The sequence below is a fragment of the Cornus florida genome, unplaced genomic scaffold (genome assembly GCF_030987335.1).
Source record: "Cornus florida cultivar Cherokee Brave unplaced genomic scaffold, ASM3098733v1 CherokeeBrave_3.0.0_Hap2_Chr08, whole genome shotgun sequence".
Taxonomy (NCBI): domain Eukaryota; kingdom Viridiplantae; phylum Streptophyta; class Magnoliopsida; order Cornales; family Cornaceae; genus Cornus; species Cornus florida.
In genome coordinates, this window is record NW_026775578.1 from 42,864,300 (window position 1) to 42,980,086 (window position 115,787).

Below are 115,787 nucleotides of genomic sequence, written 5' to 3' on the forward strand. Positions count from 1 at the left end.
ATAATTCATCTGCACAAGGAATAATTTCATCATAAATTGTTCCTTGCTGAGGGAGACCACCTAGCATATATAGATCTCGAAGAGAAATTGATAGCTCACCAATAGAACAATGAAGTGTATTAGTGGCTGGGCACCAACATTCAAGGAATGCTTTGAATACATCTTCATGATGATCATAGGAAAATAGGGAGGCGAATAAAGCACCATATAGTTGTTGTTTTGATAGAAAGTCATGGAAACGCGCCAAGACATCTTCTAACCACTCCCAATATAGTTCGGTGTATAGCAATTCAGCAGGAAGTTTATAGGGAATACTCCATGATATTTCCTTCGCCTGAACATTAAGACCCAATAGTGAAAACTGGTTTTCTTCAACAACTCTCTCATGAAGTGAAGAATTTAGTATCAAGGCTTTAGAGACAATAGATTCTTCATTAATCTGATCAGGACCAAAGTCGGTGAGTTCACATGTGGCCGTGCATGTCCAATGAGATGAACAATGTTTATTATTAGAATCAGGCACTTGAATAGCATTGCGACCAAAAAGTGAGTCATATACACTTAATGTCGTTCCTTGGACTCGTTGACTATTTTCGCTCTCTAAGATAGTCAGCTTTTGCATTGCGAAACACTTGAACACCACTATGATGGATACCAAAGCTCGATCGATGTTGTTTAGAAAGAGGATTTCAATTTCTGTTATGGCTGACAAAACCAATTTGCTATACCTTCTCAAGTCCTTCAAAAAAAAAAAAAAAAAAAAAAAAAAAAATAGAAAAGAAAAAGAAGAAGTTAAAAAGCGTGAAAAAAATCTATAGTGAAAAAAAAAAAACAGAAGTTAGAAAGCGTAAAAAAAAAAAAAAAAGTTAGAAAGCGTGAAAAAAAATCCTATAGTGAAGTGTGAAAAAAAAAAAAAAAAAAAAGGGAAAGAAAAAAATATATAGCATGAAAAAGAAAAGGAGGGAAAAAAAAAGAAAAAATAAAAATAAAAAAAAAAACCGTGGGAAAAAAAAAGGAGGAAAGAAAAAAAAAAAAAAAAAAAGGAAAGGAAAGAAAAGGAAATTTAAAAAAAAAAAAAAATTGATTCCTCCAACAACAACAGGCAACGTGGAGGAGAGAAAAAAAAAAATTGCAAATCTCAATCCTCCAGGAAATGTGGAGGAGGAGGAGGAGGAAAAAAAAAAAAAAAAATTGCAAATCTCAATCCTCCAGGAAACGTGGAGGAGGAGAAAAAAAAAAAAGAAGAAGAAGAAGAAGAAGAAGAAGAACATTCATACCTATGTGTTCAAGCAGATGCCGCAATCCAACACAATCTTCAGAGGCCGCAATCTTACAAGTTCTTCAGAACTGATTGAAATTGATGTCAAACCCTATGACTTGGGTGGTATATATAGGCAAGGGATTTGTATAAATTGGAAAGTAAAAATCCAATAAAAAAAAGTTGGATACTTCAAGTCCCACTTGAAAAAGGAGACAAGTCCTGTTAAGCGTAGAACTCGAAGTGGGGGCAATTTGTAGACACTAAAATTTTAGTGGACTTTAATTTGGACAAATGGACCCATTAAATATGGGCCCAATGTTTAATTAAGTTATTTAATTGGCCCAAGTATGGTCCACTTAAATTATTTAATTAAGCCCAGTCTAGAGTCTAGATGGTCAAATAAAAAGAATAATCATTCCTAATAAAATATATTTGGAATAATTATTTTTAAGGATAATTATCATAATATATCCGGCCCGACCCAATTATAGTTTTTTCCTTATCAGGAGATGACACGTGTCATCATCCTATTAATCCAAGAAGCCTATAAATAGAGGCTTGGAGGAAGAAAAAGGATGATTCAGAATTCAGAAGTTTACAAATTCAGACACAAATTCAGAATTCAGAAGTCCAGAGACTCAGAAATCCAGAGACTCAGAATTCAGATACAAATTCAGAATTGAAACCCAAAAGCGAAGAACATCAAGCACATCCAACAACGTGCCGTTCTTCATCAAATTCTACAGTGATTCAAGAATAAGCTCGTGCAGCCCTTGGATCCAACCAACCAAAAACAAGGAGATCGAATCAGAGGACCATTCTTTTTTTTTTTGTAAAAGATATTACAAAGGACTATACTCCACATTCATAAATTAATAAAATTGTATTTGCTCCATATTTTGTTTCTATTGCAGACTTACAAAATTTGTGTATACAGAATGATAATAACCATTTTTAGTGTTTTGACCAATTTATAAATTTAAAATTGAATTCTTCAAAATATTCCTTAATAATAAATAAATTAAATTAACAAAATGATATTCTTTTATAATTTTTTCTTTTAAAAAAATGGGAGCAGTGGCAGTGGTGGAAAACAGTAGTTGTGTAGGCGATGATGTTGAAAAGCGGCGGCGGTAGTGACAGTAGAAGGTGGTGGCAGTGGTGGAAGTCGATGGTAATAGTGATGGTGAAAAACGGAAGTGGTTGTTGTGAAAGATAATGGTAGTTTTTGGACTTAAAATGTGAGAATTTTTTGAAAAGTTAAATTTTTAAAAAAATTTACTTAGAATAGAATGATCATTACATAGGTAGTAGAATCAATTTTCATTCTCATAAATAAATTTTAATTTTAATAAAATGACTATTCTCAATTTAAATTGCATACCAAATAAAAAAAAAATAATTAGAATAGACAATTCATTCCATTTATACACACCAAAACAACATTATATATTGCTTAAGTAACACACACCTCCTAACTAATTTTATCATAATTTTAACATATAAGACTAACATTCTCTCTAATTTTGATTTAAATAGCACTGACCTAATGTAAAATCTACCCTCTTGTCTTAATTTAATTCTCAAAATTTACTTAAAATCCAATAATACCCTTAAAAAGCTTAAAAATACTATTTTATTTATACGTTAAACTAATAAAAATACAACTGTTATAATAATCATTCCCCGCATTGAATAAAGATATCAGGAGGGGTCCGTGCTACTATGTAGACAATCCTGAAAATGTAATTACCCTTTAGTTTATAACTTTATATATATAATCCGTATATAATAGTTCACTGAACTAAAGGGCATAATGAGTAGTATATTGAAGGAAATAGGGAAAATAAAAAAAAAAAAAAAAAATTCCACCATCACGTGTAAATTAAATGACAATATTACCCCCATCTCTCATCCCATTTTACACAATCACATCCCTCCCTCCATCAACTCTCTCCAGCTCCAACCCTCTACGCAGAGGAGGAACCTCTACGAGAAATCTGTAAGCAAACAAATATCTCTCTCCAGCTTCATTTCTTCAAACTTTGAGAATCTTCGAAGCTCTAACCACCGGATTTTCGCGCGCAATCGCCTCCCGACCGTAGGTTTTGTAATCGAAGCTACAGTCGTGCCGATCCGTGTACCGATGCTCCGAGCAGAACAGCTCGCCGCACCGGCATCGAAACCCGGTCAACCCCACCTTCCTCCGACAACCAACACACCGATTCACCTCTCGCCTCTTCGGTCGATCCTCCTCCTCCACCGCCGCCAGCGGTGACGCACGCAGATCCGATTTATCCGGCGACCTCGCCGAACTCGATCTCGGAGCGACGGTGCGACGTTCCTTCGGATGCGTAGGGATCAGCTCGTCCGCAGGTGAATCCAAGCTGTCCGGCGGCGTGGCAGATCTGGACGTCGAGTCGTCGTTGCCGGATAGTTTGGGAGGCGTTGGGATCGGAGTGGTGCAGAGGGTTAAAGTTTCGGAGACCTTGAGCTCCGTCTCTTTGTTCTCTCTCTGCTGAGCCATGAGAGAGAGAGAGAGAGAGAGAGAGTATGAAATGGTAGAAGACTAGAGAGGGAGAGATTACAGAGAGAGAGAGAGAGAGAGAGAAAGTAGATAGACAGATGGAGAGAGAGGGGGTTGTTTTTTAAGGTGTTGAAAGGTCGGGTAATGGTGATGGAATATGGGGCCTCATAGGAACGCGCATCGGAGTTGGAAGTGTAATGACGATAATACCATCATGACTTTTTTGTTATTACCGTGGTGTGGTCGGATAATGGGGGTTTAGATCAGCCCTGACGTGTTCTCAGAATATGATAAATGCTTTTCGTTTGGGCGGACTTGGCTCAACTCAAATTACGCGGACGGCGGACCATAACATTGGACCAAATTTTGCATCGAACATCATTTTTGACCCTTTTAATATATATATATATATATATATATATATTTTGGTCCAATTATAGAAAACACTTTTATAATGCGTATCACACTTTTTATGTATAAAAAACATCCCTAAATAAGATCATGTGCAAAAAACACCTTAAAATTTTAATTTGATACAAATAATTTACTCATAACTCTTTTAAGTTATAATTTGACTAAATTACTCTTATATACACATTTTACATCTTATTTAAAAATGAATCATTTTATAAAATGGTGAAAATGGTCATTTAATATACGAGGGGTATGAAATGTACTATACGCATATTATAGGGGCTTTTAATGCTAAATAGTATGATGACGGCAAGAAGTGTTAGAAGTTAAATTAATAGATATATAGAATCGAAGTCTAATATTCCAAACTCTATCGAAAACACTAACCCACCGGGTTATATAAGCCTTTGCTACGTCAGGTGATTGAACACTCATTTGTTGTTGTTGTTTTTTTTTTAAAATATCTATTTGTGAAAATTTATTGCAAATTCTAAAGATTAAAAATTAAATTTATATTGTTTATATATAATGAATAAGTATTTTTAATTTAATTTTATAATTATATATTTAATGAAATTGATAATTATATTAAACTTTAATTAGGAATATTTTTTCTATTTTTTATTATTATGAAATGAACTGAAGTTTTCATTCCATATGATATATTGTACATTAATCTGACAATTATGACAACAATTTTTTTATTTTTTTGTGAAAAAGTGAAAGAAAATCCTTAAAAGTGGGTTAAATATAGTTAATGCGCACATAATACCCATATACTATGAGATTATTAACATATACACCACTTTGAACATTTTTAGAAGAGTAAATAGGCAAAACGGGTATTACAACATTGCTTTATGCCAGATTTCTGAATGAGGAGTGTTTTCACACAATTTTAAAAAAATAAAGGTATTTTTAGCACACTTTCTCAAATAGGGGTGAAAGTGCTTAACAAAATATACATTATGGATGTTTTCTGTACTTGACCCATATCTATGCTATTATTAAAAGGAGAAGGGGTTAGATAATTTCAAATCATTAATTTATAATTAACTTAATAAAATAATTTAAATAAAATATCAATAAGCAAAATTTCAACTAAAATAAAATACTAAAATACCAATAAACAAAGTCTAACAAAAAGTGTTTCTATAAATTCAAACACAAATGATCTAATTATTATGATTTTTTTTTAAATTAATATTATTTAAATATAATAAATAATAATGCAAAATTACACTTATGCACATTCTTTCGTTCACGGACGTATGTTTTACTAGTATATATATACATGTACGGGTAAATATTTTGATCATTTTTATGACTCAATCTATTTTATTTTTAATTTTTGATGGAGAAATTTTTGGTTGCGCCTATTGTACCGTGCAAACGGGTATAACCAAATTTTTCTTTTTGTCGCACCTTTTAGAGACTCTCACAATTCACTACCGAACTAATACAGTCCCCAATATTGTGTGACAATTATTCAAAAAAATTCTTAGAGGGTACGCGTTCTATTGTTCTGGTATGAAGTTGATGATATTATTGGCTTTGTATGATTGTTGTCTTTGCTCTTCTTTTCAAATTTAGTTATTTATTTATTTTATTTTATTTTTGGTATTTAACTCTTATCACATAATAGCTTAATTACTAATTTAAAAAGGACAATGCTTAGCTATTTACTAGTGAGTAGCTTCAACCTATTCGCCTCTTATGTATCCAATAACAATATAATACGTACTCATTAATAACAAAGTTAGCAAAATAATAAAAAAGAAAAAAAAATCGGATCGACCCGTTTTAATTGGGTAACTCTTTTCTCTCTCCTCTTTCATCGATTGGGCAACTCTTTTCTCTCTCAACTTTCAAAAAAAAAAAAAACTATTTTCTCTCTCCACCGTTCTTCTTTTTCATCGCCCTTTCTCTTTTATTTCTCTTTTTCATCCCTTCCAAAACCAACGTCCTCCTCTCTCGCCACTCTTCTTCTTTTTCTCACCTGTATGAGACATCATCAATCAATGAGCAAACATGTTTGATTCGTGTTTGGGTTATTATTTCTTTTTCCTCTCGTGCTCCATTGAACATCATCACTCAATAAGCAAGCAAGAATTGTGGGTTCTACTAAGTCTTGTAGTGTAGGTATGATTTAATTCTTTGTTTTGCACATTTATGATTTATTTTTTAGAAAGGGGCTTTCAATCATTATTCAATAAATATTCCTAAATTTTTCACTTTCTTCATTTTCTTTTTTTTTTTTTTTTTGGGTTTTTAATTTCTGTTCTTAATGCCCAGATTGAGTTTTGTAAGGCATGCCCTTGCGGCTTTCTGTACTATAATGTTCATATCAATATATTTAATTTCTACTTTACCTAAGGAAAAAAAAAAAAAAAGAATTTTCTTTGAATTCAAGTACGGACAATGCTAGTTGCCATTCATCTTATAAAACCACAAGAGCATTGTATTTTTATTGAGTCCTAAAATTTTTGTGAATATTGAGTACAACGTACATAGCAAAGGAGGGGTTTCTGAATATTGAGTCCTAAAATTTTTGTGATCTTATCAATGCTCTGACAAATTGGTTATATGGAAACTCCACCTCCTTTAGACATATGGTTCTGGGAATCATAGTATAATACAATTCAGAGGTACCCATTGTTAGAAAATTTAAATTTTTAAGTCACACTCGATTTAATAGTTTAGACTTGTACAGTAATAGAATATAACATGGACAATATCCAATTTATCAAAAAATAAGTAAAAACATGGTCAATATCCATTGTCCTTAGGAGAAAATGATACAGTGAGGTATACCGGTATGTTAAAAAAAATAATAAAAATGAGTAACCATCTTTAAGCTCAAACAAAATACCGGTGCCAATAATCTTTTTTCGGAGTGCTACTTTTAATTGAAAAAACAAAAATAACACATATCTTTACAAGGAAGAGGAATGTCTCGATTTCAAGAGTTTTGGAAGGGATGAAAAAGAGAAATAAAAGAAAAAGGGTGAAGAAGAAAAAGAACGGTGGAGAGAGAAAAGAGTTTTTTTTTTTTTTGGAAGTTTAGAGAGAAAAGAGTTACCCAATCGATGAAAGAGGAGAGAGAAAAGAGTTACCCAATTAAAACGGGTCGATCTTATTTTTTTTTCTTCTTTTTTTTATTATTTTGCTAATTTTGTTATTAAAGAGTACATGTTATATTGTTATTGGATGCATAAGAAGTGAGTAAGTTAAAACTACTCACCAATAAAACTACTCACCAATGAATAATTAAGTATTATCTATTTAAAAATTACATTTAGCTTTCTAAAATTAGTACTTTCACTGCTTTGTGAGAATTGATTATTTAAATAAAAGAATAATTCCATAAAATAGAATTTTTTGGGGTCAAAGGACAAAACTAGTCAAAATTAAATTTTCCAAAATAATAAAATTTTAACAAAGTCTGACAGAAAATAGAAAACTACAGTATATTATCTGATTTTTTTAAAAATGTCTTCCTATTGTTGTTGTGAAATTATGGTACTACCCCTCTCACGTGTGGAGAGTGAGAAAATTGAGCCAGGTCTCTATGCAAGAGCCATTGCTCTCTCTCCTCGAAGGGTCTTCTTCCCAAACGAAGCTTCAAAGAAAGAATCCGGCGATGCTGTAGGGCCCATTTGGACGCAACAGAAAGAGGAGAAAGCAACGAGGGAGTCGCCAGCGGGTTCTAAATTGCCCCATTTTTTTCTCTGTTATTATTCGCAACACTTTGCAGCTAGAGCTTAATTCACTGTAGCATCCCCTATTCTCTTCTGGAATTATCCCTTATATGAATATAACCCCTTTCTTGCTCTATCATACCATACCATACCATACTCTCTCCATCTCTCATGGCTTCTTCTACTATTGCTACTACTACCGAGGTCGCTGAGAATGGGTCATTCAAGGCCCCAGAATCTGATCAACGAATGGAGACAACTGACGCCGCCACTGTAACTGCCACGGCCACCGATTCCGAGCCAGTAGGAGATGATCATCCTCTGTCCGGATCAGCACCGGAAGAAACAATGCCCATTCCGGCAACAGCTTCAGCCGACGAAGGAGTAAAAAAGTGGCCGGGATGGCCCGGGGACTACGTGTTTCGCCTCATTGTCCCTGTCCTCAAGGTCAGTGGCATAATCGGCTGCAATGGTGAAGTCATCAAGGAAATGTCCGAGGAGACTGGCGCTCGCATACGCGTCCTTGATGCCCCCAATGGAACTTCTGATCGCATTGTGCTGAAAATTGAATTACTCACGTGCAAGGTTTAAAGTAACAAAACAGTCTATATTTAGAAGGAGAGTCCCATAATGTCAGAGTTTTTCTCCCTCTACCTATGAGAGAGGGGCAGAGGGCAATTTGGAAAAAAAAAAAATAATAATACACAGTAGATTTCCATGTCCACGTAAGAGTTTTATAAAATTTTATTAATTTGTAAAACTTGATTTTGACTTCATTATTTTGTCTTTAACCCACCAAATTCCATTTTTTTTTTTGAAATTATCCCTTAAATAAATGGTCAACAAAGTCAAATAATAGAGGGAATTAGATTCCAAAGTGTCATATTTGTCAATGCATTTCTAATTTAACTCTATTTTTCAACTAAAATGGATGGAAAAAGAAAGAAAAAACTAGAATGGTAGAATAACAATTGAGGGAAAAAATAAGAAGGTAATACCACTATTTAATATCATCTAATGAGAAGTAGATATTGATATAATTATGAAATGTAATGAGAATGTATAAAGAAAGAAAATAAAGCAATATTGATATAATTATGAAATATTTTCAAAAAGTGAGTTTAACTTTCTCCAATTTCTCTGTACTTTTTTTCTCTGCAAAAGTCATTAATCATTATCGGGTCTCATTTATAGAATATATGGATTAAGAAAATAATTTAGGAGAAAAAAATAAAAAACATATATAGAATTTTATGAGAGAAGAAAAAAATTCAAAGGAAGCACTTTTCATAATTTTATAAAAATATATGTTACGTATAGGCACGTGCCCCCGGGCTTAACTCCCTCCATCCTGACCATCATATATATATATATCTATATGTGTGTGTGTATAATTTTATTTATTTATGTATCATGACCATTAAGGAATAATATACACATATATGCTAGCAAGCAAAGTTTTGATTGTTTTAAGGTTAACCAACCATGTAGAGGATCATAACACAGGTGCAATTAGAGATATTATATTTATTAATAGTCAAACATATCAACACAACATGAGAAGAATCAAAAGAATCACACAGCCGACATCCTAAAAACACGCTAATCCAAACAAGTCAAGCCGTCTAGGACCTTCATGACTATCTATTTTTGTTCAAAGACATTCATGACTATTTATTTTTGTTGGTGGTTTTGAGTCTGACCTTCTAAGTCTTAGGTCAAAGTTTCAAAATGGGTAGACAGAAAATGAAAGAAATTATGTATATTAACATTCCAATAATACTATATATTTATATTGTAATGACTCGAGCTTTAAATTGTTCAAACTCGATTAATTAATTTAAAATCATGAAGGATTATTGAGTTGTAACTTGACTTGTTACAAAATTCAAAATTGACTCATTTAAGAAAAAGGAGTAGTTGAGCTCGGTTAGTTGGTCTTATGTTTTTGTTAAAATTTTTTTGATGCTCGATTTGAACTCATGTTCATAATGTTATTAAAAGAAAATTTTACTAGTTTACAATATATATTAGCCCTTAAGATAAGTCTTGAAAAATTACATTGCATAATTTATTAAAAAAACAAAGGAGCATATATATATTTTTGTTTATTAAATTTGGCCGCATAACCCAAATCTATTAAGATTGACTCATTTATTAAACAAATTTAAAAGTTAAAATTTTCACGGGTCAAGATCCAATACCAAGCCCATTGGTTGAGCCGGGCTATTCCAGCACGAGCCGGGCTCGAGCTTTTGGTGAGACCTCCCGGAGCCCAACCAATCCCCACCTGCAAGTGCCCAAAATCAGCACTTCAGCACCTATACACAAATTCGTCGGACCCCCCCCCCCCCCTCTCTCTCTCTCACACACACACACACACAGCGACCCATGTGCTATAGTCTAGCCAAGCCGGATAACAGCCCAAAACCAAAATGGTAGTATGCCTACCTATCCTGCTATCTGGTAGTACTAGCATATAAATCAACACCTCAAATACTCAAAGACTCAAAACTAACCTGTACTTGTTTTCTCAACTGAAAAAATATCAGACCGCAAAACCTTGTGTGCATAACAAAAACCAAGCAAAAAAAATCCAGTAGAGCTTTCCAGGGAATGGCATACACAGGACCAGTGCTGACTGCTATTGCAACACCACCATTGCATTCCAACAGAAACCCAAAATCAAAATCAAAGGTACGCATAGACACCACCTCTTATTGCTCTTTGGATTGCTCACAATCATCTTCATCTTCAAATTCTACAGCCACTGAAGAAGAAAGTAATAGTAGTAGTGCCACAAAGAAATTTAGCTATAGCAGAGCCTCTCCATCTGTGAGATGGCCCCACCTAAAAATACACACAGACACACACCACCACCACTCACCTCACTTTCAATTCAATGTTGCCTCACCTCCACTGACCCGTATGGGTTCTTCACAAAATACCCAAGATTCTGAGGGTAAAGAGGATACCATGGAGTCTTTGGATGTGAATGATGAAACCCTAGAAGTGTTGGGTAGGCCTAGTAGGACTAGGGTGAAGAAAATGAACAAATTGGCATTAAAGAGGGCTAAAGATTGGAGGGAGAGAGTTCAATTAGTGACGGATAAGATTTTGGGATTGAAATCGGAGGAGTTTGTGGCCGATGTCTTGGATGATCGAATGGTGCAGATGACACCAACGGATTTTTGTTTCGTGGTGAAATGGGTTGGACAATCGAGTTGGAACCGAGCCCTAGAGGTTTATGAGTGGTTGAATCTCCGGCATTGGTATTCTCCGAATGCCCGGATGCTTGCAACAATACTGTCTGTGCTAGGTAAGGCCAATCAAGAGACCTTGGCAGTGGAACTTTTTACTCGGGCAGAGCCGGGGGTTGGTAATACTGTTCAAGTGTACAATGCCATGATGGGTGTTTATGCTCGAAATGGTCGGTTCAGTAAGGTTCAAGAACTGCTTGATTTGATGAGGGCGCGAGGGTGTGAACCTGACCTTGTGAGTTTCAATACTTTGATAAATGCACGCTTGAGATCGGGGGCAATGGTCCCGGACTTGGTAATTGAACTTCTAAATGAGGTGAGGAGGTCAGGTCTTCGACCTGATGCTATAACTTACAATACACTTATAAGTGCTTGTTCACGCGAATCCAATTTGGAGGAGGCTGTAAAGGTCTATGATGATATGGAGGCACATAAATGCCAACCTGATCTATGGACTTATAATGCCATGATCTCTGTTTATGGGAGATGTGGACTGGCTACCAAGGCTGAGCATCTCTTTAAGGAATTGGAGTCAAGAGGGTTTTTCCCAGATGCAGTTACATATAATTCTCTGCTCTATGCATTTGCAAGAGAAGGGAATGTTGTGAGGGTAAAGGGAATTTGTGAGGAAATGGTGAAAATGGGGTTCGGGAAGGATGAGATGACTTATAACACCACCATCCACATGTATGGGAAGAAGGGTCAGCATGACCTGGCACTGCAACTTTATCGAGACATGAAATCATCTAATCTTAGTCCTGATGTAGTTACATATACTGTTCTTATTGATTCGCTTGGAAAATCAAATAGGATTACTGAGGCTGCTAATTTGATGTCAGAGATGCTAGAAATGGGTGTCAAACCCACTTTACGGACATACAGTGCTTTGATTTGTGGGTATGCAAAGGCTGGAAAGCAAGTGGAGGCTGAGGAGACATTTGATTGCATGCTGAGGTCTGGAATAAAACCAGATCATCTAGCTTACTCACTGATGGTGGATATCCATTTGAGGTCAAATGAAACCAAGAAGGCAATGCAATTGTATCATAGAATGGTTTATGATGGTTTCACACCGGATCAGGCCCTTTATGAAGATATGCTTCTAGTGCTCGGAAGGGAGAATAGAGAGGAAGATATCCAAAAAGTGGTTAAGCACATGGAAGAATTATGTGATTTGAACCCGCAAGTTATTTCATCAATCCTTGTCAAGGGCGGATGTTATAGTCATGCGGATAAAATGTTGAGACTGGCTATTATGCAGGGCTACAATTTGGACCATGATAACTTATTATCTATCTTGAGTTCGTATAGTTCGTCGGGAAGGCACTTAGAAGCACAGGAATTACTAGAATTTTTGAAAGAACATGGACCCATATCCCATATATCAATAAGTGAAGCTCTGGTTGTTATTCTTTGCAAGGCTCATCAATTAGATGATGCTTTGGATGAATACAGTAAATCTAGGGGAATGAGTTCATTTGGTGGGAGCTTCGCCATGTATGAGTCCCTTATTAAGTGCTGTGAGCAGAGTGAACTGTTTGCTGAAGCTTCTCAGGTATTTTCTGACATGAGATTCAATGGAGTGGAGCCTTCTCAGCATCTTTACCAGAGTATGGTGCTTATGTATTGTAGAATGGGCTTCCCAGAGACGGCTCATTATTTGATTGATCAGGCAGAATCAAAGGATATTCTATTTGATGATACTTGCATTTATGTTACTCTTATTGAGACTTATGGCAAGTTGAAGCTAGTGCAGAAAGCAGAAAGTTTGGTTGGGACTCTTAGACAGAGATGTACTGTAGTGGATCGGAAGGCTTGGAATGCTTTACTACAGGCTTATGCTGCAAGCGGTTTCTATGAGAAAGCAAGAGCTGCTTTCAATACAATGATGAGAGATGGTCCTTCCCCAACTGTCGAATCCATAAATTGTCTCATGCAAGCTTTGATTGTTGATGAACGACTAAATGAGCTGTATGTGGCGATTCAGGAATTGCAAGACATGGGCTTTGAGATTAGCAAGAGTACCATTCTTTTGATGCTTGAGGCATTCGCACGAGTTGGGAATATTTTTGAGGTGAAGAAAATTTACCATGGAATGAAGGCTTCTGGCTTTTTACCTACCGTGCATCTTTACAGAGTTATGATATGCTTGTTGTGCAGGGGAAAACGAGTAAGGGATGTCGAAGCCATGGTTTCTGAGATGGAGGAAGCAGGATTCAAACCTGATCTTTCAATATGGAATTCTATGCTTAAATTATACACAGAAATCGAAGATTTTAAGAGGACAATTCAAGTGTACCAGAAGATTCAAGCAGCTGGACTTAAACCAGACGAGGACACTTACAATACTTTAATAATAATGTATTGTAGAGATCGCAGACCTGAGGAAGGTTTGTTACTGTTGCATGAAATGAAAAAGATAGGTTTGGACCCTAAGTTGGACACTTGCAAAAGCTTAATTGCTGCATTTGGTAAGCAGCAGCAGCTGGAACAAGCTGAGGAACTTTTTGAAGGGCTACAGTCAGAAGGATATAAATTAGATCGCTCTTTTTATCATATACTGATGAAAACATATAGAAGCTCTGGAAACCATTCTAAAGCTGAAAAGCTACTGGTCTTGATGAAAAAAGCAGGAGTGGAACCTACCATTGCTACAATGCATTTACTCATGGTATCTTACGGCAGCTCAGGAAATCCAGCTGAAGCTGAAAAAGTGCTTAATAATTTGAAATTAACAGGTGCAAGTCTTAGTACACTACCATATAGTTCAGTTATTGATGCTTATCTCAAGAATGGAGATTATAATATTGGAATTCAGAAGATCCAGGAGATGAAGAGAGAAGGTCTTGAGCCAGACCACAAAATATGGACTTGTTTTGTTAGGGCTGCAAGTTTGTCCCAGACCACGAGTGAAGTCATAATTCTCTTAAGTGCCTTAAAAGATGCTGGTTTTGATCTTCCAATCAGGTACCTTTTGGTTGTTGATTTTTATTATCCATATTTCTTCATTCTGATTTTCTTCTTTATCTTTCATCCGTTAAAAAGTAAAAAAGAGAACTATTGTGACATTTATTTTTTCAGGCTACTGACAGAGAAATCTGAATCACTAGTTTTGGACGTAGACCAGTATCTTGAGAAACTAGAACCTATAGAAGATAATGCAGCATTTAATTTTGTCAATGCTTTGGAAGACCTTTTGTGGGCATTTGAATTCCGAGCCACGGCTTCATGGGTTTTCCAACTTGCAATCAAGAGAAACATTTATCGCCATGATGTGTTTAGGTAACTACTGGATTCAGTTCTACTAATTATGTGCTCTGTTTGTTTTTCAAGCTTAATAATGAATTTATAAGAAGAGTTTTTGATTATTCTTGCAATATCCATGTGAAAAATGTGAAGGAATCTAAATGAACACTGATAAAATGATAAGAACTTTGTAGCATCCACAAGATGTAATCTTCTCAAGAGCAGGTAAATTATTACATTAGAAAATTGGAATCTAGTGAGCGATTTTTTTTAATGCAAATTGTTGGGAAAAAACCATAGTTGAAAGGTCCTGTGGGATGGGTTAGAGGAACCTTAATAATGGAATAACAAATTTATGATATCATAGATGTAATCTTGTGGTGATCCGGTGGCTCTTTCACAGATATTTGGATTTCATCTTATCGCTATTGTAAAAACTATTTCCCGAGAAATTATGTCAATGATCATAGTGGAAAGATCTGAAGGAGGACGAGGGACGTAGTCACGTACAGCTTATACAAGTGGACTGTATAAAATTATTAATATGTCCCGTGGATGTCTTTTTAGTGTCTTTTTATGTCATAGTAGTTTCCACATTGTCAAATTCATTGATTTTCTCATAATTCTTCTTTTCTTTTATTTCAGGGTAGCTGACAAGGACTGGGGGGCTGATTTTAGAAAGTTGTCTCCTGGTGCAGCTCTTGTTGGTCTTACTTTATGGCTTGATCACATGCAGGCAAAGTTTCTTTCTATCTTTAAGCTCTTTTAGATTTTCAGCTAGTCGAGAGAGGTAATTATGACTGCCTATTTCTTAGTGCTAGATGTGCTAAAAGAGAAGAAAAGGCCAGTAGCTCTAAAAACCTCTATTTTTTCCTATTAGGCTAATACTGAATAAGCTGTCTTCTTCTTCTTCTTCTTCCTTCTCTCTCTCTCTCTCTCTTTCTTTTTTGTCCCTAGAGCATATTCAAATAGAACTGTTTTATTGCACGATATTTATGGCTTGGCCAATGATTAAATCGTGTCTACTGGCTTGGCCTTTTGATATGATTGGTCACAATTTAATCCAAATACTATTTATGAACATGATATGAGCATCGCCATATCTACATCTTGCTCTTGATGTTTCTAACTTTCTTTAGATTTGAATTGAACGAGGAGTTTGTTTGATGCAGAATGGATGTACATAGAACTTAATCATAATGCTACTACTATTTAAGCAATGGTTGTGCCTCAATGAAATTTTAAGAGCGTCCTTAGTACTATTATTCTCCTTTTGCCCATAGTTATTTGCTAAGTACTATTTTTCATGCATCTGACTAAATACTTAAATTGCGGCAGGACGCATCATTGGAAGGTTTTCCGGAGTCTCCAAAATCAGTTGTACTGATTACTGGGACATCTGGATACAACAACGTTTCTTTGAACAGCACATTGAAGGCATACCTTTGGGAAATGGGGTCCCCATTTCTGCCCTGTAAAACACGGAGTGGGCTCCTTGTGGCAAAAGCTCACTCTCTTAGGATGTGGTTGAAGGACTCTCCATTCTGCTCAGACCTTGAATTGAAAAACAACACTACCCTCCCCAAGGTAAACTCAATGCAGCTCATTGAAGGATGTTACATTCGACGTGGCCTTGTTCCTGCTTTTAAAGACATAACTGAGAGGCTCGGGCAAGTAAAGCCTAAGAAATTTGCAAGGCTGGCCTTGCTATCAGATGAGAGAAGAGACAAAGCGATTCAAGCTGATATAGAGGGGAGCAAAGAGAAGTTGTTAAAGATGGAACAGGTTGGCCTTGCGAGGGATAAAAAGACCACAAAGTTCGGGAATAGAAAATTCATTAGGAGACCTTTGCAGTCAACATAAAAGCGATGCAAGTCAGAATTAGAGCTTTGAAATATAACCATCTTCTGGTTTATGAATTTTGGGTGTTTCCATTCAAATAGGCCGCGAATGACTTATGTGTTGCACCGCGTGAAGGAGAACTTCTAATCAGCAATACAATTAGAAGATCAAACAATTTTAGAGAGTTCTTAAAGGGCTCCAAACTGTTGTTCATGCTCCAACCAATTAGTGTCAGCGGGAGAGCTCTCTTGTGACCTGATTGTTCGTCCTCGGAAGCTTATGAAGAGTTGTGGGCTGCAATTGACAGGCTGCCTTCCTTCCCTATCTGTACAGTACATGGGCGGCAACTGTCATTACTGACTCCCCAAGCTACTACCTCGAATCATCCCTTTTGCTTTTCTCTCATCGGCCTCACTGCCCGCATAATTATGGTGGTTTTGTGGTGCTAGGGATGCTGAGATTGAAGACTTTTGGTGATTGATGTTGTTGAACAAGCATGCCTATTACACCAGCATGTATACACACCAGCAGCAAAACTGAAGTTCTTGTGGTTTCTGCAGTCAGCCTCAAAATTTGACACAGAACCAGTGCTTGAAGAGGAAACAATTGAAAATAGAATTTTTGTACCACCCTAAGCTCTCTGAGCTTTTTTTTTTTTTTTTTTTTTTTTTTTATAAAAAATGACTTTGAAATTTTATCATGTATATACAGGAAAAGGTTATAAGTAGTTATTTCTTATTTGATCTTAAAAATTAAATTTTATAAAATGTTAAAGTTTCAAATTATTACATTTATAAGTTAGTGAACACAGTATGACCCTGTTTATTAAACAAATCAGACGAGAATACTGTGCTATCCATTTAATAAGATGGTTATTTAGGCACTCGGGATTAATTATAGCGGAACAAATATACCAACTATAAAGATGAAAAAAAGTTTATGATGCATTTTTTGTCGAAAAATTGATTTTATATCCAAGAAAAATTATTTTCAGACCAGACATTAGCCTAACCGACATGCACGGGCGTGCGGGACTTACACATCAGTGTTGTGAATTGTTTTATACCGTCGGTTCTAACTGATACACACACGAGTGTGTAGGGCCAGCACTGCCCACGTGTGTATCATTGGCCGGGTGTTTTAGATCGTTGGTCGTAACCGAGGTGTGTGGGGCCAGCATTGCCCATGTGTGTACCATCGGCTAAGGCCGACTTGGCCTTAGTAACGAGAGATTATTGAATACCCCGGGGGTATGGTACCCGGGGCAGTGAGGGTCATTGAATTATGGATGTGGTGGTGGACCCTACCACATCCAAGGGTTGGTATTCCTTAGGGGTATGTACTCTTGGGTATTCAATAATTTTCCCTTAGTAACACAGCTCTATAGCCTCTATATCTAAATATTTGGGTTGACGATTTAATAGGATCATGGTTTGCCATATACACGACCCCTTTTTAAGTCCGATACATAATCTGTATCGGTCAGTTTACACTGAACCATGAATAGGATACCTCAAACTTGGGCCAACAGTGAACATACCCGGTCTAACCCAGCTTTAGACTCCATGTCCAAACAACAAATAAATGAGCTTAGTTGGGTTGGATATATATAATGGATCAAGTCTGGCCCAACATGAGTGAAATCATAAACCGGCCCAAATTACAGACTAGGGTTTTTCATTGCGTCCTCGTTCTTTATAAACCTAATAACGCCCTATTCCAGAGAGGAGAGAGAGAAGAGAGGAGAGGTTCTTCGCCAAGTCTGCTCAGCTTCGTAGTAAGTTTATGATTTAGATCTGTGCATTTTCATATAGTTTATCGTCTCTATTAAGTACAGAGTATATGTTTCAGGCTTTATTGATTTTTGTGAATGTAGTTTATCTGCTATATGTGTGTGTTGTAGAGTTTTTTTTTTTTCTTTTGTCAAAACTGTTGTGTTTGTTTCCTGAGAAATTTGGTGTAGAAAAGTATTGAAAACACAGCTCTTCTATTTATTACGTAGCTCTTTGCAACTATTTCGATAAGCTGAGACGATATTATAATTTCAAAGCCTTAATAAATTGTAATGATTTTTTTCCCTTTCATTTTCGCGGAAATCAAACGGCGGGTTGAACGATTAGGGTTTTAGATCGGTTAACTTAATCACTTCTCTGTAGCTTCTATTGAGTAGTTCTATTTATTATGTTTCGATTATTTAGTGATTTATATATTAATGCTGAGAAATGTGACTTAAGTTTGTCTATTATCTACAATGTGCTGTTTCGATTTCTGTAAAAGAGGATTTAATTTTTTTAACGTTTTTGTATCAACCAAATGGCTAGCGGAGTGCTTGTTGAGTTTTTTTTGATAGATAAATACACTCAACGCTAAACTCTCTCACACACGCACTATTGTCTTGTGAGGACTTGAACTCTCAATTCGCTCGTGGGAGGATAGGGACTAGGGAGCCAAATTTCCGGTTGTGGGTGCACCTTGATTAGTCTGAATTTGTCTACTTGTAGTTTGTTTATGTAGGTTTAGTATTTCCAACTTAGGAAATATACTTACTATTATTTTAGATTTGGTTTTTTCAGTAAACTTATTTCTAATTGTTCCTGTTTTGTTCTAATTTGATTGGATTTGTTTTGGCAAGGCCTATGGACTGGGTCAATGCATGATTGTCTGCTTATCCCCACGAAACTGCATGATTTTGGTTGTTCTATCGATTTCCTAGTGATAAAATCATTTTGTAACTGTTTTGGTTTATGGATTTTTCTTAAGTAAAGTAAATGAATTATTAGATCGAATGATTTTCATCTTCATTGCAGTTATCTTGCAATAAATGTAAATATGTGGTAGTGACTATGAATTGTGTGAATATGGAATTATTAACCTCCCGCGGTTTGAAAGAGCATGCCATTGATTCTGTCTGTCAGGTGCAGAAGGAATTATTATGAATGAATTGGGTTGATTTCTAACCATGTGTTTATTATTGCACATGGGCTTTTGTGTCAAAGTTCTATCCTCAATGCATGGTATGGCCAACAAAGTGCTGCATTTGTTCTGCTCTATAATATTATTACTTTCATCCAAACTATTTTTGTGATTATAACATATTTCATTGATTTATTTGCAATGTCTAAGCGTTAGTCCTATACTTTTGTGATCCTCCTTTGAAATGTGTGGTGTAAAAGCTGTCAATGTTAGTAGTCTTTTAGCTTGCTCCTTGATTCTGGTTAAATTGTCTTCATTGTTGTAGCTATGTAACTCCTTATTTGACTTTGTAGGTAAATTATGGTTAAGCATAACAATGTTGTGCCCAATGGGCATTTCAAGAAGCACTGGCAGAACTATGTGAAGACCTGGTTTAATCAACCAGCCCGGAAAGCCAGAAGACGTACTGGTAAGTAGTTCCCCCACCCTACACACACACACAAAAACCACCATATCTGCCATTCTAGTCTGTTTAGTAATTGTTTTTCATATCCATATACAGCTAGACAAAAGAAGGCTGTAAAGATTTTCCCTAGACCTACAGCTGGAGCACTTCGTCCCGTTGTTCATGGACAGACGTTGAAGTACAACATGAAAGTCAGGGCTGGGAGGGGATTTTCTCTCGAGGAGCTCAAGGTCAGTGTTTTTATATGATTACCTTTTCTGTTTACATCTTGGGAAGAATCAGGTGAGGAAGTTAATTAATAAGATTCTCCAGGATCCCATCTTGAGCATCTCACTCCCTCATTCTAAGTAAGATCCAAATGGTCCCTAGTGTTTCTGGGTTCTCTGACATGTAATATACTAATACCTGTGTTTGGAATGTGGATTTTAAGGAGCTTGCAAATTTTGACTTAGCTGGTCTGTATATGCTTCATTTCAGAGTGCTTGTGCTACAAGCATTTGTTTTTTTTGAACTTTGAATGATTAGGACAATGCTTGGGTCCTGCCCTAGCAGGACAGACTTCATTCTGCTGGTTGATGTGTCTCGAATATATGATAACACCTGTCTCAAATAAATAATATATTAAAAAACTTAAGATACGGATCAAAACCATTTCTAAATGGGGTCAAGTTAAAATCCATTGAGATTTCCTCTCATCAAATCTCCATCTTCATCTCTCATAATCGACACAAATAAGTAACAGAACAAAACTTATCTCCATCTCCCATACATACATACATGTATATATGTATATATACACCAGCAAATCACCATCTCCCATATACATATATACACATTTAAATATATGTATACACACTCCTGATGTTTGGAGGGGAAATCCAAGTTGGGTCATTTCAGTCACGAATTCATGATCGAACCGCATAGTGAGAGTTTAAGATGAAGTTTGTTGATGATGTATCTTGGATTTACCCTTTGAGCATCAGGCGTGTGTAATATATATTTAAGTACGTATATGTGTATGGGAGATGGTGATTTGCTGGTGTATGTAGTTTTATATGTATATATGTATGGGAGATGGAGATGATATTTGTGTGTATATATGTATGAGATGAAGATTTGATGCGAGAGGAAATCTCAAATGAATTTAAACTTGTACCCGATTTAAAAATGGGTTTGATCCGTATCCCAAGTTTTTATGCATTTAAGACAGGTGTCATTATACATTTGGGACACATAAACCAGCTGGATGAAGTTTGTCCCGCTGGGTCTGGACCCAAGTATTGTCTGAATTGATAGTGGTTCAATAATGATTTTAAACAGTATAGGTAAGGCATATTCAAATATTGTGTGTAGTTACTGATTCTTAATAATTGCTCCTTGGCAATCAGAGTTTGTTATATTTTGTTACATGGATGCATGTTTAAGTTTTGTAGAATTGGAGAGAGTAATAATTTCGGAGGCATAATGGCTGCAAAAATATCAGACCACCCCCTCCTCCTCGTTCAAAAACCACTTCCAATTAGTAATAATATTGTGTTCATCAATGAAGCCTTTTTTGCAACTATTTAGGGTTGTCTACATGAATCATTTTGTGTGCCATTATTGTTCCTTTGAATCTAAATTGTCTTTGAATAACAATAACATACATTCTTTCATACAAACCAGGCAGCAGGTGTTCCAAAAAAACTTGCCCCAACCATCGGTATTGCTGTTGACCATCGCCGTAGGAACCGTTCCCTGGAAAGTCTCCAGGCTAATGTTCAGAGGCTGAAGACATACAAGGCCAAGTTGGTTGTCTTCCCAAGACGTGCTCGCAAGTTCAAGGTACTGTTTCATCGTTGACCTTTCTGAACTCCAGTCGGATACTAGCTCTTCGTTTATGTCCTTGACATATTGTTATCGCAATTATTTTCTGCAGGCTGGTGATTCTGCTCCTGAGGAACTGGCTACAGCAACTCAAGTCCAAGGTCCTTACATGCCCATTGTGCGTGAGAAGCCATCTGTGGAACTTGTTAAGATCACAAACGAGATGAAGTCATTCAAGGCCTATGACAAGCTGCGTATGGAGAGGATGAACGCACGTCACGTCGGAGTCAGGATGAAGAAGGCTGCAGAGGCTGAGAAGGAAGAGAAGAAATAGTGAGTATGCGAGAATGGCATTTGGTTTTTTTGGGCCCGAGTCTAGATACTGGTTTTGTTTTGAATCGATAGCTGTAGCCTTTATGAATTCTCTAATTCACAGTTTTGGATCATCATCTGTTTGGAGTTTGTGTTCCTCCTATTCCAGATCGGTTGTTTCTATTGAATTTCATCACTTTTGGTATTGGGGTTATGTTTTTTTACCTATGCCTTGGTATCATTACCAGGTGAGTTGTAGCCCATTGAAATGTGGGAATTTTAGGTACATGTTCAAGTTCCCATTATTTGGTTTCTCTCTCATGATGGTATGTTTCTTTAGCAATGCCTTGATCTTCACTTAACCATTGTTAACCATAGATTTAAGCACCATGGAATAGAAGGGAGAAAAGTATAGTAGATGGCCTTTGAAGTGCATGGACTTAATGAGCTGAGCCTGTGATCAACTTGCATGAGCTCTTTTAGTGCTGTATCATGTCTACCTAGCCTGTAAACTGAGCAGAGCCAGAGTGGTGGCTGTTTGACTCGGATTGGTGTGCAGCACGGTGTTTGAGCTTGGCTCAAGCTCGAGCTGAGCTCTCACCTCAGTGTTCAAGCTTTTAATAAATTCAATCTGGAGTAAAAAAAAACTATGTATATTTGATCGGTTGATGATGATGATAAAGCAAATCATATATATATATATATATGTGTGTGTGTGTGTGTATGTATATGTGATCGGTTGATGATGATGATAAAGCAAATCATATATATATTTGTGTATGTATATGTATATGCCATCTTTATATAACATAAATCTGCTTATACATGCTTACCTGATCGTAGAACACCATGAAGGTACAAAATCCATGGTTTGGGCACCATTCTATATTCCACTAAAATGGATCATAAAATTAATGATTGTCGACTTGTATCAGTAATATTATTCGTCTTACTTGTATCAATAATATTATTCGTCTTAGTATCTCTTGATTAATAGTAATGAATTTTCAATAACCAAGGTGTGGTCTATCTCCTCTACCTCTTGGTGAGAATTCGAGTTGGGTGTATAGATGTATGGTGAGAATTTGGGTGTTTAAATTTCAGTAAAAGTGAAATGGACATTCCTCTCATGACACATAAACACATAAACGAATGACATCCTTCAAAACTTTTCTCTTTCAAATTCAACACAAGCCAGCTAGTGGGAATTCGCCAAAGGTCCAATAATAAAAGTTTTTCAACTCTGACAGCTTCCACACAAGAAGCTTCAGAAATTAGGTATTTTGAATTTAACGTTCAGGTAGGAATTCTCTAAACTTACTCATTATTGACGACATGTTTTTCTAATATATGAAATTATGTATTTTTTCACGGACGAAACAAAAGAAGCTATAAACCAAGAGCAAGAGCAACCCCAATCACAATATGTAGCCCCGTTGTTACTTGTTTCCATCAAATCCAACAGACATTCAACAATCTTGACTTGGGTTTGATTTAATAAATATATATAATATATAACTTGACCTAGGTGATTGGTCCACGTGACTAACTGCAACCTCCTCCACGTCACGTCCTGCAATCTCTATCTTCCTCTATCGTTTCGTAGCGTGCAGATAACGCATTATATCTCACACCACTTTCTCTCTATGCTTTACCAGAGGAATAAAGTTCAGTTTAGTTCTTTATGAATTTTCCAGAGAAACACAACCCTCATCAGCGAACATGGGATCACTGAGACACACTTTTGCAGAGAGGAGTAAAGAAAGGTTACTATCTAGAAAGGATTACTCTGAATTAGGGTTTGGAGGACCATACGGTGGTGACGATGAAGGTGTCAGATTCCGGTGGTTCCGTTCCCTCGGCGACAAATTCACCTATTTCTGGACGAATTCGAGAGAGACTGCAATCAAGGCGTATGAAATGGGTCGGTCTGATCCTCGCAAAGTCATATTCGCTGCCAAAATGGGGCTCTCACTCGCACTCGTTTCGGTGCTCATTTTCTTCAAAGAACCACTAGCTAACATGGGTCAATACTCAATTTGGGCAATTCTTACTGTCGTTGTGGTATTCGAATTCAGCATAGGTACATACCCATTAATTATTAATGCTCAATTCACCAATTTAGTTTATTGAAGTGCAAATAATACTGATCATTTTTTTTGGCTAATGTGATTCAGCATAGTTACCTACATACCCAGATAAAATTAATGCTTAAATCACAATGTTTTAGGTCTTTGAAGTGTAGACAATAATTTTTTCTGCTGTAAATTAGCATATGTACATACCCAAATGGGATTAATGCTCAAATCGCCATGTTTTAGGTCACTGAAGTGTAAATGACACTCATTGACATTTTTTATTTTTTATTTTTTATTTTTTTATTTTTTTTTGTGATTCAGTTTGTTGGAGTAATCAATTTGTTAATCATTAATGGTCAAAGGTTGGAGATAATTTGAATTCTTTGTGTTTTAATTGCTCAGTTTAAATTGTTTAGGAGCAACTCTTAACAAAGGATTCAACCGTGCTCTGGGCACAGTGTCTGCCGGAGCACTTGCTTTGGGCATTGGAGAGCTGTCTGAGTTAGCTGGAGAATGGGATGAAGTTTTTATTGTGATCAACGTATTTATTGCAGGTCTAAATTTAAGAAATTGATATCCTTGAATACTATCATTTATAAATTTTCCCCATCTTTTTTTCTTTCTTTTGCTTGAGAAAATTTTATTTTATATTTCTCTTTTCTTTTCTTCTAGGCTTCTTTGCGAGCTATTTGAAACTGCACCCGGCGATGAAGCAATATGAATATGGGTTTCGGGTGTTCTTGTTGACATATTGTATCGTATTGGTGTCCGGGACCTCAAATTTTGTTGAAACAGCTCTATCTCGATTGTTGCTGATTGCGGTTGGGGCTGGTATTTGTTTGGGTGTAAATATTTGTATTTATCCCATTTGGTCTGGTGAAGATTTGCATAAATTGGTGGTGAAGAATTTCAAGGGTGTTGCTACTTCCTTGGAAGGTTAGATTAAATATCTTTTGTAGCTTCAATTCTCATTGTCTTGTTTACTGCACAATTCTTATGTTATGCTCGGTTTGTTTGTGTTTGTATAGGCTGTGTTAATGGGTACCTGCAATGTGTTGAATACAAGAGAATCCCTTCTAAGATTCTTACTTACCAGGCTTCTGATGACCCAACGTATAGTGGATATAGATCTGCTGTAGAGTCTACAAGCCAAGAGGAAACTTTGGTATGCCTAACCTTTTTATTTTTTTTTTTAATTTTTCAAATGGCGCTTTATGTTATATTTGACACGGTCCGGTAACTTTGGTTTCGACTTGCTCTTGTTTGTGCAGTTAGGCTTTGCTGTCTGGGAACCACCTCATGGCCGGTATAAAGGGTTGCGTTATCCCTGGAGTCAGTATGTCAAAGTGAGTGGTGCACTGAGGCATTGTGCATTCATGGTCATGGCAATGCATGGGTGTATACTTTCAGAAATACAGGTGAAATATACCTCTCTCTCTGTGGACATTCCATAATAGAGTTTCACACAGTAGCATTTTCCTTTCTAAAATAACCTCAAGCCCCTATCAAAGTGTTTCATATCGTCTCACCTATCATTGGACAAAAATGGCATTGCCTCAAAATTTTTACTGTCCATTTCAGATGAGTTACCTTTGTTTCATAATCTTTGTTGTGGTGACTGAAAGAATTGTACATATAGGCTGGAACTTACCGAGTCCTTGTTTTCTGATCATTTAATACAGTACTTGGTAGCTTAATGTTATTAACTGTTAGGATGCAAGTTTACAAGATGGTAAAGGGCAGAGCAGTTAAAAAATAAAGATTTACAAGTTCAGGCGTCTCAAGTGTGTGTGTAACAACAGAATTGGAAGATTTGTGCATCAGTATATTGGCCTCTTTTGTTAGAAAACAACAATTTGAATCATTTTCTCCCATAAGTAATAATATGTTAAAGCTGTTTGTCATTTTTTTCCTCTCATAGTTCCCCATGAAAACATATCCTTGTTTCTTTCTAAATTTTCTGGAAGCTTTTTATTATCTCTCAAGCATTCACTTCATGCTCACATAGGTAAAAAGATAGCAACATAATACCATCTCTTTCACCTGCAAGCTGATATAACAATTATACACTTGCATGCATTAATTTGTCTTTTTGTGAAATTGTTATCAAAACATATGGATGTGTTGAAAATTCAATCTTTCATCTTCATCCTGTTCAAGTTAATTAAAAGAAATAGAAGAAAATTTCTGAAATATCCATTACTTTGTTGAGTGAATGATGGAACTGTTAACTACAAGTGAGAAGTGAGACAGGATTTGATCACTTTGATGTTTGTTTTATCGAGGATAGTTCTGATCTTGGGGAATGAATTTGGATCACAAATCAGAATATCCCTTCACCATCTTACATTCTAGAAAGAAATTGAGTTGTAATGGCTTCATGAGTGTTGTTTACTTTTTCTTTCCCCTTTTTTGATTTTTTTTTTTGTGCATTTTATTTATCTGACTCTGTTAACAGCAAACTCTGTGTAGTTTTAAATTTTCAAATGTTAACCTGAGTAAGTTTTTTTTTTTTTTTTTCATCATTCAATTAATTGTTATGACTTTGGATCTATATCCTAACCACCCCACTTTTTTTTTTTTTCGTGATTCTTTAGAAAAATAAATTTATATCTTGTTTTGGACAATTAGTCAATATATTTTACAACTCCATATATAGAATTTTGTATGTTCTTAACCAGAAATGATTTGTATTCTATGTAGAATTGTTATTTCAAATTTCTACTTGTACAATTGTTATTGGTCTTCATCTAAATTAATATATAGATATAATAGCATGCTGAATGCTCCATTACTTGTCTGGAAGGGAAAGACAAAAACATTTAATGAATAATGCAACAAAGATCTTGACAAGAAATAGCTGTATGATTCAAGTACATGTTCTTGTTCCCTGTCTTCTCAGGACTAAGGTTGTCTTTGGATCCTTTTAATATTTTCATTTATACATGCAAGAACTGTTTATATTAATCACAATTCTTAATAGAATTTCATTTGGTAACCACCAAACAAAAATCAAAATTTCCATAGGAAGGTAAATCCTTCTTGGCATGTTAAACAAAAGTTTTCGTAGGTTGCTAGTAGTATAAAGATCCTTTAAGATGGGTTTTGTCCCTTTATTTATTCTTGTTTTAGAAAGTCTTTAACTTGTTTAAGAAGAAGAGGTGAAACTGTTTTTGTTTTTTAAAAAATAAAAAAATACTAGGGCAATAGATGCTGCTACCTTTAAACCAGTTTCTGTATTTTTATGAATAAATATTAAAAAAGAACTTTTTTTAATCATATCGAAACATATCGAAAATGAAAGATTTGCACAATTTAAACTTCTGAAGTTTTATGGTTTACTTTTGCATGAATTGTTAACTTATAATCTTAGGTTGGATTTTTTTCTTTCTTGTAGGCATCACCTGAACTAAGACGGCGCTTTCAGAGTGAGATTCAGAGGGTTGGCACTGCAGGAGCCAAAGTGTTACGTGATCTTGGACACAAAGTAGAAAAGATGGAGAAATTAAGCACTGGAGATATGCTCATTGAAGTGCATGAGGCTGCAGAAGAGTTGCAATTGATGGTAGACCAAAATCCAGATCTTTTGGTTCCAAATTGGGGAAGGGGAAGAATGCAAAAGGAATACGAAGATCCTGATAACTATCAAGTGAATGACAATGAATATAGAAAAACAGTGATAAAATCTATTAGTGAATTAGCTCTTGACACAAGATCAGTTCCCACAGCGAGAAACTGGGATCCTCATAATCCAAACGTGAGCATCAGTCCATCCATTTTACAGTCTGGTTCCTCAGAAGCTGTGCTGACGAAACAGATATCATGGCCTTCTCGTCTCACAGTTCAAAATGATACCATTCTCAATGAACGCGAAGTAAGAACGTATGAAAGCGCAACTGCATTGTCGTTAACAACATTTACTTCCTTATTGATTGAGTTTGTTGCGAGGCTTCAAAATCTCGTGGACTCATTTGAAGATCTCAGTGAGAAGGCAAATTTTATTGATCCCATGGACCCACCTGCAGCAAAAGAGGTGGCCGGTGTTTGGACCAGATTGCTCAAGTGGATTTGCTTCAGGAGTTGAGTTCCTGTTTTCCACTGGCTCGGTATCAATCATTAGGTTGACTTCGATTCATGTGCTGTTGCTAACATCCTGAGGTTTTAGTAGAGTTAGTTTCAGTTTTTATGACCCAATTGAAACTGTTGTTGTTAGGCTGCAGGGAAGAATCTCTTCCTAGAGGTGATGGAAAGTTAAACTGAAAATTTTATAGTACAATACTCGATACACACTATGAAGTTGTCAACTTCTTCAGGGCAAGCTGGACCAGGAATTTCTCACTTCTGGTGATTGCAGAGCATGCACGGCAAATTTTGGTGGGATCAGAAAAAGAAAACAAAAAACAGAAGAAAGATAGTAGGGAAGAAATGATATAGACAGGGACTAACCTATAACATTTCTTGAATATGTTTGTATATTTTTTCAGTTGTAGTAGCAGGATTAGGGATGGCAAAGTAGATCGCTCTGTTTAAAATGGTTTTGGTAGTCTGTTTAACCGTTTAATGTTTAATGATTTTGGACGGAGATGGTTTTTACACTGAAAACAAGTGTGGGTGCAGGGTGGAGTAGGGGAAGATCACCCCGCCCTGTTTATAACGAGGAAATACTATTTTGCTCTTATACCTTATGTAATATAAAAAATCACCCTTATTGTTAGAAAAATGTTAATGTTTATTTGGTTAATTTGGTACAATTGTGTAAATTTTGAATTTTGAATTCTGAATTTTGAATTTTTATTTTTATTTGGTTTATATTCCTTTAGAATGTGGATGATTTGAATTGGATACAGTGGTGAGGCATCATGATTTAAGGCATCATCTCAAGTTTCACATAACTGGGCGGATCCTCTATATTTAGCTTTAGCTGTAGTTCATACTACTGTATGCCATGGTTATAACTGTAGTTGATACTACAGTACTGTGTGCTGAAGAACATACAGATCTAAAAAAATAAAATCATATTTTGCATGATAACTGTTGATGCTCTTGGTGGTGATTGAAACTAATTCATTCGACATGTATTTGTGTGTATATATGTAATATCCCGTCCACATTGTCCTTTGGTGACTTTATTTGTGTCTTTTGTTCTTGGGTGATTTGACTTGAGTTTTTTAAAACTTTTTTACTGTACTTTGAAAGCTGTTTTTTGGTATTTTAAAAGGTGAGAAAATATATTGGGCTACAAATATGCACTTTGGGACCAATTTTTCACCCTCGAGTTCTGAGCTAACTTGCAGTTTTAGGGACACAATGTGGTGCTGCCATTGGACTGTCATACAGCCTTGTTCAACAATTTTAAACTTATGTTTTATCTCTCTCTCTCTCTAAATTGAAAGTGAACTAACTGCATTTGAACTTAGGGAAATATATTCACTTGATAAGGATCTGATAGAACCCATTAGGCATTTGTTTTTCTGGTCTTGATTAGGGGAAGTGGAAATTCATATTGAGATTTGTGATGTTGTAGGGCGACCTGTTAGAGGAAAATTGTTGACCCGCTTTTTTTTTTTTTTTTGTACCCTCTTGTAGCCCGATATATGAGCTTAGGGTCTAGAGTGGGATTCTGGAGAGAATCTGAAAATCGCAAAAAAGAGAGTGAGAGCGAAAGTTAGGGTTTGGGGGCTGAAACTTGTAAATATTTCATGCTAATTTTTTTGTGTGGTGTGTGTTTATTTTCTGTTGTGTTTCTGATTATTTCTTGTGTTCGCTGCGTTTGTCGTAACAAGATTGAATTTTGTTGTGCTTTGTTTTAAGGCAAATTCGGCCGAAATGAGTTCGAAACTGGCTAAGCTTGGGCTCACGGCTGTTCTTGCTTATGTGTTGTTTGACGGTATCACTTACACAACTTTCTTTGTACTTGCATTTCTTGGCTATGAGAAAAGTACTGGAAACAATCCTGCTGCCAATCTCCAAGCTCTGTTAGGGGTAAGAAACGCTTCACTTTGTCATGAATCTCAACTGTTTTAAAGAGTTGATTTGTGTATCTTAATTCGGAGTTGATGCTATGCTCAAATTCTACACAAAATGTTCAAATTAAATGCCTTTGATCCACATTTTAGTACTCTCTGTCTCTCTCTCTTACAGTACATATATAATCCCGGATTTGGTAGGATTATACGTATAATTGTGGGAAATTGGAAGATTGCAATGAATGGTGAGGTGAATTTGCATGTTTAAAGGGCTAGTCCAGTGTACGTGAATCCTGCCATTGTAGGGTCTGGGAGAGTCAGATGAATGCAACCTTACTTTTGCACGGAGAGACTGTTTTTGATTTTTTTACCCGTGATCTCCAGGTGAATTTGCATGTTTATCGGTCTCAAATGCATTTTATCCTGATATTGATCCATGGTTTGGATGGCTTCACCCCAATTGTGGAATGTGTTGTTTTTATTTATATTTATATTTATTTTTTTCTGTTTTTAACTTGGCACAAAATCTGTGTGTGCGTGTGTGTGGGTGTGGGTTGCAACTCAAGTGGCATAAGCCCTATCTTGGTTAATACTTTTGTTCTAATTTCTTTGTGCTTCGTCCCTCACAACAGAAATTAGAACAAGAGATGCATAGTGGCTGCATTGTGTTCTACAGTTGTTAGTCTCAATCGGAGACTCTCAGCATATTCTTTCTCCCAATGTTATTCATGTATGCTTCAATGTCATTGATGCTCCCTCCAGCTTATTTAATTGAATTATTCACTCATTTCTCTTAAGTTTTGGTCCAATAATGCATTATTAAAATAATTCCGTATTTTGGATTGAGGCAAAGAACCAGGATCCTGTCTTGTGTCATTTTCGTCCCATGTCTGTCTTGGGCCTAATACGATAACTTTATATTGTGAATGCAACAAGTTTAAATCAACAATACCATGATCACAAAAATGTGTTAAATTGTCGATTTAATGGTATTATAACGTTCCAACACGATGTAATATGTTGTATGAGTATTGTATCTTCAATACAATTAAATAAATGTGTTGCGCGTAACTTTTTAAAAGTTGTTGCATAGCTGTGGGATCCCCTAAACCGGAGGGGTTCCGGGTTCTTGCGGCAAATCTTCGAAGTGGAAGATGGTAATTCTGAAACCATGTAAGAAAATTAGTGCTGTAATTCCACCTTCCATGTAAAATATTAAAAGAAGCCCGAAACTGCATTTTCCAACAACCCAACATAATAAATTCTTCATTGCTCCAGATTTTCCTAATGAAGTAATCTGTTTCAATAAAAGCGTTGTCCTTTTGATGATTAAATAAATGAATAAAAAAAATGCACTTTCTCAAAAATTTGTTGTCTTCTTTTTTATGCTTTTAGATGAAAGGCACAGGGTAGGATTGTGAGAGTTGAGAGCACATATATTTTGATTAATCCATATTAACAAAAAAGAAAAAGAAAAAGGGGGGGGGGGGGGGGGGGGGGGGGGGGGGGGAAGTAAATATTTGATTTATTATTCATTCAAAAATTGTATATAAACCAATTAGTAAATATTATTTTCCCAAGTGGGAGAGTAATTTGGATAGATATGGAAGGAAAGTAAACATGTAATTAAACTAATTAGTGTGTATATATATATATATATATGTATGTATGTATTAATTTTTAAAATTAATAATGGATGTGAGATGGTGTAACAAGGGGGAGCATGTCCCACATCAGATCGGGTGTTAGCCCTATCTAACGGTCTAAGTTTTTGGGTTGCACGTGTCATGCCCAATACCTCACATATAAAATACACAACAATTTTACTCTTGTTGGAGAACTATATAACCTCACTACATTGATTTTCAGAGTTCGCATAATTAATAAATTAAGGACAAAATTATACAAACAGCAGCTTATTTAAATAGCTACATACAACAGGAGTACTCAGCCACCACGACTTTCTCTGTATACTCCGGCACAACTTTTCTGCTTTTTGAATTTGTCATCAGGACTACCATGCCCTTTGCAGCTTTCAAATTTCCTAGATTTGTCATCAATTCAGTATTCACGAACCCCATCTACTTCTCCCCACGATCCGCTGGTTTCAAGTTTGACGGGCATGCCAAGTCCTTCATAGCCCCCGAGATCTATGAGTTGCACACGCCCCAAGCTTCTTGCTGCGCCGGCTAAGTTATCTGGATCATCATGACCTGGGTTCAGTTTCCAAGTTTAAATGGCATGGCAAGTCATCCCAACCCGAACACTCCATTTCCACACATCCCATTCTCTCCTCTCCTGCTGGTTTGCCAATTTGATTTTGTTATCTGAGACGTCACGACTCTTGAACCCGTCTCCTCTTTCCACGTCTCTTTTTTGTAGGTTCAGCATCAATATAGCTTTCATCGCCTCCATTTACTTCCCTCACACAATCTATAGGTTTCAAGTTTGTGTGGAATGCCAAATCATCCAGACCTGCGTGGTCCAGAACTACTGCAAATCCGATGTTTTCTTGCTGCTTTGATGCTTCAATTTTGTTCTCTGGGCCATCCTGACCTTTTCTCTGCTGCTTCTTTCTAGGCTTCTTTTTTCTAGGTTCTCCATTAATGTAGTTTCCACTCTCTCCTTTTACTTTCCGCACATAATCTGTTGATTTTAGTTTGGCTGGGATGCCAAGTCATCCACACCTGCACGGTCCACGGGAACATCCATGCATTCTTGCTGCTTTGCTGCTTTGATTTCATTATCTGGTCCACCATCAATGTAGCTTTCACCACCTCCATTAACTTCTCTCACACAGTCTGTTGGTTCCAAGTTTGTGTGGCATGTCAAGTCATCCAGACCTGCTCGGTCCAGAACTACTGCAAATCCCATGTCTTCTTGCCGCTTTGATGCTTCGATTTTGTTCTCTGGGCCATCCTGGCCTTTTTTCCGTTTCTTCTTTATAGGCTTCTTTTTTCTAGGTTCTCCATTTATTTTGCTTTCACTATCTCCTTTTACTTCCCCCACATAATCTGTTGATTTTAAGTTTGACTGGCATGCCAACTTATCCACACCTGCACAGTCCACGACTTCCATGCATTCTTGCTGCCTTGTTGCTTTGATTTCATTATCTGGTCCATCATGGCCTCCACTCCATTTCCTCTTTTTGGGTGTTATTCTTCAACATTCCCCATAAATGTAATGTTCACTACCTCCATTTACTTCCTTCACACAATCTGTTCGTTTCAAGTTTGACTGGCATGCCAAGTCATCCACAACTATATGGTCCTCAATTTTCATATTCCCCATTCTTTCTTGTCGGTTTGGAATATAATACTTGGAGACAAGCTCGTGAGCCGCTCTTGCTAGACAAGGACCTGAGACAGACTTGCGGATTGGTCTGGAAATGGTTCACCAAGAATATAACACATGAGATCACACGGACTCACTTATATAAAATAAATCAAGTACCATAAACTTGTACCTAGCCAAACTTAAAGTCAAGCTACAATATTTTAGAATTCCTACGAGCTTCATTTCAGCCCAGGTCAGGCGAACATAATGCGATACTATTTCCCTCTTAGTTCTAGCTATGTTGTGACTTTCAAAATGATTTCAGGTATTGAACAAACATTGTCTCCCAAATATCCAGATGGTTCATACAAGGTTAATGGCTGATGAAGGGTTCGTTTGCTCAATTGGCTGGGGCGCTCATTTAATAAACTTGAGAGCATGTGTTCAATTCTCCAAGACAACTAATTTTTTCACTTATATATATAAAAAAATAAAAAATAAAAAATAAAATTGAAAAAAACTAGGGGCCGATAAGCCTGAGAATGGAGGTTATCTGAGGCTTGAAGGTATTGACAGGACTATCATTGGATATAAATACTTTTATTGATGATATAACCAATCTCCTCACACCCACCCCCAAAACAAAAAGAAGAGAAGCAAAAAGTTGGTTGGGAATTCTCACCTCTCAGTATATCTTCGTCCAAACAAAGCTGACTTCTCATGCCACAAAACGGGCGGAGGTAGGACAAACTGCTTGCTGATAGACTGATATAACAATAGTACAACATTTTGGTTAACCGAAATAAGTGAAAGAGATAAAGATTGGAAAAAAAAAAAAAAAAAAAAACAGCAATTCGGCAAATAATAGAATGGCCATAAGAATACAACATAGATGATTTCAACTCGATTCAACCTGCCAAGGCAAGGTGGCACAGCCCAACTCAAGGTTTAGCATGTGCAAAACCACCCAACTTCATTTTCCATCCCTTGACATCTATTGAAGTTGGAATGGTGGACCCACCACCACTCGGGATTAACCTTTACATACACTGCTAACAAATTACATATTTGATCAACAATATAACAAGATGAACTTTTAAAAACTTCTATATCTATTCATTATGATACTTACAGATTAGTGCAGCAAGAGAGACTTTGCAGATCTCGACTAATACAGGAGAAACTTTCTAGGTTTTCAAGCATTATAGTAAAATTCAGAAAAATATATGAAAGATATAACAAGCGCTTACCTTCCTCGGCATAATCATGCGTTCTGGTAGTTTTGGGATATGAGGATGAAATGAAGGGTATTTATAGAAGACAGATCTGCAAAAAAACGAAGACAGGAATTTTTAACATACAACACCAGACTGGTGATCTACCACTTGGTGCAATCCATATTTGAAGTGCACAATCATTCACAGAAAACATACAGGACTTCATTCTTTGTTATCGTATCCATATCACCAACTGATGAATAGATCTCCAGTGGACAGACCGGTTTATCAGATATGTAGATGTATCCATTCATTCCGCCACTGCATGACAGTAGCTTTCAGTTAGCACTAGACTAGTAAAAATCAAAGTGCAATCAGCCCCCATAATATAATTTCAATTAGAAGGCAAAATTCAATCAGCAAACCGAGGACATAGAAGACAAACAAGGAATCTGAATGCAATTTTTCTTTCCTTCATATTCTTTCTTTTTACGGTAAGAGAGCATAACAACTTAGGACACAAAGCAGTTATTCTTGAAACCATGAAGTTAGCAGATCAAGTTACCATATAGTACCAAGGGTTTGGAAATTTTCAATAAGTGATCAGATATAGATGCCAAAATAGATGTTCTGTAGTAAACCTACAATAAATCTTAGGTGGGCAGGAAAAGACAGTGTGTAAAACTTGAATTTACAAGTTGAACCCTCCCAACTTCTATCAACTTCATTATGTACTCCAATTCCTTGTCAAATCAAACAAAATTTAAAGAAAACCTTATCCACAAAAGGTTTAAGAACTGAAATGTCTTTATAGATGAGGAACTTGTGTCTCTAGTATATGCAAATATCGAAATTTCAACAAGACCTTTAGGACAATATATAAATTAACTAACTTAGAATGTAAGGAATAAAATCATCTGAAATCTGTAAAAACAATAACATAAAATCTTCTACTTGAAAAGTTCTTCTCCATGATGATCACACACCTGACCTCAGGGTTGATTTTCCGTTTCACTTTAGCCTTAGGCAACTTCGGATGACCACCTTTTCTGTTTGAAAAAGAAACGATCTTCATTGCTAAAGGATGTGAATTGCGAACAAATAGCATATCCAGGCCCCGACTGTTTCTTTCTCTTTCTTCATCCTAAATCAAGATGATGGCATTTAGAAAATATATTAAAAAAACAGAGGCATGAAGATATATCAATTATTACCGTCAACGTGTGTTCCACTTTTGCAATCTCTGAGAGAAGGCGGGATTCACTAATAAATGGTAATTTGCATATACCCTGCCAATCCGAGAAATTGAAATAAACAAAACCATCCAAGGCTAGAGAAAACTAAATTGAAACTTGAATCGTAAGGAACATCTTCAAACTTTGTCAAGCAAGAACCGATGAGCATCTAGAGTCATACTTGCACAACGGAATCATCAATGAAACATAATAAAACTATTATAAAGCAACAAAGATTGGAAGGGTTAAATGAAGTGAAACCAATACAATCGAAAACCCATGCAATATTGATAAGAGAGCTATATACAGGTATACAAATACCGATAAAGACTTACCAAAACAGACCTTTACCAGCTATATTTTAAGTTAATGATTCATATAGATCAGTGAGCAGGGACGATTATATATATATATATATATATATATATATATATATATATATATATATATATATATATATATATATTATATTTCAGGACACTTGATGAAAGGTAAGGAGCTCCAGTTTGGGTCATTGTTGAAGTTCCACATGCAAGTGGATGTGTTTTGGTTAATTAAGAGATCAATGGGGTCCATTGGTCAATAGTTTGACCTGATGCAAGAAATCAAGAAGTCGTATTATCTAATATTATAGTACATATTTAATTATATCAGTTTACAATAAATATTTAATTAGATTACTTTACTGATTGTAATTAATCTAAAAGAGATGATGGGTCAACCCAATCATAAACAATATGGGTTCAGATTAACACTTCATAACTCAAATATGAACCAGGCAGCTCTGTAAGTTAACCTGTTTTGCAGGATCATTGTAATTTCTTTTCCATTTATTTTTTCCTCAGCATATAAGTACACATATTCTGAATAAAACATAAGATGGCGTATGAACGGACCCATGTAGGCATATATCCTAGAACCAGACCAAGCCCTACAGATACAACTCAACTCAGTCACAAATTATGATAGAAAAAAGAATCTGGAGAACCCCCATAAATCGAAAAATGTGAAGTGCTCAGCATGACTTGTTCAACCTATGGACAGATAATGTGCATTCAGTGGCTATTTCACTTCCACTTCACACCCTGCCAAGCAAGACAGACCTGGTCACTGGTAACCTCCCATCCAGTGACCTATGAGGTCCCCCACCTTCGTCAGCATAATCCAGCATACTTCAATGTTTAAACAAGGAGATAACCATGGACAAACAACTTGTGCATAACCACAAATGGAGTACAAGATGATTAAGTAACTCCTCAGCCCTCTACACATGCAACGCAGAACACAAAAGAAAATATACTATAAAAAAGAGTGCTTTAGCCTCTCAAATACCTTTCTAATGGACCCAGTCCTAGAAAAGAAGAGCTATGAAGGGTCTCAAAGAGAGCATCCGTGGAATTTATCTCCAATCATTAAAAGCTTTGAAGAACCAGGTTCCGTGAATCTGAAAATTTCCCCATGAGGACATTTTCGCACCAAAATCACAGAAAATCTAAGTATATGGTCATTCCCCATCACAAATCCAACAAATTTGCAAATTCCCTCTTCCCTTCCTAATACACTTCCAAAATCCAAGCTCCCACTTAGCAAATTACCTCCACAGAAGTCCATCCTCTAGGATCTTTGCTAAACTCCACATGCAATCAGATATTGTCACTTATCTAAATCCATTTCCCCAATAACATGGTAGAACAATCTATCTAAAAGAACTATCATTGCCCCATACAGCCAAAGCCAGATTAAGAACAGTACTGAGAGCTTAGAATCAACCAATACCTGCCAAGCTTTACGTTTTCCATACATGTCAATCTCATAATCTGCCAGAAAAAATTCACGATTACATACCATAAAGAGTTCAATTTATAAACAATGTGTAGGAGACATTTAAATTGCTTGTATAGAGGATCCCTACCACTAGGATAAAAGTCAGAAATGGGTGATGACATATCAATCATCAAATTACTGTAAAATAAAGGGAGAGAATGTGCACTGTGTACACGTAATGGGTCAGATTCAGGTAATATGGACAAACAGGTCAAAGAAGAGAGAATATTCCATTAGAAACCTTGCGGCAGGCAATGCACCCATTAACTGATCAAATGGCTTGAAGGGTTTGCCTAGTGTGAAGCGAATGTCCAACTGATCAAGACCATAAAAGTCCAAAGCAAATGGAGCATGGTGATAAGGATAAAACCTGCAGGATTTTGTAATAATAACATGAATCAAGATGTTAGCTTCAAATGTTCCAACTTAAAATACACGAAGATAGGAAAAAAGTACTTCCTCAAAGATTCAACTAGCATGACACTCTCCTGAAAACTTAATGTCAACATTAATATAAGAGTCGACTTCATCAAATCCAAAATGACGGGAAGTTAGTCCCACTATATGAGATCATATACATAATTGTATTTCTGGCAGCTAATTTCCATCCCCTTTTTGCTTAATGTATTCCACCCAGGGGTGCAATTCAGGCGGGTTGTACAGGTTGAAATTTTTTCGCAGGTTGAGCTTTGGTTAGAAAAATGGGGCTGGCAATCAGTGGTTACTGCTACACAATAAAATTAAAAAAACTGAATGTAAACACATAAAAAAGTTATAAAGAAATTCTCAAGAAAATGGACAACAAACCAAGAAATTAAAAAAAAAAAAAACAAATTGAAAGAGAAAAGGTTGTGAGAAAGAAAAGGCCGGAAACTGTGCATTGGTGCTGCATGTGCAACAGAGATGGGGAGTCAGTTGATCACCTTCTTCTGCATTGTCCCGTGGCAAATGACCGTTGGAGTCTTATTTTTGGCTTGTTTGGTGTACAGTGGTTTATGCCTAGGTCTTCGAGAGGCTTTATTGATGTTTGGAGTGGATGTCTTGTGGGACCCCACCCCACGCTCGTGAATTTTGGAGGGAGGCACTCTTTTGTGTTTGGTGGTGCATTTGGAAGGAGCTGAATAGAAAAGAAATTGTAAATCTATTGAGGAGATAGTTGATTTTTTGGGTTCCTTAAGCTCTTAGGATCCTTTTGGCTTCAGCCATTCTGTTGATTTTGGGAAGCGTTCCCCTTTTGAACACTCTCTAATATATATCTACTTATCAAAAAAAAAAAAAAGAGAGAAGAGGTTGACCACGAATATAAGTATATGTAATATATTAAAAAGTATAAAAAGGCTATCCAAGTGCACGAAGCTCCCGCCACTGCAAGGTCTGGAGAGAGTTAGATGTAGGTGGGGTCTGGGCAGTGTTAGATGTACGCTAGGTTTGGAAAGAGTTAGAAGTACACAACCTTACCTCCACAGCCGAAGAGGTTGTTTCTTGGTTGCACTTTTATAAATATATAAAGTAAGGTTCAAGTACGGATTGAGATGTTTCAGTCCAAACCCAACCCTAATTGTAGATATGGTTGCCCAAGATCCTGAAAAATGGGGTTGGGTTATGATTGGCTCACCCACCCAATTCCACTTTGCGAATGAAAGGAACATGAAATGGTAAAACTTTACCATGTCTTTGCGCTTGTCTATATGCACACGTATTTAGAAGGAAACAAACCTCCTTCCACAAGACGAATGCAGGGTGTCACTATTTATAAGATCACTTACACAATGTTCTAGAATAAGATTCACATGATACTTTTTTCAAGCACTCATGAGGCTCCATGAGAACTCGACAAGACCGTAGAGAGAGAATGTTCATATAGCTTAATTTCTAAGATACACAAAAGAATTAATGATAGAGCATATAAAACATTTCTTGCAGAAAGATAGGAAACATTGTCCTAAATGGAAAGGCAGTTTTCCTTTATGTCACATCATTAGCTAATTCTATATTGGCTCCACCATTGTTGTCTTGTTCTGGACAAAAATTGACGACACATTTCAAAACGTCAATGCTGTAAGATAGAGTTACCAACCATCATTTTATGCCTTGTATTTTTCCAAAAAACTACTCTATAATATCAGTCTTCTTAAATCCCATAGTAGACTGCTATAACAAGTTTGTAACTCATCAAATCTCACAGTACGGATACTCTCAGCTGGTAATAAGATTAAGTGAATACTAAGAGTGGATTTTGTTCCTGAATGAAAACATTGTTATCTGATATTATGGTAGCCAAACCAGGATATACTACCACAACCAAGTGCTTTCCTCCTCAATTTATACAATCAACAAATAATTTTTGAACTCAATAGCAGCACACACTATTCTTTGTTAGCCAACTAAATGACACGATCTAACATAAGTTGGTAATTAAAGAATGTGAGTGAATTTATTTTTCACTTATATAAATAAAAAAAATAATAATAAAAAAAAAAAAAAACGAAGCTCAAATGGAACTTTGTGAAACAGGCATATCAATAGGGTTCAATACAAATACAAAGTTGCCTTCATACTGACTTCTAAAGGGCATCTTTCTAGTCACACTTTCCATGCTCAACTGTTTGGTTAAGGGCCATGGTGCTAAGGTCTCTTCTCTGGGGAAGGTAACACTGATCTCAATGTGGAGTTGCTCCCAAAGACAGCACCGACATACAGTCATTTGTTTTCTTTTTTTCTTTTTCCTTAGTAAAACATAAGGTCATTTCATCTTGCATGGCAATAAATTGTTTAAAAAAAAAAAAAAAAAAAAAAAGAATTACATTTGTGACAGTATAAAAAGAAAAGTCACCAAGTAATTGCACAACCACAAAGTGTACATAAAACCTGGCTACGTCTTCTGAAAATGGAACTCTCATGAGAACCCACAGCTTGTACAAAGTGCTCCAAGCGTTCCAAGTTTACCTGCAGATTGAACAAACAGAATAAAAGAGAGACAAGAAAGTATGTGACTTAAAAAGTAAAAATAGCTGAAAGATCTGAATCTGAAAAAGAAAACAAGACAATTTCAGAAGCACATATTTCCAGACTTCAGAGCAGAAAAGGCAGAGAGGTTATTATCTCGAGGATTCTATAAAGAATTTATGAACTGAAAAAGGTGTTTTATTGTCTGTATCTTTAAGTATGAAATTCAACAAAAGAGGGTGGGAATACTTGATGTACAATCTTAATTGAAGAAAAAATTATTGACTAACAATATAAAAGGTAAAAAGAGAGAAATATGGATGTTTAGAAGCAGTCAGAACCTCTAGTCCACCATCAAAGAGGGACAGGGCAAATCCTCTCATGCTTTCATACTTGGGGTAATTACTCAACTGATTCAACAGATAAAGATAACATATTCAAATTCGTAATTATCTAAAGCATCTCCAATGGTCTCTCAAATGGGCTCTCAAACTCAAAATATAGCAGGTGGATAAAAATAAGGCACTACAATGGTCTCTCAAAAGACCTTTCATATTTTGAGATTCTCAAATGTATTCTCAAATATAGCAGCTCTCAAATGGCCTATCAAACTCAAAATATAGCAAGTGGATGAAAATAGGCACTCCAATGGGTTCTCTCAAAAGACCTCTCATATTTTGAGATTGTCAAAAGTTGCTAAAATGAAAATAAGGCACTCCAATGGGCTCTCAAAATATGGAATGATTGTTGTGTCAAAAAATAGCATTTTGGATGAAATGCACCATAGAAACAGAATTGCAAAAATATAGCATTTTGACACTATAACTCCTCTCAAAATATAGATTTGGCATGGAAATATAGCATCTTGCATTGGAGATGCTACCCATTTTCAAAATCCCATTTGATCCTAGTTTCAAAATATCACCAGTAGAACCTAATAATACCTACAAGAAATCCTACTCTAACCTACTACTGGCTCCTAAAAACTTACTTCATTAGTTTCAATTTTTATATAACCAACAAAGGGGCCCTAAGTTGAGAACAGATTTTCAGTAAGTCTACAAAAGGATCGAGACATTCTGGAGAATTATCGTGGAGCTATTATTTGGTAAGTAATTGCTGCCACCCTAGTATGTGGATGTTTTGTTCATTATGCTTCTCTCAATGCAAACACCAGTATGCTCCCCCACCCCCACCCCCACCCTCTGTGTGAGTGTGTGTGTGTGTGTTGAGGGGTAAAAGACTGGATTCTGCTCATGTGCTGAGCCAAATTCGTAGTACGCTTATCAAGCTTGGCTTGGAAGTTGATATCTAAAAAGCCATTCTAGGACTGTGTCTTGCCTGAACAATTACAAATGAGCTTTTAACCGAATCAATGTAGAGTATCCTGGTTCATTTTGCCTAATTTAAGTGCCCATGGGCTGGCTAAGCCAATCTCAAGATTGAAACTTGATGAGCTCCACAAATAGACACGAGGATTGCTTGTATACTACAAGAGAACTTTGATAGTGGATTTTAAAAGTCTAAACCACAGGATTATAAACAAACCAACCCGAGTGCATAGTAGGCTGCTCAAGCTTGGCTTGAAAGCTAAAGATCGAATAATCCATTATAGGAGTCATTCATGAACAATCACAAATGAGATTTTAATCGAGAAAATTGGTTCAATTTGCACTATTTAGGTTCTTATGGCTGACCAAGCAAGGTTTAAGGACTTGACTATTATGGTGCGACTCGGCCAAGTCGTAACAGCCATGACAGCTAGCTATTCCAAGTAGCACTCGTATCTCAATGCTAATTTTTTCACAACAGAATAAGGCATTGGACAGCAAGTCAATGCCTGAAGTTTAAAAAACCCTATTTTAATCCTCTTTTCTAATTTTTTTTTTTCCTTCTTCTAAATCTAACCAATAAAAACTCCATCCAAACGTTATTATGAAGGTTAGACTAAAATGTTGTTTGATAAAACTGAAAAATAAGTGCAGGAAATTTTAATGAGCTGAATTTTAATTGTTGAAGTTGTAATATTTGATTTCTTTTTACGGGTAATTTTATTCATTGAAAAAAATTGAGCATATTTATTGATAATCCAAAAGAAAAAATCTGTTCAATTTTAAAAATATATATTTGAAACTCACACACCCACTTTACTCCTATGAGGGATTGAACCCTCGACCTACTTTAGAAGGTGAGAAAATACCATTAGGCTACGAGAGCCTACAACCATAAGTAGTTTCACTTAAAATTTTGACTTTCTTTAAAGTGGAACATTTTTTTTTTTTTTATTGACAATCAAATTGAGTTACCAAACGTATTTCATTGCAAAATTACTCAACATATTCAGTTTTAGATGCTGACTTGGTTTATCCAACAGCATCTTAACATCCAAACTCAAGATTCACAATATTTGAGCCTAAATCTTGGATCAAAACCTTTCAATACTTCAAATCATCAGTAAGATCTACAAAGTTTCTGAACTATTTTCTTTTTTCACTGGGTTATGAAATTTAAACAGTGTTTGATGTTATATCTGCAAGACTATGTGTTAGTTCAACTACTGGCATTTACTTCTATTTTGACAATGTATGAGAGACTTCAGCTATTTTGTTTTTGGATTTTGTTTCTTTTGTGGTTTGATTATCAATATTTCTAAGTTCTGTATCACTGTGAACCTAAATAAAGAGATCCGGCAAAGACTTGATTGGAGGTCTGTGTGCTTGCCAGTTTGGACATCATATAGACGACTGGAAAAATTATATGAACACAGGATTTAGAGATTCTAATGCAATAACATGAAATATACAGGATTTCAATTATATACCTCAAAAGAATTAGTAAGATAACCACCGATTTGAATAAATTCCTCCTTGTAGACTTTCATGAGTAGATTAATAGCACCCTGTGAGAAGCAATTAATAAGGAACAAAGAAAAATTACACAAAAGTCAACTAGATCCGGGTTGAGTATAAATATAAAAATAAGATGCAATATAAGATGTGGTAAATCTATTATCTTCAACACTAATCTAACTTAAACAAAAGTGAAATTTCAAAAATCATATTAAGCAAAAATTACTCTATAGAACAGATAAACTACTGGCTCAATAAACGTTTTAAACATTCCCACCTCAGATATCTCCAATGATGGCACGTGGGGTAGAAAGTCATTTCCAACAAAAAAAACACATGAAGACAAAATCATCAATCAAACGCTCCAAGTCTTTCATTGCTGGTATTCTCAAATCACACACTAAATAATCCCTGAGTACCCATATATTGAGAAACTGAAACAAAGAAATAAAAGGGAAAAAAAATGTTAAAGAAAGTATTATCATTACCATATTTCAGTAAGTCTACGATTATAATTTTAAACTGAAACTTTGATTAAAACAACAAAACTGCCTATAATTCGGATTGTTATGGTAAATGGAAAAGAAGCACGTGTCACATAATCTAAAGGGTAAATTACCCTGACCTCCCTTTTTAGGCTTATCATCATCAGATTAAGCTTTTGAAAAAATCACTATTACACCCTAGTCAAAGTTAAAAAGTCAAAGGGAAGTAAACGTTAACTGTTATTTTACAATTTTACCCCTAGATTATTATATTCATATATAAACAAATAGATGATGTCATTTGTAATTGATGAAAAGACAAAAATAACTCCATTGTATCGTCTGGTCATGTAAGACCAGATTTGTGTGTTTCATTTATGCAAAGATCTCTTCCTTTTTTGAGACACTAGATCAAACCATGTAAACCCTATCTCTCTTCACAGTATTTTACTCTGGAAAGCCTAGATCGACATCATCTCATCTGAAAATAATTTTAATACTATGAAGACCCTAGCTTTCAATAATCTGATTTTCATCTAAATTCTTTAGAAAACCCATTGCCGTCATTTAGAAATTGAAATCTATCTGTGTCTACTCTCAAGGCCTCTGTGTTAGTCCTTTTGTCCACATTCTAGTTAATCCTCTAACATGCTTGGACATGGTGGCCTGCGGAAGCAACTTTTTCATGAAGCATTGGAACCAAACAAAAAGTGAGGAAGACACCTTCCCTTCCCTAAGGATGCCTCATCCACTCTTCCCTCTCTCCCTTCCATCCATTTTTCCATCTCTCCAACCAAACGGGGCATTATTAATGCGTGGTTTACTTTTTTTTTTTTTTTTTGATAAGTAAAAATATATTAGAAAAACGTTTAAAAGGAGAACACATCCCTAATACAAGAGAAAAGATCTAAGGACCAATAGAATCCAAGAGATCAAAGAAATCATCAATCGAGGAGCATGTACTTCCTCTAACATAAAAGAATAAAGAACGAATAATATGAATTTTTAAATTAGCTAAGGACGATTCTTTTCCTTCAAAGGATCTGTTATTTCTCTCACGCCACAAACACCACCAGACACAATGAGGAACAATCTTCCAATAAGCACGAGCTTGTTTCTTAACAAGACAGCTTTTCCAAGCGTTAATCAACTGAGAGGAGTGCTTAGGCATTACCCAATAAATGCCGAAAATGCTGAAAATAAAGCTCCAACAACCAAACGCCACAGGACAATGCAAAAGAATATGATCCACGGATTCACTATCGTCTTTGCATAAACAACACCAATTAACAATGATGTTACCTCTCTTTCTCAAATTGTCCAAAGTAAAAATCTTCCCCAATGTAGCTGTCCAAACGAAGAACGCGATTCGAAGAGGGGCTTTAGAGCACCACACGGACTTCCAAGGAAACTCGGAACCAACGAAATTGGATAAATGAATAAACATAGAGCGGACATCATACCGACCATGAGCCAAAGGAACCCACAAAATATCATCACACCCTCTGCCAATATCCTTCTGCCTATACAAAATATCCAAAAAAGCATAAACTTCCTCCATTTCCCAATCCTGAAAAGACCGCCTAAACCGCACATCCCACGTAACTCCATTGTTATCAAGATGATAACAATCAATCACGAAAACATGCTTATTAGTTGCAATGCTATAAAGCCTAGGAAATGAGTGTGAAAGCAACTGGTCGCCACACCAAAGATCCTCCCAAAAACGAACATGCCTGCCATTACGAACTTTGAATCTAATAAGAGTAGAGAAAACATCCCACCCCTTCCGAATAAATTTCCACAAACCAACGCCTCCCGTAATAGTAACTGGAAGAGATGACCAACCCCCACTCCCCTCACCAAAACGACACGAGACAACTCTTCTCCACTGACGATGTCGTTCCCTTCCAAATCGCCATAACCACTTTCCTAAGAGAGCACGATTAAAAGGAACAATTTTTCGAATGCCTAACCCTCCGAATCTCAATGGTTGGCAAACTTGATCCCAATTAACAAGATGATACTTAAACTCCTCTCCCCTTCCACCCCACAGAAAATCCCTCTGAATTTTTTCAATTCTATCAGCAACAGAACATGGAATTTGAAACAAAGACAAAAAATAGGTAGGAAGGGATGAAAGAGTACTCTTTATAAGTGTGACTTTCCCACCCTTAGATAGATACTGCTTTTTCCATCCTGCTAATCTTTTCTCATATCTATTAATCACTGAGTCCCAATTCCCAACCAGAGTAGAAGAAACTCCCAAAGGGAATCCTAAATAAGGAAGAGGAAAAGAACCAACTCCGCACCCTAAAACAGCAGCTAAAGAAGAAATATCTGGAACATCCCCCACTGGAACAAGCACACTTTTTCCAACATTAATCTTAAGCCCAGAAACTGCTTGGAAGCAAGCGAGAGTGCACCTCAGATATCTGAGTTGAGAAATATCAGCATCACAAAATACCAAAGTATCATCAGCAAATAAAAGATGGGAAATCTGGATCTGATGATCAACATCTCTGCCAACTCTGAACCCCCTAATGTAACCCAAATCTTCCGCTTTTCTCATTAATCTAGTCAGACCTTCCATAACGATGAGAAAAAGAAAAGAAGATAATGGATCACCTTGTCGCAGACCACGTGAGCTAGCAAAAAAACCCGCAGGAGAGCCATTCACAAGAACAGAAAACATAACTGATGAGATACAAGTGTCAATCCATTTTATCCATCTATCACCAAATCCCATCCTCCGAAGAAGATACAAAACAAACTTCCAATTAACATGATCATAAGCTTTCTCGATATCAAGCTTACACAAAACGCCAGGAACCCCGCTTCTTAATCTAGAGTCAACACATTCCCCAGCAATAAGAACAGAATCCAAAATCTGCCTTCCACCAACAAAAGCGTTCTGCGATTCTGAGATAAGACCATCCAACACTTTACTCATCCTGGAAACAAGAACCTTGGCAATAAGCTTATACATACATCCGATTAAGCTAATTGGCCGAAAATCCTTGATATCAGATGCACCGCCTGTGATACCCCCGAATTTCCGAATGCGGGTTGGCCAGGCCCACGCCCGAATACTCGAGGATATCAAAACAAATTGATAATAAACGAACACAGAGTACAAAAGAATAAAGAAGAATAAATAAAATGCTGACAAAAAACTAATATGATAATCTAATAATAAACCTCATAATATATTTCCATTAATTAATAAACTCTTCTGATACAACTGATCCTCCAAAAAACAACTCGGGAATCCATACTGTGTGGACCCCTAGAAAATCCAAACTAAACAAATGACAGTAATCTAAAACAGGAAACTGAATCATAAAGGAACTCCTATGTAGCATCGGAAGAATGAAGTAGACTGATCCCCGCTCAGCACGAACAACCTCTACTCGTGACGAACACCTGAAAAATAATGGTGGGTCAGGCCCACAAACAAGTTCTACTCTACTACAGTCCAAGCAGAGATCCGATATACGTATACATCCTAGTCAATCCAACAGTAACTAATAGTCCGTATATATATATATACACACTAAAGGAACCTCACTAGACTATAGGGTTGTCTCAACCTGAATAGTAGGCAACATGCAAAACGCACATATAGTGGGCATGAGTACCTAGACCTACCAGGGTACACAACTACACTATATCTAGCTACACATCCCTAGCGATATACGCGCCCTAACCATTGATCCTGAGACTCAAGCTCATATCATGGCACCATATTTATATATATATAATCTAGTAACCATCCTATCCAGCATAAATTAATCCTCCATAAGTCATTCAACTTGTTCAGCTGACCTGACTTGAATATAAGTAGGACTTAACATTTTAGTTAATCCATTCCCTTATATAATAAATTAATCCTCCATAAGTCATTCAACTTGTTCAGCTGACCTGACTTAAATATAAGTAGGACTTAACATTTTAGTTAATCCATTCCCTTATATAAAATAGGTAGGACTTAACTGATAAGTTAATCCGTCCCTAGAATGCCACCGTCCCATACCGGTGCATTAAACCACACAATCCAACAATTGATGTAATAATTAAAGAAATACATCAAACATTCCAGAAATAACTATGATAATATGATATCAAGTTATCACAGAATATGAATGACTTATTATTTATTTAAGCTCATATATCATATGTCCTACACAAACTGAATCTTATACATGATGATATTTTATTATATCGTCAAATAAGCATTCTCCATATCCAATTCATCCTACACATTTATTCTCAATTGCTAAAGCATTTTAAAAGATTAAATCCATTCGTTTGTGTAAACATTTAAATAGCAAGCATCGTTATGATTGAGTGTATTTAAATTTATTTAAACCCAAACCTAGTCCCTATTTAATGTTCAGGAATCCTAGACATGTTTCTACGTTCCATCATTCCACATATATGAAAAATACATAATTCAAACATATAAAAATTCACACCAGAAATCAAATCAAAATCATGCATTTCTTAATTTATAACACAAGAACAGATATGACCCAATTTCACAAAAACCTATACTTTAATCCAATTAAACATGCATAATTATTTAATTTTATGTGTTTAGTAAATCCTGGAATTTCCTAGGCATGTACAGAAACACGAATCAAAGGGAAAGAGATAGAAGAAGAACTTGCCTTAAACTTTCGGATTGAAAGTTAAACTTCTTCTTCCTTGATCTTCTCTCTAAAGGGTTTTCTCCTCCTTCCTCCCTCTTTCTCCTTCTCTCTCTAACTCTCTCTCTAGAATATATTACGTGATATATTTTCACTCCTTTTTCAACCTATAGTTGTGTATTTATAGGCTAAATAATAACCCTATTCCTTTTCCCAATCCAAGTCAACTTAATAAAAATAAAATAAAAATGAAAATATTAAAAAGGTAACTTAAAATATGTTACGTATATAATCTATGTATATCCTTATTAATTAAATAAAATATATACATTAGATTATTTAGTAATACTAAAGTTACCATAATATTAAAAGGTAACTTAAAACATGTTAAGTATATAATCTATCTGTATTCTCATTAAATAAATAAAATATATACATCAGATTATTTATTTATACTAAAGTTACCATAATATTAAAAAGGTAACTTAAAACATGTTACGTATAAAATATATGTATATCCTTATTATATAAATATATAAAATATATACATCAGATTATTTATTAATACTAAAGTTACTATAATATTAATAAATTACTTTCCTTTTTATATATATGTATATACATATATATCTATATATATACATATACAACTATCCATGGATAATTATCCATACCCATCCAACCTCCTATCCAAGCAGTCCATGGGATCCAATTGGTTGGCCAATTACCACTAACCATAACCATAAAAGAAAAATAAAATAAAATAATAAAAGAAATGAAAACATTTAATTTACAATTAATTAACATTAATCAAATACATCATTTAAGCACACAATCTAATTAAACAAATAATACAAATAACACCTAGACAAAATACAAATAACACATAGATAAGTAACCAATTAATCAAGTAACACTTAATTCAATTAAACACATAAACAATTAGTCAAATAATCAATTAAACAATTAAAAAAAATATAATAAAAATAAATAAATAAATACCGAGACTATCCTTTTAAAATTAGGGGTATTACATTCTTCCCCCCTAATAAAAGGAATTCCGTCCTCGGAATTCGCCCTTACTTTCTTCTATTATGCTTGGAAACTGTGAGCGAAAAACATCATCATATTCCCAAATAGACGCAACCTCACTATAAGGGCTCCACTTAACTCTAATATACCCAGTGGTATACAGAGTTCCTATATTTTAAGAAACACAATAATCATACAATGTGTAGGTCGTATCAAATAACAACGTAATCCTCCTATGTCGACAAGGGAATGATCTACATACCTCCAAGTGCCATAGAATATACGCACAAACTCCTATGCACCCAGCGCTAATAATTTGGTAACGCTAATTCAGAGGTGACTGCCTCAATTGCGAAACACAATCGTGTAAAAGTCAATGTAATAAGTAAAATTGACATTTCTCCAAAAATCGTCTTTCTTCCTACATAGAAAACAGAACGAGCAAACTACTCCCTGATAGAAAAACTCTAATATACGAGTTCAACTATTTACAACATCCTACTGTTGCTTCCCAACCGCGCGCAGTTCAATATAAAGGGAAGTATCTATTTCCGACATATTTTTAAATGAAGTCAAGGTCTAATTGTACAACCCTTACTTCCATTTCCAACCAACAAATGAGAGGTATGCATTATGAAAGATACAAAACCTCCAAAGTTGTCACACTAACCTCCTTGTGCCAACAATATCACAGACAAAATTCCGACAAGTGAAGTAAATTCTTCCAACAGTCCATGAAAATCTAGGATATACGCCTCAAACATATCCTTTATGGTCTAATTTAATCTCTCGATTAATTCCCCCGTTTATAGTTATGAAGTAGAGCTGCTACTCTAAAATCTTCATAAAGCTCCTTCGAAATAGCACTTTGCATCCACTAATATGGACATCCACATGCTATAACACCACTATCACTGAACTATAAAACTACTATGAAGTTCTAAAATAAGCATCACTCAAATTGATGTCATCGAGGGTTAGCTCCGATATTCAAAGTTGACCTCCTAAATTATCTTGGTAATAACAAGTGTTATTATTACACATGTTATAAATTCAACTGATAACTCATCAACTAACCGAAAGATTTAAATATCTTATCGGTTGTTGAGAGCATCCACTTCCATAATTGTTTCTACTAGACGGAACTTTATATAAAGTGTGAATTACCACTTCTATCTATCTAAACCATCTCGTGATCCATTCTATTCGTATGAACTAAAGTCCTACCAATTCGAAATAGACAAGAACTAAGCTGACCTAACTTATCAGTCAACCAATATCCCATCCAGAATCATGACCCTTGTGCGAAGTCAGCAATCCCTCAACTAAATCCGTGGAAAATGCTATCTCATTTCCACTTCAATATAGGGAATAGCTGTAAATGATCTAGTGATCTCTAATGGTTCATCTCGACTATCTAATAAAAATTACAATGGGAGACAAAATCACTATGTCCCCCCTCCTGCCTGTCCTCCAAACGTCTGCTTCATACCGTGAAGTATCATATTTCCACTAGGATAAATAAAGAACTAAGAGTTGTGAAACTTAGTCTTTGCATCCTCCATCCAATCTGTCTGTAGAAAGTACTGTTAATCCGGTACCACCAGTTTTCGTCTGTACCCATTGTTTAAATTGGAGCATCTTCAAAAGCGAATTCTGCAACTAAATCTATCCACTACTAATCTGTGATAAACTTACCGATATTGAAAGTCAATCGGTAATTCCATTTATCAATAGTCAACTATGATTTTAACTCAACAAAAGTCAACAAATTATGACATTTCCATACATACCATGCACCTCATCTTTATATAGGTGTTTGGTCTTACCATCTTATCTTTGACACACCCTGCTTCTTTAAGACAAGTTAGTGTCAATCCAACTTCTTTGTTTAACTTCAAAAGAATATGAAATCTTTCCATCCTCCACATAAGTCATCAATTTCCTTGCAACAACTATTTGTTGCAAATTGTGACTAAAAAAATAATTCTATATTATTTATGGAAATAAAAATACTTAGCTTCCTCTTCCATGTGCAACACCGGTAAATTCCTCCTAATGACACACCCTCTTGAATAAATTCTTGATTAAGAATTTAGTGCTGAATATTTATTCAGTCTCCTATCCTCACTCAGTGTCATTCCAATAAGTACTTAATCCAGTACTAAATCCTCCTTCCGACTTGGTAACAACTTCTAAAATTTTCAAGAAGATGTTCAGCAAATCCAGCACCTCTGATATATCATCATGGCGTTTTAGTGATCTTTATTTACCACTACCTCACGCATACCGAAACATTAACAATCACCAATATCATGGCGTTGTAATATGATACGAATCCACACCTAACGTAAAGTATATCAAATTAATCGTTCTAGATTGTTTGACTCGTAGTGATGGTTTAATTATCCCATCCCAAAACGCACCATAATGACACATGTCCAGGTCCAATAGATTGGTTAGATTTATGTGTATCTACCAAATCCTATGACCGTATGCTCACAAATTTAGCGTAAATAGCGCTATGACTCCATGTTATTAAAACAATAATTGATTGATCACACACTTATGTCCCCAACTAAACCACATACCAAATCCTGAGTAATTAACAAAAAAAATAAAAAAAATAAATTAAAAAATAAATTAAAAAAAAAAAAAATAACATAAAGCACGTATGATAAACACAACAGAACAAAATATACTCCTACTTAGGACATCGTTCTTTCTAGAAAAGAAAGTCTCCTTTGAAATCAACCTTACTAGATTGTTTCAAAATTTCCTTTTATAGTTTTGTAAATAATCATTCAACCTCGAAACATATCCTTTAAAACATAGCTTAAAAGCAACATTTGTTAGTCTAAGCAAATACTAAGGGCTTAACCCTCATCCTCCCTATACACGGAATGTAAACTATCTAACTTGGCTTTATAAAGTGAATTAGAACGTCACAACATAATCCATATGCCTTTTTGTATGTGATTTAAAAATTATGTATTTCGTTCTGATAAGAAAACATCCGATCCCCAAACTCCTGAACAATACTTCTTATATACCTCTTTTAGAGATGATAAGAAAGCTTAATTATTTGTAGATTGATCAACCCTAATTCTACTAATAACATTCGCTATACTATTAGTAATTCAGATCACCTCGTGCGATCATCCATCTTCAAGATTTAGTACCCTCTCTACTGAATGCACATAAATCTCCTCCATTAGGATCCTCTTCGGCTCCTACTCTTCGCTTGTCTCCTTTTTGAGATCAACTGAAGTCGTGTTGGTTCCGATATGCGGTGACCTATCACGTACACCTAAATCATTCCTTGGCTTATACTTTTAAAGTAACGCCAAACGAACCTAAACCGTCAATCCTTAACTCTGCTTTCGGGCAATGAAATCGATAACTTACTCTTTTACTTCTTTGGGTTTTTATTGCTTTCGCCTTGAACCCAATCCTCCTCCTAATGCCAACCATTCTGTAACTACAGAATCTAATTGACATCAGCTCCTCCTAACGAACCGTAAATAGAGTACAACGAATCCTAATATGAGCTCTAAGTTTTAAGAGACGCAACGCGGAAGTCACATAACGAAAGACACTCCTAAGGACACTTGAACCTGGAGTGCTCTGATACCAACTGTGATACCCCCGAATTTCCGAATGCGGGTTGGCCAGGCCCACGCCCGAATACCCGAGGATATCAAAACAAATTTATAATAAACGAACACAGAGTACAAAAGAATAAAGAAGAATAAATAAAATGCTGACAAAAAACTAATATGATAATCTAATAATAAACCTCATAATATATTTCCATTAATTAATAAACTCTTCTGATACAACTGATCCTCCAAAAAACAACTCGGGAATCCATACTGTGTGGACCCCTAGAAAATCCAAACTAAACAAATGACAGTAATCTAAAACAGGAAACTGAATCATAAAGGAACTCCTATGTAGCATCGGAAGAATGAAGTAGACTGATCCCCGCTCAGCACGAACAACCTCTACTCGTGACGAACACCTGAAAAATAATGGTGGGTCAGGCCCACAAACAAGTTCTACTCTACTACAGTCCAAGCAGAGATCCGATATACGTATACATCCTAGTCAATCCAACAGTAACTAATAGTCCGTATATATATATATACACACTAAAGGAACCTCACTAGACTATAGGGTTGTCTCAACCTGAATAGTAGGCAACATGCAAAACGCACATATAGTGGGCATGAGTACCTAGACCTACCAGGGTACACAACTACACTATATCTAGCTACACATCCCTGGCGATATACGCGCCCTAACCATTGATCCTGAGACTCAAGCTCATATCATGGCACCATATTTACATATATAAAATCTAGTAACCATCCTATCTAGCATAAATTAATCCTCCATAAGTCATTCAACTTGTTCAGCTGACCTAACTTGAATATAAGTAGGACTTAACATTTTAGTTAATCCATTCCCTTATATAATAAATTAATCCTCCATAAGTCATTCAACTTGTTCAGCTGACCTGACTTAAATATAAGTAGGACTTAACATTTTAGTTAATCCATTCCCTTATATAAAATAGGTAGGACTTAACTGATAAGTTAATCCGTCCCTAGAATGCCACCGTCCCATACCGGTGCATTAAACCACACAATCCAACAATTGATGTAATAATTAAAGAAATACATCAAACATTCCAGAAATAACTATGATAATATGATATCAAGTTATCACAGAATATGAATGACTTATTATTTATTTAAGCTCATATATCATATGTCCTACACAAACTGAATCTTATACATGATGATATTTTATTATATCGTCAAATAAGCATTCTCCATATCCAATTCATCCTACACATTTATTCTCAATTGCTAAAGCATTTTAAAAGATTAAATCCATTTGTTTGTGTAAACATTTAAATAGCAAGCATCGTTATGATTGAGTGTATTTAAATTTATTTAAACCCAAACCTAGTCCCTATTTAATGTTCAGGAATCCTAGACATGTTTCTACGTTCCATCATTCCACATATATGAAAAATACATAATTCAAACATATAAAAATTCACACCAGAAATCAAATCAAAATCATGCATTTCTTAATTTATAACACAAGAACAGATATGACCCAATTTCACAAAAACCTATACTTTAATCCAATTAAACATGCATAATTATTTAATTTTATGTGTTTAGTAAATCCTGGAATTTCCTAGGCATGTACAGAAACACGAATCAAAGGGAAAGAGATAGAAGAAGAACTTGCCTTAAACTTTCGGATTGAAAGTTAAACTTCTTCTTCCTTGATCTTCTCTCTAAAGGGTTTTCTCCTCCTTCCTCCCTTTTTCTCCTTCTCTCTCTAACTCTCTCTCTAGAATATATTACGTGATATATTTTCACTCCTTTTTCAACCTATAGTTGTGTATTTATAGGCTAAATAATAACCCTATTCCTTTTCCCAATCCAAGTCAACTTAATAAAAATAAAATAAAAATGAAAATATTAAAAAGGTAACTTAAAATATGTTACGTATATAATCTATGTATATCCTTATTAATTAAATAAAATATATACATTAGATTATTTAGTAATACTAAAGTTACCATAATATTAAAAGGTAACTTAAAACATGTTAAGTATATGATCTATCTGTATTCTCATTAAATAAATAAAATATATACATCAGATTATTTATTTATACTAAAGTTACCATAATATTAAAAAGGTAACTTAAAACATGTTACGTATAAAATATATGTATATCCTTATTATATAAATATATAAAATATATACATCAGATTATTTATTAATACTAAAGTTACTATAATATTAATAAATTACTTTCCTTTTTATATATATGTATATACATATATATCTATATATATACATATACAACTATCCATGGATAATTATCCATACCCATCCAACCTCCTATCCAAGCAGTCTATGGGATCCAATTGGTTGGCCAATTACCACTAACCATAACCATAAAAGAAAAATAAAATAAAATAATAAAAGAAATGAAAACATTTAATTTACAATTAATTAACATTAATCAAATACATCATTTAAGCACACAATCTAATTAAACAAATAATACAAATAACACCTAGACAAAATACAAATAACACATAGATAAGTAACCAATTAATCAAGTAACACTTAATTCAATTAAACACATAAACAATTAGTCAAATAATCAATTAAACAATTAAAAAAAATATAATAAAAATAAATAAATAAATACCGAGACTATCCTTTTAAAATTAGGGGTATTACACCGCCCTTTTTAGGGATGAGAGCAATAAAAGATGCATTCAAAGATTTTTCAAATGTGCCATGAGAATAAAAATCCTGAAAAGTACTCATCACCTCCTCTCGCACCACCTCCCAACTCTCCTTAAAAAAGCGCATAGTAAATCCGTCTGGCCCTGGTGCTTTGTCCCCGTTGCAACTAGAAGGTGCCTTAAGCACTTTCTCTTCCGTGAATGGAATCTCAATACTATCCCTATCCATCGCAGAAATAGTATTAAATGGAAGACCATCTAGAGTAGGTCTTCGATCCAAAGTTTCAGTGTAAAGCTGCTGGTAAAAAGAAGCAATTCCTCCGCGCACATCTTCTTCTCTCCACAAATCAAAACCATTAACCCGAATACTTCCGATATGATTACACCTTCTGTGAGCATTGGCCAGTCTATGAAAGAATTTTGTATTCCGATCACCATCTTTTAACCACAAAGCCCGAGACTTTTGACGCCACGAAATCTCCTCCATATGAGCAATCTCAGCAATAAATAAATGTTTATGTACACGTCACTATGTGCGATTTCACCCCACTAGGGGCGATTTGTGAGGCGATCTGTGTTTTGGTTGTTTGGAATGAAATCTTTTCTGGACATCGCAAGGTTACCAAGAATTTCGCTTGGGGGAGATGTGAAGTCGGCGGTTCCTCATCGCGGTCCGTCGTTGTATATCGACGGGGAATCCGTCAGAGGAAGGATATCTGTTCTCTCCTCTTGTTTGGTAGGAACATTTATAATTAGTAAGAAATAAAATAAAAGTGATCCCAGAAATAAACTGAATTATTATCTGTTACCTACCTACTTAAAGAAATGTTTCATAAGAAATGGTTTATCAACAATAAAGAACGAAGACAACAAAAATATACCATAGTAAAGCAATATACTGGGCAAGATAATCTATTTTATACACAACTCCAACTCATAATTTCAGTAAATCATACTTAAAAAATGAATTGGGTAATTTCAACATTAATAAGTATAAATATTATATGAAAAAAAGTTTAAATCATTTGTTAAACACAACATATGCTCTGATATCCAGACGCTATATAGTCTCTGGTGTTCAAGCTGCATGAGTTGTAAGTTCTTGCTCACTCCACTTCCTCATCATCTTAGGTTGAGTTCGTCATCCTTAAATTAAATGACATCATATTTTTGCATAGAAGTACCAATTAATTTAAGTTTAACGTAGAATTTAAGAATAACAACCTGGAATTTCTTCCTCAAAATAGAATCTTCCACATTCATGCCATGCACTGCACCTTGCCCTGACTCCCTCCTTACTTCCTGCCTATTCATAGGTAAAGAAACCTTCCCATGTTTTGATGTTCTATCACACACATTCCGGGTACCCTACATAACAAACCAAAATAAGTTTCAGTTTGTAGCTGCATTCAGATGAGTGCAATTAACTTAAAACAATCAATAATAAAATCACAACAAGAAAATTTCAATAAAGATCCCCAATATACAGACCTCCCTTAAATTTGAGAAATGGATTTCATGGGTAGACAATGCCAGCATTATTAAGTCTGCATCCTAAAACAGCACGAAAGATACAAATTCAGATTATAAACAGAGTATAGGCAGTGTATGACTTGTTTATAAGGAAAGGCAAAGTAATTTACCAATCCATACAAACAATGTCTTGTGTTTGGATTGAATCCTGGCAGATTCCTTTGCAAGCGGATGTAAGACATTATCTTATGCTCCCCCTCACCAGGTACACTAGCATCAGAAAGAATTAACTAAAAAGGTATCCAAAGAATTTGCATGAGAAAGAGAGAGAAACCATTTCTTGTATCAACTTAACAGGAGGAATATTAGGCATTGTGCAAAAGAAGATTTAAAATTTTACCTTGATTCCCTGCCACCCTGGATCCACATTCATCCTCAAGTGTACATAATATCGAAGAGCTGACAATAATATTGCCATGAATTCAGTTCCTGGTGTAATTACATTTGAGTCTAGCTTTTTAGTTTGCTCCAAAAGAGTCAGCTCTTCCTCTTCCAATTCATAGACGCCCTTTGGCTTCTCCATCCCAGAGGCCTAATGGTTATAAAAAATAAAAAATCAATTTTTTTTTTTCCAGATATAGGGGGTATTAGTAAATAGAGTCCTAACATTACAAAAACTAATAACATTACTTAATTTTGCAACCTAAATTTATCGAGGTTTTGAAGCCATATAAACTCACCTCAACAGAGGCATCTTTAGCAGCTCTGAAACGTCTTGCACGTTGTTGATTCATCTTAGCACGTGGTGCAACACCATCTAGCCACAATATGCTAACAAATTAGAATGAACTGTAAGTCCCATAATAACTATAAGGAAATAATTTTTCCAATAATAACCAAGGGCGCCAACCAATATGGCATTTCATGCTTTTGTTTAGAGAAAATGTTGGTTCCTAAATTACTTATCAAAAAGATATATATATATATATATATATTATTTTGTTGGTTCCTAAATTAGTATTCAAGTTTCGGGAACTAGTCTGCGAACGGTTTGATCCTGAAGGGTCCTGCAAGAGAATTAAGAAAAAAGAAAAAAAAAAAAAAAAAAAAGAAAGAAAAAAACCTAAGTCTCAATTCTCAAATTTTAAAGCTTTAGGACCCGACAAACCAAAAGGCTAATTAGAAAGAAATTTACTTAGCTAATGGTTGAATTTTCAATTGTTTCCCTTGGTTTGATTATCAACCGGTTGGGGGGGGGGGGGGGTGTGGGTGGTGGTTAAGTAAAACCTATAATTTGTCAATAAGCTATGATACCCATATGATATTTGGTTATGTTTGAGTCTTCCAGAAGATGAGTTCATTTCCTCATTATTCCTGTCAGCCACCCGAATAGAGTGTTAGATTTATAACACTCCAGCAGACTCACCAACTGTAGAATGTCTAAAATTCTGATACAGAGGAATCCAATAGACCCTTTTCCAATACCTTTCTTGCGCAAGAATGCTACTCCCAGCTCATGAAAGACTATGATCTTTGTTTGCTCTTATAAAGTCTGAGAAAGGAAAGTGATATCCTTTAAAAACCTCATAAAATAACCCCTGCTTAATAACCTGCAATCTCCATCCCAATTTGGATAAAAGGGCTAAATTAAATGCATCCATGTCTCTAAATTCAAACCCATCAAATGATCAAACTTCCTAGGAGAGACCAATTTTCTGTTTTTCATTGCAACCAGCCCACCAAAACTGAGCCATATGTTTCTTCAATATGTTGCAAAGTTTAGATGACAATTTAAAACGTGACATTGAATAAGATGGAATTGTTAAAAAAATTAGACACAAAAGAATGTCAATAAGGTCTTCTAATAACTCTATTTTTTGTTGTTCCTGCTCCGGTAAAAATCACGACTTACAATCACAATGGCACTTCAAAAATTCAAGAAGTACTTCCACATTTCACATCCAAAATATAATACAGATACAAACAATGTTAAGGGTCATTGAAAATTGCTTCAAGGCAAAAATTAAAGCATGTTCAAGGACTACACAGTTTAAGAGACTACAAGGTGAATTTAGCTGATATAGCATAACTAAGAATTTCGCTACACCAATGCTGCAGCTAGATTTTTTTCAGTCAGTCAGTATTATAAACAACCAAGAGCGATTACATAATCCAAGGGGCATTATAGTGACTCAAGCATCTAGCTTCTATAAGTCAGGAAGGCAAAAGGCTCCATACTCATGTAAATCGGAATATTACCGGAGAACTGCAGCAGGCTACTGTACACAATCAAACTCACTTGATCGAGGCAATTCATTTGAAGAGGGATTGTGGTAAATTCCATTCTTGTTTCAACCATGTTAGATTTTTTTGCCTCCGTAGCATCACATCTGCAACTGTTTAAATATAAAACTGATGCCCCATAAACCTAAATCAGATTGTATTATACCAAAAACCATCACCAGGTTCAAGATAAGTCCTACATAAATGGTCATTGAATTTAGTACAATTTAAGGATCACAACTGTTATAAACCTTAATGACAATAACAGAACTTACTTTCATTTTTTAATAGAAGTAGAAGGAATACATTGACCAGGGCATACCCTGGGAACAAAGTCCAACCCACTGAAAGGCTTACAGAGGAAAGCCATATCTTGAATCGGACTCCAAAAGAAACAAAAAAAACATACAGGTATACATATAAAAGTTACAGTTAAACTAAGAGGAATTCAGCAGCAAACTGAAACCCTTCCACGCACTAAAACTACCAATAAGGCCATGGACATCAAGGATAAAGCCACAGAAAAGCTGAATCAAAACCAGAATGCAATGAAATATCAGCAGCCCAATATGCTAAAAGTAATGATTTGAATATCTGTGAATAACTGTACAAACCTAACAATCCTTGCTGCTTAGAAAAACAGAAAGGGCTTAGTGTCCCTATACATATTAACAGCCTAATACAATCAAGCAGTGAGCTTCCATTACCAAACAGAGGAAACCTGAGGCATCATAGCAGATCAAAATACCAAAGAAAAAGTCATATTGACAACAAGTGCTTGGTGTCCCTATATGGTTTATTTAGAGGATCAAGTGATGAACTCTGAAGTGATGATCATCACATGCTGCGTTTCTTGTTTCACTTGGAACAAATATGATTCTTAATTCCTTAACATCCTTAGTACTGTCCATAGCTGAAACAAAGGGATGGCCTAAGAGCATGTCTGCAGACCATCGTGCATCGGATCATCTACTAAACACTTCTTCAAAAAATCTTTTGCCTCTGCAGACACCCAACTTGGAATCTTCGGCAGTGTTTTTCTGGAACCAATACGATATAAAAGAGCACAAGCCTCGGCAGGTGGTTCGCAATGCCATGGCATTGTCCCCATAATCAACTCTAATACAGGGCACCCAAGTGCCCAAATATCCGAATAAGGCCGGTATTCTTGATGACGAACCGACTCCGATGCCAAATACATAGGTGTGCCAATCAACTTGGGGCTTCTTTTATTTGAAATCTTCATAGCAAGCCCAAAATCTGCAATCTTTGCAATTTCTTCAACCCTTTTCAACCTTGGAATAATCAAACTTGAAGAGTCCTCCTCACTGGCAAGTAGGATATTATGGGGCTTTATGTTGCAGTGAACGTAGCCTTGCTTGTGAATGTAACTGAGACCCATTGGCACATTCTTTGTGTATTGCCTAACTTCATACTCTGGTAATCCTTTACCGAAACTCCTAACACGGTCAGCCAAACTTCCTCCAAATGCATACTCCAACATGATATTGTAGAGTTCAACACCATTTTTCAGTCGAAACTTCATCCCCGAAACAGCGAAGAACATAGGGACAACCTTCAAGTTCCCAAAGAAGCTCTCTTTCTTCGCGAAGTGAATCAGAGAGAGATACTTGTGCAGTTTTCACAGCCATCAACAATGGAGGATTGCAACAACCTTCATCGTATGCCTCTGCTAATGAAACGACACCAAAGCTGCCCATTCCCAATCTTCTTCCTCGCTTCCACCATCTCTTTGTTCTCTACTTTGCATTTTTCTTAATTTCGTGATGAATTAATGGTAAGTTCTCAGATTGCGCTACTTACTTTCCTTTTTTCATTCTCGGATTGCCCTAGTTCTCAGTAATCTCTCTGTGTTTGCCACCAGTAATTAATCGTATGCAACATGATAACTGTACTCCGCTATAACAACTAGAAGTTGGATGGAAATAAGGAAATTGCCCTAGTTTCCTAATTAGCGTTTTTCTTGAATCCCAAGTAATTATAAAACGAGTAATAGCTTAATCGCTAAGTCGGTGGCTTGTTAACTTGCTCACAACGGCTAGTTTTTCAAAAAATCATATTTTAAATTCTTCAATTAGTTGCAAGTTTATTAATTCAGTCATTCAAACAACAACATATTATTTTTTTTTTTGATAAGTAATAATGAAATAAACAGGCGTTCAAAAAGGGAACATGTCCCTTAAACAATAGTGGAACCGAGGGCTAAGGCCCCAAAGGATCCTATAAAGTAATTAAATCATTAGAAGAGGAGCAAGAACTCCTCTTCACATACTTGAAGAGAGAACGAATAATAAAAAGTTTCAGCGTCGCCGTAGACGACTCCTTCCCTTCGAACATTCTACTATTTCTCTCCTTCGAGATGCACCACCAAACACAATGTGGGACAATTCTCCAGTAATCGCCTACACCCGTACTCACACAACATCCTCTCCAAGCATGAATCAAATCCTTAGAAGAACGTAGCATTACCCAACGCATGCCAAACAACCCAAGAATAAGATTCCAACAATCATGCGCTACGAAGCAATGCATTAAGAGATGATCAACTGACTCCCCATCTTGGTTGCATAGGCAACACCAATTAACAAAACAATTTCCCCTCTTCCTCAAATTATCAATCGTCAGTATCTTACCCCAAACAATGGTCCATACAAAAAATGCCACCCTAGTTGGAGCCATAGAACGCCAAATGGTCTTCCACGGGAAGTCAAGGCTATCAAAATTAGACACATATAAGAACAAAGATCTTACTTCAAAACGACCGTGAGAAGAGGGAATCCAAGTCAAATTGTCATAACCCCTGTCAACTCCCTCCTGTCGATACAATTGATTCAGAAAAACAGTTACCTCGTCCAATTCCCAATCCTGAAATGAACGCTAAAAATGCACGTCCCACTAATCCCACTATTATCAAGCTGATAACAATCAATTGCATAGGCATGTTTATCAACTGCAATACTGGATAATCTGGGAAATGTAAGAAATAATGGTTGATCACCACACCAAAAAACTTCCCAAAAACAAACGCATTTGCCGTCACGAACTTTGAATCTGATATGAGAAGAAAAGGCATTCCATCCCTTTCGAATGGATTTTCACACCCCAACTCCTCCCACAAGAGAAACCGGACGGGTAGACCAGCCGCCAAAGTCTTCCCCATACCGACATGAGACTAACCTTCGCCAAAGACGATGTCTTTCCTTCCTTTATCTCCACAACCATTTGCCCAGGAGGACTTGATTAAAAGGAACCAATCGTCTAATACCAAGACCACCCAACTTCATGGGCTTGCAAACTTGCTTCCATTTGACAAGGTGATACTTGAACTCTTCTTCTCTTCCGCCCCAAAGGAAATCCCTTTGAATTTTTTCAATCCTATTAGCAACACAGCATGGAATTTGGAACATAGATAGAAAATATGTGGGGAGGCTCGATAAAGTGCTTTTAATAAGAGTAACTTTACACCCTTTAGACAAGTATTACTTCTTCCATCCTGCCAATCTCTTCGCATACCTGTCAATCACACAATCCTAATTCCCCACTCTCCTGGAAGAGACCCCTAGGGGCAAACCCAAGTAAGGAATAGAAAAGGAACTCACCCTACACCCAAGGACTGCAGCTAAAGAAGAAATATCCTGAACATTCCTTACCGGGACAAGCACACTCTTAGCCACATATTATGAAAACCCATATTCTTAATTCAACATAAATTAAAGAAATTAATTATAATAGACAACATTTTGTTGCATAATGGTGTGTTTGTGTTGATTTTGGGCTTTTTGGTATTCCCGTGTATGATCCCGATTTCTTTTAACTATTCTTTGTATGCTGACTCAAGGGAGCCCAAAGCCAATGCTTTAGGCATCTCCTATTAAGCTATTGAGCTCACCCCTTATTCAATATTTTCAGGATACGGCAAAAAAGTTGTAGACGACGCGCCCCCGCAAGCTTAGAAGTAGAGAAACGACTTTTGACATCTTTTGTAATAGATTAGCACAGACAATGATCTTGTAATGCAACTATATTCTTTTGTAAGCTTCAAGTGAAGCCCCTATATTTATGGCCATGGAGGCCTCATCATTTTTGTAAACCTATTCTTTTGCTCATATATGAATGATTTGGATTAGTTTTGATTCATAAATGATGTATGAAATATGTTATTTTGATGATTCAATGACATGTTTAGAGGTTTGTGATGTCCATGGAGCTTAAAATTTGTTGTTTAGGCACTTCGGGTTAAAGAAGTGATCTACCTGATCGCTTCACCTTTGGGCATCATCTAACCAGTTAGATAGGGATATCTACCCGGTTAAATGAATTAGATAGTATGTGGGTTTGATGGGTTTCTCCCATCTAACCGGTTAGATAGGATTTGGGTATTCATCTACCCAGGTAGAAGATCCCGTTTACCCGGTTAGATGAATAGGGCAGAGAGGGGGGTTAGATGGTTCCCTTCATCTAACTTGTTAGATAGAGTTATCTAACCGGTTAGATGGCCTTCTAACCGTTTAGATACCTCCATCTACCCGGTTAGATGTGATCTGCAAATTTACAAGTCTACTGGACCATTCTTCTACCCGGTTAGAAGAAATCGTCTACCCCGTTTGATGAACTAATAATTGTATATTGACTCCATATTTCAATGTAATTACCCAATGACCCCGAAACTTCAACTAAAGCATAGAATGGCCATAGAAAATGACAGTTTTACCCCTAACGAGTTGTGAAGCCATAATAAATGTACCAAATGACCAGTTTAAACCCTTTTCCTTTCTCTCTCTAAGATTGAAACCCTTTTGCTTCCCAAATCATTGTTCAGAGTTAGCTGGTTTAGATTCAGAAGAAGATGACACTGAAAGCACCCAATACAGGGTTAGGCATAGCTTCATTGCAGGTCCCATCTTCTAACAGGCTCAGGACACCACCTCTCAAAGCTTCTTTCTTTGGTCATCCATGGAGGTACTCAAAGAATAGTATTTTCTATGTGGATATATATACAGATATGATACACCATTTGTAATTCTTACAATATTTTTTTGTTGGGTTTTTGAAAGAGTAGTGATACTCACACCGAACACTTACAGTGAATTGACTAACCGAATAATTTTTAATTGGCTATTTATACGGCTCCACTTCCTTATTTGTTGCATAATTGACCAATTAAAAGAGTAGGTCTAGCAATTCACTGCAACTATTCGGTGCAAGAATCATTTCCCCTTTTGAAATCACATAATTTGAACTTTTTATTCTTTAATCAGTTGTTAAGAATATGGGTTTTCATAATATGTTGTTGTTTGAATGACTGAATGAATAAACTTGCAACTAATTGAAGAATTTAAAATATGATTTTTTGAAAAACTAGCCTTTGTGAGCAGGTTAACAAGCCACCGACTTAGCGATTAAGTTCTTTCTCGTATTATAATTACTTGGGATTCAAGAAAAACGCTAATTAGGAAACTAGGGCAATTTCCCTATTTCCATCCAACTTCTAGTTGTTATAACGAAGTACAATTTTCATGTTGCATACGATAAATTACTAGAGGCAAAAACAGAGAGATTACTGAGAACTAGGGCAATCCGAGAATGAAAAAAATAGGAAAGTAAGTAGCGCAATCTGAGAACTTACCATTAATTCATCACGAAATTAAGAAAAATACAAAGTAGAGAACAGAGAGATGGAAAGGGAGATATGGTGGAAGTGAGTAAAAAGATTGGGAATGGGCAGCTTTGGTGTTGTTTCATTAGCAGAGGCATATGATGAAGGTTTTTGCAATCCTCCATTGTTAATGGCTGTGAAAACTGGCACAAGTGTCTCTCTTCAATTCACTTTGCGAAGAAAGAGAGCTTCTTCGAGAACTTGAAGGTTGTCCCTATGTTCTTCGTTCTTTTAAGAATGAAGTTTCGATTAAAAATGGTGTTGAACTATACAATATCATGTTAGAGTATGTATCTGGAGGAAGTTTGGCTGACCGTGTTAGGAGCTTCGGTAAAGGATTACCAGAGTATGAAGTTAGGCAATACACAAAGAATGTGCTTATGGGTCTCAGTTACATTCACAAGCAAGGCTAAGTTCATTGCGACATAAAGCCCCATAATATCCTACTTGCCAGCGAGGAGGACTCTTCAAGTTTGCTTATTCTGAGGTTGAAAAGGGTTGAAGAAATTGCAAAGATTGCAGATTTTGGGCTTGCTATGAAGATTTCAAATAAAAGAAACCCTAAGTTGATTGGCACACCTATGTATTTGGCTCCGGAGTCAGTTTGTCATCAAGAATACCGACCTTATTCGGATATTTGGGCACTTGGGTGCACTGTATTAGAGTTGATTACGGGGGCAATGCCATGGCATTGCGAACCACCTGCCGAGGCTTGTGCTCTTTTATATCGTATTGGTTCTAGAAAAAAACTACTAGAGATTCCAAGTTGGGTCTGCAGAGGCAAAAGATTTCTTGAAGAAGTGTTTGGTAGGAGATATGATGTCACGATGGTCTGCAAACATGCTCTTAGGCCATCCCTTTGTTTCAGCTATGGACAATACTAAGGATGTTAAGGAATTAAGAAGTATATTTGTTCCAAGTGAAACAAGAAACGCAGCATGTGATGATTATCACTTCAGAGTTCATCACTTGATCTTCTAAATAAACCATATAGGGACACCAAACACTTGTTGTCAATATGACTTTTTGTTTGGTATTTTGATCTGCTATGATGCCTCGGGTTTCCTCTGTTGGGTAATGGAAGCTCACTCCTTGATTGTATTAAGCATATTAGGTTGTTAATATGTATAGGGACACCAAGCCCTTTCTGTTTTTCTAAACCCTAAGGGTTGTTAGGTTTGTACAGTTATTCACATATATTCAAATCATTACTTTTAGCATATTAGGCCGCTGATATTTCATTGCATTCTGGTTTTGATTCAGCTTTTCTGTGGCTTTATCCTTGATTTCCATGGCCTTATTGGTAGTTTTAGTGCGTGGAAGGGTTTCAGTTTGCTGCTGAATTCCTCTTAGTTTAACTGTAACTTTTATATGTATACCTGTGTGTTTTTGTTGTTTCTTTTGGAGTCCGATTCAAGATATGGCTTTCCTCTGTAAGCCTTTCTGTGGGTTGGACTTTGTTCACAGGGTATGGCCTGGTCAATGTATTCCTTCTACTTCTATTAAAAAATGAAAGTAAGTTTTGTTATTGTCATTAAGGTTTATAACAGTTGTGATCCTTAAATTATACTAAATTCAATGACCATTTATGTAGGACTTATCTTGAACCTGGTGATGGTTGTTGGTATAATACAATCTGATTTAGGTTTATGGGGCATAGGTTTTATATTTAAACAGTTCCAGATATGATGCCGCGGAGGCAAAAAAATCTAACATGGCTGAAACCAGAATGGAATTTACCACAATCCCTCTTCAAATGAATTGCCCCGATCAAGTGAGTTTGATTATGTATAGTAGCCTGCTGCAGTTCTTTGGCGATACTCTGAGTTACATGAGTACGGAGCCTTTTGCCTTCCTGACTTATAAAAGCTAGATGCTTGAGTCGCTATAAAGCCTAATAATGCTCCTTGGATTATGTAATCCCTCTTGGTTGTCCCACATTGTGTATGGTGGTGCATTTGGAATGAGAAAAATAGTAGAATGTTCAAAGGGCAAGAGTCGTCTACGGCAATGGTGAAACTTCACATTCTTCGTTATCTTTTCAATTAGGTGAAGAGGAGCTCTTGTTCCTCTTCTGATGATTTAATTATTTTTTTGGATTCTTTGGGGCCTTAGCCCTGGTTCCACTTCTGTATAGGGGACGCGTTCCCCTTTTGAACGCCTTTTTATGTTATTATTACTTATCAAAAAAAAAAAAAAATTTACTGACTGACTGAAAAAAAATCTAGCTGCAGCATTGGTGAAGCGAAATTCTTAGTTATGCTATATCAGCTAAATTCACCTTGTAGTCTCTAAAACTGTGTAGCCCTTGAACATGCTTTAATTTTTGCCTTGAAGCAATTTTCAATGACCCTTAACATTGTTTGTAACTCTATTACATTTTGGATGTGAAATGTGGAAGTACTTCTTGAATTTTTGAAGTGCCACTGTGATTGTAAGTCGTGGTTTTTACCAGACCAGGAACAACGAAGAATAGAGTTAGAAGACCTTATTGACATTCTTTTGTGTCTAATTTTTTAGCAATTCCATCTTATTCAATGTCATGTTTTAAATTGTCATCTAAACTTTGCAACATATTGAAGAAACATATGGCTCAGTTTTGGTGGGCTGGTTGTAATTTGGTCTCTCCTAGGGAGTGTGACGGGTTGGGATTTAGAGACATGGATGCATTTAATTTAGCCCTTTTATCCAAATTGGGATGGAGATTGCAGGTTATTAAGAAGGGGTTATTTAATGAGGTTTTTAAAGGATATCACTTTCCTTTCTCAGACTTTATGAGAGCAAACAAAGATCATAGACTTTCATGAGCTCGGAGTAGTATTCTTGGGCAAGAAAGGTATTGGAAAAGGGTCTATTGGATTCCTCTGTATCAGAATTTTAGACATTCTACAATTGGTGAGTCTGCTGGAATGTTATAAATCTAACACTCTATTTGGGTGGATGACAGGAATAATGAGGAAATGAACTCATCTTCTGGAAGACTCAAACATAACCAAATGGGAAACAATTTTCCTAAACATTGTCAGTGCAAGTGCAACCACTTCAAATCTTCAGAAACATTAGTGATAAACTGATAATGATAAGCTCAACATACCAAAGGCCATCTATTTCATTCAGCTGCATAAATCCTTTTCTACATTCATCTTCTTATAGAGCCATATGCATTAGTCAAAATGGAAATATGTTTACCTCTTTGTGATATTTGAAATGGATGTCCCTAAAATTTTCAAGGCCATTTTTTCCAACGAAGTATGTTCTCTTTTTGCATTTTGTCACAATGTAAATCACTTCTTTTGTATTATAGTTATTATATAAACATATACTTATCAAAAAAAAAATAGTTATTATATATATATATATTTGGGTGAGGCAGTAGGGAACGAAAGAAAGGAAAAGAAGAAGGCATTATATGACAATGGCTTTAGCCTTCAATTAATAGTGATGCTACTTCTTCTACTGTCTACAAGGGATACAAGTGATTGAATCAACTCCCACCCAATTTTTTTATTTTTAAAGGAAAATCAGTGCTTCATTTTCATTTTTTCGGACAAAATTTAAATGAAAAGCTTTGAGGCATAGCATTTCCTTTAACAAAACTATATTCTCAACAAAGACAATACAATTAACCTGTTTGGATTAATTTGATAAAATCCTTCATTTATCATTTATAACCACTAAAAAAATGAAAAATAAAAAATACTCCTATGAAATAAAAGATTCAAGATATCATTTCCTTTTTCATCTTAACCTCCTTGGCAACCAAATGGACTGTTAGAGCAACATCAAACAAACACAACAACAGTTTTACAATAATGTCTTATCAAAACATGCTTGGAAACAAAAATCAATTGCTCCAAAGATAGCTCACAACTAACCAATTGCCAAAAAAAGAAGCTTCCGAGGTCTAACCATCGAGAAAATCCAATCAATGTATTTGTAGATTGCCTTGAACATCTCATCATAAGTCTTCGGCCCAGGCTGTACACAATTCATACAAAGCAAATAACCAGAACAATTACATCCATATTACATACATATATATATAATCAAAAGGTCAAGCAAACATGCACACAGCCACAGTATTGTCCCTAGCTGTACTCAAACACTCAATCTCCCCTTTGGGAAGTGAGATCATACCATCTGGACTAATGCCCCCATTGGTTACATAACCTACATTTCTATGATTCCATGTAAATATATGAGTAAAGAACCTACATTTCTATGATTAAAGTATGCATATGATGAGTAAAGAAACTACATTTATTTGATTACATATGTATGGGTAAATAACCTACATTTCTATGATTACAAGTATGTATATGAGGAAAAAAAACTACATTTCTATTACTACATACATATATATATATAATATATATGGGTAAATAAACTACATTTCTATGATTATATATATATATATAATCGTGTAAATATAATGGCGTGTGTATGCGTGTATTAGTGTATACCAGGCCTTCGGGATGAAAACATGGATGAATGATTCCGTTCATGTCAAGATAGAGATTGTCGAATTCGATTCCGTTGGGGTTGGGGCGGCTCGAATCGACTGGGACCGAAACGCCATTGACGACGGTCACCGGAGATTCTTCGATAACTTTGACAACTGCGCGTGGGTATCGCTCGACAAGCCAATAGTAGAATGATGGTATTCCCATTTCGGGTTTGTGTTTGTTTTTGTGTCTCCGTTGCTCATCGCATAGTAGACAGTGAACTGCAGGACATTGAGATCGTGTTGCTAACTTGCTTATTTAGGGTTTTAGCGCATATATATATATATACATACACACACTATATAGAGAGGACCGAACGACTGAGTGCGCGGCGGTGGGAATGGGTAATATTAGTACGTTTGTTTCAATGTAAAATGTTTTTTTTGAAAAACGAATTTTTAATTTAAGATGTTAGGCAAAAGTCTAATTTAAAATTGAGCTTGAGTCTAAAGTGACACAATTTTTTAACGGGCGTCACACTCACCCGAGTACATTTTTATTCTAACACTTGGCGTGCTTTTTTTCTATTACTATTATTTGTGAATTAATTTTGCCGCTCTCTTTCATGCTTTATATGACTTAAGTTGAGTCAATCGATAAATATGTAAATTAACTTGTTGAATATTTGATGAGTAATTTATTTTTATTAAGTTTTAATATTTTTTTTATTAAATATTTTACAACAATTAAATATTAAAATATGAAAAATTATTTTACTTCCAAACAAAGAAGCTCAAGTGAAAAAAAAAAACTCCAGTCTTCCATTTTATATGAATCTTTAGAATCAAAAGAATTTGAATTTGGAAATGTAAAAGGAAAATAAATGAGATTGCAACAACAACCAACCAAAAAAAAAAAAAATTTAAAGCATAAATACGGTTATTAAGTTTTAAAAAGTATGGAATTAAATTAAATAAAAATTTTAAAAATGGAAGAAAAAATATACTGCGATGATTATGGATCAAAAACAGACCCTTCAGTCTGAAGATCTTCAAATTACATTATTTGAGATGAGAGAAATCAAAATAAATAACATAGAAATCAGAAGAGAGAGAGACTATTATTATTATTATATTAATATAGTCTTGAATATATTTTCAAATTTTTGTATAACTATTTATTTTTTCGCAAAAATGTAGGGGCTAACCATCCCTCCATCCTGATACCGATGTGAAATGACACAATCAATGCAGATAGATATTGTCCACTTTGCACCCATTTCATACACAATGTTCAAAACACATCCAGAGTGTAAGTAACTTTTCTCTAACAAAGTGAGACATCACGCACATGTTTTTTTTTTTTTTTATCACAAATATTCTGAGGAGTTATTTTTGCAAACAAACCTCCAGAAAATAACAAAGACTTCAATGCATTTATTTTTCTTCTAAATTGCAACCTTGATCAACTATACAGAAATCAACCTCGAAAAAATCTCTTCAATGAACACTTGTTTATGAATAAATCTCAAAACTACGAGTAAATTTTGAGAAGCCATTTTGCACAAATAAATATTTTTAAAAAAATTATTCTCTATATATAAAATTAAAATAAAAAGGTTGATAGATTCATCTCCACATATAAAACCTATAAGAGCCTCCATGAAACTATCCTCAAAAACATTTCTTGAAATTTGGAAATGAGCTTAAAACTTTTAGGGTTTGTATTTGACCAAAAACATAAATCGAGTCATATCAAAACTCGGTAAGTTTTGGATAAGTAATTAATAATTAATTTTATAAATTTTTAGTTCTTTAAAACTGTTTTAAAAAATAAACTAAATAAATTCAAAATTATTATTATTATTTTATTTTTATTTATTTAAGGTAAAGCGACTCTTTATTTGTTTTCCAGTACGAGAATCGTTTTACAATTTCATTAAAAAAAATAAAAAATTGGAGAACCGTGCCTAGGAACAATGTTTGTTCGATTTCACTAACCATTAACATGGAGCATATTCAAACTCTAGCAACTTGTAAGAAAAAAATGTGGTGACGTTTACCTAAACTTACAAATGCTCTACTACTGCTTAATTTATTAAAGATAAATTCTTTTCGAGTTGACCAGACAAAAGTAAAAGATGATACACATTCAACAATATAACTGAATTCTCTCCCTAAGTCACGCAATTTTTTTTAACAAGTGTCTCTCTTATATTTTGACTGCGCTTTCATTTTCATACTTTGCGTGTGTTTTGATTCAAATTTTTACTAATTATGATTTAATTTTATCACTCACTCTCGAATTGACTCACTCCTGCTTTCACTTCTGTTTTATATGATTTAGTTCTCTCCACTGTATGTTCCACGCTACTTTAGTGTAAAAATTTAATAGTGCACAAACACATTAGGTCACGCATCTATCAAATTCACGTTATTTTGTACTTCATTGATGAGTTTACATTGATGGACATTTCACTGTACATGGTCCCTTATATATTGAAAATTTTGTTCATTGATTTTTATTTTTAAATTTTTTACAAAAGACGTATCTCCACACTTTACGGATAAGGGTGTCAAAATTAGACACGACCCGTCAACACGATACAACTAATCCATTTAGTTAATTGTGTCGTATCTGAGTTAAGAGATTCAACCCATATAATCCGTTTATACACATTAATTATATGTGTCATAAATAAATTTATATTTAAGTTCCAAAATTACTATATACTTGTGTCTTATAATTTTATTTTTTTTTATAAATTAGAGACTATTTAGTAATGTGGTTGATTAAAATTTATATGTTTTTAGTATTTATTCTTTTACTGAGTATTATTAATCATTTAAATGTTGAGAGTTGTTAAACAGGTCATATTCGAGTTGAACTATTTAGCCAAAAACTCTTAGGTTGACATGACATCAACTCCTATTTACGAGTGAGATTTATTCACTTCAAAATACACGTAACACCTTCACAAGTCACATGAACATAGTAAGATCTGACAGAAATTTTCTCATTATAAAGGGTGAAATTAACCACTAAAAATGACAGAACTTTCAAAGTAAAATGTAAAAGTAAGTGCGGTAAAGATGATTTTGACCGGTCCACAGCAAAAACTCACTTTCGCAAGATGAAAAGAAAGTTTTCAATAAAACCAAAGTTAATAAAAAAAGATGACATGTGGCAGTGTACAGTTTTGACACTTTATATTAATATAAGGGTTAATTACACTCACACCCCCTGAGGTTTGCCTTATTGACAACCAGATGAAAGTTAGCCCATTTTTGAACAATGAGACCCTCTGTCAGATATTGCATTCAAACAAAGCCTTAAATTTTTGAAATGTCTAATTTACCTTTAATATCTTATTAAATTTTAATATAAAATATCAAAAATAGTAAATGACCGAAATGTCCTAAATGAGAAAATGCAATATTAATACTCAATTTTTATTTTTTACTTTTTCTTATCTCTTTTAAGTCTTTCCTAAGAACGATCTGAATGTCTTCTTCCACATCTTGCTATCGGGAAAGCTCTGATGAAGATTCCGATGGCATAGATCTGACAAGAAGGCTCTGGTGACAACCAAATTGACACGACTGGTTTCTAACAGTGGTTGTTGGTGACAATGCAGTAGTGAAGACACAACAACGGTTGATGATGATGAAAGCTTGGGAATATTCGGGCGACGGTTGTGGCAGATTCCGACAAGATCGTTGGCAATTAGAGTTGTTGCTTGGGTTCAAATCGTGCGGTTATGGTTGGGTATGGTGAGAGTGGATTTGTCGGTTGTGAGACCAAACTCTCTGTTACCTCTTCTCAAACCCTAACCCTATCAGTTCAAACCCTAACCCTTTGCAAATTTTACTGGTAACTCTTCTCTAACCCTATTTTTATGTTATTCTATTAATTTTGGGGAATGCCAAGCAACAACAATGGAATCAGTTTAATTGGTGTGTGTAAACATTGTATTTGTACTTTATATTCAGGTTGTTTTTGAAGAATCAATTTGTTATTTTGGTTCTTTTCTTAACTTTTGTGGGCTTTGCAATTAATTTTTGGCTTGGTTCATTGCTTGAAGCTTTAGGGATGATTTGGAAATGAAGTATTGAATTTATATATATACACACACGGACATCTGGAGTCTTTAGAGAGAGACATCTCCATTGACATCTAGATATAGAAGGAGAGAGTCATTAGAGAGAAACATCTACATTGATGCTCTTATATATTGGATCTCCATTGATGCTGAAATTATATATATATATATATATATATATATATATATATATATACATGCGCATGATATATATAATTATTTTGTGGTGAACTGTGAATATAGTGAGGGGATTAAAATTACTTAAAAAGGGCATTTAAGTCATTTCATAATTTAAATGTGGTTATTGACAAGTCAAAGGACATTTAGATTATTTTATCATGTGCCAGATGTCAGAGATGATGATTGGGAGTCTTTGTTAACTTTATCAAACTTGAAGGGGTGCCATTGTTCAAAAAAATATTAACTTTCATTTGGCTGTTAATAAAGCTAAAGCAAACCTCAAGGGGTGTGAATGTAATTAACCTTTAATATAAACAAGATTTGAAACATGCAAGCTAACTAAGGTTCCCATAAACATTCAAAGTATAATTAGAAGTCAGACACCTTTATTTTCCAATATCATTCATTTTGCTTAACTTTTGAATATATATATATATACATATTTATATACATAAAGATATATATGTAAATATAATATATTAAAGTTTAAAGACCCTTACAGAGAGAAAATAATAGTTTTGATGTGTATTGTATTGATGATATAAACAGAATATACATGATGCCTGTATATAGATAGACACAACTTTGAGCCCAATACTGTACAGTAAGGATTGGGAATGGGCATCAAATACATATACAATGGTAAGCTAAGAGTCTAAGACTATGAGTTATTTTGCAGGAGGCTACTAAGGTACGATATGAAATAGTGTAGCTAATGTGCACGAGGTTTCATGTATATGTTCCAATATTTCTAATAGTCTCTAGGTTGCAGATGAGCTGAGCCGAGCCAAGCTTGGAGTTGTTCGTGCTCGACTCGCCAAAATCAAAGGTTTGCTCGGGCTTGGACGAGCTTGGCTAGGGTGTGCTTAGGCTCGGCTCAAGCTCGTTTATATATATATCTATATATATAGGTATGGACCCAACATAGGACTAGGGGGGCGGATGCTCCCACTGAATTTTTTTTATTTTCATTTTATACCTCAATTTTTTTAGAATTTATGAAAATTTCCCAATTAAAATTACAATTCTCCCTACAAAATTCTTTTCTTTTTTTGGCCTTTTATGCTTTAAATTGTTGAGAATTTATGCAGATGCCCCTACTAAAATTTTAATTCGCCCCACTGAGTTAATTTTTTTGCATTTTACACATTAATTTTTTAAAAAATTATAAAGAAAACCCATTAAAATTATAAAAATGGACACACTATATAAGTTTGCCCCCACAAATTAAAAGACCAACCCCCTCACAAATTTTTATGGGTCCGTCATTGTGTGTGTGTGTGCGTGTGTGTATATATATATATATATATATATATATATATATATATATATATATATATTATGTATACAACCATGTGCGTATACACAAAAACATCTCAAGATTTGTTTATATATGTACACACATACTTAGAATTAAGATGAAAGTCCTATGGCCGTCGATCTCCGTCAACGCCCGATTCTTAACCATTTTCTATGTTCTGGGTTGGTGATGTTGTATGGCACTTGTTGGTCTTCCTCAAGGTTGAGACCAGGAAGAAAGAGAAAGAGCGAGAAGATAGAGAGATGTTTGAGAGAAAGATGAAAGAGAAAGAGTGAGAAGATGGAGAGATATTTGAGAAAAGTAATCCATAACCAGCATAAGAGGAGGCGAAGTGTGGATGCGACAATTAGGGTTCAAGTGAAAGTGAAGTGAATTGAGTATATGTTGTCCAAAAGTTTGTTTAGGGCCGTTAGATTTTAATATAATCTAATGGCTCACATGGTATTAGTTTTATGGCCTTTAACAAGTAGGCTTAAAACACAAGGAACTTTGGGCCGCACTTCTAAAATATATAGGCTAGTACCTTTATTTTAAAAATAAGAATATAATAGGCTTCTTAAATGAGCCTGTTCACGAGCCGAGCTCAATATTGCTTAAGCTCGACTTGTTTATTAAACGAGCCTAAAAAATGTGTTTAAGTTCGGCTCGTTTACTTCACGAACGAGCCCGAACCGAACTTTTAACCAGCTAAGCCCAAGCTGTTCATGAACGGCTCAGTTCATTTGCAGCCTTAATAGTCCCCTTCTAATTCAAGTTGGGTTATATGAAACTTACTAGAATTTGGAGACAAGATCACGAAATCGGCTTGGAGGATGAGAGTTGGTGAAAATGTCGACCAACTAATTTAGAGGCAATAGATCGCAACTGTAAGGTGTTGGTCCAACTTTTGAATTAGAGTTTACCCTTCTAATATCAAAATACTGTCACAAGCCCATTTCAGTGAACCTTAAGTGATTCTGGAGTGCTTAGTGTATTACAGTGACTTACATTGGTAATATAATCCTTTTACACTCTTGAGATATCAATTCATATTGCTTGAGGAAGGTACATTGTACTGTAAGTTCATTTTACAAGCCTTCTAAGGTTTCAGTCTCAGGTTCAGAAGGTGTAATTGGGCTTCAAAGGTTCACAGGGGTAATTAGGTCATTTTAATCATGTATCATATCATTTTACACTTGTTTGAGATGATGCATTGTATTGCATTGCTCATAATTACAGTTTGATCAATTATTCACAGCTGCAACTACAGAAATCTGTATATATCGATAAGTATCCCTTACAAGGGTATTTTAGTCTTTACTAATGATGAATAAATGTGTGACATGTGTCATATGGTCCTAGTGTGAGAAAATGAGGCTTGTTATGCATTGCTTAATGGTTAAGCTTGATATATATTACTGTTATATACATATATACAAGTTGTCAGTTAAGCTTGATATATATTACTGGTATATACATATATACAAGTTGTCAAATAGCATACTCATTAGTAGACAAAATAGTGAGTTGTACCAGGGGCATTATGGTCATTTCACTAAGGGAATGTCAGAATATTCTTGAGCCAATGATTGGTTGATGGTGGGTAAGAGTACAAACCAATGTCACCTATATATATACTGTAATAGCATTAAGCATCTTATGCCTTGCAAGTGAGGACCCTTGAGCTATACTGTGACAAGCACTCGAGACACTAAAAACAATAAACTTTTACTAAGTTGTGAGACTAATTTGTGAGCTAAAGTATCTCAGTAATCTATATAGTGTAAGTGTGTATTTGAAGATTATGGATAAGGCTTTGTGTTGCTGTTTTTCTAGTGGAAAGAGCTAGTTCAGAGGTTCATTCCATGCTGGTGTTTCTTTAGCATATTCCTTTCTTTTTTATTCCCTCAAGCTCTACTACTTTAAGTCAGTCTAATCTTATCTATATTGGTGATTTCCTTTCCAGAAGACATTTTAATACGTCTTTTATTGATAATCTACTTGTCTATGATGTTTCATTTTCTTTTGTTGTTCCTCATCCTATTATTCACATTTACACTCACATGAATAAAGCAAATTATTCTACAGGTACATCTCTTTCATCTCTCCTGGCAGACTTTCAATTAGTTTATGATAATGTGGACCATGCCCCTCTCGCTATCCTCAGTGCATTCATAAGTTTCTCGATTGTTTTGATTTTTCTAATTCTTGTTATTATACTACTTTCTATTATTTTGGGCACATATTCATTCTCTTTTTGAGCCCACCTCTTATAAGGATATTGTTCTTAATCCTCTTTGGCAACATGCAACGGATCATTAGATCTTTGCATTGCATAAGACTAGCACATGAGACTTGGTGTTGTTACCCTATGATAAATGTATAATTGGATATAGGTGGGTCTATAAAATCAAGACAAAGTCTGATGTCTCTGTTGAACGCTATAAAGCACGTTTGGTTGTAAGAGGTTCTACACAAGAATATGGTATTGACTATGATAAGTAAAATGATATAACAATTCACACATTGAATGTTATTGTTGTTATTCACCAGTGGAATTTGTCACAGATGGATGTTAAAAATGCCTTTTCGAATAAGGACTTAAATGAAGAAGTTTATATAACTCCTCGTGGTCTTTCTTATAGTCTTGGTGAGGTGTGCAGACTTAAAAAGATATTTTGGGTTTTTGTTCTAATGATAATGATTTTGCTCTTTTTCATCGCTTCACTTGCACTGGACATATTCTTCTTCTTTTATGTGTTGATGACATGATTTTGATTGGTGATGACATAATTGGTAGGCATTGCTCTCTTGAAGTCTCAATTACAACAGTATTTTGAGATGAAGGATCTTGGTCTTCTACGTTATTTTCTGGACATTGAAGTAGCTCATTCTCCCAATTGTTGTCTTCTTTCTCAATCTAAGTATATAGCAAATGTTATTCATATAGCTCATCTTACTGATACTTGGACAGTTAAGACTCTTATTGAGCTTAATATTCGCTATACTTCTATAGATGGTATCCCTTTTGGCTGATCCTAGCTTATATCCAACTATAGTTAGATCAGATCGAGTGACAGTGAACCACAGACAACAACCACAGAAAACATGACTGATTTTTGTGAAGACCTTACCACTAACACTTCGCATCCAAGCTGCACACTCCTGGACATCAAACATCTTGAGGAGAAAAAAAAACTCGTTCTTACCTATGTTGTTCATACTAGCCATTTTGTATCGTTTCCTACTATTGTTCACTGGGCTGCAGTTCTTCGTATCTTGCATTAGTTTCGAGGGACTTTGCACCAAAGTTCGTTGTTTTCTTCTACATCATCCTTGGATCTTCGTGCTTTTTCTGATGTCGATTGGGCTAGAGATCCAACAGATCATAAGTCTACCACTGGTTTTTGTTTTTTTCTTGATGATTCTATAATTTCCTAGAAAATTAAGTAAGAAGCAAATAGTTGTTGCTCATTTTTCTACTAAAGCTGAGTATCGTGCCATAGTTGCAACTATAATGGAAATAGTTTGGCTATGGTGGTTGCTTGTAGATTTGGGTGTTTCTTTGGTTGCTCCAACTTCTACATACTATGATAATAGTAATGCCACTACAAGAAAAGTGAGTTTTTACGACACAATATTTACGGGGTTTCTTTGTTTTGCCTTGTGGTTACTGCTTTTTGCTAGGTTTATAGAAGGATCCTTATAATTGTTACATAAAGGGTCATGTTTTCACGGGAAATATTAGGATCCTCATAGAAAAACATTTTTACGGTTGAAGTCCTCGTGAATATTTATATATGTCAATGACGTATTTTTGCAACTTTAACGGGATAAATTTCCTTCGTTGATAAAATGATTAAATTACATATTTAAGGCATATTTTTTGTCCCGTGAAAAAGCAATAAAATTTCCCTAAAAATCTTTCCCTGTTTATGCCAAACGAATTAGGCATATTTTTTTCCAGTGAAAAAGCAATAAAATTTGCCCCCAAAATTTTCACTTTGGCACCAAACTGATTTAGGTACTATTAAAGTCACACTTTAAAAATATTTATAGAGAAAAAAGTATAATAATTCCAAGCGATAAATATATTTTTCTGATACGAAGTAGTAAAGGCAGACGAAGAGCAGTGACCAAGTTCAGAAATTAAAGTTGAGTTCTACTAGGAGCGAGCATGGTCGAGGGTACATTCATCATTTCTCTGTGATTTTTATATTTTTATCTAACCCTTTCTCTATTATTATCATCATGGATATGCCCTAATCTCTAGCCTGTCTTCGGGTCAAAAGGTGGCCTTCAGAAGAGAAAGCGAGGTTTTTGAGTAGGTGGTGTGTTCAGGCCAGCATAGCTTGCTGACCTTCCTTCCAATCTTCAAGCACGAAGAATATCTTATCTAACAACACCAATAGATCGAATACAGGCTTGTTAGTTGTCATTTCACTCCTTTCCCTTATAATTGTACTAGCCGGGGGGCTGAGCCCCTCCCATGTAGGGGTCTTCGTTCTACATCTCTTTTAAAGGAGCGACATTCGATATCTTCAAATTTAAACAATATGCTGGTCTTCATAAACATATTACACTCGGTATCCACTTCCATCGCAACCAAGTACTGACTTTTTGAAAAACAAATACGTGGATACGGTACTTGGTCCAGCCAATCCACCAATTAGAAACTCTTCCTCTTCAACAGCACCTCGCCTTGGATAATCCATGTTGAATTTAAAACCCTAGGTCTAACATTCTAAAATTTTGTCAAGTTTTTCCCTATATCTATATATTTTTTATGCATATATGTTTATATATGTGTGTGTGTGTGTGTTTTGTGTATCAATATGAATTGATTCATAATTTGTTTCATTTGATGAATACAGGACTGATCTGATACGATTTTGAGGTTAGAGGTTGGCCAGAGTAGATAAAAAACAGGTTAGGGTTTTCAATTTTCCTGATATATTTATAAAATTTTAGTTAGTATGATTTGATATGATCTGGCTTTGTAAGGGATTTGTGATGGTACACATTTTTCCATTAAATGATATTCACTTTACATGAAAAATGTGCCACTTATCTCTTGTGACTTGCTACTTACTTGCTGGGTTTTCTTGCTTTTGTGTCTGAGGAATCTACTGGACTATTTTCTAAATTAACACTTATAATAGCTCAATAGAAGCTGCATATCTGTAGGGGAAAGGGTTTGTTGGTGATATAAAGATAAACCTGCTTATCATTGGATGTTTAGTAACCAATTTTGAAAAAAAAAAATATATATTCTTTGAAGATGTTTCAAATACTTGTAACTTAAAAGTCTTAATTTGTTATTCAACACTAAAAAAGACAAGCAATAAATAGCTTCTTAGGCAGTCATATATTCTGCACATAGTAAATTTAGCAAAGATTTGGCTTTTAATTTTTATCATATGTAATATTATGAAAGTTTTTCTGCTTTCTTTTTTTTCTTTTCTTTTTTTATCGCTTTTTCTTTTTTATAAATCTATGTGCGTGTTCGTGTTTTGATTTAGAAACCATGCATTTAAATATGATAAAAGGTATAGGGTCAAATGGTCATTCAGGTTGATCAAGTCGCTCAGGTAGATGAAGAATTGATGTAGACAACATATGCATTTGTCCACCAGAACCTGAATCACGTTGATTCTTAGAGTTGTAAATAACATTGGGCCAACACTGCTAGAATAGGGCTCATGCTTCACTGATTGACATTGTAAACATGAATTAGAAATACAATAAATGACACTTAAATTTACTAAAAAAAGCCTTCATCCCAACTAATTGCACAACCTCATCATTCATTTAATTTAAGATCCTATGAATTTGACAGAAGTAATTCACCAGACCTAAGCTAATCATGAAGTAATGATCCTTTAGTCAAGAACATATATATATATATAGAGAAAGAGGGGAGAGAAAAAAAACCTACGCAAATGCTGGGATCTTGCCTCAAAATCCACTTTGTCTCTTTCAATAAGCAATCTCATTCACTTAAGGAATAAAAACATCTGTCCTTGTGCTTTGGTGCTTAACAAGCAAAGAACAATATAGCCTCATTATAAATTGAATATTTGTGTATAGAGAGAGAAAGTGGAATTTGATAGATCCATAGTCAAATGGTACGAAGAAGTACTTAAAAATGAGGAACTGCTACCATTCAAATAGAGAATGATGCTATATAAATATGGTGTCATTGAGAAAAAAGATAAGATACACATAAAGATGAATCAAATTTCTAGATCATATAAAAAATTTCATAATGTAAATTGTAGAATTGCTGGTACTCTAGAAACTGCCAATAATGTGACTCATCTAATCAATAAATTTTGATCCGGATTTAAAATAATAATAATAAAAAAACATAGAACAAGATCAAATTGAAGTGAAATATAAATAGAACTTAAACATTAAGAACCGAAGGGACTAGCAAAGAAAAATATAAATGAAGGTTTCAAGATAACTTTGTGGTGTCGCTCAAATTGAGTTGCCAAAAGTATGTTAAAGTGTGGCCAAGTTTAAATTTATAGAATGCCACTACCACTACTGACTATTAATGTAGGTAGAGTAAGTAGGAATCGTTCCAGAGGAAATGAACGGTACTTTGAAATCAATGTTGGATTAGTAGGTCGAATGATCAAAAGAGAGTTTGTTGGTTGAATTACACTACAATTTAAACTAAAGAAATGCGATGTAAAACAACTAAAACAAATGAGGTGTAGAGAATATGAGAGAGGGGTCTTGGGACATAGAGTTCACCACTAAACATTACCTTCCTAGACATTCAACATTTGATGGATTAGAGGGATTATGTGTCGTAAACAAGGGAAGTGCAATTGATTGGAATGATAAACTTGGATAGCCAAGTAAGTATACACTGTCTAAACAATCAAGTGAACAGCACAACATATCAAATTAAGCCATTAATCCTTCCATAAGCCCACAACAAATGCACACTCAACAAATTAGAGAAATATACCACTTGTACTCGTAAGCACGGAACATCAAACAATAAGAATAGATTGTCCACCTATCTAAGAAAGTAAAGTAATTACACTACAACTAAGCTAGTGATATGAAAATTAAACTAATTAAATTAAGGAGGTGGCACAATCTATCAAGAAATAAGTATGAACTATAAAATAAACCACAAAAATAATCCATTCAAGCACCATGCCTTGACCATCACTAGATTTATAATATCAATACACATAGACATACATCAATGTCACAAAATCTAGAGATAAGCACATGAACATCTATTCTAGCATACATAGACATATGGATAGAATTAAATGATCAATTGGAAGTATTAAACTACACAAATCATGTGGAAACAAGATGTATATATATATATTTATATATATGATGTCAAAACAAGAATTACAACACAAATCGCCATTAATTACAATCATCAAAGTCTAGGAAGCATGTTTAAGGCTATCTCTAGCCCTAAGAGAATAGTCTAGCCACTCATGGTTGGTGTCATCCAACCCTCAAGGGCTTCCTCCATGGTTGAATTTATCCTCCTCCTTGGTTGTTCTTGGTAGAAAACCCTAGAAGAATGAAAATTTCTCCCCAAAATACAATGTTTCTATCTAATCTCTAGCCAAGTCCCTCTCTAACTAACCAACCTCTTTGCTAAAATTAGCCAAATTCCTTATATAGGTAGCTCAAATGTCACACCCAATGGTCAGACCTCGTGCACTAGGACCTTCAAATGATTACACTACGAGCACACTTTCAATTCTGCTTGAAATCTATTTTGCACGTAATTTGAGGCAGTTCGATCGATCACATAGTTGTTCTAATCGATCGAAGTAAGGTGGCTCATTTATTTGGATAAGGACAAAGGCTGAGATATTTATGGAAAAAGGACAAAAGTGATAGGTGAGGATAAGATCAAAAGGTTCGATCGATCGAAGGAAATATCGGATCGATCAAATAAGATATTTTCCTAAGGATATTGACAAAGGGCTCGATCCATCATGGTAGGGTTGAAACGATCACAGTGCGATCCATCATAGCTCGGTCCGATCGATCAGAGAGGACTTTTTCACCACTTTGCTTCCACTTTGCTCATTTCTTTTACTAGGCTTGAGATTGCTTCTTTTAATGCTCTAATTCAGCTGAATTAACTTATTTTGGGGATAAGTGCCTGAAAAAGGAAATAATATGAAATTAGACTAAAACGGAAAAATAGGATAGATAAAAGTCCTAAAACATTCAAGATTAAGGGGTTTAAATGCGCATTTTTCAGCGCTTATCACATCCCCAAACTTAAATATTGCTAGTCCCTAGTAATGAACTACAAAAAAAAAAAAAATAAGAAACCAACAACTATACAAAATTAAACTAGAAAGCAATAAATGGATAACGTCACTTTTGTAGAGAACACAATTGCATTTAGCATATGCAATGAGCCTTTTAAACCCCTATGTTTCCCCTAGTGGACGAGTGAAGTCTCGTGAGGGTTTCCAGAAATGATACCCACAAACATTAAACTCTTTCTCATTAAAGAGGCACTAATATTCTAAACAAGCGTTGGGAGAAAACTACCTCAAGTATGCAATTTTTCAACCAATTTCAAGCAATCTCCCAAAATTTCAACATGAAGCAAGCAAGTATGGTCCTCTCATATCAAGACAATGATCATGCAAATTAAAACAACTATAGAATCTTTTTTAAGTGAACTGGTATCAAATATGTTGCTACCTAAGCCAACTAAAGAAACGAACACATCCAGTCTCAAACTCTCACACAAATCTAGTACCGATCATCAAGACAAAGAATGAACCTTTTATTAAAACTTTATTCAACTAGGTGCGCTTATTTTTTTCACTCGATTTTTTTTTTTTTTTTTTTTTTTTTTTTTTTTTTTTTTTCTACTAACCCTAATGATCAAAGATGGAAGCATAGTGCAATGTATTGATCTATTAACCTTTCTAGCGATCCATGAGGTCGAGCTTTAGGTCAATGACTGCCAAACTTGATGGCTTTAGGATATTATGTGTTTAATACTTACAAGCTTAAATCAACTACGTTATAGATCAAAACAACCTCCATCTAATCATTTCCCACTTCTCACCTTTTGGAAGAAGTCCTCACGTTTTTATTTGTTTTTGCAACAACTTTTTTTTTTTTTTTTTAACCTAGAGTTTGGGCCCTCCACCTTTCGGTGCGAGAAATTCAGTGCTCAATAAGGCTAGAATCCTGGCTACTTAGTGAAAAGGGTTTGTTATCCACCTTTGTCAAGAATGAAAGCTTTCAATGCACTACTAGCTCAATTGGGATATAACCAAATCAATAATCAACAAAGCATGTAACCCACAAATGAATGATAGTGTGCGGCTGTGCTAGTGTAAAATCCTAGAGTGAATCTCAAAACAATCACAAAATCAAGATGATGTGGACCACAAGTGCAAATAAGATATCAATCTTTCAAAAAGTTTACTCCTAACTAGCATTCACAAAGCATACAAGGAGTGTTGGACTCTCAAGTCAAGCAGTTTTTAAATTCTAAGCAATATAAGCCTCAAAAGATCAAAATCATAGCTAATCATGGACCAATCATAGAAAATCCCTTAAGTACACAAATCATGTTAAAATTTTGAATTGAATGTAAAGAACACACATTATACATTACCCCCAAACTTAAACGGCACAATATCCTCAATGTGCAAAGAGAACAAAGGAAAGAGGAAAGAGTATATTAGTCCAACTATGGCGATGAATGGGCCGGACACAAGTATCCAAAGTGGGTGGTATAATCCCCTTAAACTTGGGATTAACTGTGGTCCTGAAAAAGATGGCATTGAAATAAAACCTCATCAAATAACAAATGGAATAATAATGGTGCACAGTGGGCATGCAAGTGCAAGTGGGATAGTGGGATAGTAAATGAAAGAGAGATAAAGATAAGGGCGGTCCTGAAAATGTAGGCGGTCCTGATAATGGAGTCAATCATCAACAGATATATCGATATAAGATCAAAACATCCATAATATCTAAGAATAAAAATAGTATAATGTACATTATAATAATCAGGCCAACAGACTAGCCGCAAAAATGGAATAATAGTATCAATGTATTAGTCTGAAAATCACGAGTATAAATGAGATAAAGAGAGAGAGAGAGGTCAGGCAGAGGAAGACGGTCTAGCGGGGTGTGAACCCCGGATATGTCTAAAAATGTCCTGTAGCGCTGTCATGACATCCGTGTAGAGAGTGGTCATATCTACTTTGAGGGAGATGACTGCATCCTCTAATGTCCGGATACGCTCCCCTAAGTTGTTTGGCTGAGCCTGAGTGTCAGGAATGACTGGGTCATCTTGATGATGCAATCTCGAGCCACCAGTAGACTGATGCTCTTCCTGGCTCTGGGAATGATGGTTCTGCTCCTGGGAAGGATGTAGTGACCCCAGTGGAGGCTCATGTTCCAAGTCAATATCCATGTTAGCTCTCTCTACCGCCGGTGCTGCTTTTGCTGCCTCCTCAGCCTCAAGATCTTCCGCTGCCTGGGCGGCCTCCTCTGCTAGGCTCTTGCAAAGAGCATTGTAGCTCTTTGACCAGTCGGTCCATCAAAAATAGCAAGCTCCAGACTCAACGATCTCCTGTGGATCGAATGGGTAGTGCTGATCCTGGAGGAACTGTGTAACCAAATATGCATATAGGAGGAACTTGGCCCGCTGCGGGTCACTTTTGCTGATATACTCATCATATAACTTCATCATGACACTCTAGATGAGTGTAGGAACTGAAAACCAATGCCCTGTATCAATGACATATGAAGCCGCAAGAAAGTTTCCTCGCCGCTAGGTCTTGTGCCCAGACATATAAACATTTCGGTATAAAACCAAATTAAAGAACCACATTCGATCTACAATGTAAGTCCGGATGACATAAGTATCGCGGGTAGTGGCAGTGCCATGAAGAGCTGTAGCCATCTCTGCATATAATGGCCTGTGCAGAGTTGGGTTATTAATCCCCGGAGGATATGTATGGGGGCACTGAGAAACTATCGCTAATGTCTCGACAGTAATACGGATGGGATGCCCATCAATGGTAATCTGAAGCTCTGCTAGGTTATTCGGAGCTGGCCTGAAATTCTCGTAGAACAACCGAACAAGCCTCGGGTATACTGGGTTGGTCATGGGGCCAAAATGGGAGAAAGGCGCCGATGGTAGATCTCGTCATACGACCACTTGGTCGTGGCAGCCTCTGCAAAAGCCTCCTCATCAAATATGGACTCATAAGAAACTGAGAGTAGCTCAAACTTCTCAGTGACCTCCTCCCGGTCAATAGCAAGCTGGGCCGGTGGTGGCACGGGTACAGGTGCTGGAGGTGGCTCGAGCTCACTCTCCGCAGAAGAAAAAGAATAGTGCTCCGGCTGAGAAGAAGCTGGCTCCTAAGTCTGGGGCCTCACTCTGTGGTCATAAGTCCTTTTCACCGTGGTCTTGAACCTAGTTATGGCCTACAAAAAGAAACACACTTGCAATTGTAGTCAGTAACAAGGAATGATATATATAAGATGCAGAATTGAAAACACAAAAGATAGAAACATGTTTGTCTGAGTAAGATAGAAAACACGATGCTTAAAATGAAGTAATTATCACAGTAAATAATCATATGATCTATCTATGCAAGTGGTAATACAGCCAAGTGTACATAGTGAATGATCAAATCATGTGAAACATGCTAGAAATGATGAGCAATGAATGCAACCAATGTGGAAAACACAGGCATTGGGCATAGATATTATAACATGAAACACACGAGAGAGTATAGGAGAATCAATATACAAAACAGTGATGTTCGAACGATCATAGAAAAATGTGATCGATTTATATTGGATCGATCATGACATAAATTGGATCGATCGTGATCTTGATCCATCAGGGCACTAGTGTGATCGATCGAACTTGCTGAGAAATGAAAAGCCACCTGTTCGTGACGTAGAAGGCATAAGGCGAATCCCAATGGTCATTTCAGGGCTCGTGATCCCCTATACACCTCAACAATGCAAATACGGTCACTTAAAATGACACGTGACTCCATATTCAAATTCAGAAATAAAATATAAATATACGAATATGTAGACATGCTTGCAAACCCAAAAATGGAAACAAAATCATCATGGAACATTCGAATCAAACATGGCAAGAAAGATCCACATGAAAACAACATAAAAATGAAAAAGAAAACTGAAAAACATACCAAGGATGAAGAGAAAAGAACAGAGAGGAAGAGGAAGAGGTGAGATCGAGGTCTAGAAGATTGGAGATCATCGGAAGCTCACCGGAGGTGGGGAAGATGGCCGGAACAGTGAGGAGGAGAGAGAGGGCTTGGAACGTTCGATGTGAACGATCCAAGTGACTCTTTGGGTCTATTTTTAAAAACTCTGTCTGATATGTACGATTGATCATAAGGTCCAATGGATCGATCGAAGTTCAATCGTTCATGAAGTGTCTCAGATCAATCGAACCCACAAAACGACAAAATATTTTTAAAAATTTTGAATTTTTAAAAATTTAAAATTGAATTTTTTTTTTCACAGAAAATTTGAATTTTGAAAAGTCAAAGTCAACGGTAAAGAACAAGGAACCCTAAACGATCGAATCATGATCGATCGATCCAAAGTTCGAACAATGCACAGAAAGTTGAAAACCTGTAGAAAACTCCGCACGATGGACAGAGAGTTTGAAATTTGTAGAAGCCCAAAATTTTTCTAAGTGTGGAATTACGATCGTTCACAAGAACATTGGATCGATCGGAGGTTGTTGTGAACGATCGAACAGAATGTTCGCACGATGGACAGAGAATTGAAAACCTGCAGAGAATGGATGCAGAGAGGTTCGATCGATCGAATATGTTCTTGTGATCGATCGAACATGCACTAAATGCCTAATTTGAAGATGAAAGTGCATGCATTCCCTATCAAACCCCAAACAACATCAATGATCCTAGATTGTATCTAGACGACGTAAGAAAAGAAAATAAAAGAGAAATGGGGGAGGAATAGGGTTGGAAAACCCTATAAAGCATTAGTCTTTAACGTCTCTAGCAAGACGTTGGGCTCTTTTAGCTCGATCAAAGATCTTGGTATGCATCCCCTCCTTAGTGGGGTGAATGGAACCTAAAATCCCACCCAACAAACTATTCCCTAAGGAATTGGTTGGATTTGACTCAAATGAAGTTGATGGCCCTTTATCAACAAAACCTTTGGGCTTCCATGCCCTTTCAACACTAGATTTTGAAACAACATTTTTTGAAATCATTTTGGAAAATAGATCATTTGAAATTTCATTACCAAGCAAAGACTCATATTTTTTATCTTCAAAACATTTTTCAATAACACATACATTTTCATGCTTGTCTATGGAATTCGGGTTGGATTAAAAATGTTCAACTTCACTTTCATGTGACTAAATGAAATCTTCATTATCCCCGTCCTACAATTAATGTTGGCATTTGCGGTAGCCAAGAAAAGACGGCCAATGATAAAGGAAATTTGGCTCTTAGGATTTGGAACCGATTTCATGTCAATGACAGCGAAATCAATCAGAAAAAAGAACTTGTCAATTTTAATCAAAACGTCCTCAATAATACCCCGGGGCTTCTTAATCGATCGGTCTGCTAGTTGCAAAGCTACCGATGTTGGTTTCAAATCACCTAAGCCCAACTGAACATAAACCGAATAAAGGAGAAGATTTACACTCGCTCCTAAATCCAAAAGAGCCCGATTAATAACATGGTCACCAATAGTGCAAGAAGTGGTTGGTGAATTGGGGTCTTTAAATTTTGGGAGGGTGTTGTATTGCAAGATTGAGCTTACTTGCTCGGTTAAGACAATTTTTCTTGGTGCTTGGCTTTTGTTCTTCCTCTTAAGTGTGCAAAGATCTTTTAAAAATTTGGCATAGGCCGGAATTTGTCGAATTGCATCCAAGAGAAAAAGAATGATTTTCACTTGCCTAAACATATCAATTATTTCATTTGCCTTGCTTTGTTGCTTTTCAAGAAAGGTGGATGCTTTTAAGGCATCCGGAAATGAAGCTTTAAGCTCAAAAGCTTTTTCAAATTCATTTTTTTCAATATTAGATTCTTTCACATGCAATGAAGGAGGAATAGGATGCGAGACGGGACGGGTGTTAACTTTGGGTTGCACCGATTCACTCTCTTCATTGGAAACACCTATTTGGTTGTCAAAAACTCTACCACTTCTCAAAGTGGTCACCGCATTCACATGTTCAAGTATATATGACCTTCCGAAGAGGAATTGGTCTCCACAACAAATTGTTAATTAGGTGGTGGATTTAAAGGCATTTTTCCTTTTTCCCTAGCATTCAATGTACTAGCTATTTGTCCGACTTGGGTTTCTAGTTTTGTAATCGATTGGGAATGAAAATGAAGCAATTGGGTATTTGCCTCCAAGGTACCAAAAGCGGTTAGAACTTTTTCTTCAAATACGAGACTTCTTGAATTTCCTTGAGAATATGACGATTGGTTTAGAAAATGATAGTTTGAAAATTGGTTTCCATTTGGTGCTTAGTAAGAGGAATGATAACTTTGGGGACCTTGGCCTTGCAAAGGGGGCGGAACATACTTGTTTTGGAAACCACTTTGGGGAGGGTTTGAACCTTCCCCTTGGCTTTTCCAAGAGAAGTTTGGATGGTTCCTCTACCCGGGATTGTAGTGAGTGCCATAGGGATTATTCCCTCGGTTAACAAAAGCGGCATTCACTTGTTCATGGTGTTCACTTTACGCATGTCCATGAGGACAATTGGAAGTAGGATGTAAAATATTAGAACAAGTCATGCATGATTCATTGGAAGGATGATGAGTATGCTTAGAGGAAGAAGACACTTGGTTCACCGAATTTTGGTTGATCAAACCTTTGGGATAAAGACTTCACTTTGGCGACTATATCATTGGAATGGTCAACTTGATATAAGCCGACATTCTTCCTTCCACTTACATTTCTACCATTTTTAGATGATAAAGATCGATGCATTGAATTCTCACTCATGTTCTCATATAAGCACTACACATCATCTTCATGCCTATCAAGATAAGAACCACCTATAGAAGCATCAACCATTCCTTTATAATTATCCAACAAACTTTCAAAGAAGAATTGAATTAATTGCCATTTAGGAATGTCATGGTATGGACACTTCCTAAGCAAATCATTTAATCGCTCCCATGCCTCATGAAACAATTCCCCCTCCCCTTGAGAAAATTCTCGAATTGAAGTTCTCATTGAATTGGTCTTTGATACAGGATAATACTTTTTCAAGAACTCTTGTTGCATCTCTACCCAAGAAGTTATCGAAAAATGTCTCAAATTATTAAACTAGTATTTTGCTTTATCTTTAAGAGTGAAAGAGAAGAGTTTCAGCCTCAAAACCTCTTCCGGCTGTCCGTGTATTTCACGATGGAATACATTTTAAGAAACTCATTCAAATGCTTGTAAGGTTCTTCACTTGGTAGTCCATGGTAATTGGGAAGTATTTGAATTATTTGTGGTTTAATCTCATAATGGTGTACTCTAAATGGAGACAATTGAATGCATGTTGGTGCATTATACTCACCCATGGTAATTGAGAAGTATTTGAATTGTTTGCGGTTTAATCTCATTATGGTGTGCTTTAAATGGAGGCAATTGAATGAATGTTGGTGCATTATACTCATTTGGCACATAATGGTCTTTTAAAGCAAGAGAAGGATTCACAATTAGTGGCTCGACACAAGCACCATGATTTACTTGAACAACGGGAGGTGGAGGTGGAACAAAAATTGGCCGAGGCATTCCCATTGGAACTTGGCCTTGTTGTTATGGAATAAAAGGTCTTGGCATGCCTAATGGTACTTGAATGTTATCATGATGTTGATGCATATTAGGGTGAAGAATGCCTTATTTGTCGATGTGACCTAGGTCCTCTACATGGTCCTCATCATGTTCCTTCATTAATGAAATCAAGTCACTAGAATTACCCCTTCCTCTAGGATTACGAATAATTGATTCAAGATTCAAATTTAATTGGACAAGAGTAGGATTCAACGACCTATAACTATGCATGCACAAAACAAACAACAACTAGCAAGTAACAAATAGTAATCACTTCGCCTCCACAACAATTCAATCAACAAACCTCAACATATATTGATCCCATACTTCCATGCTTTCAGCAATATGCAAGAAAAATAAATTGCCTCCACACGGGCCTACGATTTATCTAAGAAATTAAAACTTGCCTCCACGCGGGCTCACGATTTAACTAAGTAAGAGAGTTTGAAAAGCTCACAAAGGGTCCTTAAGCAATTTCAAATTATTTTCAATTTTTGCCTTGCTTTGCTTTGTAATTTTTTTTTTTTAACTTTAGCTTTTTATGTTTTTGCTTAGCTTAGCTTGCTTGCTTTAGAATCATTTGCTTACTTCCCTTGGCTTAATGTACCTAGTCAATCAAGAACAAACACAATAAGTAACAAAAGTAAAATAAAATAAAGATAAGATCAAAAGAGTACTAATTAATTCCAAAATACGGCGTTGCCAAATCCTTGGCAACGGCACTAAAAACTTGGAGTCGCTCAAACCGAGTTGCCAAAAATGTGGTAAAGTGTGGCCAAGTTTAAATTTATAGAATGCCACTACCACTACTAACTATTAATATAGGTAGAGTAAGTAGGGATCGTCCCAAGGGAAATGAACAGTACTTTGGAATCAATGTTGGATTGAATGATCAAAAGAGAGTTTGTTGGTTGAATTATAATATAATTCAAACTAAAGAAATGTGATGTAAAACAACTAAAACAAATGAGGTGTAGAGATTTTTTTAGAGAGGGGTCTTGGGACATAGAATTCACCACTAAGCATTACCTTACTAGACATTCAACATTTGATGGATTAGGGGGATTATGTGTCGTAAATAAGAGAAGTGCAATTGATTGGAATGATAAACTTGGATGGCCAAGTAAGCATACATTGTCTAAACAATCAAGTGAATAACATAATGTAATACCCATAATTTTCAAAAGGTTAATTTGGGAATTTTGATTGAGGATTTTATTATATTTTTATTTAATTATCTGAATTGTGTGCTTGATTTCTTAATTGATTAAGTGAGTATTTATTTAAGTTGTATTTGTTTATTTATTTTAAAATTAATTGTTTAATTGGTATTTAGTGAATTTGTTTTAAATAAATTGTTAGATTGTTATTTGATTTAATTATTTGATTAATTGGTGATTTAAATGACATGTTTTATTTTACAACTTGTATGGATTATTTGTATTAAGTTTTGTGCACTTAGGTGGACTTGATTGTTTTAAATTATTATGTGTGCCATATAGTTTAGGTTTAGGATTTTGATTAATGAGGTTGGAGTAGCCGATTTACATTGGGTTTAATTAAAGCTTATAGAGGTATGGTTACAATCAGACTTAAGATTGGGAAGCCTATATATATTCTTATACGTTGTTAGGGTTGGGAAAAAACCCTATTCACGTAGTTGTGTCTTGAGAGGAGAAAAACAGAGAGAGGCTGGAGAAATAAACAAAGAGGGTCTAGAGAGTTTGGTTAAGGGTGTTGCTCGTGGGTTGAGTCAAGAAGCAACAGAGGAAGAAGAACAGTGAACAGATGAGGAAGGAACGATCTTAGGATTCACCAGAATTTAGAGATGATGTGAAAGGTTTCAAGCCGAAACCTTAAAGGCAAGTTTCAGTCTATCTCTTTCCTATAAACTTGTGTTCTGTGCATTCTTTATAGACTCCAGGGTTTAATTCAACTCTTAAAACGGATGGTTGATGCAAGTTTCACCGGACTGTAACTTGTGTTATATTTATTTAAACTGAAAACGGTTTCTTGCTTAAACTGGTCTGTGTTTGTTTTAAACTTCTGTAAATCAATTAAAAATTAAAATTGAGGTGTTCTAGGACTGTTGGGACTTATCTTGAACCTTAATAACTTTAAAGAAACTTTGGAACAGAGGTTAGAACTTTACCGGAATCAAGGAAGTCGAACAAAGGCAACATAAACTGTTTTTGGTTTTGGTTTAGATTTTTGTTGATTAATTCATACTGGAAGGAGAGGAGTTTCTAGGACAATAAGAACTTAAATTGAACCCTAGGTATGTTAAAAATATTTTGGACAGGGATGTTGAACTTCGCCGGAAGCACAGAAGATCACCGGATGAAGCAGAGACGAAGCAGAGGGGGTTCTCAGGGGGAGAGCCGGCTCCCTAAGTGTGGGAGCCGGCTCCCATGAAGAGAGAGCCGGCTCTCCATGGGGGAGAGCCGGCTCTGGAAGTCTTAAAGCTGGCTCCCATGGTGGGGGAGCCGGTTCCCTTGAATAAAACCCCTACGGGGTGTTTTCGGGTAAGTTTCTGAGTTAAGGGGCTTAAATGGAATTTTTGAAAATTGTTGTGGGGTTTTAAATATTTAAAAGTAACTTGATAAAACCCTAAAATAGTTGGTTTATGCTAGGGTGCTAATCCTAAGGGGCGTCATGAAACCTAATCATATAATGCGCATGCTGTCCGAGAGGAAGGAGGATTGAGTTGCTTTTTGTTTTAGCAAATTAACTGAATTGATATAAAAGGGATTTTTAGGATTTTATATCAATGATATCTAAGACATACTTAAGTCTCAGGAATGTTGGTTAGGTTGTGGTTATGGGCAGCATGAAATCTATACACGAATTGGCATATTGTCAGGGATTTAGGAGGATTTAATTGCTAGTCTTGTTGTATTAATTCAAGTGAACTAGTATGGAAGGATTGGTTGGAATTTCTAGTATAATGTTGCTCAGTTTATAATTCTGATAATCATTATATCATGCTATGAATGGTAATTGCTGAACTATTATAAATTATTGTTCTGTCAATTATATGGAGATGGATGGATTAAATTGTTTATTGTTTTAACAATTTTAAAAGGAGTTTTCATTATAAATATAGTCATATACTGGATGCATAATAGGATCTTGTCTATAATTGATTTATATTATGTTTGGTTTTGGATGGATTGGATGTTTGAATGATTCTGCATTGTGCAGGAATCATATGCATTATATGTACCAGTATGGGACGGTAATATATCAGGGATGGATTAGATCAAAATGCTAAGTCCCACCCCTTCATATATAAGGAATGGATTAACTAAAACAGTTAAATCCTACATGGATGCATGTCCTGTCAACTAAAACAGTTGAACAACATAATAGATATTTGTTTTATCTTTCTGCACTAGGAAGGAATTTATATATATATATTTATGGTACCGTAATACGAGCTTGAGTCTCCTGATCACGGTTAGGGTGCGTATATCGCAAAGGTTGAGTAGCTGGATATAGCTAATGTTCCCTGGTAGGTCTAGGTACTTGGCCGCTGGAAAGCGTGTTTTATATGTCACCTTCTACCCAGGCTGAACTATGTTATAGGTTAGTGAGCATCCTATAGTGTGTATTTATATATCTATGGACTATTATAGATATTACCGAGCTATCTAGGATGTATCTGCGTATCGGGTTTATGTACGGATTGTAGTAGGATGGAACTTGCATGTGGGCCTGACCCACCTTTATTTTTCAGGTGTTCGTGAGTACCAGGCTTAGGATTTGATCGTGATGATACAGATACAGTCACTCACTCTTCCGACTACATAGGATTTTCTTTCTTATTTTGGTTTTGGATTTTAATTCTGTAAATGTTTTACCAGTTGGAATTATTAGGGGTCCACTAGATGGATTCCCAAGTTGTACATATTTGAAGGATTTAAATGTTATTAATTTATTATTTTAAGTTGAGGATTTTTATTTTAGAATTTTTTCAGCGTTTTGTTATTTTATTCTTAATTCAAATTTTATTCCTGCTTGTTTACATATTAATTGTTTGGTATCCCTCAGATCTGTGCTCGGAATTGATCACCCGTGGCTCTAGAAACGAGGGGTATCACAGTTGGTATCAGAACACTCCAGGTTCTAGTGTCCTTAGGAGTGTCTTTTGTTAGAAGTCTTCCGCGTTGCGTCTCTTAAAAACTTAGAGCCATATTAGGATTCGTTGTACTCTTTTACAGTTCATTAGGTGGAGCTCCTGATGTCAATTATATTCCATAATTATGGAATGGTTGACACTAGAATGAGGATGGGGTCTGCGGCGACAGCAAATCAGACCGAAGGAGTAGAGGAGTACGTTATCGAGTTCTCTATCAGAAGCAGAACTTGGGATTTAAGGTTTAGTTCCGGTTGGCACTACTTTTAGAAGTATAAGCCAATGAGGGATATAGGAGTGTGTTTTAGGTCCCTGTATAAAGGGATTAACACGATTTTAGTTATTCTCATAAAGGAGACAACCGAGGAATAGGAGTCCAAAGAGGATTCTAGTGGAGGAGATTTCAACAAACCCAAGAAAGAGGGTATTAAATGTTGAAAATCAAGGATCACGTGAAAGTGATCTTGTTCGCTAATAGTATAGTGAACGATACTCATAGAGTTGAGGTGGATAGTTAACCTTGTGTATTACCTTTAAATGAGGTAGATAAAAAGAACTCTTCAGGGGTTTGGGAATCGGATGAAGTTCTTCTCAGAACGAAGCAAAGATTATATAGCACGTTCCGGGGACTATGGGGATTAGGTTTTGACGAGCTAAGTTGCTTTATACAACTACATTAGACGGTTTGTATCCTATGTATAAGGAGGATGGAGGTTAAGCCTTCGGCATTTGCTAAGGTAAATGGAGTTGGTTTTGAGCTATGTTTCGAGGTTGGGTGATTACCTCCGAAACTGTAGAAAGGAGATTGTGAACCAATCGGGTAAAGTTGATTTCTAAAAGAGATTTTCTTTGCTAGGAGGAACGCTATTTTACGTAGGAGTTTATTGTGTTTTATTGTGTGTGCTTTATGTGTTTCTTTTTCGTCAAGTATCAGTTAATTACCGTTTTGGAGGAATAGCGTTAATTACGCTAGGATTTTAGGCATGTGATCATAGGATTTGGTTAGTATATCTAACTTTAGTCAATCAAATGAACCTAGACATGCGTGGTTGTAGTATGTGTTCAGGATGGGATAAGAAAAACCAGCAGTTTTGAGTCAAATGATATAGATTCATTGGATAAGCTGTAACGTCAAGCTGGTTTATCGAAGGAACTGGCTTGGCTGAATATCTTCTAGGAAAATTTTAAACAGGTGTTCCTAAGTCAGTAAGAGGATTTTGGTACTGGTTTAAGTACTTGTTGGAATGACACCGACTGAGGATAGTAGATGAATTTACTAGTCATCAGTCAATTCTTAATCAAGAATTTTATTTTCATCAGGGAGTGTCATTAAGAGGAGGTGCTGGCGATGCATATCAAGGAGGAGGCAAAGTCACTCATTTGCACAAATAATATGGAAATTTTTTTTAGGTTACCGTTCGCAATAAGTAGTTGTTGCTCGAAAATTTTAGACTATTTGGAGGATGAAAAGATTTCCATATGCGGTTGCAGTTAAACGGGATGTCTAATAGACACTTACTTGTGTTAGAAAAGTAAGATGTCAAAGACTTGAAGATAAGACCGAACATCTAATATCTGTCTCAAAGTCTGATGTTTGGTAAATAATCTAGATGGACCGTCAGAGATCATTAGATCCTTGCGGCCACTTCTCATGCTAGAGCGGGACTGACAGAGTAGTTTCCACGGATTTAGATGAGAGATTACTGATTCTACACAAGGGTCAGGATTCTGGTTGAGAGATCGTTGACTGATAAAATTAAATCAGTTTCATTTTGTCTATTTTGGGAACTAGTAAGATATCAGTTCCTACGAATAGCGCAGATCACGAGACGGCTTAGATGGATAGATGTGGCGATTCACACTTTGCGTTAAGCTTCGTCTGGTGGAAGTAATAGGGAAGAGGATGATCTTATCAACTGGTATGGTAATTGAACCTTCGGTGGTTGTTGCACAATCCGTTGTGGTTTAACATATGGAAATTATAACACCTGTCTGTTACCAGGGAAATGGAAGTGGTTAACTTGGAATATTTGAGCTGACCCCACAGGAGGTAGTACCTTACTCAGATGAGTTTAAGGTACTGAAGGAAGATTGGTAGTTATCTTTCTGCTTCTAGGAAGGTCGGAGTGACTGAGCTGTAAAATTCATAAATTTTACGGTGCAGTCAACTGGTTATGGTTTGCATCCCGACATACAATGTTAATTTTGGTGTGGTACGGATAGGGACATGTACATAACTGTCTCCAAGAGTATCATCTGTTAGTAAGGTGGAAAATTGATACTTGGATATCACTGGAGGTTTTAGTCCTTCCTTATATCGAAATGGGAGTAGGACTAATCAGGAGGGGATGGTTGGTAGAAATTACTGACATTTGTTGGAATTTTAATTCCATATGGTTTAAGAGTAGTGGATAGAGCAAGTTCGCTTGTGGACTACACTTTAGTGGAGTTTACTTTGGCATTTCTTATCAGTTGTACATTGCGCTGATAACGGAGTTATAGCATGTGGTTATTCAATATCGAAGATAACCGGTGCTATGTCAAAGGAGCAACCTGAAGGTGTTGGAGCAACAACTATGCTTCGCATCTCTAGACGAGAAATGGGATCGTGATATTCTATTTAATCATGGCAAATATGCTTAGGATATATATCTTAGGTTGGCATGGGTAATTGAAAGCGTTACTTACCGTTTCAGATATTATCTGTGCTATTGTTGGCACAAGGAGGTTCGTGCGACTATGTTTGGGATTTTAGATAGTCGGGTTGTGTCGATCTCTTACTGGTTGGTCCGACATGGAAGCGAGGTTATCTAATAAGACCTTGACTTTATGTAAGGATACATTGGAGAACCATGCTCTCTTTTGGTAATGAGTGCTCACGGTTTGGAGGCGACAGTCGGATTTGGTAGCTAGTTGAACTCGTACATGGGAGTTTTCTATCAGGGAAGGGTTGTTTGAGCGGTTTTCCGCATCGGAAGTAATGTGTTTTGGAGGAAAGTCAGTTTTATGTATCGCACTGACTCTTCACAGGTTTTGGTTATTGGTTTCGGCAGTAGCCTATTGTTTAATGTTACCAACTTGTTAAGCGTTGGATGCATAGGACTTTTATGTGTTAGTTCTATGGAACTGGAAGGACGAGGGATGGTTACCCTTCATTAAATATTGGGTAAGATTGGATCATTGCTAGATACAATCTAAGAGTTGCACATTTATGCTATTTCTTAAACATAGGAATCTTGTATATGGTTGGATGTGTTGGAATTTGGGTGGCGCTCATCTAAAGGGGCTGTGCCACACGAAAACGAAAATGAATTTTGCAAAGATATTAATTCAGATTTTTGTGAATTCTAAGGATGGAATTCCTTTTGTTAGGGGGGAAGAATGTAATACCCCTAGTTTTCAAAAGGCTAATTTGGGAATTTTGATTGAGGATTTTATTGTATTTTTATTTAATTATCTGAATTGTGTGCTTGATTTCTTAATTGATTAAGTGAGTATTTATTTAAGTTGTTTTTGTTTATTTATTTTAAAATTAATTGTTTAATTGGTATTTAGTGAATTTGTTTTAAATAAATTGTTAGATTGTTATTTGATTTAATTATTTGATTAATTGGTGATTTAAATGACATGTTTTATTTTACAGCTTGTATGGATTATTTATATTAAGTTTTGTGTACTTAGGTGGACTTAATTGTTTTAAATTATTATGTGTGCCATATAGTTTAGGTTTAGGATTTTGATTAATGAGGTTGGAGTAGCCGATTGACATTGGGTTTAATTAAAGCTTATAGAGGTATGGTTACAATCAGACTTAAGATTGGGAAGCCTATATATATTCTTATACGTTGTTAGGGTTGGGAAAAACCCCTATTCACGTACTTGTGTCTTGAGAGGAGAAAAACAGAGAGAGGCTGGAGAAATAAACAGAGAGGGTCTAGAGAGTTTGGTTTAGGGTGTTGCTCGTGGGTTGAGTCAAGAAGCAACAGAGGAAGAAGAACAGTGAATAGAGGAGGAAGGAACGATCTTAGGATTCGCCAGAATTTAGAGACGATGTGAAAGGTTTCAAGCCGAAACCTTAAAGGCAAGTTTCAGTCTATCTATTTCCTATAAACTTGTGTTATGTGCATTCTTTATAGACTCCAGGGTTTAATTCAACTCTTAAAACGGATGGTTGATGCATGTTTCACCGGACTGTAACTTATGTTATATTTATTTAAACTGAAAACGGTTTCATGCTTAAACTGGTCTGTGTTTGTTTTAAACTTCTGTAAATCAATTAAAAATTAAAATTGAGGTGTTCTAGGACTGTTGGGACTTATCTTGAACCTTAATAACCTTAAGGAAACTTTAGAACAGAGGTTAGAACTTTACCGGAATCAAGGAAGACGAACAGAAGCAACATAAACTGTTTTTGGTTTTGGTTTAAATTTTTGTTGATTAATTCATACTGGAAGGAAAGGAGTTTCTAGGACAATAAGAACTTAAATTGAACCCTAGGTATGTTAAAAATATTTTGGACAGGGATGTTGAACTTCGCCGAAAGCACAGAAGATCACCGGACGAAGCAGAGGGGGTTCTCAGGGGGAGAGCCGGCTCCCTAAGTGTGGGAGTTGGCTCCCATGAAGAGAGAGCTGGCTCTCCATGGGGGAGAGCCGGCTCTGGAAGTCTTAGAGCCGGCTCCCATGGTGGGGGAGCCGGCTCCCTTGAATAAAACCCCTACGGGGTGTTTTCGGGTAAGTTTCTGAGTTAAGGGGCTTAAATGGAATTTTTGAAAATTGTTGTGGGGTTTTAAATATTTAAAATTAACTTGATAAAACCCTAAAATAGTTGGTTTATGCTAGGGTGCTAATCCTAAGGGGCGTCATGAAACCTAATCATATAATGCGCATGCTGTCCGAGAGGAAGGAGGATTGAGTTGCTTTTTGTTTTAGCAAATTAAATGAATTGATATAAAAGGGATTTTTAAGATTTTATATCAATGATATCTAAGACATACTTAAGTCTCAGGAATGTTGGTTAGGTTGTGGTTATGGGCAGCATGAAATCTATACACGAATTGGCATGTTGTCAGGGATTTAGGAGGATTTAATTGCTAGTCTTGTTGTATTAATTCAAGTGAACTAGTATGGAAGGATTGGTTGGAATTTCTAGTATAATGTTGCTCAGTTTATAATTCTGATAATCATTATATCATGCTATGAATGGTAATTGCTAAACTATTATAAATTCTTGTTCTGTTAATTATATGGAGATGGATGGATTAAATTGTTTATTGTTTTAACAATTTTAAAAGGAGTTTTCATTATAAATATAGTCATATACTGGATGCATAATATGATCTTGTCTATAATTGATTTCTATTATGTTTGGTTTTGGATGGATTGGATGTTTGAGTGATTCTGCATTGTGCAGGAATCATATGCATTATATGTACCGGTATGGGACGGTGACATATCAGGGATGGATTAGATCAAAATGCTAAGTCCTACCCCATCATACATAAGGAATAGATTAACTAAAACAGTTAAATCTTACATGGATGCATGTCCTGTCAACTAAAACAGTTGAACGACATAATAGATATTTGTTTTATCTTTCTGCACTAGGAAGGAATTTATATATATATATTTATGGTACCGTGATACGAGCTTGAGTCTCCTGATCACGGTTAGGGTCCGTATATCGCAAAGGTTGAGTAGCTGGATATAGTTAATGTTCCCTGGTAGGTCTAGGTACTTGGCCGCTGGAAAGCGTGTTTTATATGTCACCTTCTACCCAGGCTGAACTATGTTATAGGCTAGTGAGCATCCTATAGTGTGTATTTATATATCTATGGACTATTGTAGATATTGCCGAGCTATCTAGGATGTATCTGCGTATCGGGTTTATGTACGGATTGTAGTAGGATGGAACTTGCATGTGGGCCTGATGGATTCCCGAGTTGTACAGATTTGAAAAATTTAAATGTTATTAATTTATTATTTTAAGTTGAGAATTTTTATTTTAGAATTCTTTCAGCGTTTTGTTATTTTATTCTTAATTCAAATTTTATTTCTGTTTGTTTACATATTAATTGTCTGATATCCCTCGGATCTGTGCTCAGACTTGATCACCCATGGCTCTAGAATCGAGGGGTATCACACATAACATATCAAATTAGGCTATTAATCCTTCTATAAGCCCACAACCAATGCACACTCAACAAATTAGAGAAATATACCACTTGTACTCATAAGCATGGAACATCAAACAATAAGAATAGATTGTCCACCTATCTAAGAAAGTAAAGTAATTACACTACAACTAAGCTAGTGACATGAAAATTAAACTAATTAAACTAATGAGGTGGCACAATCCATCAAGAAATAAGTATGAACCATCAAATAAACCACAAGAGCAATCTATTCAAGCACCATGCCTTGAACATCACTAGTTTATAATATCAACACACATAGACAAGCATCAATGTCACAAAATCTAGAGATAAACACATGAACATCCATTCTAGCATACATAGATATATGGATAGAATTAAATGATCAATTGGAAGTATTAAATTACACAAATCATGTGGAAACAAGATTTATATATATATATAAGATGTCAAGACAAGAATTACAACATAAATCCCCATTAATTACAATCATCAAAGTCTAGGAAGCATGTTTAGTGTTATCTCTAACCCCAAGAGAATAGTCTAGCCACCTATGGTTGGTGTCATCCAACCCTCAAGGGCTTCCTCCATGGTTGAATTCATCCTCCTCCTTGGTTGTTCTTGGTAGAAAACCCTAGAAGAATGAAGAACTCTCCCCAAAATACAATGTTTCTCTCTAATCTCTAGCCAAGTCCCTCTCTAACTAACCAACTTCTTTGCTAAAATTAGCCAAATTCCTTATATACGTAGCTCAAATGTCACACCCAATGGTCAGACCTCGTGCACTAGGACCTCCAAATGATTGCACCACGAGCACACATTCAATTCAGCTTGAAATCTATTTTGCACGTAATTTGAGGTAGTTCGATCGATCACATGGTTGCTCTGATCGATTGAAGTAAGGCGGCACATTTATTTGGATAAGGACAAAGGCTGAGATATTTATGGAAAAAGAATAAAAGTGGTAGGTGAGAATAAGATCAAAAAGTTTGATTTATCGAAGGAAAGTTTGGATCGATCGAATATGATATTTTCCTGATGATATTGACAAAGGGATCGATCCATCATGGCAGGGTTGGAACGATCACAGTGCAATCGATTATAGCTCGGTTCGATCGATCAGAGAGGACTTTTTCACCACTTTACTTCCACTTTGCTCATTTCTTCTACTAGGCTTGAGATTGCTTCTTTTAATGCTCTAATTCAGCTGAATTGACTTATTTTGGGGATAAGTGCCTGAAAAGGGAAATAACATGAAATTAGACTAAAACGAAAAAATAAGATAAATAAAGATCCTAGAACATTCAAGATTAATGGGTTTAAATGCGCACTTTTCAGCGCTTATCACTTTATATTATATAGTGTTGAAGCAATTGCCAAGTAGACGAAAGTACAAATAATTTTTTTTCTGGAAAGTAGTACTAAGAGTTTTGCTTACATATGTAAAATTAAACAATAGCGATAGTTGAATAAATTTAAACTTATTTAATAAGCACACATATAACAGGAAAATCACTCAATTGTTTTATAGGTGTCTATATGTCCAATAACATAAGGAAAACAACAAAAATATAGAGAATATATATTTAAATTCTAGTAGAATTCACTTCAACCAAGTGTCACTAAGATTAAACCATATTTGCTTGAGCACCTTGGTTGCTTCATTGTTATTTTAATCAACTAATTTAGTTGTACTCTTCTTTGTTATGATTGGAAGGTGTTCATATTCATAAAGTAATAGATTAAAATAATCAAGCAGGTAAACCATGTAACAAAATGAATGCATCAGAATCAAAATACTGCCATGATGTGTGCACACACAAATAAAGAGGGAGAGTTTGGAAAACTTGATGTTAATATGTACTGTATGTAGTTTGGCATTTTATTCCACCACAAATTAACAAGAAAATTGTTATTCCTTCTATAAGCTTACTCTTCGAAAATACTTTTTTCTACCTTTATTTGCATTATCATGAATATAGTTATATATTCTTCTTCGTAGAATTTTGAAAGTTACAGAAGTCACTTTGTCATTCACTAACTTATTATTATTATTTTTAAATATAATATGAAAAGACCCTTTTCTGCCTTTATTCAAAATAATTAGATTTTTTTTTTTTCTATAATCTAAGAGAAGAGTTATTTCATTACCAACTTACTCTTTGAAAATACCATTTTTTCTGCCTTTATTCGCATTATCATGAATATAGTTATATATTCCTATTGCTAGAATTTTGACAAATTTTTTTACCTTTTGTGATAGGTTACTAGACAAAATAATTAAGCAAATAGTGATGGATAAAGAATTGATGCACATGACTTACAGATTATTATATGTAGTGCAGTGTGTATGAATTGATAATATCTTGGTCAGTGAGTGTCCTTTGTACCAAGCAAGCCTAAATGGAAAGTTTTATCTTCGTGTTATCACAAGCTCGGTTGTATGGCCTAAGAAATATGTTAAAATTGTAGAGGTCAATTAGTCATGCACTAACTTATTATTATTTTTTAAAAAAATTAGTCATACGATCTGATTTTTTATATATTTGTTGGCATTAAATTTTTTAAATATTTTTTCTGATAGGATTAATTATCACCAGTTCATTAGGAGCAGAAGAATCAAAATTTTTATTATTCCAGTCTACAACAAAGGTCAAATACTATGCTTCTTCATTTTCATTATCATCATGGCAATGCATTATATGCTTAAAAAGTTGATTGTTTTAACGGGTCACGTGCCTTAAGTGGCCATTTTATTATTATTATTGTGCATAAATGGAGGTCAGGAAATTGTTACGAATGGAGTTTGGTTTTCATTCATCGCATATTACAGTGTATAGGGGGTCGCGTGCCTTAAGTGACCATTTTTGCTAGCTTTCCGATTAATTAATTACACTACAAGAAATCAGATTTTTTTTCTTTGGAATGGCGCCATCATAATTTATAGCAGCTTATTATTAATAGATAGAATGGATGGAAATGGCATTGTGCATACTCTCTCTTGTCCATCCACAAATTTGGCCCCATTTCTTGTGATCTCTGTTACACTTTCCAAAAGTGCCACTACTATTCCAAAAGTTAAGAAGCCAAACATCTCTCTAGGCAATACATGCACCTGTAACAAGTAACAACAAAGTTAGGATAAAAAATCGGACATACCCATATGAAGAAATCTACAAATTTGTACATAAATAATATTAATTTTACCCTAAAAGTATCAAATTCAATAGGTACCCACATGAAAATAATTACAATTAGGAACACACCTGAATGAACAAATTTATGACTAGTAAGTGATTTGAACTGCTAAGAATTATTTTTGTTACATACCCAAAATTGAGAATTGACAAAATTTATAATTAAAAAAAAATATACTGAAAAAGTTACAAAAATAGAGAACATAAAGTGCTTTTAACCACTGTATGAGGACTTGCAAAGTGTCTACAGAGGTCCAAGCTAACTTCCATACTAGAATTCCCACACCCAACAACCAAAACCCTCTGGTCCAAGCTAACTACATGGATGACAAATTGGCAAGGTGGGCTAGGCACTGGATAGTACCAAATATGGGTCATAGAGGTAACTTATAAGGGGTGTGGCAACTCCCGTTACAATTAACATTGACACAATCAGAAGATTATATGCTTGGTTGCTAAATATCTGTACATTACCAAAGAACCATGAAAATTAAGATTGAATCATAAACATAATATATATAAGATTAGTTTTGAAAGCTATGTGTGTGTGTGTGTAATCTGTTGCAAATAGGCTTACTAATTAATATTCATCCTATCTATATAGTTCCTTCAATTTAATAGGCAAAAAGATCAAATCTGTGATAAAAATAGGTGAATTTGCAGACAAATGACATTTTCTAGTCTTAAATCCTTTTACAAATTTTAAATTATGGTTTTATATTATTAAATCTGCCTAACTATTAAAAACTTAATGAATCATCTTCATTGACAAGAGGGTAGTTTAGGACTACAATTTCTTTTCTTGTTTCTTGTCAAGCAGTGATTAACAAAGTCTCTCTAACATGGCTATTTTCAAAAATCTTAAGAATTTCAAACTATACAAAGAGAGGAGTACACGTTAATGTGCAGAGAAAAAAGAGAGAGAAGCAAGAGCATTTAAATATTTACCCCATTTAGCCTCCACATGTTATATAAAGCAGCCTCTACGACACCTTTGCAGCACAAGATCAACTGGGATAAATAAACCTAAATGTCAGATTTAGCGGTTTCCATTACAATAAGAGATCTTAGAAAGAAAAAAAAAATCAAATCATAGGTTCAATTTTGAGTCAAATCTTCCTACTTTACCACAAATCTGTAACTAAAAAGTCCACGTATTATTTAAAGTACCACAAGGGGAAAAAATTATAGTAATTAACATTAGGGAAATATTTTTGTAGTAATTAACATTGGGAAAGACCAACAACCATAGGTCTCCGATAGACTATAGTGAGAGCTATGACACCAGAGCTTGATCGAATTTGATAAATAAAGAGAACAAAAGAAGAGAGTATTTACTGTGAGTAAGATATGTATAGATTGTTCAAACTTAATAACCTATCTCTCCAACACATTAGAAGATGAACCCTCAGATGATTCCCCATTATTTTCCTTCCCTTCAGCATCAGGAATAGTCCTAGGTTGGAAGGATTCCTCTATAACTACTTTCTCTTTACTATCTTGCAAGACTGATGCCATCATGATAATTAAGAGTATAAAGAAAGTTTCAATTATAAGAGTAGGCAAGAATCCTTAATAATGGACAAAGATATAACATAAGTACAAGGATTACCTGAAAAGTTACTCCAATCCTCTCAATAAAGTCTTTGCCCAAGCAATCTTCGATGCCTCCCTTAATGAAGTGTCAGACTTTGCTTTGAATTAGAGCAAGGGTTAGGGCTCTCAGAAACTCATGTTTACCAGCTTCAACAGCTCGAATAAGTTTGCTTCAAATCAAATCTTATACACCGTATCAAAATAATTTATAAAAATAATACCTAGAACAATCCACACATCTGCACTTTCATACACGCATATATGCGCACACACGAAAAATAATATATGTCATTCCCATTAAATTTTTGTTGATATTACTCCTCTTTTTTTCATGTCTATTAATTGTTACACGGCTTTTTAACATCTAATTTCAGGTCAGTTGATCCTTGCAATAGTTTCTCTTGTCCTGGTTTTGTTTTTGTATGTTGTTTTATTGGTACTTTTTGGTAGTAGTTTATTGGCTGTATTTTGTTTGTATTTGATTCATAAATGATAATCTTGTTCTTTCCCTTTTGTTATTAGCATTCTGAATTTGAGACTTGTGTGATGCAGTTACATACTTGGATTTTGTACCATGGACAATGAGGTGATTTTTTGACAAGTGCAGACTGAAACTCAAGTGCGCTAGAAGGTTTATCAATTTTTCAACAAAAGTGTTACGAAATTGATAATTTTCTTTACAAATGGATTTAGTTCCTGTTTTGGAACATTGATAAAGGTTGAATTATTTTGGCATATTGATTAATGATGAATTATAAAAATGTTTTAATTCTTTTGATATATTTAATGAAGTATTTCAAAAGATTGTTTTGGTTATGCCAATTGGCATTACCATATAGAATGTGTTGATATGTTTTTTGAATTGAATGATGGTCGAAAGTGATGTCAATTACAGGTTGTGGATAATTGATTGACTGGCATTAATTTAAGGGTGCTTTATTTATTAAAAAAAAGTGTATACATTTTATTTACGAGGAGCTTAAAACCCCGTAAATAAAAGGCCGTGAATGGTGTATGTTATTTATAGGTAGTGAAAATCCTCGTAAAAATCTTTTCTATGGCATACATGGCACTTCGTGAGAATGGTTTATATTATTTACAGTAGTTAAAATCCGCACGGCATGCATCAGTGTCTCGTGAATATTTAAATGCTATTCAGATTTCATATACTTTTGTTTTTTCATGAACGCACCAAGCACATCGAGATTGTCTTTCATTTCATGTGTCAACACCTTCAGCGTGGCATCATTTCTTTACCATTTGTTTCTTTACAGTTGGTTGACTTCTTCATAAAGTCCCGTACTATTTTATTTTTTCGTTTTCTTCTTAGCAAACTCTCGATGTTTCACACTGTCACGTCATGAGTTGATGGGGCTATTAAAGTAGGATTTATTTTTATTGTTGCGGGTAGTATTGTCCTTTGCTTAGTTTATTAGTTTAGGGCTTCTAATATTATTATTTATTTCATTGTATTTTCGACATTATAATAGAATTGATACGAAGATATTTCTTCTCCATTGTTGAAGAGAAATTTCAATGCTACGATGAGAATTTGGATTTAGTGTCTAATGAGGATGGAAATAATAATGATGAACATCATATGATAGGAACATTGACAATGACAAGAAGATGGGGTTGTTTGTAACCTATAACTTTCGAAATATGTAATTATTAGATGTTTTATTTTTAACAAATTACGACTTATTTAATTTTTTCTAAATGACTATAATACAATTAAACTATTTCTTAAATGACTAGTAATAGGATCATTATTGCGGATGTAGTGTGTAGTAGTTATTTTATGTAAGGTAGTCTATATTGGAAAGCATTATATTGTTAAATTTCTTTATTAAATATCATATGAATTTGTTTATTTTATTACTAAAAGATCCTAAATCAAATATAAATTAATAATCATTTAATATGTTTAAAACATTTGTATTTTAGTGCTAAATATAAATGCTATATATATAATAAACAAAAGATGTAATAATTAATAAGAAATTCAAAGCGAGTTCATCTTCAAATAATTATTGAAGCCAATGAAATTTTACCATAATTAATATTAGGGTAAGGTACTTGTTTATTATTGTATGGGTAATTATTATTTTTTTATTTTTTATTTTATTACTATACAAATTTGAAAGCGCTTTGAATATAAAGCACATGTTTTTATTTTAAATTTTAAAACGTTTAAATATTCCATAACGTCAACATGTAATGTAAAAAAATTCACAAAAAAGTGGTCTCGTGGATCTTTGGATGCATCTAAATCAGTCGGTCCTGTTCATTAAAAAAAATTATGAAAGCTTTTCATGTAATCACTTTAACCTGAACATGAATTGCTTATACGGATTGAGAACCTGGTTAATTAGTGTCTCATTAATTTTCTTGAATTTCATATATACAAATAATGAATTGAATTAAATCGTAAGGTTATTCGATGGTATGGTCTCACGAGTAGTACATGAGGGTTTCAAGGTCGATGATATTCAAGGCATCTCAATAAAAAAATATAAATGAATTGAATAACTTAAATTATAATAAAATTATGTTCGGCTTTAGGAAATTGAAGTCTCGAAATTAGAATTGGTAAAATTAGAGAAAAATAATTCAAAAAATTGAATTAATTTTTTCTCAAATTTTATCAATTTCAATTTCAAAACTCGCTCAATTTTATAATGCCGAACATAACCTAAAAGAATTTTAATATTTACTTAATATAATAGATCTTAAAAGAATTTTAATATTTACTTAATATAATAGATGTTATGATTGTAAAATATAAGGTCTCTTTTCAGTTTTCAATCTAGTGGATTGATCTTTACTCGGTCACACACTACACATAGTGAGAATTGCAAAAAAAAAACTCCCGCAACTATCATGCAATAGCAAGAAACGCCGTTTATAAATTTTTTTTTTTTTTTTTTTTTTGGCAATAAACTACCTTCAACTATCTTGAGAGGTATTTTAACTTAACCCGTTTAAGTAATCTCTTGAAGGAATATTTTGGACAAAATTACCCTTATACCAAGACACAGGCATACGCAGATCCTGCGCAGTCCACTAACAAGCAGCACAAAACAAACCCAACATAAACCCAATGCCTCGGAACCCAATGCGCATACAGTCTCGTCAAGTTCTACTGCAAACTTCATTCCATCCATTTTGTTTCCAGTCCTCCTCAAAAACCATGGTTGATTTAATTGAACAATTGTACAATATATTTGTTTTTCTGTTAACAGTTATTAAGAAATTTTTTGTGAATGGCGTCATCGGAGAGTTTGGCGAGGCGTTTCGCTCAACACTCCTGGACTCGTGGAGCTCGCAAATGTTCATCGGAGAAAACAAAACCCTAACCAAAGCCCTCCAGAAATCGCTCTCAACCAACCGGAGATGATTGCGCCAGAAAAGCCGATGACCGGGACTGTCACGGAGGTGGAAACGGCGGGTTTGAAACTCCTAGACACGATTCATCTCATGATGAAGAGGACCGAGCGGAAGTCACGTGCGTTGAAGAGGACGACGACCACTTTTATAGCGGCGGATCTGGCAAATTTCCGGCTAATGTCGAAGCAGGTGACCGACGTGAATTCAAGAATGGACAAATAAAACAGGCGTGGTCGTACCGCGACGGAGATGATGCCTGCTGAGGAGGCGGCGGGGAGGGTAGTGGTGGTAAGCGGGGGTGGTTGGTGGTGGTGGCCGGATCAAGGCGAAGTACGACGGAGCAGGGGTCGGCTACGTCAGTGACGACGTCTTGCATTGTGAGCTGTGTTTTTTTTTTTTTTTTTTTCCACAGAGCTGACTTTCTAGAGAGATTAGAAAAGAGATAATTGAAAGGCACGCGCGTGTTTTGGATTGAGAATGGGAAAAGGGAGCTGGAGGCTTCCTGATTGAGATCCGGATTACAGATAGAAAGAGCCAGAGTCAATTTTGAAAAGCAGAGCCTTGATGCCTTCTTTAGAGAAGGCGGGTAGGATAGAAGAAGACTACGTCGCCGGAGAACTCTATGAAACAGAAGGTTAGCTTCCTTCTAGGGGTAATTTTGTTCAAAAAAATTACTTCAAGAGATCACTTAAAAGTGATAAGTTAAAATACACCTCAAGAAGGTTTCTTGCAAAAAAAAAAAAAATCATAAGGGAGGTTTCTTGCTAATGGGTAATAGGAAAAAGTTAATTGTAAAGTCTTATAATCCACAATAAATCTTAGCCTACCTATTCAATTAATTATCATTATGAAGTATATATGGATGGAAAATTATATTTTTGAAGACTAATTGTTGTTTTTTAGACAAAATTACCCTTTTCTCTTTATTTCTTTTTATACTTTTTTTATATCTTTTCTTTGTGTATAAGTTACTCTTCTCTTTATAAAATATCTTTTCAGTTAAAAGGCTTTGTTGTAGGGAATGAAATTTTTGTCTTTTGCTATTATTTTCTATATCTTTTCTTTGCGTCGAAAGGCTTTGTTGCAGGGAATGACATTTTTGTCTTTTGCTATTTTTCTCCATCGGATTTTTTAGATCGGGGTTCATGGTTAACCAGGTCTCATAACTTATGGGGAAAAAGATGAAAATAGAGAGTTTAAAGAGGGAATACATACATATACATATATATATATATATATATATATATATATATACATTTGTATATATAGAGAGAGGGGATGAGAGAGGCATGTATGTTTCTATAAATGGCTCCACTAATTATAATATGACACTTGGATATTGAGAAGAAATCCGTACTAAGTAGATTTTTTTAAATAGGGTGAAATAGCAGTGTTCATATATTAATAACTAATGTATGGAAAAAAAATCTCCTAATAAATGAAACACTCCAATAAATCACTCATCACTTGACATAAAATGAAAACAAACATTGAAAGGAAAGTTTAAAGGACCTAATATCCAAAAGATGGAAAAATATCATTAGTTAAAAATAAATTATTGCATGCTGTTCATCTAAAAATATACCCTAATATTTACCACTCAATTCTCGAATACCCATATAAATATCTTCTGTCGGCCCCACAGCCAAGTTTGATATCATTACCACTTCTTGATCATCTTCGCAAACTTTTTTCCCGGATTCAGGCCATGGAGCTAGAGTTGTTGCACTTAATGTCGGCGCCGACGTGGTAATAATGGGATGAGAAGAACCCGTATCCGTATCCGTACCCGACTCCCATTTATTAATTCGGGTACTGCCGGAGAGAGGGTTCCGATGAGTCGGAAGAGAGTGCGTGTGCTCACCCTCGTAGGACACCACGAAAACGCTAGGATCGGTTTGGCTCCGTTCCACATGTTTCCTGGCCGGACACTTGGTGGTGTCACTGCTGCATTTATAGTAGCTTCGAGGATGGGGTGAGCCTTTGATGGGCTTCTGCCCATATTTCCGCCAGCACCACGGATCCACCGCCAACAGATCCTCCGCCGCCACCTCCACCACCTTACTTGGCAGACTCTTCTTCCTCTGGTAATAGTACGGCCTCGGTTTCTTCGGAGGAGGTTGTGGAGGAATATTAGAAACGTTTGCCGATGGGCAGGGAGTGGGAGTGATGTTAGGGTTTATGATATTAGGGTTTATGGGCTGTGAAAATGGTACAAAAGAGTTGTATGTTTCTTGTAATTCTTCAAAACTAGCAATATTGTTCGGAAGCAAATCATTTTGTTGAGAAATGAAGGGAGGGAAGGCTGGTGGTATAGGGCGGCGATCTTCTTCGGTAATATTGTAGTCGATGTTCGTGGCTAGAGTAGTGGAGAAACTCTTCAAAATCGCGCACAAATCCCAGTCATCCGCCATTGCGTGTGTGTGTTTTTTTTTTCCCCCCCCTGGACATGGACCTGTTATTTGTATGAAAAGAGAGACGAAAAATGAGGGGGAATGGTGTAATGAATATAGGATGTGCATCTATATAGATATATCATATAGATATAGAGGTATTTAAGGAACTAAGTTGGTTTGTTGATTAGTTATTTATGCTAACAAAATCCTCAGAAGATCCCTATTTCTTAAGGGAGAAAAAGGGCGGTCTTGGATTTTTATTTTCTATTTTTTATTTTTTAAATTTTCTTTCCATTTTAGTAAGCCTTATTTTGAATTCTCAGAGCCTCTTTTCTTTTGGATAGATTTTTTATTTTTTTTGTTTGTAATTCTAACATTATCAAGGATTCAAGGTGAGTCCTACTAATCATATATATATAAAATATTAATTCTTGTTAGGAAAGTGAAGATACACTCCTTTATTTTATACACCCACCCTAATTTCAATTTGAAATTCCTCTAATTTTAATGTGCCTGTGCATGTGAGACAGAATATTGTATCTAATCGGTGATGATAAATTATGAAATGCTTTAATTGCTTAGATATCACCATAGTCGGGAATTTTTTTTTTTATAAATGCACTCTAATTTTAGTATGAAATGACATGAGAATCTAATATAAATAATATTTATATCATATACGGAGTAATTTAAAAGAAAAAAAAGACTCCTACAGAAAATAAAAGGACACTTATATCCCTAATTTTATAAATAAATAATACTAACTTTTTTCAAATACCACAATCACCATCCTCCCTCTCTCTCCACAAATCCCTATCTCTCCACAAATCACGTGTGTAATATCTTCAAGATTTCCAATTGGTATTCCTACTGTACATAAACAACAAGATTACAAAGTTTAATAGAATATTTTGTTTGTTAGTATATTGAAATAATATTAGAACCGTTAAAAAAATACTAGCAGTATTTTATTATATATCAAAACTACATGGTGAAAGATTTTTCTATCTTCTTCATTCAATTTACGCGTTCTAAAATTATGTAGCTACATAGGTACGGACCAAATATCAATTTTAGAAAGAAAAAATAAAAATTAAAGAAAGAAGACTTATAATAGGAATCTAAATGACGTAGAAAAAATAAATAAATGACATAGAAAAAATAAATAAATGACATAAAGTGTATCTGGAGTGTGGAATAAATAGATGTTACAGTCATTGCCATTGATTTGGATTGTTGTATCAACATCTCTTCTTTTTTCTTTTTCCTCTCTTATTAGTCCACACACAAATGGTCTTACAATCTTTTTTTGTTCAATAATTATACACCATTTTGTCACTGAGTTTGCAAAAAAAAAAAATTACCTATAATTCATCTCTTCCTCTTCTTTATTTATATATTTATTTATTTTCATATTCGTTTAAATAATTACTTATTTTTAATTAGGTTCATTTTTCTCATATTTAGAGGTGTATTTTTTTTTCCTCAATATATAATAATAAGAATAATATAATACAAACAATTGTATTAAAATTGATTTATAAAATTTTCAATTTTAAATTATATAGTATTAGTTAAGCAAGAACTCTATAATGAGAAGAGTCTCATGCATTGGATTGAACTTTATTTTTTAATTTTTTTTCGTTAAACCCCTAAATTATGATTTTTGGCTCCGCTCCTAATTATACAGAAATAAAATAAAAAGAAGAATACAGAAAGACCACATGTGCATCCCAATGAAATAAGACGTTGCCTAGTTGTGTTTGGATGCCAATCCATCATCAAGATCAGCAACCACACTAAACGCATTAAAAACTAGCATTGGAGATGCAGAAGGTCTTTGACCTGGACTAAACCCTATTGAAGGAACAATAGAAGTTGAAACCCTATCAACAATCAAACCCCTAATATAAAAGAGATTTTGTTGTCTGTAAATTGGGTAGAGAGTGGTGGGAGAGAGGTTTTAGGCTCCTTAAAAACAAAAACAAAAACAAAAAAAAAAAAAAAAAAAAAAAAAAACTAGTCAAGTAAATATAATTTTTCTTAAAAAAAAGGAAAAGAAAAAACATTAGAGTAAGTAAAGAAGGTAAAATATATTTTTATATATATATGTATATAATACAAAGGGTTGTTAGGGTATAGCGAAATAAGAGATGATGCCTTAATTAGTTTATGAACTTTTTTGTCATTCACAAAAAGAAAAGTGTGGTGTAGATGTAGGGAAATCGTCTCCCAAAAAAAAAAAAAAAAAATTACATTTATAAAAAAAGGTATGTATTTATCATTTCCCTTCTTTTGAATGAAAAATTAATCTCAATTAAATAAAAAATAAAAAAGGATAAAGTGCAAAAAATCCTTCTTAAACTATTGTCTTTATGTAAATAACCTCCTCAACTATTGATTTATTGCAATTAAGGACAAACTCATTACAAAAAGACTATTTTACGCTTTCTCATTAAATTTTTCATTCTTATTAAATTATTTTATTATTTTATTATCTTTTCTCTTATTATTAATTATACCATTTACCTTATTTTTATTATTAGTATCAATTTATCATAAAAATGGAAAAAAAAAAAATAGATAGATTTGTTATTATATTTTCTAATGTGATTAACTTATAATTAAACTATACTATTTTATAATAAAACTTATTATACTTATTATACTCTATTTTAAATTTTTTTTTTTACCATAAAAATACCTTCTTTTTCATACAATATATTTATGAAAATTTAATAAATTACTTAAATAAAAAATACCTTTTTTTTTTTAGGTAAGGTTATGCAAATTTAATTAAGAATAAAAAATAATCTCTTACTTATCAATGAACAAAAAATTCATCAACACCAAGATATATTTTTTGTTAATTATATTTTTTAAATTTAATAATTACTATGCATACCTGAATTTCTTATTCACCAATAAATAAGAGATCATCACTACCTTTGTTTACTTTACCAATTTTGGAGTTTTATAGCATCATTCTTTAATTAAAGAGATTAGAATAGACAATTAAGACTACAAAGAATATGCATGGCTTACTTTGTGCTCAAGCACAGACCCAGCAGGTGACCAGGGGGGCAGATGCCCCTCTTGGATTTTTAATATTTTCATTTTATACCCTAATTTTTAAAAATTTTATTAAAATGCCCCCCCTAAAATTACAATTTGTCCCCACTGGATTCTTTTTTTTAGCATTTTATACATCAAATTTTGATAATTTATGAAGATGCCCCCACTAGAATTATAATTTGCTCCATTGATTTTTTTTTTTTTTTCATTTTATACTTTAAAATTTATAATAAAAAAAAACCCTATTAAAATTACAAAAATAAACCCATCATATAATTTTGTACTCACAAATTAAAAAACCGCCCCCCCTCACAAAATTTTCTGGGTCCGTCACTATTTGTACTCACACTTAAACACAAAATTTGGAAGATGTATATAAGGTCCACCTAGGGACCTTACCAATACTAAAATAAAAATTAAATTAAAATCAAAATTAAAATTAAAATCTTTACCTAAAATTCAAGGTACACGTAAGGTACTTGTTCTACATTGGTTAGTACTTCATGCACAACATGATTGATAGTCTGATTGGGATTGTTGTTGGAATTAAAAAAGGATTTTTATCAATAGTGTGATACCCCGCCATTTTCCAAGCATAAGTTGATCAGGCTTATATACGAAAAATAGGAGATATCAAAAACAATTGGTAATATACAAGTATGAAATACAAAATGATAATAAAAAGAATTTAGACATGTAGGAAAGGAACCCTAAATAATAAAATATCCATCCATCCTTTATTGAATACAATAATTCTTTATACAACTTGAAAATTCTAAATCAAGGATCCCTAAATACAAACTCGAAGGTCCAATGTCGGCAGTAAATAAAACTGAAATCCAAATAACGCCTAAAACTTCTACCCTATACTAAACTGTAAGAGTAGATGATTACGGATGATGATTCCACAGTGTTAAGCTCTAACCCTG

General features: G+C 35.1%; 4 protein-coding genes and 1 pseudogene across 6 annotated transcripts; 3 read left to right on the forward strand and 2 right to left on the reverse strand.

Moving 5' to 3' along the window:
* Nucleotides 1–3,066: 3,066 nt before the first annotated feature.
* On the reverse strand, nucleotides 3,067–3,920 carry LOC132271494 (zinc finger A20 and AN1 domain-containing stress-associated protein 5-like). The gene has a single exon (XM_059772880.1). The coding sequence runs from the start codon at nucleotides 3,786–3,788 to the stop codon at nucleotides 3,300–3,302; it is 489 nt and encodes a 162-aa protein (XP_059628863.1). The 5' UTR covers nucleotides 3,789–3,920; the 3' UTR covers nucleotides 3,067–3,299.
* Nucleotides 3,921–10,335: 6,415 nt separating this feature from the next.
* On the forward strand, nucleotides 10,336–16,982 carry LOC132271495 (pentatricopeptide repeat-containing protein At3g18110, chloroplastic). Its single transcript, XM_059772881.1, has 4 exons — nucleotides 10,336–14,130; nucleotides 14,245–14,445; nucleotides 15,055–15,145; nucleotides 15,748–16,982. The coding sequence occupies exons 1-4, from the start codon at nucleotides 10,520–10,522 to the stop codon at nucleotides 16,270–16,272; spliced, it is 4,428 nt and encodes a 1,475-aa protein (XP_059628864.1). The 5' UTR covers nucleotides 10,336–10,519; the 3' UTR covers nucleotides 16,273–16,982.
* Nucleotides 16,983–17,929: 947 nt separating this feature from the next.
* Nucleotides 17,930–22,091, forward strand: LOC132271496 (large ribosomal subunit protein eL13z-like). Of its 2 annotated transcripts, none has more exons than XM_059772882.1 (5): nucleotides 17,930–18,028; nucleotides 19,518–19,633; nucleotides 19,727–19,860; nucleotides 21,296–21,454; nucleotides 21,549–22,091. In XM_059772882.1, the coding sequence occupies exons 2-5, from the start codon at nucleotides 19,525–19,527 to the stop codon at nucleotides 21,768–21,770; spliced, it is 624 nt and encodes a 207-aa protein (XP_059628865.1). In that variant the 5' UTR covers nucleotides 17,930–18,028; nucleotides 19,518–19,524; the 3' UTR covers nucleotides 21,771–22,091. The 2 variants fall into 2 exon arrangements, with proteins under 2 accessions (XP_059628865.1, XP_059628867.1); XM_059772884.1 differs by lacking the exon at nucleotides 17,930–18,028 and adding an exon at nucleotides 19,178–19,265.
* Nucleotides 22,092–23,349: 1,258 nt separating this feature from the next.
* On the forward strand, nucleotides 23,350–28,637 carry LOC132271497 (aluminum-activated malate transporter 4-like). 2 transcript variants are annotated; one of them, XM_059772886.1, is made up of 7 exons: nucleotides 23,350–23,831; nucleotides 24,243–24,380; nucleotides 24,499–24,762; nucleotides 24,855–24,991; nucleotides 25,098–25,244; nucleotides 27,224–27,946; nucleotides 28,040–28,637. In XM_059772886.1, exons 1-6 carry the CDS (start codon nucleotides 23,471–23,473, stop codon nucleotides 27,908–27,910), a joined length of 1,734 nt encoding a protein of 577 aa, XP_059628869.1. In that variant the 5' UTR covers nucleotides 23,350–23,470; the 3' UTR covers nucleotides 27,911–27,946; nucleotides 28,040–28,637. The 2 variants fall into 2 exon arrangements, with proteins under 2 accessions (XP_059628869.1, XP_059628868.1); XM_059772885.1 differs by having other exon boundaries at nucleotides 27,224–28,637.
* Nucleotides 28,638–31,637: 3,000 nt separating this feature from the next.
* LOC132270142 (5'-3' exoribonuclease 3-like) lies at nucleotides 31,638–69,857 on the reverse strand (annotated as a pseudogene).
* Nucleotides 69,858–115,787: the final 45,930 nt, after the last annotated feature.

Excerpts from the sequence above, each read along its gene's own strand:
- LOC132271495 (XM_059772881.1), top strand. The coding sequence starts at position 10,520 with ATGGCATACACAGGACCAGTGCTGACTGCTATTGCAACACCACCATTG. Across the intron at positions 14,131-14,244 it reads GGTTTTGATCTTCCAATCAG|GCTACTGACAGAGAAATCTG; the intron begins GTACCTTTTGGT and ends TTATTTTTTCAG. Across the intron at positions 14,446-15,054 it reads TATCGCCATGATGTGTTTAG|GGTAGCTGACAAGGACTGGG; the intron begins GTAACTACTGGA and ends CTTTTATTTCAG.
- LOC132271496 (XM_059772882.1), top strand. The coding sequence starts at position 19,525 with ATGGTTAAGCATAACAATGTTGTGCCCAATGGGCATTTCAAGAAGCAC. Across the intron at positions 19,861-21,295 it reads TTTCTCTCGAGGAGCTCAAG|GCAGCAGGTGTTCCAAAAAA; the intron begins GTCAGTGTTTTT and ends CATACAAACCAG. Across the intron at positions 21,455-21,548 it reads GACGTGCTCGCAAGTTCAAG|GCTGGTGATTCTGCTCCTGA; the intron begins GTACTGTTTCAT and ends TATTTTCTGCAG.
- LOC132271497 (XM_059772885.1), top strand. The coding sequence starts at position 23,471 with ATGGGATCACTGAGACACACTTTTGCAGAGAGGAGTAAAGAAAGGTTA. Across the intron at positions 24,763-24,854 it reads TGTTGCTACTTCCTTGGAAG|GCTGTGTTAATGGGTACCTG; the intron begins GTTAGATTAAAT and ends GTGTTTGTATAG. Across the intron at positions 24,992-25,097 it reads CAAGCCAAGAGGAAACTTTG|TTAGGCTTTGCTGTCTGGGA; the intron begins GTATGCCTAACC and ends TTGTTTGTGCAG.
- LOC132271494 (XM_059772880.1), bottom strand. The coding sequence starts at position 3,788 with ATGGCTCAGCAGAGAGAGAACAAAGAGACGGAGCTCAAGGTCTCCGAA.